Source organism: Harpegnathos saltator, unplaced genomic scaffold (assembly GCF_003227715.2).
Source record: "Harpegnathos saltator strain DR-91 unplaced genomic scaffold, Hsal_v8.6 scaffold384, whole genome shotgun sequence".
Lineage (NCBI taxonomy): Eukaryota > Metazoa > Arthropoda > Insecta > Hymenoptera > Formicidae > Harpegnathos > Harpegnathos saltator.
Window position 1 is genome coordinate 1,398,903 of NW_020230188.1, and position 135,730 is coordinate 1,534,632.

The window sequence follows — 135,730 nt, forward strand, 5'->3', positions numbered from 1 at the left end:
AGCGACCTCGCCGCGTCGCGACCCTCAGCACGCGCAGCAGCTCGGGACTCCGCGATCCATCGGAGTGCGCGACTTCGGAGACACTGCCGCCGCCGCCGTGCGCGCGCTGGCAGGTAACGCCGAGTGTGCAGGTCGAGACCCTCCTGCCAGAAGGCAGACCTGCCTCCATGATAGTCGCCGGCGCGCACTCGCGCGCGCGCTGTCTCTCGGCCTGCTGCGCGCCTTCGGCCTCTCTCCGTCGCTCCACGGCGCGCGGCCGCGCGTCCCTGTTTCGTCGCACTCGCATGATAACCCACAGTGCACAGGGACGGCGCTCGTACGCCGTTTGCGAAGAGTTCCCGAATCTTGCCGAATCTCCCATCTGTCACCCAACGCCTCCGATATTCAGCCGTGAGCGTCGCGTCGCGTCGCGACCCCTCGCCGGTCGCTGTTTGCTGATCGTCGCGATCCTTTTTCTCATTTCTGTCGTCGATTTTGCGATAGATTTCGAGACTGAGACTGAGAGGAGGATACAAACGAAGGATTTGCAGAACGTCTCCGCGTTCTTCTCGCGTTTTTAAATTTTCGGAGCACCTGCTCCGCGCGCGCGCGCGCGCGCGCGCACGCGCGTTCGGACGCTCGCCGCTCGTCGTCGTCGTCGTCGTCGTCGTCGTCGTTTCGGTCGATCGACGAAAATGACGGTTGCTGATCGACAATCTCCAGGCCAGATTCCTGTTCTGTTACAAGACGCTCGTTTCTTTTTTTTTTTCTTTTCTTTAGTCAAGCTTCATATTTTTGATCTCCGTATAATATACTTGATTTTTGACGCGTGGGGGACGTCATCCTACTTTCTTCTTCTTCTTCTCCTCCTCCTAGACTCCTCGCGATAGCGTAGAAAACAAGTGGAAACTGTCGGGTTCATTTGTGGACCACGCGGAGATTGGAATTAATTGATCAGCTAGATCAATTAACGCGTTCTGCCGATCAATTCATTGTCTCCTCTCCACGGCGAAACGGCACTGCGATTTCTCGACGTGTCTCCTCTCTCTGTCTAACTTTCATTCACGCGTCCTCCTCTTTCTTTTCTCTCTTTCTCTCTCTCTCTCTCTCTCTCTCTCTCTTTCTCTTCTTCTCTCTCGCGCGCGCTCTCTCCCTCGTACGACTTGGCTCCGGAGCAGCTGCCTCCGGGTCCCTCTCCACGCAGACTTCCTTTCCAGACGTCGTGCCACCGCTTCCTCGCCGCAGTCTCATTGTCGTCGCGACGCTCCACGACCGCGACGTTCGCGAAACGTCCGGCGAGACGTGCACAAGCGTCGCGATCCTCGTCCGCAGCAACGGGTCCTCGTAATTGACCGATGAACCCGTTCGCGACTCGTATTCTCTCCTCTCATCCAAACGAGAAACACTTCTCTCGAATAATTTCGCGCGAGATGAAAAAATAGCTCTATTAATTTCCAGCTGCGTTTCTTCCACACTTCGCCTCTCTTCGCCCGCCCCCCTCCCGCCGCCCCTCCCCATCTTTCCTGCCTTCTGGAGCACATCTCGCTTTAATCGCAGGCAACGGGAAGAAGTACGCCTGAGAGGAACAAGCTGAGGCCACTTCTTTTTTTCGAGCGCTTTCTTCGGATATCGTTATATTGCCTGAGTCTTTTCTTCTTCTCCTTTAACGACAGCGCGATCATGAGAGAAACTCACTGAAATTCGCATCTTGCTCGCTCGGACGCTCCCGTCATCGCAGATTCGACATTGTTCGACGGCGTTAAAATAACGTTGTTGATGCCGGTGCATAATTTTGCACCGCAAATCGCACCGGAGCGTTGTTATCGCTCGACGGAAACCTCGGCGTCTCCGTAGCTATATCGTAGCTCTTCTCACCTTCCGGCGCGGCATCGATAGCGCCGCGTATTTACGCTCCGGGTCGCGCACGTCCCGTGTTATGTAAATGGCCGGAGATATGCAGATCGACGCGAACATTATCAATGCTACGAGCGGCGTAATGAACGTTAATTGCCAGAAAGCGTTGCGCTTGGTCCGCGTCGCTTGGCGTCGCTTAACGCACGCCGGCGAATTCGAGCTTGCACCTGTTGGGAAGGTGTCGTCGTCGCAAGAGCCTCGAAGAGCCTCGTCGCGAGAGAGCGCGTCGTTACGGGAAGCATTCCAGTCGATTTATTTGAATGGCCAAAGGAACAGATGCATCAAAAATTACAATGTAGTGCATTATGTAACATTATATCGTTGCACAGTTATAACATACAGTATAAAAGGTAACAGGTATGCGTGTGTGTGTGTGTGTGTGTGTGTGTGTTGTGAACATGTAACACGTATGTCGCGAAGAACAATGTGTATTAAAAGATATTGTAAATATATTCGGTGTGACGCGCGCGGTGAATGTACGTAATGAGTTTATTTTAATATCGGCGCGGCTCCTCTTTTCTACCTTCCTGCCACGAGAAACGAGCGTGCGGCCATGGCGGCGCTACAAAGTGGTTCGCGCGTTCTGGTCGAAGGCAGAAGCACGGACGAACAGCTGCTATTTCACCTGTTCGATACATTATTTAAATGCCTCATCTGCCCCGATCTCGAGATACCGCGAGATAAGCGGCCGACGTTTCCTGCTTTCTTATGGCTATCACGCAAGACCCCGAGAGAAGTTCTTTGTCGACGTTTCTTTCCCGTAGGTGCCCGTCTGGCTCTTTATTTGCCGAGTCTCTTGACAATTCTTTGGGAGATGGCCAAGGACGTCGGAGAAAATTGCGCGACGAGAGAAAGTTTTATTCGACCATACAGAAATTAAGTACTTCGTTTGCGTTTGGAGGTAAGTATAGATTTCTTATTAGAAATCGCTATACGGAACGTCAGTCGACCGATGCAGATGCAACCTCGCGTCTGTTGTGCGTCTCGTGCGGTAAATTTGGACAGCAAAACTGCGTGAGAAATCAAATCAAGCGACGACTCTGAATTACGAGGTTGCATAATACACGTAAATGCTCTCGCAAAACATATCTCGCAAAACACGTTTGATACTCTTGAAACACGCAAACGCGTGTTATCAAATATGTTTATATCAAATATATTATTCAAATATATTTTATATTTTATATCTTTTTTATATTTTTTATCTTATGCTCGTACTTATAAATATATTCGTAAACATGCTTGTACATAAATATATATATATATATATATATGCAAATATATATATATATATATTTATCTAAGATATAATTAATATATATTTTTAAGTCAGAGAGAGAGAGCGGATATATAATGCGATGGTGTCTTCTAAATTCTGAGTTAAATAGACCGTGTTTTCCTCTCTCTCTCTCTCTCTTTTTCTCTCTCTTCCTCTCTCTCTCTCTCTCTCTCTCTCTCTCTCTCTCTCTCTCTCTCCTTCTAAATGCAGTTTTACCAGTACACGAAAATTAATCCAAAAATTCAAAGACAATTTTTAGGATTTGGACTCCACGAAGGTCAGTCGTCGGTCGATTCCTGCGATTATGGGACTCATCTTCGTCACGTATTTTATTAGCAGCTCTATATCGAGCGATCCGACTTGATGATTGCGACTGCTATTTTTGAAAAGGATATATTTATCTCCGCCATTGGCCAAATAAGACGGCACTACCAGTCGGTACCACACATTGTCCACCACATCCCCGAATACCGGGTATTCGCAAGCCTGGCACCTGTCGATACATTCGAGAGAATTAAAGTAGTCAGTAACTCTCGACAAAGTTGCCGTTTCCAACTTGAAGCGGATACAATTTGCGCTCCAGTTTTATCGCGTAACGAATCAAGTGGAGCGGCAGGAGCTGGATGAGAGAAGAAATTCCAAAGTTCAAAAGCTCTCACCTGATTTTCACGTCTTCCACGCTTCGCCCTTCACCGTCCATCTTGTAAGTGATTTTCAAGCCGGACCAGATTAGACCATTTCCTCCCGCTGCCAGGATCTGCAGGGCGATGTAAAATTGAATTCGCCGCTCGATTCTCTTCAGCTTCAATCTCCGTCGCGACCCCGAACGGCGGCCACCGTTAATGCACGTTTACGTTCACGCGTCGTTCTACAAGGCGCCGCTGCTTTGGCGCTCACGCTCTTTTCACGACGTTGCGTTACCCCGCAGCTCGCCGCGAGTGGGAACGAGAAAATCCGGTTCGTGTCACGTCGAAATTAATTACAGCCGAATCTATCGGTCTCGTCGCGGAAAGAGAGAAAAGGAGGAAGGGAGCATCACGCAGGAGATCACGATACGACGAGGCATCCAAACTCACCTTCTTGATAGTTTCTCCGGTCAACTCGAGAGTATCCCACGTGTTCTCGAAAGGATAGACCGTCATCAGATCACCGAAGGTGATATCAGACGGCTCGATACCGCTGCGAATTCCACCTGCATTCGAGCAGGACACCGCTGCGTACGTCCAATATCTTTCGTCGTCGATAGCTTCCACGTACTGAAATCAACGTCGCCCTTGAGTCGAGTCTCTCCATTTCGAAGAAGAGCATCGCCAAGGTATCGCGAGGCGATCCGTCGTACGTACCGCATCGACCATCGCGTCCGCTATGAAATTCCCCAGGTTGCATTCCTCGCGGTAACACTGATTATTCAGCTCAACCCTCGTGCTGCCGACTTTCCTCGAAGCCTCCGCGTCCACCACCTCCTTCCACGGCTGCAGCGCTTCCAAAATGTCCGGATCTGGGTGCAATTATTTCGAGTGTCGCGTCAGGTGTGTCACGTGTTACACGATAATTGCCTCGGTAACGGCGATACAAGTCGGGCTTCTCGGCATACCGAAAGCTCTCACCTTGCTCGACGGAATAGTCCAAGAGGATCGGGTTGCCCTCCCAGTCGGCGACCTCACCTAGCTCATCGAACCACACCGTTAGATTGCCCAAGTACCTTCAGTCGGAAGCGGATCAGACAGAAACGCATGAATCATCAATGCTCGCTCAATCGCATTTGTATCGAATAAGTCCGCAACGGACGGACCGGGCGCGGGCGGCTCGAAATAAAATTGCCCGACATTGCTGAGCGGTCGTATATCAAGAACTAATCACTCGAAAGCCGACCTCGTGACTCCAGATAGCGGAATTGACCTTCGCGAGCGATGAAAGATACTCTTGACATGATTTTCGTATCTCTGAATAGAGCGTACTTTGTATAAGCAGCTGCTTGAACAATGAGGACCGTTCTCTCCGTCTCTTTCTGCGTCACGACCACGGGGTACTCGTCCGCCGGTCTGTCAATAAAAGGCGGTGTACCTGCGACACAACAGTCAGAGACGCTGAAAATTATCGCGTCAACGAAGACGCCGCGCTCGGCAACAAATAACGTTACGACGGCGGTATTGTATATGTATTCGCAGATGCGCGACACGGTTCGCACGAAATGACGAATACGTCGTCGCGTCGTCGGTACGTATTTGCGCGCGAGCGTGATTTGCTAAGTACGATCGACTTGAAAGAACGCCTCTTCTCGAAACCTGTGTAGAGAAACGTGTGCGAATGACCACCGACGATCACGTCGATCAGAGGACACCTCGCGGCCATGACTCTGTCCACGTCCAGTCCGCAGTGGCTCAAAACTATGATAATGTCTATGCCTTTCTCTTTCAGCCGCTGCGCTTCGGCGTTCACCGTCTCCACCTCGTCCAGGAACTTGAGTTTCTCCGTGCTGGCGATCATCTGGGCGAGCAGAATGCACATCGATAAGATTGCCGCCCCCTCGATCGTGTCTCGCGAGAGAGAGAGAGAGAGAGAGAGAGAGGGAGAGAGAGAGAGAGAGAGAGAGAGAGAGACAGAAACCGGATGGTTTATAAATCGGCGAGATACGATCGGATAAATTAAATCTGGCAGAACGCGCCGCTCGCTACGTTGTCAGGGAATACGATCGATCGCGGTTACACTCACGTTCGTAGTCGACAGGATGACGCCGATGATGCCGATCTTCTTGCCGTTACGTACGATGATTGTGCTATTCTCGAACAAATTCTAAAGAAAGAGAAATCCATTTTTATCCCGGCATAAATGCTTACAGACGGAAATTACGGACCTGCATGCTCGGCTCCTCGCTCGCGTCAATGTTCGTTACTACAATCGGCGCTTTGACATGCTGAAGGAAAGGAACGACACCTTTGATCTTATGATCGAACTCGTGATTCCCGAGAGTCTGAGAAAGAAAACGTCCTACATTTGTCACACGCAACATCGATACCTAAAGCTATTAGCGTTCAGTCGTATCTTTATTATACTACAATTGTCGTATCTTGATAATCAGCATTCTGCTCAACGTACGGAAAAGTGACGAGTGTTATTGAATTGAAATAAACGCCACAAAATGACGTGCACGACATTATTATATATTGAGAGCGTTAAGTAATTAGAGGAATAAATCGCTCGATCCGCTTCTATCAAGCATAACGCTCGTCGACAGGTCTCACGCGACCTTCAGAATAACAATACACATAAATATATATACAACGGACTATTTTAAGTCTCAAATACGCGGGATATCGCGCGAACGTTCTTTCTTGTTCCCCAAGTCGACTAGAGCGAGCGAATGATTCTTTACTTGTTGAGTATCGCCCACGTGCTTACGTGAATTTTATTTACTTTTGTTTTAACTTTGTGTACTTGATTGTGTGTGATACTTTGCGCTTGTGGTCATCGCGCTGTGTTTACGGCTACATCGGACAGCGTTTCTTCTCTATTTCTTATTACGAAGACGAATCCGACGAAACTACATCTACTATATGAATAGTTGGCTAGTTGAAATTCCGGGAGATGCAGATAAGAGGATCCGATGTGGGCTAAATAAGACTGGGTCAAAGGTAAATTCACGACCTCCTCTATCTAATATTGGTCCGTCGAAAAGCTCGACTTGGTTTTTCTTCTTTAACCAAGAAATTGAACTTGTTACGCAATCGTTTAGCAGTCGATCAATTTGTTGTCATTTTGGCAGCATTGATACTTCTCTATTATACCAGGTATGTAAATATGAAACCGGAATTTTTCTATAAAAAATACACGTTTATTGTACGAAAATGATAAAAAATATTTTATTCGAAGTATCGCCCGTATCGCTAGCTATACATTTTTCCCACCTGTCTGACAATTTGTGGGTGCCACGGCAAAAAAACTGTTGCTCTTTTGAGGCAAACCAGTCATCGAGCCATTTTCGTACATTTTCGTAAGAAGTGAAGCGCTGCTCAGCAAGTGCGTGTCCGATCGATGCAAATAAGTAGTAGTAGTCGGACGGAGCAAAGTCTGGTGAGTAAGCCGCATGCGAAAGTATTTCCCAACTAAACGCCTCAATCGTTTCCTTCACCAGTTTTGCTGTGTGTGATGGTGCATTATCATGAAGCAAAATCATCTTATGTTGCCCTTTTTGATATTCTGGTCGTTTTTCACGCAAAGCTTGATTCAAATCGATCGTTTGTTGTCGGTAGCGTTCAGTATTAACGGTTTCGCCAAGTTTTAGCAGCTCATAATAGCAACACACCCTTCTGATCCCACCAAACACAAAGCATTGTCTTCCGTCCATAGCGATTTGGCCTTGCAATCGATGTCGATGGTTCGCCTGGAGTCACCCATGATCTTTTACGCTTAGGATTCTCAAAATACATCCACTTTTCATCGCCAGTCACAATTCGATCGAAGAAATGACTTTGTACCTGGCGAGCAGCATTTCGCAAGTGGTTTTTCGGTTTTCCTGCTGTCTTTCATTCAGTTCATGATGTGGAACCCATTTTCCCATCTTCTGGATCTTTCCCATGGCTCTCAAACGTATGGAGACGGCTTCTCGTTTCTCACATTTAATTGATCCGCGAGTTGTTGTTGCGTTTGAGCGTCATCCTCATCCAACAATGCTTGCAATTCGCTGTCTTCAAACTTTTTCGGTGGTCTTCCACGTTGTTCGTTTCTCACGTCAAAATCGCCACGTTTGAATTTTTTAAACCACTCAAAGCTCAAAGCTCACCGTGAGCTTCGACAAGCATTCGATGCGACTCTGCAGCAGAAGTTTTCTTCAAATGGTAACAGAAAATCAATGCTGTCCGCGAATCGTAGCTTCCAGGCACAAAATTCGACATGTTCAACGCTATTACAAACTGTGCTGTTGTATGAAACTTGTATTGTTGTGAGTTGAAAATCTTTGTCAGATGTCAACAAATGGAAATGGCGCCAATGACATGGTTTGACGGTAACTACATTGACAACTAGGGCCATCTATGGGCAAATTCCGGCTTCATATTTACAGACCTGGTAAGAGGCAGCCGGTAAAAAAAAGAATACAAAAAATCGAAACGAACTTTTCGGCAGTCCCGATACTTTGTGTATCTCGAAAGGACCCGCGATGGGCTGACTCTTCCACTCGGGAAGAACGAGCGAGTCAAACCACGTCCGTCCGCTCGCGAGAATTAAAGCTCGCCCGTCTCGCTTCGTCTCGATCGTGGCGGCATTTATATTCAATTACCATGGCGTCGTGCGGCAGCTTGTTCATGAACAAAGCAGTGACGTTCCAACGGTGAATATTGTACCAGAGGGTGCCCTGAAAGTTATCGCCGGCGTTGAGGAAAATCGGGTTCGGCCGTTCGTTCATGAGCCGATTGACCGCCGTGTAGATCCTCGCGATTCCTCCCACGCAGTCCTGCTGCCTCTCCTCCTTGCAGGTTCCAGAGGTCGGACCTGTCTGCTCGAACCTTCGACAGTTTTTCTCCCCTCAAGAGTCACGCTTCGACGCTCTAACGAGCAGCGCGATCGCAAAAGTCAAACAAAGGGCGAAGGAAAGGAGGCCAAGGCCGCGATTATTGCGTAATCCCGCCTCCATCCTTGACTTCGCGAGTTTCACGAGACAGCGGCAACGATCAAGTCGCGGCCGCTTATCACGGACGAATCGGTTCGCTCACCTCGCGTGAAAATCATTCCAGTGGATCACGGATAGCTCGAACAGGTCGGTCCTGTCGGAATGAAAGACACCACGCCCGGTGAATCCCCAGCAGGCCTGGCACAGCAACAGCAACAACGGCAGCAGCGACATGTTGCACCTGTCGGGAAAGATACTATTATGTTTTGCGCGGTCTCGGCTCGCCGCCAGCTCCAGGCTGCCGCGTGTACGCGCGATAAGAAACAACGAGATAAAATATCGAGATAAGCAAGAGACGTATCGGGATAAATAAAGGGAAGTATCGAGCAGCGCGCGAAGGTATTCCTCGCATCCCTCCGCTGAGTAATTAAGAGCTCGGCGACGAGACCGCTCGCGCCGCGCGCGTCTCGAAGAGCGAGACGCGGCTGAGAAACACCAGCTTCACCTGCGCGACGTTACGTTACACGAGCGCGTACAATTCTTCGTCGATGCGGAAAGCACTAATTGCGGCCACGCGCTGTCGCATTTCTCGAGCGTCCATTAGTTAGACGACTAAGGTAGATGTTGCCGGCGATTGCGCAACGCGAAAATAAGATAGCAAATCAGCACTCGGCGACGCCGAGATCAAGCGATCTCGGTCGTTGTCGATGCGCACGAATTTGGCTCGCGATAAGCTCATCCAGAGATGCGCATCAATCACGATTCTTGTTCGACGGCGCCGCTAATTATCGAGCGGCCCGCTCGATTCCGCGCGCTGACCAGCGATCGCCACATCGATAACCCAATTAATCAAAGCCCGGTTAATCAACCGGTGTTCGCAGTGGAAGATAATTTATTGCGAACTTATATACCGTATTATTAGTCGCATCGTGCGACATGTTTTCGAGCACGTAGGTATTCGCAGCTCGCACGAAGGAGAACTTCCGTTCCGCAACGGAGGATGACTCGACTTTGATCCTCACCTCTAACGAGACGATGCATATCGATCGTCGCTCTCTTTATTACAATCCTACATTATCTCGCGATCTCGATATTATTTATTTCAGTGTGCTGTCGCAAGAAAGAAACTCTTTGCAAGCTTCTCGCGCCGATGATTCAGCCGAGCGACAAAGACAAGCTCGCTCGGTGACCGATCGCTGCGCGACGAGCATAAAGGAAAAGAAGAAAAACAGGACGCAGGCGTAAATCCTGCGACTGCGACGATCGGTCCTTCTTGCACCTTTACTCCCACTAATTATAACGCCCGCGGATACGCGTGACGCGCGAGCGAGGCAGGTGTCACAGGTGCGCCGGATGGTCGCCAGACCAGACAATTCGAGCGAAAAATCCGCGGAGTCGACGCGAAGGAGACCGGCTCGCACGGTTAATTAACTCCGTGTTTCACGAGACGCGCGTGGCGTGTAACGCGTGGCGGGAGAGCGGGTGCAAATGATCCTCCGATAGTCGCGTCATCGCCGCGGCCTCGGCGCTGATTCTCGCCGAAGCAAGAGACGAAGTCCACGGCGGCGAAGTTACCGGAAGTAATATCACGCGAGGACCCGCGACGAAATGTAAATCCGAGCGATTTGCGATAAGCCTCGCAGAAGCCCGTTTCTCCGTCTTCAGCGTCGCCGTCGACTTAGCTCGGAGACGAGCTAAGTGAGCACTCGGTCGAATATTCGCGCGAAACTGTGCTCTAGGTAGTGAACACGGTGGTTCTCCTCCCGTGAGAGAATTAGCCTCTGCCTCGTCACGGGAGATTTCGGAGTCTCGCATTTTTGCGTCTAGGCGAACGGAACGGCGCGGCGCTTCTCTCGGTTGTATCTCTGCCTGTCGCTCGAAATCGGCGACGTAGTGCGTATTACCTGCGGAGGTCTCAGATGCGAGGCGAACTATTGCGAACGATGAAGTCGACGAAGTCAAGATCCGTCTTCGATTCGAGTACGCGAAACACGGCTCTGGAAAAAAACTAACTAATCGCACAGCAGTTAACGCATAGATAACGTAACGATACTGTCGAGGACAGAACGTTTTAGTAAATGGACTATGCTGTTATTTGCATGCTACGTCAAAACGTACAGTTAGTCGCGCCGTGTCAACGGTGGCTCATTGCTTCTCAATAATGCACGACGTCTGTCGTCGAAACGCACTGTCGATTTTTGGATTTTCCGAAAGCGCGGTCGTTTGCGTTGCAACTGCGCCGACTCCGCAATGCATCCTGCGATTCTTGTATACACGCTTGTCGATTAGAATCCGGATTGAAAATGGAAATTTAATGGCTGGAATTCTCGGTATCTCTGACACACGCCTGTCTTCTCTCGTCGTCTGGGCGTCTCGATTTGAATAACTTTGTTACGAAGCGACTCCGCGCCTCGCAAAAGGCAAATCGAAACACGATTCGCAATTTCGCACGGGGAAACCAGTTCCCTCGCCTTGCACCGCGATACCGGTCGTAATCCATAAGAGACAACATGTAAATCGGTAGAATTAGCAACGGAGGAGAAAAAAGATCTTATCACGCGTCGACGCGTGAAACACGCAACTGACGACGAACGATGCCAATAACGGCCAAGCGTTCCGACAAATCCACATGTCTCCATATTTCTGTGATTAATCGTCGGTGCTTCGTCTCTTATAATTATCCATACAGATGTATTCATAGTCCAAGGCGAAAAAATACTCGTTCACAGCGGCGGCGCCCGAGGAGTCGCGATTTTCCTCGTGGAGGAAAAATCCCGACGAGGATAAATCCTTAATAACGTGGGAGCGATTAACACGTGATTGCGCTGTCTCACTTCGCCGATCGCGACGGTTTAATTCCCGACGACGCGTCGAAAGTTAAACCGTCACACAAGTCGCGGGACAAGAATAAACAAGAATAAAGAAGCTACCGAATGGCCGGCACTTTCCGGCACGTTTATGACAAAATCATAATTTCGCCGGCGAAGGTGAAAGGCGATCGAGATACTTCGGTGTGAGATCTTCATTTGGTAGGAAGGGCGGACGACAGCGCCGGGACACACAGATGTTTGAGCAGCCGAGCGACTGTCTAGCTAAAAATGTCAAAACTGACACGACCGAGTGGTCGGACTCGAACCCTCAGTCGCTCAGGACGACCCGAAATCTGCCGGTCTTTTGGCTTCGGACAGTTGTCGGGGTGTGCCTTTTCACACCTACGTGCGCCTTTAGGCGCCGCGATCGGGTCTTCTCTTCTGAAAACGCCGTCGAAGATACAATACCGACTCTCATCCGGGCCAGCGGGTGGCCCGTCGGGCCCAAAGCCCATTACTCATTGTCGGTGCGGTGATATTGCTGAACACGCGACGAGCCGGAAATAATGCATTGAATCTAAACAGTGTCGGGCCTGATGGGAATCGTCAAACAAACACGGCGCTTATTGAACATTTCCCCAACAATTCGAGTGTTATCTAATCTCAGATAGCCGCAGGTTTCGATCAACATCGCGTGTGACTATACGTGTCAGAAAATAGATTTCACCGGATAAGAGTGGATGAGAAATGCTTAACAATAGCCACTACTCTAATACCAACTAATCGCTATCTGCCGCTTGAGAAATTCGAGACACGCAATTAAGCGAAAACAAAAATAAGAAAACAGACGTCGGTGTAATTAACCTGAGATTTAAGATCGACGCAACGCACGTAGGCAGAAATGATAACGATATTATTTCGAGTCAACGCCCGTGACGATTAGATTCGAGAAGCGTCTCAGTGACGTCTGTTAGCGTTTCTCAAAGACCTCTTTAAGACATCCAAGAATCCTTAGTATACTCTTTAGAATAATAAAACTCGCTAATGCATATCGCTCGCGTGCAAGGCTTGTTTACTCCGTTCCGAAGCGAGTCGAGCGAGCAGCCTATCGAAAGTGGCTACTTGATATGAATAAACTACTTGGTATCAATAAGCAACCGCTTACATTATCCAGCGACGATCGATCAGATTGCCGAGTTAACGATTCGCATGTGCGTTATGAGAGATATAATCAGTGGAGATAGAAATGATAATTCTCAGCAATTAGCATCGCTGTATCTGAAGAACAAATCTTACTTGGTTGCTTTTCAGACGATGTTTAATTAAAAACTGCCTTCACGAACGAATGATAGTGTATCGCCGCGCTCGAGAAATAATAATCCCAAGGCGACTCGTCATTCCGCTTACGCCATCGTCCGTTTTGACAATAGAAGTTACCCGAGCAACGGAACGGCCGCGCGAATATCGTCGCTTGACGAGCGAGCCTCTGCCATGAAAAGAGAGGCAGCAGTCTGTTCCTCCTGAGCGCCTCCGCCGAGGACTTTCGATTGCTTCATCAGGCGCGTTATCATCGCGGGCCAGAACGTAGCGATGAGCGCGTGATGGATATTTACGATAAGCAATTCCAAATAAGCCGCAGCATCTAATGCTGCATTAATTAAATTCGGCTCCCCCATTACACTCGGATTCTCTCTCCGCTCTTCCCCTCGCTCCTCCTCGCCGCGCTCTCGCCCGACCAGTCTCGCTCAGAAAATGCTCAAATCGCGCGGATGAGGCTCGACAACTTAAGCATTCCCGGCGAGGCGTGCTGCTCCAGAGCTGCGGAAATCCCAACAGAGAGGAAAAAGGAATCCGGTGGGGTCTGCTCGTCGGCACCCGTCGACGTCTATCATATTCAGTCGACGCCGGTCGCTCGACAAAATCGGCTCGCGCCTGTTGCTCGCAGATAAATTGCAACTCGCTCCAAAGCATTGCCATTGCCAGCTTCGCCTCCGACCGTTGTCATTGCTGCCGCCGCCGCCGCCGCCGCCGCTGTCACGATAACACGGAAGAGCAATTAGTACGCGTGTGTTCCGTAATTATGCCAGTAGTTATCAGCACCCTTCGCAGTCGAGTGATGATAGTCGAGTTGACTCGGTGCGTCGCTTCTTTCTCTTCCTTCGTTTCGCGCCGCTCCGAGAGAGAGAGAGAGAGAGAGAGAGAGGATTAGGACAAATTTCCGCCGGGCGTCAGTCGAACGAAGCTTCTTCTTCCGTAGGGACAAGAAGAAACGCTTCCGAGCATCCGCGACGTTCCATAACGCGGTATCAAACGGAAATTAGGGGGAGACAGAAAAGAATGAAGAGGAAGATAGCGAGGTATTCGCGTGGTGAACGCGAACACGAGAAATCACCGGAATTCGACGACGGCCGGAAACGAAATTTATCGTTATCGACGGCGGAGCGTGTAAAGCGGGGAAACGCAATATTTCAAGTTTCGTGAAACCCACGCGTGAAAGTCACAAACCTCACGTTGTAACGCTCCACACGTGCACGGAATGTCACTCGCGGGTGCGGAGCAGTTTGCATATTTGCTTTACGCAAATCGCTGTACGAGGTGTGCGTGTGTGTGTGTGTGTGCGTGCGTGCGTGCGTGCGTGCGTGCGTGCGTGCGTGCGTGCGTGCGTGCGTGCGTGCGTGTTACTCAATCTTTGGCACCGAGTCGCCGGCATTTATAGCGCATATCGTGGGTATCGAAGGAGGTGTTGCATCTGCCGTGTAATGAGAAAGCTATCTCGCGACGCTTCTTGCGAAATCTAGGAACCCGGAAGTCCCCGCCGACGGCGACTCGTCCGGGCGGTCGGAAGGGCGCGGAAGGACGCCTCAATGCCGAAGCAGCGTCGCCGTTCCGTTCCGCCCGCGAATTAGTCGGGCACGCAGCCAAGCATCTGGTCGGATTGATAAGTTGCTCAAAGCGCGATCTTGGAGCGCGATTTTACGAGCGTATCTTGGCGAGCCCGCGCGCGCGTTTCGCAACGAGGCGTAGTAGCCGCAGTGGATTTAGATCCTCGTGCTTTATGAATGTTACGCGTCGAATAGGCACGCGCAAGCAGAAATGTATTCTTGATAACGCGCTCCGATCCGCGCTCAAACAACGCGCAGAAACGGCAAAGCTCACGACTGTGGACGCCGCATGCGAGTATCACGCACACACGTATACCACGCGATAAGTGAAGGCATATCAGGTGAAACGTATCCTTACGTGTCCTTGCAGACGTCGAATCATCCAGTGCAACAAGTAGCTCGTTAATCTTGGAGAAAATGAGATAGTTTGAGTCGCCGCGTGTAGACAAAACGGTGTCTTATCAGCGCGACAAACAGAGATAAGAAATAAGGGGTGCTCATAAGAAGAAAATACACCTGCGTTGTAACGTGAGTAACGGACAAACATGTCGATGGGATACAAGTGCCACGTTGTCGCGCTACTGCTCTTCGTCAGCGGGATCCTCGCGAGTCCCCTTCTGAAGAAGGACGATGACTTCACCATTAGGATCGTTCACACGAACGACATGCACGCGAGGTAAATTTGCTCTCTCTCTCTCTCTCTCTCTCTCTCTCTCTCTCTCTCTCTCTCTCTCTCTCTCTCTCTCTCTCTCTCTCTCTCTCTCTCACCGCAAGAAGAACACGATGAGGATGGCCGAGATGTATCTTTCGTCAGATCGTGCAGATTATCCCGGGGAACATTCCCCGCTTCTTTTCGACGTCGTAAATTATACATTTTCAGATTCGAGGAAACGTCGAAACTGTCGACCGCGTGTACGCCGGAGAACTCCAAAGCGGGAAAGTGTTACGGGGGTTTCGCCAGGATCGCGACTTTGGTCCGTCAAGCGAGGGCGCAAGGGCCGACGCTCTTCTTGAATGCCGGCGACACTTATCAAGGGACCGTTTGGTATAACGTGTACAAATGGGTGGCACCGGCGGTGTTTCTGAATCTCCTGAAGCCGGACGCCATCGTAAGTATCGATTAGAATCAGTTTACACGAAAAACATTCGCAAGACAGACGAAGAGGGAAAGATTTGCCAGACTCTGCGAGTCACCGACGATTTTAGATTTAATTCGATGAAACGTTCAAGCGGGAGAGTCTAGAAGGCTGGCGCTTGAATCGATGAATTGAGAAAGTGAAGTGAATACAAATAACTCGAGTAAAATAAATAAAATTTAATAAAAATTTAATATTATAATAAAAAATTTAATAAATAAAGGTCTGTCAAAGCGTGCGGCAACTTTGATGCAAAGTCCGCGTGTCGTCTCCGTCTCACCCAATTAAATTTCGATTTAACAAATCCAGAGTTTGGGTAACCACGAGTTCGATGACGGTGTCGAGGGGCTGATACCGTTCCTAAATAACGTGACGTTTCCCGTCGTGACGTCGAATCTCAACCTCACCCTGCAGCCGAATCTGCGTAATACGAAACTTGAAAACAGCACGGTCCTCGTGGTGGGCGACCGAAAGATCGGTGTCATCGGTTACCTGACGCCCGAGACGAAGATCCTGTCGACCACCGAGCAGGTGATCTTCAAGGACGAGGTTGAATCCATCCGGGAGGAGGCTGAAAAGCTCAAGGGTCAGGGTGTCGACATTCTTATCGCTCTGGGTCACTCCGGCTACGAGACCGATAAGAAGATCGCCAAGGAGGTCGAAGACATCGACCTGGTAATCGGCGGTCATACAAACACCTTCTTGTACAAGGGTACGCCGCCGGACTCGGAAGTACCGGAGGGTTACTACCCTACGGCGATAATACAGAAGAGCGGCAGGAAAGTCTACGTCGTTCAGGCGTACGCCTACACCAAATACCTGGGTAACTTCTCCGTGAGCTTCAACGCCAGCGGAGAGGTGACTAACATCGAGGGTAACCCGATCCTGGTGGACTCCAGTGTGGAACAGGTAGGTTTTGGAAGCCGTGTGAAAAAATTGGTTGAGTGCAAAATTACCCGTTGATAGAATAGTGTATATAAAAAAATATATAGATAATTAAAATTTAGAGATAGTAATTACGAGTAAAAGTACCAAATTGTTGATACATTTGCATGTTCAAAAAGCGTATTGTGCAACATATATTCTCTGTGATTCTTATCGCAGGCAGAAGACGTCCAGGCGAAGATAAAAGAGATGAGGAAGCCCATCGACGATTTGACGACCAAGGAAGTCGGAAAAACGCGAGTGCTCCTCGACGGAGACAGTAAGAATTGCAGACGAAAGGAATGCAATTTGGGAAATCTGATCTGCGACGCTTTAATTGACTATGTAAGATCTCCAATCAATTCGAATTGATCGAATCTTATCGTTAATATTCGCGGAATATTCTCAATTCAAGGCTGACTGCTCATTTTTGTTTCGTCTTCTCCGTTCACAGTACGCCAGCCTGTACTTGGCCAAGGATGGATGGACGGATGCTGCCATCGCGGTCCAGAACAGCGGCAGCATCAGAACGTCCATCACCAGAGCGAGAGAAAATACGGTAATTAAAATGCATGTTTCTTGCCTTTTCTTCGACACGTTGATTCCCGCGAATTGTCCCAAAAATTAATGAAAGTTCGAGCAACCGAAGTAGACATATACTTTCCCTGATGCGTATATTTGCCGGAGCCAGCTTTCTTGACTTTCTATCGACTACGATATTTTATCTTACACGCAGTTATTCACACTTTATGCATACATTAATGAGATGCAGTGAAATCAATGACCCCAATGGCAATCAGCGTGCTAAGAATAGTCTCTCCAAACACATCAAGCATGGGCTGTCACGTCACGTTACAGGTCACTCGAGGTGACATCATAGGTGTTTTGCCCTTCGGCAATGTGATTCAGCTGATTTCCATGACAGGAGAACAGATACTTTCGATGCTCGAATGGAGTGTCTATAATTTGAATAATCGGACGTCCACCGGCAACTTATTTGGCGCTTTTCTGCAATACGGAGGACTGCAGGTAATCTATATAATTATCTTCGACTACAAGATTAATCTCCGTTATCATGCGTGAATTTTAATCTATTGACAAACAATAGCTACTGTACCCGAAGCTGTACAGTATGTCTGCTGAAGCTGTACGAGCTGTATGTCTCATCGAAGATGCGCTTGCGTTTTCTGCAGGTGGAGTATGACGAAACTCGACCGCAGAACTCTAGAGTGGTTTCCGTTCAAGTTCAATGCGCCAATTGCTCAATACCGAGGTACAGCGAGCTCCAGAGAAATGCTACCTACAAGGTCCTCGTGAATGACTTCATAGCGAAGGGCGGGGATGGCTTCCATATGCTCGAGGGCCTCAAGGCAACCTCCCTCGGTACGTTCATGTATTCTAATGCGCGTCGCCTGACATTTGCCTTGCAAGTGCACTTAGCTTCGCGACAATCTACCAGATGATGAAAACAATGTTTATCATGACACTGCCGAATTTTCACAGGCGTCACTACGGCGGACGTATTGGAATGGTACTTCAAGAAACACAGCCCGGTTCACACAGGCGTGGAGTGGCGAATTTCATATACATGTGATAAGACGGATAAGTGTCTTAAAGAGATGACAGTTGAAACTCAAGAAAATCAAGAGATTGAAGAAAATCACGAAAATCACAGAAATCACGGAACGGCTTATCAAGTGACTGATATGATGGTTCTTTTGCCAATTCTTTTACAGTTGTTGATAATATAACAGAGATAAAACGTTATCAACTGCAACTCGAAGAGGGCACATAATTGAGTGCATTATACAGTTAAAGATTATCTATAAACAATAATATTTCCTATATTAACGATTCGACTACCTCAATTTTATCTGCGAATTAACATAGTTCTATATACTTTCTTGCGCATCGTGTATACGACGACGCATGAAAGGGTGGATACGCGCAGTGGATTATACAGGATACAGGAAAAGCAGGACGTGTAAATTTAACACACAATATTGCCCAAGACAACCTTATAATCTGTCAAATAATATATTATATATCTATATCAACATAATAATGTCATAATATAATGTTATCTCTAAATATTTTTAATATATTTCGTAAAAATATTTTATCAAACTCTCTTTCTCTATTTTGTGTATTTAAGGTTCCTGTTTTCTCATCGTGGTCATCTTGAATAATACAATATTACGAAAAACAAGAAAATAATAGTAAAATTTTTAAAAGGTGAAAAGATTCAAGACGTTCATAAAGTTACACTTGCGATCAATTAATAAGCAGCTTACATAAAATATCCCTGATAAATTTTATTTATTGCAATATAACAAATTAGTAAAAAGGCGGGCTACGCCTCACATTAGTTTTACTGTAACATCAATTATTAGAGTAAAAGATAAAGTTCGAGTTATAAATTTATTCAATCGATCGTAAGTGTCACCCAATTAAAATGACCACGGTAAGAAACCAGGACTTCGGAGCTTCTTGTTAAAAATAACAAATAAATAAATAAAACATTAATTTCAAACTCGAATTCACTGACACTCTTTATAGATATCGGTGCGTTAATAAACTTAAATTCTTTACGTATCGATATGCTAATTAATTAAAACTCTTTACAAATATCAATACGCTTATCATTAGCAAGACGATAACAAAACAACAAATTTTACCGATCAAAGAATATTATTGTAAAGGAACATGCGTTTACTTGTCCTAATTCTGTGGTAAGATGAATGTATTACCGTGTAAGGCGAACACTCGTTTTAAAGTTTCCACTACATTACCCATCTCCTGGCAAGCAATCGGCACACGATCATACATCACTCGTATCATCGTTAACAAATCTTCAATGATATAAGGCTTACCCAGGACATCGGCCTTCCTTGCCATATCAATATACGTGTCCAGTTTTTTTAATGCGTTTCGTATCACATTCTTGTCGCTCGCTGGTATAGCTAAAGTCTGTAAAACAAAATATTTATTTATCATCGAAATACGGCTGTTTGATTGTATCAATCACTCGTAGCAACTTACTTCAAATGATTTGAAGTCAGAAAGCACGGGCCAATTTTCTTGGCAAGGTATACATTTACAGGTAAAGTGATAATGTTTAAGTAGCATATTTTGTCTTACAATTTTTGATTCCATAGCAAAGTGAGATCCATAATTATCTAGAAGCTGTAATAAAATAATTAGATGTTAATCATCATAAAAAAGTAAGTTTTACTGTAATAAGTGATCTCGACAATTTAGTACCTGCTCGCCCTTTCGAATCGGATACAAAGTATACAAAACAGTATGCTGAGATCTTGAAACCCTGAAGACATTTGGATTGCAACTGTGATTAAATAGACTACAAAAAGGCAAAATAGCATTACCACGTTCTTCAGCGCATAAATATTGCTCTTCATAGATCTGAAAATAATTATGAATAATTGTAAAAAAACATCAAATTAACACGGTTAATAAATCTATAAAAACATGAAAATAAATAAACTATATACAATAAAATAGTACATATCAAAATATTTAGCAGATGACATACCGTATGAGCATTAGTCGAGATTATTAGTTGATGTCTCAGAATGAGACCACCTAGGAAAGTAGCATTGTCATTGTTTGCCAAAGTTTTGAAATTGCCTGGTAATTTAGTACCAAAAATTTTCGTATACTGTGCTAAAAGATATAAAACAAAACAAGTATCTACAAATCTCCCAAAAAGATCAAAAAATGATCTTTCCTCACTATTCGTCATCAAACCATACAAACTGATATATTTTTCACTATGAAACTTTCCATCCGGTGAAAAACCCATAGTTCTTGGATCTGAAACAGTACTATCATATATATTCTGCTATTATACAATGATGAAAGGGATGGATCTTAAATACCATCAGATCCATCAGCTCTTTCCAACATAGTTCTTAACCCTTGTATATCGCCAGCTTCTTTTATAGCACACATAAGAATTCTCAAACTAAAAAGGTCAAGAGAGAGAAATTTTTCAGCAACCATAACAGAAAAGATAGCACATTCCACATCATGATATTTCTCCCATTCAATATCCCTGCACTGTTCTGAGCAATACATGGCATAAGTGCAGTATTTGCAGGGTATAGTAGCCAAACATACTCTTAAGCAATTTGAACAGTGTGACATTAGGTTATTCCGTAACAACGTAGAGTAAGGTTTTTCTATAACGATTATTTCACCTGCATCAATATTACGAGTAGCAACAACATGTCTGCCATTGTGTTCATCATATTTTAAAGTTATAGCATCTGATGCACAAAGAATTTCATTACTATAGGACTTGATAACAGGAAGAGGAAGTTCTTTTCCTATTTTCCTTTCTGATTTTGTAGAATTATACTGATCATTTTTCTGCTCAATTTTCTGGCATAATCCATTTAGCTTAGTTTGTAATTTTAACTTGTTGGCATTTGATGTAATTTTATTTATCCAATACTCTGTTTCTTTGATTATATTTTTCACATTTGAATTACCCAACGCGACTGAACATTGCATTTTACGTATATACAGTTTTGCCCTCTGATCATCAGGATAATCTAAGGCCAATGCTCTATCAATATCCTTAACACATTCAGAATAGAAACCTAATTCAAATAAAACAGCAGATCTATTGGCATAAGCAAGAGTAAGCTGCTTGGAGGGATAAGGTGCTAGGGATATACTTTCTGTATATAACTGCTGTGCTTTATAACATAATGAGCTCTTAGAAGTACAAGCAACAAAAATAGCATTTCCTTGTTCTCGCAGTTTTTCAGATTTTTCTGCATTTTTTAGATTATTATCTGGAATAGGAATCAAATTGTACTCCCCCAATATGTTGAGAACAAACATTACACGGTCTTGATCAGTTTTAAGTTTCTGAAAGTTATTCATAACATCAAACCATTTTTCTGACTCTGTAAGTGTATCTCCTACTTTCTTTATAAAGTCCATTTTTCCCTTTTAAAATATATTGCCAATACTCATAAGTAGATCTAGAAATTGAAAAAGAAACGTTTTTTGGTAGGAATAAATGTAAATTATACAGCGTAACACACTGTAGAATGTTAGAATTTATAAATTTATATCGTTCAACATATCCTAAATAGATAGATTAAAATTTAATATTTAATGAAATATCTACATACACAACACAAGTATCTTATCTTATCTATCTATTTCTAAGGAATCCCTACTACATTGTAAACATAAAATATATAACTTACAAATTACAAATTTCCACACTGATGTCAATACTCGTAAACGTATCTGGACAAACGCGTGATACACGATGTTTAATTATTCTAGACTGATCACATCGTTAAAATCAAACAAATACGCATCTCCATTCAAATGCGTTATAATTGTTGCAATATTTTCTTTTTCACTTAATTAGATTTCTATTTTCCAGAATGGAAAACTCACCATGTTGAATCATTAATAAGACATTTGATTATTTCATTTGCTTCACTAATTTTTAAATATTTATAAAAGATTTGTTCGGGATATTCTTAGACGGTTTAGCAGAAAGAAGTCTGAAGCCGCTATTCATAGTCGGATCATATACTTAAGATCGTCTTAAATTTATCTTTAGATGCTGTACAAATTATTTCATTGGCTACGGGGTATCTGAAGGTGAACTTAAGACGGTCTTAAATATAAAACCTGACTATGAATACCGACTTGAGAGCGATCATTGAACCGAATATCCCGGGACGCTTTTTCTGACGCGCCTGCTGAGAAAATATGTGCTAACTATGTCCGTCCTGATGGTAACAGCAAAACGTGCACGGTTCTTTCTTGTTCACTCTACTTCTTTACAAAGATAATATTAAATGTTAAATAATAGTACAAATGTTTGAATAAGTTTCCGCCGTTTTCCAAGAAATGTAACGAATACTACATGCATAGTATTCCCAGTAGCAACTCATGTGTACGAAAGTACTATAAGCAAGCTTTCGTATTTAGCATATGACATTTGGCGGCAGTGATGCGATATTAGTGAGGTATTCGAAGTGTTTGGAGGACGTGTAAAGACCATTTTTGTCATTGCATTGAAAATGTCGACTTTTGTGCCAACAAACGAACATTTGCGGTAAGTTTTATTACTGCATTATTTTATTTGTTTTTAAGAAAAGTGCAGTTGAAAGTTATCGTTTGTGGCATGTATGTGTGGAAGCATATAGGGAGCATGCTCCATCCGAAAGAAGTTGTAGAGTGATTTCAACGCTTTAGAAATATTGATTTCGATGAAAATGATAAAGAACACGAAGGTGCACCGAAAAAATTTGAGGATGAACAACTGGAAGCATCACTTGATGAAGATCCATGTCAAACGCTGAATTGCCAAAGGCATTAAATGTTGAACCATGGATTGTTAGCAAACGTTTAAAAACAATGGGAGAAGCAATGATTCAAGAATTCGGAAACTGGTTACCACGTGAATTGAAAGAAAGAGACCTTGAAAGGCGTTTAATCATATACGAATGTTGCGAATCATGTTGCTTCAAGGACAGAACAGGAGGTTATTTTCCCATTGAATCGTTACTGGGGATGAAAAATAGATTCACTATGACAATCCGAAACGATTAAAAGCATGTAACAAGCCCGGCCAGTCATCATCAACACTAAAATGTAATATTCATGAACGGAAGGTTACGTTGTGTATTTAGTGGGATCGACAAGGCGTGGTGCATCATGAGCTGCTGCAACCGTGTAAGACTATTAATAGTGAACGTTACCGAGAATAATTAATGAATGTGAACCGAACATTGAAAGACAAATGTCCAGAATATGCCAAAAGACAAGACAAGGTGATTTTCCTACACGATAATGCTTGACCATGTGTTGCGAAACCAGTCAAGGATACGTTGGAAGCACTCGACTGGGATGTGTTACCTTACACTGCATTCCCCAGACCTGGCTCCTTCTGATTATTACTTGTTTCGGTACATGCAGCATGGTCTTGCTAAGCTGCGCTTCACTTTGTATAAAGATATAAAAAATGGCTTAGGTATTGGATCGCTTCAAAAAAGTCGAAATTTTATCGCGGAATCTACTTATTACGCGAAAAATGGGAAAAGGTTCTAGCTAACGATGGGCACTTTGAATAAACTATCCTTCCTGTTTCTCATGAAACACAGGGCTTTTATTTCACAAAACAATGACAAAAACTTATTCAAGCACCCAATAACCAAGATTAGAAAACACAGATGATCTTTATATGAGATTTTTACGAGCATGCAAAATTATATGATAGATTGTTGAGTGTTTGCAGGAGAAAAGTGAACAAAGTTTAGTACATAGATATATTACAGTCGAATACAGATACTGAAACTTCTTCCATCAAAAGCCACAAAGGCTAAGCAATTAATCTGTTATACCGCAGAATAAAGAACCAGGACTTTGGAGCTTCTTCCGAATTAATTAAAAGTTTTTAAACATGCGTTAATAAACTCAAACTCTTTACACATCGATTTGCTGATTAACCGAAATTCTTTACAAATATCAATTAACAAGCTTATCATTAAAAAAGATAAAATAAAAAATTTTACAATCAAAGAATATCACTGTAAAAGAATATGCGTTTACTTGTCTTGACTCTGTGTTGGCAAGATGAATGTATTGCCATGTAAGGCGTACACTTGTTTCAAAATTTCCACTACATTAATCATCTCGTAACAAGCAATCGGCATACGGTCATACATTATCCGTATCATTGTTATCAGATCTTTAATGATATAAGGGTTATTCAGGACATCACCTTTCTTTATCATAGCACGGTACATGTTAACTTTCATTAATACGCTTCGTATCATATTTTTGTCATTCATTGGTATGGCCAGAGTCTGTAAAATAAAATGTTTATTATTGAAATGCGGCTGTTTGATTGTATTAATAACTTGTAGTAACTTACTTCGAACGATTTTAAATTAGAATATATGGGCCAATCCTCTTGGCAAGGTATGCATTTGCAGATAAAGTGGTAACCCTTTAGTAGCATATCTTGCCTTACAATTTTCGGTTCCATAGCAAAGTAAGATCCATAATTATCTAGAATCTGTAATAAAATAATTTTATGTTAATCGTGATAAAAAAGTAAATTTTACTGTAATAAATGATTTTGACAATTTAGTACCTGTTTGCCCTTTTGAATGGGATACAAAGTATACAAAACAATATCGTGAGATTTTGAAACCCTGATGATATTTGGACTGCAACTGTGATTAAATAGACTACAAAAAGACAAAATAGCATTACCAAGTTCTTCGGAAGATGAGTTTCGCTCTTCATAGAACTGAAAATAATTATGAATAATTATAAAGAAACATTAAACAAACTGACAATGTAGAATTATAAGTAAATAACAAAACAAAAAGAAACGATTAATAGATCTATAAGAAATATGGAAATAAATAAATTGTATATAATGAAATAATATACATATTTTAAAATATGCAGTTGATGACATACCGTATGAGCATTAGTCGAGATTATTTGTTGATGTCTCAGAATGAGACTACCTAGGAAGGTAACATTGTCATTTTCTGCCAAAACTTTGAAATTGCCTAGTAATTTACTACCAAAAATTTTAGTATGCTGTGCTAAAAGATATAAAGTAAAACAAACATGTACAGATGCTGTAAAAAGATCAGCAAATGATCTTTTCTTAGTATTCCTCATCAAACTGTACAGACTGATATATTTTCCACTGTGAAATTTCCCATCCGGTGAAAAACCCATAGTTCTTGGAACTGAAACAGTATTATATATACTCAGCTATTATATAACGATGAAAGGAATGAATCTTAAATACCATTAGATTTATTAGCTTCCTCCAACATGGTCCTCAATTCTTGTATATTACCAGCTTCTTTTATAGCACACACAAGAATCCTCAAGCTAAGAAAATCATTAGGGAAAAATTGTTCAGTAACCATAATAGAAAAAATAGCACATTCCACATCATGACATTTCTTCCATTCGATATCCCTGCACTGTTCTGAACAATACATGGCATAAGTGCAATATTTGCAAGGTATAGTAGCCAAATATACTTTTAAGCAATTTGAACAGTGTGACATTAGGTTACTCTGTAACAACATCGACGAGTAACATTTTTCTGTGACAATTATTTCACCTGCGTCAATATTACGAGTGGCAACAATATGTCTGCCATTGTGTTCATCATATTTTAAAGATATAGCATCGGATGCACAAGGAATTTCGTTACTATAGGACTTGATAACAGGAAGAGGTTCATTTCCTACTTCGTTTGGTTTTATAGGATTATACTGATCATTTTTCTGCTCAACCTTCTGGCGTAATTCATCTAGCTTAGTTTGTAATTTTAACTTGTTGACACTTGATGTCATTTTACTTATCCAATACTCTGTTTCTTTGATCATATTTTTCGCAATCGAATTTCCCAGCACAATTGAACATTGCATTTTACGTATATACAGTTTTGCCTTCTGATCATCAGGATAATTTAAGGCCAATGCTCTATCAATATCCTCAACACATTCAGAATGGTAATCTAAATTAAGTAAAACAGCCGATCTATTGGCATAAGCAAGAGCAAGCTGCTTGGAGGGATAAGGTGCTAAAGATATACTTTCTGTATATAACTTTCGTGCTTTATAATACAATGAGATTTTAGAACCACAAGTAACAAAAATAGCATTTCCTTGTTCTCGCAGTTCTTCAGATTTTTTTGCATTTTTTAGATTATTAGTTTGATTAAGAATCAAATTATGTTCCCATAATATGTTAAGAGCAAATATTATACGGTCTTGATCAGTTTTAAGTTTCTGAAAGTTATTCACAATATCAAAGTTTTTTCCTAACTCTGTAAGTGTACTTGTTACTTTGTCCATAAAGTATGCCATTTTTCCCTTTTAAAATATATTGCCAATACTCATAAGTAGATCTAGAAATGAAAAGAGAAATTTTTTTTTAGTAGGAATAAATGTAAATTATAAAGCGTAACACATTGTTATGAATATTAGAATTTTAGAATTTATAAATTCGTATCGTTAAATGATACTAAACGATTCTAAATAGATTAGAATTTAATATTTAATAAAATACCTTTATATATAGATAATATAAGTATCCTTATACATACAAGTATCTATTTCTAAGGATTCCTTACTACATTGTAAACAAACATTCAATATTAAATATATATATTAAATATATAACTTACAAATTACATATTTCCACACTGATGTCAATATCAGTAAAGATATTTTAACAAACGCGTGATTCATAATATTCAATTACGTCCCGTCTACACACGTCACAACACGCAAAACAGATCGGACGCAGAAATTGACCGATTGTCAATTGATAGTTTAATGTAGAGAAAATGATCGATTATCCTGTGACTGCATTTTGCGTATTGCAACCTATGAAAATGGACTGTTGCATTAGTCACAAACAAATTGACCAATCACAGTCGATTATTCGATCACAAGAACACTCGAACGTGATTGGTCAATTTGCTTGCAACCATTTGACTTGCGACTCGGAGTGCAGTCCGGGAACCGCTACAAATGCTTTGAAGCATTTCTCTTTCTCGTTCTATTTCTCGGATGCAAACGAAGAAAGAGAGAGAAGTAAAAACGCTTCGAAGCATTTGTAGGATGGATGGACCGGATGGTGATTGATGGACCGCACCCTAAAGCTGTCTCGCTTAGAAACAAAACTGGAGTTCTATCGCGGAATCCACTTATTACGTAAAAAGTGGGAAAAAGTTATAGCTAACAGATGAGATAACTAGATGTAGATAACTAGATGAGCACTACTTTGATTATTCTTTCTTAAATTATTCTTTCTGCTTCTCATGAAATACAGCTTTTTTATTTCACAAAAAAACGACGGAAACTTATTCAAGCACCCAACAACCAAGAAAACACAATTTTCGTCTTTGTCTTACCATCGATGAGTGGACCGTGCGGCAGGAATCAGGAATAGGCATGAGACGAGTCAGTGGCGATCTTATCGCTAAGCAAGAATCCCCCGTCTTGCCTCTTCTTTATCTCATCTTTCACGCAACGCGCTATTCGTAATTCGGGAAGGAATATTTCGAGACAACTTCTAGTAATAACACAATTCGCGCGGACAACTTCTAGCAATGACACAATGGCGCTAATGAGCGGTCATTTTTATAATTTTTATATCCAATTTTATAATTTTCATACTCAATTATGAACATACATATGCATACGCGTTGTAAATGTTAATATATAATTATATTTTAATTATTATTAAATAATTTTATTAATGTTAATAATTTAAAAGATATCAGTAACTTGAGATATTCATCTTCTGCAAGGAATAAATTTGATTTCGAAAAAATTTATTTATATGTGATGAGATTTTTACGAGTCAGCATGCAAAATTATAGGATGGATTGTTGAGTGTTTGCAGGAGAAAAGTGAACAAAGTTTAGTAAATATTTATTATATTATAGTCAAGTACAAATATTGAAACCTCTACTATCAAAAGCCGCTAAGATAAGCAGTTATTTTGTTAACACTGCAGAATAAGAAACAAAGACTTCGGAGCTTTTTGTTAAAGTAACAAATAAACATTAATTTCAAACTTTCGAATTAACTAAAACTTTCTACACATAGTGCGTTAATAAATCTTTACACATAGATGTGCTAATTAATTGAAACTCTTTACAAAAACCAATTAGCAAGCTTATCATTAACAAGACTATAACAAAACAAAAAAATTTTATCATTCAAGGAATATTACTGTAAAGGAATATACATTTACTTGTTCTGATTCTGTGTTGGCAAGATGAATGAATTACCATACAGTAAGGCATACACTTGTTTCAAAGTTTTCACCACATTACTCATCTCCTGGCAAGCAATCGGTACCCGATCATACATCACTCGTATCATCGTTAACAAATCTTCAATGATATAAGGCTTATCCAGGACATCACCTTCCTCTACCATATTAAGATACGTGTAAAATTTCTTTAATACACTTCGTATCATTTTCTTGTCATTTGCTGATATAGCTAGAGTCTGTAAAACAAAATGTTTGTTCATCATTGAAATGCGACTGTTTTACTTAATCACTTGACTGTTTGTATTAATAACTTGTAGTAACTTACTTCGAAAGATTTTAAATCAGGAAGGAGGGGCCAATTTTCTTGGCAAGGTACACATTTACAGGTAAAGTAGTACTGTTGAAGTAGCATATTTTGTCTGTCAAGTTTCGGTTGCATGGTAAAGTGACATCCATAATTATCTAGAAGCTGTAATAAAATAATTAGATGTTAATCATCATAAAAAAGTAAGTTTTACTGTAATAAGTGATCTCGACAATTTAGTACCTGCTCGCCCTTTCGAATCGGATACAAAGTATACAAAACAGTATGCTGAGATCTTGAAACCCTGAAGACATTTGGATTGCAACTGTGATTAAATAGACTACAAAAAGGCAAAATAGCATTACCACATACTTCTTCACTTAAATATTGCTCTTCATAGGTCTGAAAGTTATGAATAATTATAAAGAAATATTAAACAAACTGACAATATAGGATCATAAGATATAAGTAAATAACGAAACAAAAAAACACGATTAATAAATCTATAAAAAACATGAAAATAAATAAACTATATACAATGAAATAGTACATATTAAAATATTTAGCCTATGACATACCAAATGATTATTAATTGAGATTATTTGATGATGTCTCAGCATGAGACCACCTAAAAAGATAGCATTGTCATTTTTTGCCAAAGCTTTGAAATTGCCTGGTAACTTAGTACCAAAAATATTAGTATGCTGTGCTAAAAGATACAAAATAAAACAAGCATCTACAGATCCCATAAAAAGATTAATAAATGATCTTTCCTCAGTTTTCCTCATCAAACTATATAGACTGATATATTTTTCACTATGAAATTTCCCATCCGGTGAAAAACCCATTGTTCTTGGATCTGAAATAGTACTACTATATATATTCTGCTATCATACAATGATGAAAGGAATGGATCTTAAATACCATCAGATCTATCAGCGTCCTTCAACATAGTTCTCAATTCTTGTATATTACCAGCTTCTTTTATAGCACACACAAGAATCCTCAAGCTAAGAAAATCATTAGGGAAAAATTGTTCAGTAACCATAATAGAAAAAATAGCACATTCCACATCATGACATTTCTTCCATTCAATATTCCTGCACTGTTCTGAGCAATACATGGCATAAGTGCAGTATTTGCAGGGTATAGTAGCCAAACATTCTCTCAAGCAATTTGAACAGTGCGACATTAGTTTCCTTTGTGTTAATATCGGGTAAGATTTTTCTATGGCAATTATTTCACCTGCATTAATGTTACGAGTGGCAACAACATGTCTGCCATTGTGTTCATCATATTTTAAAGCTATAGCATCTGATGCACAAGGAATTTCATTACTATAGGACTTGATAACAGGAAGAAGTTCATTTTCTACTTTGTTTGGTTTTATGGGATTATACTGATCATTTTTCTGCTCAATCTTCTGGCGTAATCCATCTAGCTTAGTTTGTAATTTTAACTTGTTGACATTTGATGTCATTTTATTTATCCAATATTCTGTTTTTTTGATCATATTTTTCACGGTCGAATCTTCTAACGCAATTAGACATTGTATTTTACGTATATATAGTTTTGCCCTCTTATCATCAGGATAATTTAAGGCCAATGCTCTACCAATATCCTTAACACAATCAGAATAGAAGTCTAATTCAAATAAAACAGCCGATCTATTGGCATAAGCCAGAGCAAGCTGCCTGGAAGGATAAGGTGCTAAGGATATACTTTCTGTATATAACTCTTGTACTGTAAAATACAAGAGCTTAGAATTGGAAGCAACAAAAATAGCATTTCCTTGTTTTCGCAGTTTCTCGGATTTTTCTGCATTTTTTAGCTTATTAATTTCATTAGGAATTAAATTATGCTCCCACAATATATTAAGAACAAATGTTATACGGTCTTGATCAGTTTTAAGTTCCTGAAAATTATTCATAACATCAAACCATTTTTCTGCCTTTGTAAGTGTAATTGTTAATTTGTCCATAAGGTATGCCATTTTTCACTTTTAAAATATATTGCCAATACTCATAAGTAGATCTAGAAATTGAAAAAGAAACATTTTTTTGGTAGGAATAAATGTAAATTATACAGCGTAACACACTGTAGAATGTTAGAATTTATAAATTCATATCGTTCAACATATCCTAAATAGATAGATTAGAATTTAATATTTAATGAAATATCTGTATACATACACAAGTATCTTTTCTATCTATTTCTAAGGATTTCCTCTACTACATTGTAAATAATAATACATAAATAAACATACATACGACATAATACACAATACATAATAATAAATAAACATATAATATTAAATATGTAACTTACAAATTATATATCTCCACACTGATGTCAGTATTTGTAAACGTATTTTGATAAGTGGGTGATACACGATATTCAATTACATCCGTCTATATACGTCGCAACACGCAAAATCGCAGATCACAGAACGCAGAAATTGACAGTTGAATGTGAAAAAATTGACTATGATTGGTCAGTTTCTGTGCTTGCGACTGCGGCTGCGTTCCGAAATTCACTGTCAGTACTGAAAATATATAGTTTGTGTCACGTATACTATAGATTTTCAGTGCTGCTAATGAATATCGGAACGTAGCCTTTGTTATAAACTGCGTTTGTTATGACCTGTATAGATGGGCCGGTATATTAATCGCAAACAAATTGACCGATCACAGTCGATTATTCTCTCTCTCGCAAATTTCATGCTTCACTGGTAATTTGGTAGAACTTGAATGCTCTAATCAGGCGGCAAGATTAATTTAATAAATTGTAACGAATTAAATTCAAATATACAATACATAAATTTAACACATATTATACTTTCGCTAAAATAATCCAACATTTGATACGAGGCGAATCAAGAAGTTTAAAATTTAGAATAAGATTCCGAAAGATTCAAAATAAATTTAAAATAAAAAAATTTTCTTATCCGAAAATATTATTTTTTAAGTGTAAGACAAGAAGCAACATATAGTATTACATATACACGAAAATTTAGAAATCCGTGCGTATAAAAATTTGTTACATTAATTACACTCTCTCCAATATCTTTCGAAGAGAAATCAATTCCCCAATGAATCTGTATCAAGTTATACAATTTCCATAACAATAACGGTATTTTTATAAGTATCACAGTGGTATTTCAGAACGAGACGGGCGTATATCCACGGGCTTGCATGCAAATTTCCTCGCGCAAACTCAGTACTGATCGCGGCAACTAGAAATATGTACACTTACGTCGTCAAGGTGACGCACATCGACTTCCTCGCTCAGTGCGACATACGTGTACCTATCTGATGTACCTATTACTGACAATTGTCGAGTGATCACTCCGACGAAAATGTCCTTGCACTCGACACCTATCCTGTACCTGAACATGGGCGGCGAGATGTTGTACGTCTTGCGACAAAGGCTGAAGGCGCAGCGGGTCGACGTCGATAAAACGATACAGGGTGAGACCTCATGTCGCGCTCGAGTAGTCTTCGCAGGCGTCCTCCTCACCAATGTTTCTCTAAAACTCTTGTTGATGTTTCTTACAAACATCTTATAAAAATAATCTTTATAACGTCGACATTTGTCTACACTAGAATGATAAGACTCAATTACAGTGCTGGACGACGTAACCGCCGCTCTGCTCAACCCCAAGATTCTAACGTCGATATTCGAGGAGTCGCCGATGGTCGGAATACCGCAATTACGCTCCACCTTGGAGTGCGTCGCTCTCTCGTCCATCATGAAGCTTGACAAAAGCAGCATGAACAAGCTCTTCGACCTGATGATCATGATGGTGAAGTATCAATTGACGGCAGCGACTGGACCCAGGGAAGTCATTCTCATCACGTTAAATCACATAGATGCGATGCGCGACATGGTGAGCGACGTGAACGCGCAAAAATGTGTTACCCTGGTGCATCAGATGATCGTTGATGTGAGTACAGTGCACGCAGTGGTCGGTTTGACAGTGTCGTAGTCAGCATGTCAAGCAAAATAGTGGTTGGATGCAATTCTGATGTGCAGTTTTACGGCTGCCTGACCTTCGATGATGTTTGGAGCGCACGACAGAGTTGCTTGAAGGAGCTGGAGCCGTACAACATACGAGTGTCGATCCTTCTGCGTCGTGGGCTGCAGAACGAAGACGCCAGTTTCAATATGACACCGCACAAATACAACGAGAAGTACACGGAACACGGGAACAGCCTGGCCATCATGAAGCTGAGGGACGTGAGCCCGGAAACGTGCTGCGGCGGGTCCTTTGGCACCTTCGGTGACAGAAAGACATTGTTGGGCAAGAACATGTAAGACACGTTTGATTGTACCAGGTCCAAACCGATTGCCTACCTCGTTATTTGCAGATACTTACCGACATATGGTATGACGGACAACACGAATCCACAGCGAGACAGTCAACAGTTCCTGAAAGACTGCGGCGCGAAAGCGGAATTGAGTATGTTAGCCGTTCAGTTAGGCACTGAAGAAACCAGCTACGAGAGACCGTTCACCCTCAATTTATTGTCGAACGAGGACGAGGAGAATGCTAACAACGTAGACAACGATGTCGATGCTCAAGGGAATAGAGTGAAGCGAAGTGACTCAAAGCCGAAGGTAAACGACGATTACAAAGCTAAATTGGATGTGTACGCGAACTTATTTGAGGACGAACATGAGGGATTGAAGCGCAGCATGGATCTCCTCGACCTTCTCGACGAGGTCGAGTAATGAAGGACTTGAAGGACCTGACATCGAGACGCAACGAATCGCAATTATTTTTCCTGTATTTTTCCTGCATATTTGTACACCGATATCGTGATATCCCTATAAATAAATATTACATTTCCATTACAAAGTTTTATCTTACAAGGCGTGCTTCATTTCAGTATCATATAAAACAGCAGGCATATCTTATAGATCACTGGAGATAACTATTAAATGCAGATATACCTCTAAACCCAACTAATCTATAAAAATAAAGTAATATTCAGAGAATGGATAAGAAAGTTAACACGCAACTTTGTGCACAGGGAGACTATGTTAAGATTTTGTCATGTCCAAAATGTACTTTACACCCGTGCGGCCATCGAATTTGGTCGCGCTAGCGATAGCTTCTTGGTACTCGTTGAAAGGTACTAATTTATGAAGTGGCGTTTGCAATTTCTTCTCCTTATAGTAAAGTGCCAAATCATTAAACATATTAACCCTCTCTTTGGATTCCGTATTTTCTTTTGTCCAGGCTGTCATCCAAAATCCTTTGAAAGAGTGATTCTATAAGTATGAAATGCTAATTAGTGACTTTTGTTAATGTATAGTTTTCTAAATTTACAATCAGCTACTTTGACCACCTTAAAGATAAGAGAAGCCACAGGGATTGTCAGTGGTTCTCTGGACATGCCACCATAAGTCACCATGACACCACTGTGAGCGAGATGACGCGAGACCTCAAGCGCATTTTGCCCGGAAATACAATTGAGAGCCAACTTTGGTGCTGGTAACTTTCCACTTTTGAACAACTGGGTTGTTCGAAGTTCTTCTTCAGTCAGCACTTCGTCTGCACCTAAGGCTGCCAATTGATCCTATATAATTGATATTAAACATACATATATTAAATCAATATATCATATGTATCACATCATGATAACATATTAAAATCAATACTGTACTTTCAATTCTTTTATCTCTGGCCTGTTTCGAATAATATTGACAGACTTATAATTCCACAATTTGCACAATTGGATAACCAGTTGACCAACTGCAGAATTACCACCATTTTGTATCACAGAGTCTCCAGGCTTTAGAGGAACAAAATCTTTCAACATTCTATAAGCTGTACATGGATTTACGTTCAACATACTTGCTTCAACCAAGCTCAGATAGCTTGGAATCTACAAAAATCAGAGATAACATGTAACAACTATAATATATTGAAAGATAACTTAGACATAATAAATGTACTTTTGAAACATCTTTGAAATTATAGTTAGCTTGTGTTCTCCATGTTCCAAAATTAGGGCCATTTGGCACCACCTTATCTCCAACACACAAATTCTGCACATTGGAGCCTACTGCTACTATTTCCCCAACCCCTTCATTTCCCGGTACAGCTGGTAATGCTGGTCTACTAGGATATTTTCCCTGTATCGTGTTTATGTCAGCCGGATTTACTGGCGATAGTAACCATTTTACAGATACCTTCATGTAAGAAACAAAGAGTTTAGTTATGTAACATATAATTGACATAAGTCAGAGGACAGATAATGGTTTGCTACAATTTACAGAGTCATAGTAGTAAGTTATTATGGATCAATATAAATTAATAATATTTACTTCATCGCTCGCCAGTTGATCGATGGTTTGCGTTGTCACTTGGAGTACGGCAATGGGATCACCGTATTCCTTGTATAGCAAAGATTTCGCGCAGTCAGTGGCCATCGTTGCATTTAATCGTCGAATAGTCATCAAACTGGTTCTGGCTGACCATGAAAGCGGCACAATTAATTGCCTCGCGAACGTGACCATACCGATGACACACACGTTGATGTCTGTGATGTTTTTCCAGGAACATATAGTACTATATGATATAGAGATGGGTGATCACCTAGATCATTTTGACACCGATTATTTTCATCGTACAAAAGTATTGGCAAAGGGGCCTTGAGGGGCTCAGAGGGAATTCAAAAACGACGACAATACCGACTGTTAATACCACCAAAGATAACAAAAATATTTGTATTCTTGCTTTATTTCTAAGCTTTTAGAATTTATTTTTCAACTTTATGGCAAAGAGAGAGAGAGAGAGAGAAGGAGAGAGAGAGAGAGAGAGAGAGAGGGAGAGAGAGAGAGAAAGAGGAAGAAGTAGTTTCTTGCAGTTTATAGTTAACAAAGATTTTATATTATTCAAGTAACTCGAAAAAACAACAGGTTAGACAGCGTTTTATATTTTTGTTGTTTTTGTTTTGTCTCTACCATAATATTAAAATCGTCACGGTCAAAAAACCATTTTATCTCCAAATAATACAATTTCAAATAATTTCAACTAATACTCAATATAATAAGCCAAGTAATTTCGATAAATCTTTGTTTAATCGATTCTTAATTGATGTATTACTAAATAATGTTAATGACATGAAATGCAGTATAAAAGAGCGATACAGAAATAGTGTATTTTATATGAAGTGTATAATAAGCATTTAATTTTATGACTTAAATGTTTCAAACAAGGCTTATAGCTTGGTGAATCTCTTATTTCTAGCCTGAAACTACAAGACTTTTGTCCAAAGTACTTTACGGTACTCGCACGTACAAAAAACAGTTTAGGTCATAAAATTAAATGCCTTATCTTGTATATATTAGTTACAATATCCTTATATGATGTTAGAACCGTCTAGTCGTCACTTTAAAAAATATTCATTTTTGGAGAATCTCTTATATGATACGTTTGTTATCACAGTATTATAAACTTTAACATTTATACATACTAAATATTTTCTTCCCGTTGGACGTGATAAGAGTTTCCTACCGATCTAAAACAATACTTATTGCTTGGTTACATGTTATACATAGTACCATGCAAAATGATTAATCGAATTACTAATGAGAAATTAATCGAATTACTAATGAGTAATTAATCGAATCACTAATAATAAATTACATTTATCCTCAGACTTTGTGCATTTAGTACAATAATTCTGCTTATAATTAGTATCATATGTCCGAGGAACTATAATATAATTATCTTTATCAGCTTTTCGATTGATATCTTCTCTTTTTACAGATTCAGAATATATTAAACATTTTCGTTTCTATCCGTACACTTTGTTATAAAGTGGTCGACGTAACGGCGCTAACACCGTGCACGAGAACTATCGGCGGTAGATCTGCGGTTAGTTCAGTCAACGACTGCAAATACTGTCGATACATATCGTCCTGGTCCCAAGTGGTCGAGATTGGTGGTGCAGGCAAATAAATAAATGTCGTCGCAGTCTGAGAGGAATGTTGCCTTATTAGTTGATTAACACTGGAATATAAAATATAAATTAGAAATTTTATGAAGAACTATATATGGATATTTTTTTCTTAATTATTAAAATAAGTATCGATAACATAATACAGAGAATGTCGCTTCAGAGCAGATACTCACCCTAATATGTAAGCCCGTGACATGTTGCTCAAAGCGTTGTCATTAGACTCGGTACTTCCGTCAAAGTGATTCTCCGTTTTCGGCTCGAGTAATGACCTGCCCTTCAGCCCTCGAATCTGCTCTCCCCATTCCGGGATCTTCTTGATCGACGCAGAGATTCGCAGCAAGTTCAGCGACTTTCGTATTCTGTGCTCGTTTGAGACTCTCGGGAATTCGTTTACCGAGCTTTGCGTGTCCGAGATGCCCAAGCTGCCGTTCGAGGTCTCGCAGTGAAACACTCTGAGATGAAGGTTCTTCCAGCTGGGTACCATGTTGATGATGCAGGCGAGTTGGAGCATGAACAACGACGTCGTGTCGAATGGATCCTGATCAGTCGGTTGGAAGAAATTCACCGGCCACACGTCGATGTACTTCAAGTTCGAGTTCCTAGAAGCGGAGGTGTGTCGTTGCACAATATTAGTCCTATACCGTAAACATATCATCAGATGATAAACCCTATACTTACTTTGTCAATTGCGCTTTATTCAACAGATGAAAGTTTCTACATAGACACAGATTCTTCTTCATCCTCAGAACGTCCGAGCACATACCGACGTATTGTACAGGATCCAGGTATTTCTCGTCCGTCGTTTGCCTCAGCGGGAACATAGCGCTGTTTGGAAGCGTCGAGCTATTCTCGAATATCGTCGTCGCGTACTGAGAGTCTGCGAAAAAATCTCGCGGCGACTCCTCGTCGTAGAAACCGAGGACGATCGTGTTCGGTTTCATCGCGCCCATCCCAGACAGTCTTATCAGATGCTGCAAACCTTCGCGCACCGTTCTTGTCACAGTTAGCTCGACAAAGGCTTTGACCTTCATGTGATCGACCAAACTCAGCCAATGCGGATACTCCTCCATCGTAGGATCGTTATTCTGTCCTGTGAATTCGCCGACCTTGACGTGTCCGATAACGTAGAGTCCTCCTTTTTTCAGGTCATTCACAAAATCGATAAGAGGGCAAGCGGAGCGCGGTGACGCGACCATCAGCAGCATTTGCGGGCGCCAGAATTTGACGTGGTCCTTGCGCGAATCCAACATCAGCAGGTACTTTCTGACTTGGTGAAATATCAACGCTTGGGATATACTGCCCCACGGCGCGTTCTTACTTGGGGAAAACAGATGCAGCACGATGATCAGGATCAAGCACAATATTATGCTGCTGGAAGCGTAAATACTGTTGATTATGAACATCATTATCAGCGTCCCGAGGAGGCCTATGGTCGCCGTATGCCATGTGAAGTAATTGAACGTAGGCCTAGAAGAGAAAAGAATGAGATTCGTCGACATATTTAAGCTATAATCGTTGATTAATCGATGGAAGTAATTTTGACGGAATACCTGAAGTTCGGCGCACTAGCGAGTTCCAGTCCGAGACATGCGAGATTGGTCGCGAGATAGCTCAACAAAAATAGTACAGAATTGATCTGAGCGATAGTGTTCAACGACCCGATGAGTAAGATCGTCTGAACCAGAGCCCACGAAGTCAACACCGCTGCTATTGGATTCCCGCGCCACGTACCTTGTATTATAAAATTCAATCCCGAACCTGAGAAATTGAGGAACAGGAGTAAAAAAAAATTTAATGGACATCGGGAAAGAAATAAAACTGTACACTAAACAATTAAAAAACGATATAACGATATAAACTGATCGAATAACTTCAGCTGAGTAACAAGTTAGAATCAACAATCACAAGTTAGAATTCTATCGTCATGGGATACTCACCGAATACGTTGTCCTTGGCCAATGCTTCCAACACTCTGCTGGAACCTATCAGATTGCTCAAACCGGCGCTGAACGTCGCCGTGAGGATACCGACAGCGACGAACGGTGGCCAGATATTAATTGGCATCATATACATGAAGTTATTTTGCAATAAAAACCGACTGGTGGTAGCGGCTGTCAACACCGACAGCAGAATGTAGCATATGAATGTAAATAATACAGCCGATAACGTCCCACGTGGAATATTGCGGCCAGGATTCTTCAGTTCACCTGTTAATTATTGTACAGTGAGTATACGATACACGACATAAGGAAGCAATTTCGTGTACGCACCATTTCATTCAAATACAAAAAATCGCTTTACTTACCGCTCATATTCGCTCCCGCCATTATTCCGGTTACACCGCTGAAGAGCACACCGAAAACGCTCGCAAAATCCGTCAAAGTCCCGCCACTCGAATAATCGGCGCTGTAATTCGCATAGAGATTGTTGTAAAGAGTAGCGGACAAAAGGCCCGTGTAACTTCCGTTCACGTGATCCGTTGCGTTTTGCACCAACGTGTTTGCGTCCGGTATTGGTATCTGATTATAAAAGAGTATAATTAGTTATCAATTAATTACAGTTCTATCGAGCCAACAAAAAACATATTTTAGATTATATGTGTTATAACATTTTATTTACCTCCATAGCGCCTTGCGCCAGAAAACTGATAAAAACGCTAATTAAACAGATACAGACAACCGCCAAGATCGCGACGCTGGTTTTCGCGAACATTGCGGCTCCGATCAGGCAAACCAGGAGATTGGCGGTATTCAGTACGGAACAATATAAAAATCTCCACCATCGGCCATCTGGTATCAGTCCGCTCGGGCCGCTCAGGTAACCAGATGGTCCGAAGTTCTCGACCAAACCCTCGGCGCAGCCGGAGATACAAAGCGCGCTGGAGACTATATTGGCCATAAAAAAGAGAGTGCCGATAGAGCCGCCAAATTCGGGCCCTAACGTGCGACTGATCATAACTACATATTGGTGAATCGGAAAGTATTTCTCTCAAGATGTCTGAGCTTCAATTCAGAGCATGAGATGATAAATCTCACGTTCTGAGTTGTCAGTGTGAAAGGTTTACACTCCCGTGAATTTTTGCAGAGTTGTCTGATTATCACACCAACATAACACAGTATCAAGTCTAGGCAGAATATGAGAAAGAAATCAATCTGCTGATAAGCTATCTGGAAATGGCAAGCTGGTATAGCTTGTTAATGAATGGTGTTCATTTGATGGAAGTAATATACAGCTGTTGCTGTTTGTGATAAAGAAAGGATACAATAAGCACCACCGCCTTCCACTGCACCGTTGGTCGATATAGCGCAGACAGACGCGACAGTGAATAATAAAATACCATATGCGATTATAAATTGTATCAAGGTGACGAGTAATCCTGCATTGCCCACGATATATCCTGCGAGGAATTAACGATTAGTGTTTCTGGTAAAGATCCCGGAATGCGAACTTTACACGTGAGAATCGTCGCTCACCCATTCGTATAAAAACTAAGGCACTGAACATAGACAATGTGACGGGGCTGAATACACCAGCAAAGGTTCCCAATGTACGAGTGCTGTCGATACCCAAATTGCCAAATTCGACATAGCCGTCTCCTTCCGGGTGTTGCATCCTCCCAACCTTGAAGATACTGCTTAATCGTTGAAACATGCTTCTACCATGAATCAACGGAGCTTTCTCATTTGTGATCCTGACGTGCACAGGCTCCGTGTTGGTGGAGCCAACTTCTGATGCTATCATTTCGAAGCTGCTAAAAAATAATTTCAACACGCTTTAGGTTCGTCACTTCAGCGAATCGAGTCATTATCGTTTGTTTGCATTCTACGTCGAATTGACAGGTTCCAACTAGTATCCATGACGCAACGTCTAAATTTACGCGCAAGTAGGTGTTAAACGTTCGTATATGGAGCAAATGGGAGTAAATCGACGCAATCGTTGCGAGGCAGACTTGCACGAATGAAATCTCCGTAATGATGTTGCAGACACTCACCTAGGTCTTCCTCGAGCGCATAAGAAAATACAAAACGGTATACAATCGAGTTGCAGTCGCGCGAGATGATGTCACGCGTCGGACGTCAACACTCTAATGTCAAAGTTTAGTTCTCATTGCCCGCGTCGAGATGCGTCATAACGCGCGTTCGGCCAATCAAACGCACGCTTCTCTTGAAACGCTCGCCGGTGCAGTCAACTGCTCCGTCAGCTACAGCGCGTTGAGATTTGGAGCACCGATATTAAACACACACTCGCACGAACAATGACACATACCTCGGTTTGAGGTTAACAAACTCGCGAACCAGGAGAGAGAGAAACGTTCTCTCTCTCTCTCTCATTGCCGATAAACTACTTTTTTTCAAGATTGCAACCTACGTCAAACAAGATGGAGAATGCAAGCAACGAATTCCCTATAACGCCATGTTCAGCTAGCTAGTCCCAATTTAAGTTAAAAGTTTCCCGATAGATAACGCTTCATGAACTTTGCAACATGGCGGTTTCTCTGATTAACCGAATGTTGAAACGGTAAGATAAAAATTACGATTGCTTTATGTTTATATGCTGTATGTCCGATCGCTTGTTGCAATTAATAAACTTTATGCGCATATGTTTATTACTGAATTCAAACTGATCTGCATCGCAACTTTCGTTGCAGATTCGTTAAGGGTTGCTGCGAAACTTTGTAACGAAAAATGATCATAACCAACCAACTCGGAATATCTACTTGTTATATTTCGTGGCACACCGACGTTCAAATTTGGTTTGTATTGGCATTATCTTATTATTAATTTTAGTTTGAGGTAACTTTATCAAACTGTCATATGAGAAAATCCTAATTTCAAGTTTGTTTGTTTTATTCAGTCTCCACTCTTGTTCCAATCTATTATATTCTATAAATTGGATACATTATCAATTTGTGATTCTCCATAGTGGAGATGGTTCCAGTCCTCATCAGGTTCCTCTTTTTCCTTTTGTTCTATAGGAACTCTGAGCTCTTTATCTTCATCTTTCTGTTATGCAGGAAAGGAAATATTCTTAAGAAATTAAAAGTCGCGTATGATACAACGTACATGACAATAAGAGCAAATGAAACATAATTTGCTCATACCTTCATTCTCAGTTTTTCTCTATTGATCAACAGTTCCAATTCTTCCTCTTTTTTACGCATACTTCGTTCTTCACAAACCTAAGATTTATATTTCCCATATATAAAAAAGAGAATATTTCGTATAAATTAAAATATACGCGTCTGATTTCATGAAAATTTTATGTAATCTTTTCCTGTTTTGCACATTCTCTATTTGACGTTATAATGAAAGATTTTTGTTTTCCAGAATTAACTGACTCTGAAGTGGAGTAACCAGTGGCCCAGATACTCCACAGGATCGGCCGGCTTCGTCGCTATGATTTCGCGAAGAGCTTCGATCAGAGGTTTGCTGAGGACATTTTTTAAATAGAGACTGCTCTGCGATAAGTACACATCCAGTAATGAGTCATCGAATGTACTAGAGCTGTTGCTTTTGCTGATTTGATTCTTCGCTTGCCATAAGTTTCGTAAGTTTCCGATGTCATCGTCATTGAAATCCAAAGCTCTCAAAAGTCTGAGCAAGCGGAAAAAATTAAGTGAACACACGGGAAAGAATGGCAATGTGAACCCGAGTGTTTATTTTGTTTATTGTAGCATTTATTCCCATTTATTTCCAAGCATTTATTTCCAAGAGATCAGATATTGGTAGTTTACAATATTTTTATCAGATTGCAATTTTCACTTATATGAAAGATATAAAAGATTTATTTCACCGTACGCGAAGCTAACCTGACGTACTCATCCGTGAGATCGGCATTAATCAACGTTTTCACGAGATCTTCACTCAGACTCTTCATACGCAAGAATGCCGCGATATTTTTATCCGCTTCCTCATATCCCCCACTCCCATCGGGTTTTTTTACTTCCTTAATCGCTTGTATCTCCTCTACCGACTCATCTGTCCGCTGTCCTTCGTCATAAAAATTTACATTTTCGCGTTGTTCCTCCAAAAAAGTCGCTTCGTCACGAACCTCCTGCATATTTAACCTTTTCGCAACGGGCTTTTCAACGTTCTGAATTATAAAGCTTCTGTTTTATCGCCAACTTCTCGCATTATTTTACAGCAATCGATTGAAGCGACTATGACAAAATTACAGCGAGGATTCACGAGGATTCCTGAGCGCAATTTTACGAGTTGAGTGTCGAGGAACGAACGAGTAGAAAAGAGAAGAGGAAGAAGAAAAAGAAATTGACCGACAACTTCCACCTCCGAAACAACAAAGTTCTCCAGAGTGCAGCTCTGTTTACGCTCTCTCTCTCTCTCTCTCTCTCTCTCTCTCTCGTGCAATGCGATGCTCCAAAAATTCGCGTGGGTTAACACGGTGAGGCCTTCGCGGCGTTTAACGAACGGATGGATCTTCCTGCACTTAAATTTGCATATAGAGCCATTTGCCTCCGTGCGCGTCGACGGAGAGTCACGGCTCCCCGGTGCGCTCTCGATGTTACGGGTAGATTTCTGCCCGCGCGATTACATAAGAATTAGCGCAACATACGCGCGCGGCTCGGCGACGCGATATGGAGCGGAGCGGTGCCTGCTGTTCGCGCCGGGTCTTCGCAATTTATTATACACGCGCCCGCGCGTTTATGTATTTTAATGCAACGACCTCCTGCCATTTCGCGCGCGCTCACATGATGCCCGCGTTCGTTCAGACCGCGTATCGTGTCGCTAATCGAATCACTCTCGAGACCGACGCGGCCGCGTTGTTGTTGCTTTTTAGGACACTCTCTCAGCTTTTTAGCAGGCGTGATACACTTCTCGCGAGGAAAACAAACGAGTCGCGGAGAAGCGTTGAACACACGAGGTTCTCTCAAAACGTCGTTCAAACGAACGAGCTTCGCATTGACATTTCACATTCGTTGAATTTTTTGTTTCTTATATTTTTTTCTCAAATTATACGTAATTGGACGTTTCCTCGCCTGATCGATTAGTTTCCCAAATTAATGAAGAGGATTGACCGAATTCTAGTACAAACGAGAACAGAGGCCGCGCTTTCTAACGAAGTCTAACTGTTGTTGATCTATCGAGCACTTGAGCCAAGCCGATGAAAATGGGTCATCTCATAAAGCTGCTCCCATTAAAGTATCTCGCGGCGCTTCATAATTCGATTGAGAAAAGTGCGCGCGTACGACGAGGAAATCTCATTTCCAGCAATTTGTACCGTGCGAGCAAGAAGGAAACGGCTAATCATGGACTTACTCCGACGGAGGGATGATCGCGCGTAAATTCGAAGGGAATTCTTAACACCGGGAGTTATTAGCTCTCCCCCCTCCTCTCTCTTTCTTTCTTTAATTAACGTTATTACGCCACAGACACCGACGCGGAGGCACGTTTAACCCGGAGACGTGATGTTCGCGCCGGAAGTGTGAATTCTTCCGGCGTCTTGGCGGCAAGGTCACACTTCTAGGTCAGCTGACGATAGGGACAAAGGGATTCCGTGCGACGAACTTTCCGTATCAATCGCGCATCGTAATTATTTTCAATAGGCCGGCTCATTGCGCCAGTGCTCTTGAAAGCCGGCTCCATTATGCTCGCGTACAATGCTCGAATTATGGCGTAATAAAGTCTAATGATATCAAAAGATTCACGGATCCTCGCTGTCTCAGACGCGACGCAGGCGCTGATACTCGCGGGACTCGCTTCGCGCGCATCGCTGCGCCTTTTTTTCTTTCTTTTTACTCTCGCGAATTTTATTTCGAAGATCACTTGGGAGCCGCGTGAACATAGCCTGTCCTTCGCGCCTTTCCAAGTCGTCGCGGTTTTATTTGCTCCGCCAGCTTCGCTCGTCCAGCGGCAAGTATCGCAAACAAACTTAATATGAGGTTGCGCGATACGGGGCTATCTAATCAGTTCCGCGATGCGATCGGTATACAATCCAGCCGAGATATGCACGGGGCGCAGAGTAAGTCGCGATAATTTCGCGCACTTTGTCGAATTAAGCCGTCAGATCGAGCGCACGAGACGAGCTCCTTCGATCTCGGTACAGCCGCGATTAATTAATTGTAAATTCGCGAGTCGCGATGCGACGACGCGTTTCTCTGTCGGCATGCAAATCATCATCGCCGCGTATTTGTAGCGCGTCACCCGGCGATGTCACGTCGTCGTCGTCGTCATCGATCGAAATACTTTACGGCGCATATCGCGTTTATTGAGACGGCGGAGTTTTTATTTTATTAAAACTGCGCGCGATAACCGCGCCACACAAGACGCGGTTTCTGCCGTTCCGCATTTCTGCGTTATCGATTCGACCAATGCTCGCGTTGCATCACGCGAGCGAAACAACGCTGCGTCGATGTTCGCGTTATCGCCGAATTTTATTCTTAAGTATAATGTCGTGACCGTTGACACTTCCCGGCTAAGCACTTCCCGGCGAAGTCCGCGGACTCTGCGCTTTGCCGCTTCGACGTGCAACGCACAGCTCCGCGGGTGCGCACTTCTGCGTCCTTTCTTGTGCAACTTTCCAAGCCGGTTCCTCCGCTGACGCCTACCCGAACGCGACAAACATGCATCCTGCGTCTAGAAATGCGCGGGCTTGCATTCAGCCGGCATTAGTCATTGCGTCGGTAGCATTGCGATGTACAAAGCGAGAACGTTCGGCATCGACGAGGCTCGATATCTCCGCAGACTTTCATCAGGCGTGCCGCTCACTAAGAGTCTCGGCCGAAACTCGTTCGACAGATCCGTCTGGCGTCCCACAATTCCGCCCGGCGGAAGAATCCCGCTCGTATCGCGCTCCGCCGGTCGATTTTCACCGATTAACGACGCCCCGCGAAAGTCAGAAATCTCTCTCGCGAGAGTACGAACGCCGTCGGTCGGCAATTCAAACGCCCCGCGCGCGCGGTCGAGCTCCCGACCAATCGCATTCGCCGTGGGACGCGGCGCGAAACTCACACGAGGCGCGGAGACGGCCGAGCGGCAGCGGTCGCGGCCGAACTTGAGCGCGACGGGCCGCAGTCGGCCGGCGTGGCTCGCGGTGATAGGGTGGTGTTTTTGCGTCGTTCGCTCGCACGCATCGCAAGTCGAATTTTCATTCGCGCTTGTGCTTCCGTGCGGCCACGATCAATTCCGTGAAAGTGCATCGTGCCGAGCATCGCGTCGTGCGATGTTCTCCGGCGGAGCGCGCGTCTGACACGCAACGGCCACGCACACAAACGCACACTTACGTAAGTCAGTGTAGCGCGAGAGACGCACTATTCGCCGGTGCCGTACGTCCAAATGCAAATTTCCGCCGTCTCTGCTACGACACACGTCGCTTTTCTACTCGGCAAGCCATTATACCACCGTCTTGCAGACGCTCGCTGCGCGAAGCGTCACGAGCGAGCGTCCGCTTACGTAAGCGCGGTGATGCTCTTTCGAGACGCAGCGAACCTTTCGCCATGGGGCTTCTTTTTTTCCTTTCCTTTCTCTTCCGGTGCCGGGCAGACACGGACAAACGAGAGTACCGGATGTAGCCGCGAGGCGTTTTCATTGGATACACTTGGCGCGGTCGCGATCCGCGAGTCTTCGCGATAACGCGCGACGTCGCGCTCGTGCACTCGCTGACACCGGCGCGACGTGTAATCGCCCGCGGCTCGCCATTATCGTCATACCTAAAAATTGCCGCTGAGATAATGCGGCATGAACGCGAATCCCTTCGTTCCTTTTTCTATTTCTTCCATATCGACGAGACGCTGAATTGCCGCGCGGTGTCTCGGCCGTGCGATTCCTCGTGCTTTCGCGGCGGCGGTGGCGGCGAGCTTGAGCAGATCCTTGGCCCGTTTCGTCCGACAATAAAGTTATTAATGATCCATACCGCGAGGCATAGGCCGTGGCGCACGCGATGGAATCCGTTCGCCGGCGAAATGATCCTCTCGAATCCACTTTCCCGATCGCAACGATCGCCGCCTCCTCCCGCGCCCTGCGAGAAGCGAGGAGATTCTATTTTTGGACGGACGCTTCCTCGCGCGCGAGGCGATCGAAGAGGCCCGCGAATTTGACAGCTGCGATTTTTAGAAATGCGCCAAGCCGTGCCAATCGATAGTCGGTTCTAATGACCGCCAGGCACGAAACGCTCGTCAATGTCGCGGTGCCGCGAATTCGCGGAGGGAGGGAGGGAGGGAGGAGTCGCGGTGTTATCGCGTCAAGCGAATTCCCACTCACGTGAGACACGGAGGGTTAAAAATCAGGTTCTTATTGAAACTCGTCCATAAGATTACGTTATCTGTACGTTACACGTCGAAGAATCCAACGCGCCTCGAGCAGGCCGATACCGATTCTGCGTATCCGCGATCCGTGGAAGAAGAAAAACACGAGGGACACCTCAGTAGTCGCGACCGCGTTGTCTGTTTCTCTCCTTCCTTCGATGGAATTTATATTCCGGATTTTCCCCGCCGAGAAAGCACTGTCGTCCGATCCGAACATCGCTGCCGCTTTATTATCTGAAAAGCTCGGGAATCCGCTGGATAGACTCGTTTCTCCAGTCGTTTACTCGCCGAGATGTTCAGGACGGAGAGGCGTTCTTAACGCGTCGCTTTTCCGCCGCCCAAGACAAAAGGGGAAGAGGAGGATCGTCGAGACCTCCTCTGGAGAAAAATCATCGCGACGTCTTCGGGTGATACAATTTCGTTAAATCTCCCGGGGTCCAAAAATATCACCGGTGAAGTGGAGCGGCCGCGAGAGTCTGGGTGGGAGCCAGAAAATCGCGCCGCGTTTACGCACGCGACGCGATAATCAGCTTGCTTGCTTTTATTAACAAAGCCTTTTCCCCCTTCACACCCCGCGCTTCGAGTCGACTTTCGACTTTGTCTCTATACATGACGATGTTTCCCGCTTACGCTGCAAAAAAAGAGAGAGAGAAAGAGAGGAGGGGATGGAGAAAGAGAAATGAGTCATCTTCAAAGTGGGTGCAATGTTCGAAAGCATCGCAGCGCGAACACAAGTCGGGAACGTCACTTCAAGACGCAAACGCAATTTCCGATCGCGCGAATCGGCAATCGAGTCGCGAATCTTCCCGAGCGAAGTGCTCTCCGACTGAACTTTCGGGTCCCGGTAAAGGTTGAGGAAGACTCTCGCGCGAGCGACATCCGCTCGTCCGTCGTGTCGCCGACTCCTGCATCCCGGCGCGTCGATGACGTCTCCGGTGGCCGATGAAAATAAGACAAGCTGCATTGTCGCGCGCGACTTGTGCCGTGAATCACCCGGCCAGACTTAGACTCCGCGTGTCGATTGTACCAGCTGGCGATTAAACGATCGTTAATTAGGGAGTCCGCGATCGCGCGAGCTTCGAACCGGCGCGGCGAGGGTCGCCGACGCGGAAAATTATCCTACACCCGCCGTGATACGGAGCATCGCCATTTGCTTATCTATTTGCTTAGCTGTCGGACGAGCGCAACTTCGAGGTTCGCCGTTCGCGCAAAAATGCCGCAGCGGCTTTATCGAGAGATCGGCGATCGATCGCGCGTCATCGCGCGGCAGACCTGATTAAACGAGGTGCTGCCGGGCGCTCGCGCTTGTGCCGCGGCGAAATCGTCGTCAGCGGTGAGATTAGATTAAATTCCCTTTGCGTAATCGCTCCCCGGATCCGCGTACGCGACTTTGCTTCGCGCGCCGCTCCGGAGAAATTACGAGCCGAGACGATCGGATTTCGCACGCTCGCGTTGATGAATCGCGCATCTTTCCCCGCGGCGGGCAAGCCCGCCGCGCAAGTCGTTTCCCAGTCACGTCCGAGTGACTGGTAACTCTCGTTAGTATCTTCCTATTATGTTCCTTGCGCTCGCGATATGCTCCGGCCGCTTCTCCCAGGTGATATGTGTCAGTGTTCGTTGTGAAACCGCGAGCACATATGTACGTGAGAGCCCGGCGAAAACGATGAGCGTTAACTCGACACACACACACACACACACACACGTTACACACAAAGAGATCTTTTTGCTCGCGACAGCGCTGAGTTGCGAAACTTGTGCGTCACAATCGTCGCGATCGATCGATCGATTGTCGCGTTTCGCCCGTCCCGGGCGACCGCTAATCTCCGCGCGAGGAAATATACGGAGCGTCCCAGACCTATCGCCTTTCGTCCCCACGTGTGTCCTTTAGCCAGGTCGACGCTTATGCAAGCTTCTCGAGCGTATACAGTGCTTTTACGAGCGACGGAGGCGAGCGGAGGAGTCGCGTGTTCCCAGTCCCGTTGCTCGACACCTGTCTCAGACAAGCCAGCCGGATTTGCAATTTGGATTCGTATTAACATTGTCGTTACTCGAAGCTTTCTTCAGGTGAGACACTCAAGGCTAAGTTTGGAGTCAGAGGTTTCTTTTCTTTTCTTTTCAGTAGAATCGCGACCGCAAGTGGGATGTCGTGTATCGCGTGATTCAAGCGCAAGACGCGAAGTTTAACTTCAGCAAGTTCAGCTCTGAGTTTCTTGAGCGAGGCGAGCAAAGTGCCTGTTAATGTGGACCTCGGAGCCGGACATGCGAGTTTTCCAGTCGAATTACAGTCGCAAAAATATCACGTCACGCATCATCAAGTGCAACTTCAATCGAGTCGGCGAGCAAGTTTCGAGTAACGACTATTAACTTGAATCTAAGCCTCTCTCTCTCTCTCTCTCTTTCTCTCTCTCTCTCTCTCTCTCTCAGAGACCTTCCCTTTCTTTCATCGCTGCCACGTCGCAGACAATACTCCCCTTTCTCCCCAGTGCGCATTCATTATTACGGTTTTTGCGCGTCACCACTTCCGCGGCGCCGGCGGTGATTTGCATTCGCGGGCGATTTGCGCGCGTGTCGCACGTTCGATAGCCATTAGCATAAAACCTTCAAGCGCGCATTTCGCGCAATACGTCGCCCGATCGCCGTGTATGCGTCGTTCGTCCGCGAAACTGAATACACGAGAGCCGCATGCGTGGCCTCTTGCGATACCACGCGCGATTTTCGAGCCACGCGCTGACGAAACACGGGGCGCGGGCACGCTCAGTTAATTGAGCTAATTGCGTTTGTTAGGCATTATTTGCACAACGCGATGCGCTTTAGTAGCGAGCGAACGCCTCGCTCGTTCTTCTTATCGAGCAGCGGCGCTGCGGAACGCGCGTGAAAGAAGAAATCCTCTTTTTCGGACTGTACGACCGCATTTTATCTCGTTGGAGAGTAAAACAACTTACATCACGATCGCACGACACTTCCACGAAGCGGGATAACGATTGCTGTGACGACGTGAGTGACGTCGCGTCGCGCGCGTCTCGACGACAACGACGACGACGAAAACGACAAGTATTAGAGACTCGTGCGGAAGCTCGTCGGCTTGTCAGCCGCGCCTCTCTCGTCGATAATAACGAAACGGTGCGTGTCGTCGTGTCTTCAGTCCAAGCAAGTCTGCTCTCATTGTCCGCCGCTTCCTGCCACCTTCGGGTGCCACTGTCTGACCCGGAGTCCGTAAAAGGACTCTCGAGGCCCACGCGCGACCCCACGACCCGACGAGCTTCTGCTAGCCCCTGATACGTGCGGCCGGCGATCGGCAAGCGGACGGTTAATCGATCGAGCTCCGCGAAAGCAACCGAAGAAAGAAAGAACGAGAGATGCGCTTACGCACGAACGCGCATTATGAAAACGTCGGCACAGTGGGAACAAATAGAAATTTACTGTTGAAAAATCGCTAGAGACCACAATTTTATATCGGGATACGTTTTTTTTTTAAATTAAACGTTAATCAATGTGGAGAAAACTGTTGAGACCGATTTTTGGAAACATTCTTTTAAATTTTGCAGCATTAACAAGAATTTGTAAGAAATTATCAAGTTTTGCGAGCCTCTGTTACAAATGGAAAAACTTTCCGTCTTCTCGCTGCGAAGTGTAGTGTAAGGTTTTCTAAGGTTTTCAGCATCTCTGATTACGAATGTGACATAAAAATCAGAATTTGGCAGTTAACCATTGCTAATCTCCTGTCAACATAAACGAAATCATTGTTTTAACACAGCATATACGTTGCAATAGAGTATACAAAACCGTTCAACATAAATGTGAAGTCTGATATGAAGTATGATAAAAATAACAAATTTAGCGGAAAAAAGTTGCAAAATAATTTGTTCATAACAAAACTTTAAACAATGTAATGTATATGTATGTTTAAACAATGTATTTAGAAAATGATTGTTTTGAAAACCTGTTGCTTGATAATTTGAAAACATCAGATCAAAGCTACATATTTGGTTTTCGTGAGAGAACAATTCTGTTACAAACAGATTATTTTGCAACTCTTTTCCGCTGAATTTGTTATTTTTATCATATCAGACTTCACATTTATATAATATGTTAAAACAATGATTTCATTTATATTGACAGGAGATTAACAATTGTTAACTGCCAAATTCTGATTTTTATATCACATTCGTAATCAGCGATGCTGAAAACCTTAGAAAACCTTACACCGTACCGCGCAGCGAAAAGATGGAAAGTTTTTCCATTTGTAACGGAGGCTCGCAAAACTTGATGATTTCTTACAAATTCTTGTTAATACTGCAAAATTTTAAAGAATGTTTTCAAAAATCGGGCCCGACAGTTTTTTTTCTACATTGATTAACGTTCAATTAAAAAAAAGAAACGCATCCCGATTGCTACAAAATTGTGGTCTCTAGCGATTTTTCAACAGTAAATTTCTATTTGTTCCCACTGTGCGTCGGCACAGCTGTGCCTCGTAATCCCGCTGGCGATCAGACGTCGTCCTGTTAACCGGGTTAATTGCAACGCGCCGGCCGCCACGCGCGAGATATGCATGCCTATGGGGCTTTCCACCCGAGGCAGGTTGACAGATTAACGCGGAGGTCACCACGTGCGCTGGCGGGATCGAAGTGCACGGCCGGAGCGATCGCTCTCTGCGTCGCGACGCGACTCGAGCTCAGCTCGGAGCGGACGTCGTTCTTTCGTCCTCGCCTTTCGATCGCGCCTGATGGCCGTGCTGGGATTCAGCTTGCAGATCGCAGGCGGCGTGTGCAGGCAAGCTGAGTTATGACGAGAGCGAGGTGAGCGAGGCGTCCCCCGCAATATTTCGTCATTCCGCCGGTGGCAAGGATCGAAGCACGCGCGGCGAATCATGTCGACGAGGAGCAGACGGCCCAGCATCTCGATCTACGATTACCCGGAACACCTGAATCCCTTCAACGACGACATCGCGAGCTCGCAGCCGCCGGTGTACCGCGAGGGGGGTAAGACGCCCAAGGAGTCCAAGCACAAATTCTGGACGTTCGGCAGAAGCCGCAAGAAGCGCTCCCACAGCTTCTCCATCAAGTCTACTTGGTGAGTTCTTGCTGGCCTCCCGGCGAACGACTGTATCATCGTGAGATCGTGATTACAAAAGTCAGGTATCAGGTCGTAAATATTGTACACTGAAGAGTCCAGATTGAAGATCAGGCCTCGACCATTCGGATTCGTCGAGTCTTAATCTCTTCCATAAGATCCATAATCTTCAATCGACGACACACGCTATCTCCGCCGAGCTGCGGTCACTTTTGTCCCCCGAGTCTCTCCGGAATTAATTCCGCGATTCGTTGAGCACCAGATGACGCAATGTCTAAAATTCCCGTACATCTTGAAGCCCCAAAGAGAAAAGGAACTTAAACTTAAGAGAAATAAAAACTTTAACTTACGAGAAAAGGAACTTAAACTGAGAAAAAGAACTTGGCTTTCCGCCCGCGCGCGCGAAGTCGTCGTCATCGCTCCGAAATTGATACGTCGATCGTTATCAAGTTAAACGAGCGGGCAGATATATAAACAAACGACACGTGGCAAGTCGCGAGGGAGCTTCACGCGGTACATGCATGACATGGTGTGCAGACACACGCGAAAATACTCGATTGAGAGCCGGCTGATGATCCGACCTTCTCAGCGGGGGGTTCATTGAACTTGAACCTTCGTGCTCGGGATTTAGATTATCAGTTAGCAGCGGCATTTGGCTAAAGTCCAAGTGTCGTACGTACGCGACGTGCATGTCCAGATAACAATAACACTCGGCGTTTGTTAAGTTTAACAAGTTCCATGCAGGAATCAGCCACGTCTCGGTATCAGCAGGACGCGAGTCCTCGAGGATGCTCCCTCGCTCACCACTTGTTCCCTTCCCGCTCGGGACACATCCTGAGAACACATCCTTCACCTAGGGCCGGTTGTTCCGACTCCTTGGTAAGTCAGCTGATGGTTAAATCATATGTCTGTCTTTGTCTAAACTGAAGGAAAAACAAAGATAAACGCATGATTTAACTATCAGTTAACTTAATCGGAAGAACCGGCCCCTGAGGGGAAAAAGAATCCGGCTGAGAAGCAAGCTCGACTGCTCGAGTAGCTTCGCGGAGGAGTTAAACGCGAGGAGAAGACGCGATTAGCTGCGCAAGATAGCCGTGCTACATTTTTGCGAGGAGCCGCGCACTTTTCGTGCGGACTCGGCTCGCGGGGCGTTCACGTGACTAAAAATACTTTCATTAGAAACAACAACGAATGTTCTGGTCTGATTGGCAATCGGAATATCCGAGAGGCTCCGCGGCAGGATCCGCGCTGCGTGCGCGATCGTCGAATCGAAAGTCCGAATTAACCGCGAGCCTCGCACGTGTAACGACGCGAATGAAGCGCTTCGAATTATCGGCCGCGCTCGCCGCGGCGAGGTGGAAGTGATATTAAGTGGAATGAGGATGACTATAATCGACGCTTTTAACAATCGTCAATGCAGAGGACGGCTTTGCGCCGTTTCCGCGCGCGCGAGCGCGCACGGTGGCGTTTCAGAATTCGCCTTCTCTCTCTCGTCGCTTCTGTTTCTTTTTTTTCTCATTTCCTGTCGCTCTATCATCACCACGCTCTCGTGTGTGATCTACACTCGATCTTGCCACGCGCGCGCGCCTACAGCGACGGATAAAATAAGAATTCGTTCGTGACGTCGCAGTGTGCACCGCGCGCGACACGTCTCTCGCGATGACTTTCGCGATTATTTTTAAACCCGCGAATAAACAAGCCGTTTGCTTTCATTCCCCTCGGCCTGAATCCTCTCTCTTTCTCTCGCTCTCGAGCGACCTGATCATCGTGCTGAGGCGTTTCGGACGTAAATAGCAATACGACGTAAGCACGGGAACGATCACGCGTTATGACCTCCCCGGCGTGTCCCAAGTGTGTCAAACGCCGCGAACTCGCAATCTCGTCATCCTCGCGTGCGCGTAAGTGCCGCGTGGATCCGTTAAGAAGCCGACGCGAAACTCGCGACACGATTATTGTCACTTGTCGCTCAACGATGGAATCAGAGTGTTCCTGGACGAACGAAATAATAACGGTCGCGCATTAATGTCGAATTCAGAGCGTGCGTTGTTCCCTCGGCGCTCCGTTGCGCTCCCAGCTGATAATATCGAACTGATAATTCCACGATTCGACTGAATATATCGATATTTGTGCTTAGGAATGGACTGTTCGGAAAACGCAAGGAAGCTGTGGAACCGGCCGAAAAGAGGTCGACGATCACAACAGGTATTTATTAATTATATTCGGTCAGTCGGGTTCAACTCGATCAATGCGAAGCTGTCTGGTACATTTAATTAAATTGCATCATGTTTGACGATGCGATTTCGTTCCTCGTGTTCCTTCAGCGAGCAGCGGTCAGGTGATTTCTCCGGTAAATCGGTATTCATGAGAGACGGTGATCGCGCGTTGCGAAAGAGCGTGATTTGGATTTCTTGAAAAGGCAGATTTAAGAGGTGTCGGCAATAAACACTTCTCGGCTTTATACGCGCATCGTGAATACAAAGAATGTCGTATCAGCGTTTACGTAATCGACGTCGCACTTCAGCGCGTAAAATAAAATCGCCACTTATCGCGTGCCGCAGTCTCGACGACGTACAAGAGAGAGCCTTGTGACAGACCGATAGCACCTGCACGCCTGTCCAAGGACCAACAAGAGTTCGACGAGGCGCTGGGCACCTTGGCGAGGAGGAGGAAATACACGCTGGACAACAATGCCTCGAGATACAACTCGAGTCTGACTGTGAACGGCGATCCCGCTAGGATCTACGATGGAAGTCCTCAGGACACCACGACGTCCATCATGGGTGATCTCACCCCGAAGCCACCGGCCAGAAAGTGAGAATCACCAAGACTAGAGCCGAGACTTGCTGAAGTTTCCTCGTCATTACGCACAAATATTTGGCGCTATTCAAGGACTTACGCCGTAATTTAATTAGCACCTTGCCTGCACCTGGAATTTGATCTAGAGACCAAGACTGACAGTTTTAGAATTAGAGAATTGATATTCAGAGGGAAGCGAGAATTGACAAAGTGCTTTATGGAGACGACAATGCTTTGCGAATTAAATCGAAGAAGTTTCTTCGACGATTAGACATGCCACGATTGTTTTCCAGGTTCGGACAGGTGAGCCCGAGACCGACGGACAAGATACCACCGTTGAATTTCGAGAACAAAGAGCTCAAAGAGAACGGAAACGTCTCAAGCCCTAGCGACAAGGCGGAAGGAACGCCAATACCACCCTTGTAAGTTCTCACGCTGCTTGTCTTGTCTGCAAGACGATAGTAACACTGTGTAATCAGCGACGAAGTATTTTGTAGAACCACGCTGGAGTCATCTTCCTCGAGACTTATTGATCTTTTTTGCTTTTAGGCGAAGGTTCGGCAATCGATCGTCGCAAAGGCTGAACGGAGGTACGTCGGACTTGGACGAGGAGGCTAGTCGATCAGGCGACGTGACTCTCAGGGACGAAAATGAGAACGTTCCCGAGGATTACGTCTTCAAGAGATTCAGCCAAGACGCCGTGAGAAGATCCAATCTGTCCATCAATAGTTGCGTATCCGTTACCAGTACGGCGAGCACGTACGGACGCAAGAAACGAAGAGCGCCACAACCGCCGCAACGGAGGGAGCAGTTGGAAACTCCTCAGGTATGTATAGATCGATCGGCCAGTGATTATGATATATGAAGAATGTTTTTTATGTCATTGTAACACTTTTACAGGAGAACGATGTACGAGCCGTAGCCGAGGCCACCAATGTCCAACTGCAAATAGTCGAGCCTATCGATATCGCTAGAGTGACTGAAAATCTTGACGAGTTGACGAAGAAGAACTGCGAACCGCAGGAAGATAAACCAGCGCGAGAAAACGCATTGCGAGAAGAAGAGGAGCAGACGGAGTTATGCCCAAAGATTACCGTGAGCACATCGCCCGACGGCATCGCGGACAGCGACGACGTCGCTGACGACGTGAAAGAAAAAGACGATTCCTCGGGAAAGAAAATTGTACAGAGTGCCGCCGATAAAGCGCCCGAGGAAGTAGAACCCGAGACGAAAGCGGAGGAGAAAACGAACGAGCCGGCGGCCGAAGAAGATCTCGCCGAGCAGAGAGACGATTCTGTCGACGTGGAGTATCAAAGAACGTCGCAGGAGAAGATCGAGATCATCAAAGATACAAGTGAAGAGGAGGTCTGCCTCAGGAGGGGAGGTTCGTCCGGTACGCTGTCCCGCAGCGACAGCTTCTCTGTGAAAGAGGAGATCGAGAAGATCGAGAAGCAGATCAAGGCTCTGGAGAGCAAGAACGCGTGGAAGGAACAGGAGCAAGCGGAGGATGAGGCGCTTACGAGTCCTAGACTGTCTATCCAGGCGAATCGACGGCACTTCTTCGAGAACATGGTATCGAACGGGCAACAATCCGGCGTCAAAATAGAGTTTAAGGAGCTACCTCGCGAGCAGAAGGACATTCACGTGGTCAGATTGACGGACGCGCCGCAGCCGGTTGCGGCACCCCGGGAGCCGGTCAAGGTGATCGAGCTGCACATCTCTGAGCCGATCAGGCAAAAGCCCGAGCTGCTGAACGAGGTGAACCCAATCCCGAAGCCCAGGCGGCACAGCGCGCTCAGTCTGAACGACGTGTCAGAGTCCAGACGCTCGAACGAAAACAACGGAAGCCCGCAGGAGGACAAGAGAGGGAAATCTTTTTGAGAAGAGAAACAAACATTGTACAAGATCTGTCCACGACGGAACTCCTGGTGCAGTCTCGACTTCTACGCATGCATCGAAGGCATAATATCCGCGTTTATTAGCTGAACCCGGATGCGACTCAGAGAATTCGACGGTGTCGCATAGACGAATTACCTATATGATGTATAATACACGCTGTACTCTGTATTACCTTCTCTCGACGCGTGACGTTTGCTCGCTAAATCGCAACAGTTTCGCACTAATGACGCCTCGTATGTCACTCCGACGATGGAATTCGCGACGGAATTCTAGCATTTTCTTCTTGACGCGCCGCACGATCGCACATGGTGACTTTTGTTCCTAACATCGTGGACCTTTCACCGCAATGCTTAGATGTAATTTTCGTTATTATTTATTGATACAAGAAATAAAGTCGAAGCTATCGTAGAGATGTCCTGTGATATATGAGGAAAAGTGATCCTGCTACACGAGTTCTATTAAAAAAAATACGATGGTTAAACAGCTTGAGAAATAAATTTATTTTTTAGACTCGAATCTATAGAAATACGAAAGTTCATAATGGAATCGAGCGTTATTGCATCTTCCATCCTTGAAAAATTTCATACGTTATTTGCTATACAATGTCTCGATTCGTGATTTCCTCGAAAATTCGAAACGTGAGCCTCGATGACGCGATTCAAGTATGCCTAATAGTATTTCTTTTTTTAAGTAAAAGAAGATTTTTCACTTGTTTCTCCTTATATTTTATAAATCTCTGTATATTTGCTTTTACGGTCGACACCACGGCCATCCTATCCCGCAACTTGTTCTTCTGCTGCTGCACCTGCGAGGTGATGATAAAATGAAAATCAATCAAATTGACGACCAAGTTTGTCGAGTATAGTTTTACCGAATAAGAGATAATCCCTATTTACCTTATTCCTGAAGATCGGGAATAAAATTTTTAACTTTTGTATCAAATTAACATCAACTGCTAATTGATCGGTGTCATCCTCTGCGAATATGTCCATTAACGCGTCTATGGATTCCGCCATTACCCAAGCTTTCGGTTCTGTCATGCAAGTGTTCAGTATAACCTCGGAACAATTCTACAAACGAACAATGATTAGGAAAGCAAATCGAGAAGAAAGTCGACAATACACGTAAACACTCACCTTTGCTATTGTATAGTTTTGTGCATTCATATGCCTTGTCATGTTCAACGTCAAAAGGCCGAAAATCCTCATCATATTGACGCGGGTATTTGGATTGATACATTGCAACTGAATTTCATCGCCAATTATTTTCGGAAAATCGGTTTCGTTTAGCCGTGTAAAAACATCGGTCTGTACACAGTTTAATCGCTCGGTAATAGTCCTCAAAGCACAAGCAGCTGCATCAAGGAGCTCTGTATACCCTGTATACAGATTGATATTTTCGACCACGATCTTCAATACTTCTAACCATTTGCTGCGAAAATGTTCAAGAGGATCAAGTGAAAACCATGTATAAAGCAGTTTATACAAGTGTGTACTAAACAACAACATTACATTTAATCATGTCAATCTTTACCTGTAAAATTTATCTACGCCTCCTAAAGCATCGATATCAAAATTAGGTAGCAAATTATTCAAGCACATGTACGCTCTGCATCGAAGAATGTAAAACTGTTTCAGCACATCCTTCCCTTCCTCGTTTTGGTTCAGTATATCCTTGCTGTCTGCCTCCACCGCGACGGTTTTCTCCCAAACTTTATCGAGCAAGTTGCAATGGTTCACGGCTTCCACAAACTGTATGGGTAATGAACTTTTTAGATGCTCATCGTCGATATCCATTGCCTCAGAATCCATGTCCATTATTTTGGAATCATCACTATTTGTGCTTCCATTATCCTCGTCGTTATCGGAGCAAAAGTTCGCCAAAGTCTCTAAGGCCAAGTTCTGCGTATTCACCAACATTTTATTTTCTGCTATCTTTTTCCTTTTTTCGTTCGAAGTGGTTTTTTCGTGCGGTACAATTGATACTAAACTAGACAGCAGTTGTTTACTATCAATGCTAAGTACTTCATCGAGTGTTTTGATAAAAATATTAAAATATGTCGGCTTGCATAAGTCATCCCAGCTACATATACTGCTTAATAATGTAATTGAAGAGGTTCTTAGAAACCATACTTCAGGGTTAGATTTGGCATCCTCTGTACTCATTTTAATCGCTATATCGTATAAAACATCTTCACTTGCTCTAACCACTGTAACAGCATCAGCATTATCTTCTACCACAGTTATCAGACATTGCATGGTAATCACAATAATCTGTATATCATAGATATTCATATTTAAATATCTTGTTAAAAGTGGCACCAGATTCTGATCATTGACATATTTAATTGCATTATCATTACTCTCGCATAATGTCCATAATAAGGCAACACTCTGAATATAAATCTCCTTCTCATTTAATGCATATTTATAATCACTTTTAAATGACCAATTTGAATAGTGCTGTAAGCAAAAAATTTGAGTGCATTGTTATTACATATTATCGTGACGATTCATTTCAATTAATCTTAAATACTAAGATACATTGAAATCTGAACAATTATTATATAGAAATCGGAACCATTATTAAAGTTTCTTACTTGTTTTAACAATGCAATCACTGGAGTCATAATATCATCGTTCATTAAACTAGCATGTGCTTTTGCTCCACCTTTATCAGCAATTTGCCTTAAAGTACTTATAGCAGCTGCTTGTATCATAATATTATGATCAAGCAGTAATGGTCCAACCATCTTCGCTATTCCATCCTTAGCAATATTCTCCGCCATAGAGACATCCCAGGCCATTGTCTCCAATATTTGCAAAGCTAACAATTTTATTTCAGAATCGTGCGATTGTACCTAGAAAAAAAACAGTTGAGATATTAGCTTTGTCCTGTGTGCTCTGTGATCTTTAACACAACAGTTTGTATCTTCTATTATTTAACATCCTCTGTCTTCTGTCTTCTTCAACAATACTGTTATCATTAAGAGGTTAAAACATAGACACAGATTATAGAATATAAAAAATTGAAATGCTTACATCTTCATAAGCATTCTGCAAAGCTCTTATTCTATCTATGCTTGTACTATCCTCAATTTTATCGAAATCCTTAACAGACATTAATCCACTGGGACCTTGCTTGTGAGGCCTTTTCCGCTGTCGTTTCTGCTTGCCCATCTTGTGATATTAATTCAATAATTATTAAGGCAACTAGATCAAATGGATCAATTCACTTGAGTTAATGTAACAAATGAGAAGTATGCGCTAAACTACAAGAGGTTAAATGAATCTACACGTCCACGTGCGATAATCACGAATTTGCTATAACCTCCTAGAATTTTCGTATTGTTTTACACATGCGCTAAAAACCAGCCTGCTAACAATAAAACTACTATTTTTAGATGCACATTGTGCACTATTATTATACATTGGAACGTTGTTTCTTTTCCTTTCAAATGGCTTGAATTTTACCTACAAATTTCACTCCGAGGAATAGAATGAGACTGAAATTACATTCCGATATTCACTGCCAGCACTGAAAATCTATAGTATATGTGACACAACTATGTATTTTCAGCATTGGTAGTGAAACGCAGCCAAGGGAAGATTCACGCTTAGGGTAAAGCCAGCGGCACACGGTCTTGTTTTCGTACTGGATTGCTTGCTGGATGAAAATACTATGCTCTGATTGGTGCATTTCCATCCATCTTCGGAAATGCACCAATCAGAACGCAGTATTTTCATCCAACAAGCAATCCAGCACGAAAACAAGCACCGTGTGCCGCTGGCTTAAGAGCACAAGGGCTCTATCAGTGATGTCAGATACAATATATTGCGATGCTACAGCGCATGCGTGAGATGACGTACTCACTGCTTGAGTAAAAAACCCCAGTATCGTATCTTTTTTAAGGTATTATAGCGCTCGTATTATACTATGTATTGAGAATTGCAATCGAGTAAATTAGATAATCTAAATCGTAGTTATTTTATTTGGTCCGATAGTAATTCTCAATCTATAGTCTAATATGAGTCTAATACAAATATTATGTAACAGTTACATAGTTTAGTGAAAAATTATAATATTAATGTAACGTAATTGTTACTTAGTATTCACTGGAATTATAATGTTAATGTAACTGATATTTAGTATCCACTGAACAATATAATCTAAGATAAGGCACTCGCGCAAGAAACATGGGAAAACTATACTGGAGTCTAGAAGACAGCTGATCGGATAGCGCGGGCCCCTTCATGGACTCTGCGATGCGCTTTATTGCCATCATTGGCATAGAGCTACGTCATCTCACGCATGCGTTGTAGCGTTGTAGCAATATATTGCATCTGACATCACTGCTTGAATCTATACGCAACTTTACATATACGCACATTGCGAATAGTAAAAATGCGCATACGTTTCTGACACGATATTCTTGAACTTAATTGTGTAGTATTCGCAACTAGAAACATATACGCTTTCCGTTGCGTTTAATTACGTTTGACAATATTGGAAAACATATGTACTTTCTGTAAATCTCGACCAAAAATACGATACGACGAACTTTAATTGGCTGCGTTCAGCAGAACAAAGTGGAAAATATGGAACTAATATGGAAAAATCTTCTTGGTTCTTCCATTATTTCAGTATGTTCTAACGCATTTATGACTTGTATGTTTACTATTATATCATCTAAATCCATTATTGTCACACAGTTTTACTCTATAATTAAAATGCAATGAAATTTATATGCTATTTTCTCTTAAATTTCATATTTATTATTTCCCTTACAGATATGTAAAGTCAGCTATTATTTTCCACTCTTTTAGCCGTCTTGGCGTCGAATTATTCTTCTTCTTAATAAGAATATGTTTCTATGTGTGCTCTTATATTCCACTTTCTATACTTTGTATAACGTATCACATACGTTTCGAGAGAAACGGATGGTATTACCCATTCGTTGCATTGCGAATGATAATTTGCGTATACGTTTCACTTGCGACTGTCAAGAATACGGTTCTAGGGATTTTCCATTGCGATTAGTCGAAACTTGCTACTTACGTATACGCAAGTAGTTTAAGAATAGGGCCCCAGGCTTTTGCATAACACATAATACATAACGCATAAGAGAATAAACCAATTAGTTTTCTTCATTTCCCTCCTCAAGATAGAAATGAAGAACTTTGATTAAATAAAAATAATACTAAATAGCATACTTTGAAATAAAATTAACATTAACATAGGACTGAAGCAGACATCGACATAGTAAATATATAAAATAGGAAAGGAGAGAATAAGAAAATTCAAGGAAATAAATTTAGAGCTAGCTTATAGATTCATTTGTCTCGGAGACTAAGAACGATTTCGTTCGGGCACAGCCGCGCACATATTGGAATGTGTTTATGTTATAGATATCATCTAGCGATAGCTGTCCCACGTATTGCGAACCAAACAAAGACCCGAAACAAAGACCCAAAGAGGAAAATAATTTCCTCTCTTTCTTTTATTTTTCTTTTTAAATAATATTAAATAATTGCCATCATATTTCGCAAATAATTCTTCAAATATTATTGTCAAACCGTCTATCTTAATATATATGCGCTTTAGAATCGTAAGAGGATCTATTCGTATTATTTAACTTTAACAATTACTACGCCCGAATGAAATAGTTTTTTTAATATTCAAAATTTCCAAATTCTTATATTATACCAAAGGAAATCAATAACAACATTTCCATTTCTTAGTAAAACATAATTTTATTAATAAATCAGCCAACAACGAGACAACTGAATTACCAAACGCTACATATTAGGTATAGTTTTAATTACTAGATAATAACATTTTTATATTTTTTAACCCATAAATAATGAACAGTGAATTAGGAAAAACGCTCAATTGACACCCATAGTGTTGAGCTTGGGTATAAAAAGGACTCTTCGCTGCTTCGCGCGCAGTCAATCTCTCGTCAGTCTCTTGTTAGCCTCCAATCAGCCATCAGACAGTCTTTCGCTGATCCTCTTGTTAGCTGATTGCCAAAGGGTCTTGAGCCTGGAATCAGAAAGGTCAGTATTAAAGATTATTGTTCTTGGGATTCCGTCTGCAAATGCTAAGACATTTGTTAAGACGTAAAATCCAAATCATTAAAGGTCGAACGAGCCTCTTTTCCTCATAATGATACTATAAAAAAATTATTTCTATTACTTGAATAAGTAAGCCAGCTATTAACTATATTAAATTTAGTGTATGAATTTTAAAACTTAACAATATAGAGTCATTTTATAATATATATATGTGTGTGTGTACAGATTTCTTTACCTCTCTTCCTTCACTGATTATCATCTTCATTCTTTTTCCAGAACGCAGTGCTTGAACTACGAGCACCGTTCTTCATTTCTTTACCTTAAGAGTATTGTGCTTGAACCACAAGCACCATTCTTCCTTTTTTCCAGAACACAGTGCTTGAACCATGAGCACCGTTCTTCTCTTCCTTACTTTAAGAATGTTAATTGTGCTTGAACCACGAGCACCGTTCGCCTTTTTATTCTTTAAACTTAATCACGTCCCTTCCACCTACCCTATAATAGATATTATTAAAATAAGTATTACCAAAAAACCTCTTATGTCGAGAACAAGGAGAGCTGAACGGCGGATTCAATTTAGACGTCTGTTAAAAGGTTATTATAATCCAGTCACGCTCGACCTGGCTGTTTTCCAAACAGATCCATCAAAATCTTCGGTTCCGAGAATAAAATCTGAAATAAAGGGGAATATATTTGAAGTTAAATTCAACACTAGCGAGAATATTATTATTTTTAAACCTAACAGTAACCCACTTCCAAAGGCAACAGATTCAAATAATAAAGATTTGGACAAGAATGGCGTTGATCCGAAGAAACCAAACAAATCTAGACATTGCATGTTCTATGCTTGTCCAGGACGTAACAGAAAGAAGGCCTGTTCGTTTTGTCTACACTGCTGAACTGGTGCATTAAGTTAAAATGAGACAAACGTAGGTTTTCTCACTTCAACTTGTTGCACCAGTTCAGCAGTACAGACAAAACGAACAGGCCTAATAACAGACTAAGCGCTCACTGATCATTCTGTTCTACTGAACGCAGCCATTGGCATTTGTTTTTGTTCATTTCTTTTTTAGATTTTGTGAGTTGAAAAGAAAACAACTGCGAGTACGAACATTTGATCGAAACATCGTTCGTTACATTTATCAACTGTCTTCACTCGTTCATGTATCATTATTTCAGTGATCATGGAAGATTGGATTAATCAGAAATTGTCCGAGCTTTTGGATTTTCCTATCCCGGATGATATGATTACGTGAGTATAAAAAATGATAAAAATTTCTATTTTGATTTAACATATTGCTGTCATTATTTTGTTTTTCTAGGTTTATTATGCAGATAGAAAATGATAGAGATTTGGAGGACTATTTCTCAACTCTCCTGAATAATAAAAATCAAAAGCACAGGCAATTTGTAACAGAACTAAAAAAGCAACGTGGTGTGTAGATAAATAAATCTCAAAGAACTTTTTTACATAGCTTTTTGGTTACACAATTATGAAATCACTATTATTTGTTTCAGCATCTTACAATAACCAAGCTGGATATAAGAAAGTAAATGATAATAATACAATACCAAACAGACAAAATGAAAAGAAAAAAGGCAAAGGTAAGGGGAAAGAAAATGTACAGGCTCCGTCGCAGACCCAGGTGCAGGTATATTGCATATTATTTCAGTACTATTAAACAAGTCAATTATATAGTAACTGTCAGAAGATTCTGAAAATTAAACATTATTTTTTATCAGACACAGGAGAAACCAGATAAGATAGAAAAAAAGAAGACTAAATTTGTTAATTTATATTCTCAAGGAGATATACTTTTGAAAGGTATTTATATGATGAATCTGTATGTAAACAAGTATATATATATAATTACATAAGTGATTTATTTTTATTTTTCAGGAAGACATAGATGTAACTGTGAGGCAAGGAGACATTCTTTGGTTAACAACTGTCTCGGTTGTGGTAAGATAGTTTGTGCACAAGAAGGTTCAGGGCCCTGTTTCTTTTGCAATGAACTTGTATGCTCTCCTGAGCAACAAACCATTCTACAGAGTAAATCAAAGCAGGCTGATGCTTTGTACAACAAATTGATGGATCAGAAAATGAACAAAGGTCTGGAAGATTCTCTGAAACAGAGGGACAAGCTTCTTGAGTATGACCGAAATAGGTATGTACTTGACACATATTTATCAAGATTATTTATATATGTCAATTATTATTATATGATCATATGTTATTTTTAGATGTCAATTAGTAATTGTAAATCTACTTGATCTATTTTTGCAGTGCTCGTCGCACCAAAGTTATCGACGACCAATCGGATTATTATCAGTCACACAGTACTTGGCTTTCTGCTTCGGAACGCGAGAAATTACAGAAACAGGAGACAGAAGCACTTGCTCGTAAACACATGTCACGTTTGGACAGGAGGATTGCTATAAATCTTATGGGAAGAGAGGTGACTGATGAAGATGAAATTGCCAGTCAATCTTTGGCTGATGATGAAACTGCTGCAGCAATGTTTGTGGATGATGGAATTTCAGATTTCTTAAAAAATATAAACATCTGCCCAACCATTGAATATGAACGTCCAACGGTTCGATCGAAAGTCTCTTAAAATATTTCCTAATGTTCTCTTATCTTATTTTTCATTATTCATTTTTCATTATGTACTATGTATCGTTGTGTTTAAGTTTATCGAGAGAGGAACATTCGGAACAAGCCGAAGACGTGAGGAGCAGACAACAAATTTAGTAAGTAGGATTCAAGATAAGGAATATTTGGAAATATTCGACCAGGGTTTGTGCTTAAGTTTACATCAGCCCTATGCATCGTTGCTAGTGGCTGGAATAAAAGTGTGAGTTTAACATATGCTAAGAGATAATTTGATACAAGGCAAGAGAATAACTGATACAATATTTTTATATCATCAGTCATGAAGGTAGAACATGGTACTCTTCACATAGAGGAAGATTATGGATAGCATCGACCGTTAAAATACCGATTGCTGAAGAAATAACCAGTATAGAGTGTAGCTACCGTATATTGAAAGATGGTTCGTACACATACACGAAAGATTGTCTTTAATATCATAATATTGTGTATTATATATTTATTACAAATTATAGAACATATTAAGTTTCCCGAGAGTTATCCAAGTGGCTTTTTGTTGGGCTGCGTAACGGTAACAAATGTTCTCCCGCAAGAAGAGTATAGGAAATTGTATCCGGAAGGCGAAAACGACAGTCCATATGTCTTTATATGTGAGAATAGTTGCATGTTGCCGGTACCGTTTCCCATAAAAGGAAAACACAAGATTTGTAAGTATAATCATGAATATTAGCAAGTTCGAATAACTTACGAGATTAATATACAATATAATATTACATTACATGTATAATTTGATACATACAAGAGTAATGTATCGATATTGATTACGTCACGAAATGATTTTTTATGTTACAGACAAGTTGGACAGAAAACTTCATCAAACCGCTTCTAAATATATTGAAAAAGCTATGAAAATAAGTTCCTAGTAATTGCTACCAACCTTACGTAGATTTCATTTTGATAAAAGATAAACTCGCCAAAGGTGTGTTATTTTATTAATGCGATTTTATTATTCCTTTCTTTTTGCGTATTCGTTTATTTATAGTAATATATAATCTAAATTTTTAAAAATAATATATCTTTGCGTTTGGTATAAATGTGATTTCTATATGACAACACGTCTAATAAAAGTTTTACATGAATACAATATATATGTATTATATTAAATTTTATTATACAACAGATTATTATACAATTTACATAAACTCCGCAAGATGTTACAATATAACCATTTATGCATGCTTTTACATTGTCTACCTTGTTTTTACCGTACTCTTATACTTTATCGATGAAAAAATATTGATTCTACTACGTTTGTAATATCAGACTTTTATAAACGGTATTAAAAATTAGTTGTATTGCGATAGAGTATATACCTGAAATACAAACGGATATCCTTATTTAGAAAAAAAAAATATATATATATATATAGTTGTATTAAATTTTCTTCTTTAAAATGCCAATTGTTCTATTAATACCTCTTGTTATCTCTTATCAGTGCATCGCCTATGTAATAAGCGATATGGCCATGAGTCATCTTCTCTCTATTAATCTTGGCGCGTTAAATTATGTAAATTAGGCTAATACGGTACGGTAAAGAAAAAACATTTCCCTTTACAGACTATGCGGTTAATAAGAATGCTTGGGGATTGAACATAAGTTGAAGTACATTAGCTCAAGCATTCGTTACAGATTTTCTTCTATTGAGCAAAAGTCCAATGTCTCCGGACAGAGAAGCACTTTCGACTAAGCTTACTTAGCTGCATATACATTTTGTGCAACTTCGACAAACTTGCGGAAATTCAAGCATCCTGCGCATATCTTACATACGTATAAAGTTAAGACACTGCAAGTTACATACATTCAATGATCCAAACCAAACTTAAATGTAACAAATGAAATATAGAGATGTTGCTGATACGTAGGAGATGGAAGATATTCGGTGAACAGAATAGATTTAACGCTTCAACGAATCGATGTGAATAAGGAATGTATGAATAAATAACAATGGGGTATATACTCAATAACTGCTCTTAAATAAATAAGAAAGTTATTTCTAAACAATTGCAGAATGCATGATTTCATGTGGATGCCGTATCGTCAGTAAATTTTGGTCAATTGCCATAGAAACTATGCCGCCAATCATATCAAAATTTTTATTATCATTCCCTACATGTGCGTGGCACAATATGCAAATATTATTACGACAATTCTAACAATCCGCAACCGAATGCACGATAGTTTTATAATCTGCTAAAGTTGAGTTTAACGTTCTCTTTATATTTCACAATAAACGCCTAAATTTATACTTTCGGGGGAACGCAAAACACTCCTTCAAGTTACTAACATAGCGTAGACTATTATACGCAAACCGAGAAGCGGCTGCCGATCCAAATTTTTGGGACAATTCCATGAAACATTACGTAGTGGTGTGCTTACACATTACAAAATCTATTAATCACATTAACAATACTTTATATTCGCTGTGATTCTTTCTTACAATAGCGGCAATTTATTGTACCGTCTCACTTTCTATTATGATGTCCTAATTTGGAAAACAAATGCGACGTTTTTTTATACGACAGAACGTATAATTAAAACAGCCGTTCGTATAATTAAAACAGATGACACATGAACTAATTCTCGTTATTTCTCCACCAGTCTTCGTGAATCAGTTCCGCGATTTTCGATCAGCCGACAGGAAGTCTTGCATGGGATTAGCAACGTTTGATTAAATTTCCCTAATAGCAAGTTGTCAAGAGCTACAAAAGCGTCAATAATGATGCGTATGTTCCTGATGCCTACTCGATGCTCATCCGATAGGCCCCGATATCATAATAATACTAAAATGATACTAAAGAGGAATTGTTATACATTACGTACACTGCGCAAGATAAATTTTAAATAAATAACTTTGTACCCTCTCTTCTCTATATAATCAAGATTCGTATGCTATCAATATATTATACTTCTAAGTTCTCTTTTCCTTTTCCCTGTATTTGCCTTCCCGTGTACATGTTAGGTCGTTGAAAACAAGACTCGTGTTGTACGTATCTCCATGTATCCGCACAACGTATCTTGCACGCTATACTGGATCATAGCGCAACATCCTGGCTAAAGCGACGAGCTGATCGTCCTCTGCCGAGGTCGAAAGGAAGAAGGGAAGCTTGCAATCGATGAGACTCCGCCCGTGTTTCGTCATCAGGCGGCAATTATCACACTACACGATCGCACGACCGCCCGCCTTCGCTTCCACCGATTGTGGAACTCTTCAAGATTCGAGTAATCTCTTCTTCTTCTTTCTCTTTTCTCGGCGATAGGCCCCGAGGAACTCGATTCGTCTATATGTAGGTCGGAGAATCCTTCAGGCTGGTATGGCAGGCATCACAGATAGAAACGTCCTTCTCGTTCACCAGCGTGCACTTGGGGCACTCCTTGCCGCCACTGGCGAGCGGCTTGTCCTCGTTGCCCTTGTATCTCGACTTGCCGCACATCTCGCAGATGTCCCTGCCGGGTGTGTTGAGATATGTGCACGTGCCGCAGTTCCACCTGTTCCCGCCCTCGCCCTCGTCCACATGCTGCTCCTCTTCTTTGCCGACCTCGTCCTTGCTGAGCCGTGCGATGTCGATGTTCCTCATCGAGTCCTCGATCTTCGCTATCTGATCAGAGGATTTGTGCATACGCGGCATCGGCAAGGTCTGACTATTGTGCCTCTTGTCCCGGTTAAACGCATCTATCGTAATAGCGGCGCCGCTGTTGTTGTACCGGCTCGAGTCCGACAGGTCGAAGGACGAGGACTTCTTCTTGAACGGCATGATATCCTGGTGATTCCTACCGTTCGTCTCGCTGGAGTCGACGTCGTTCGGCTCGCTCTTGCCGCTCCTTCTCTTCTCGAACCTGTAAGCGCTGTACTTGCTCTCGTTCTCCGTCTGCGTCCTGAGCGCTCTGTGCTTGGACTGTGCGCGCGGATCCAACTCCTTCCTGTGCTGCAACACGTCCTCCCGCTCGCCAATATCCTTCGAGTAACCTTGGCTCTCGAGATTCTTGTACACGAAGTCCCACGTGTCGTAGCCGTCGCTACGCGTTCTGCTGACGTTGGAGTTGGATCTGCTGGCGGCCTTCCTGTCGGCCGCCGTCTTGCCGCCGTACTCGCTGTAATGATCAACGTCGCTCAAAGGTTGCGGCCGCTTGTAGAAGTCCACCTCGTCCAGATCCGATATCCTGTGTGACTTGCGAGGAGCTTTGTCGCTGTAGTGGCTCATCGTGGACGTCGGCACAGCGTCGAGCTCTATCAATCTGCCGGTCGGTACTCGAATCTGTGGGTAAGCCGGCAACGTGGCGCAATAAGGATCTGTTGGCACGCCGCCGCTGCTGTAGAACTTGTTCCCATGCGGCAGGCAGCCGTAAGTGTTGCAGCAGTTGACGAAGGTGCGGTCGAACGGCTGATAGTAGCGGTAGTTGACCGGCACTATGTTACTCACGTCCTCGATACGTCGGAAGTCCGTCTGGCAAGCAGGTGGCATCGTCATCGCGTTGTAACTTGGCGGCATGATCTGGTACGGTACAGTGAGCGGCACGGCGTCCACACTGGTCTGCTGCTGTTGCTGTTGTTGAGCGTAGTAATCCTTGTAACTGTTGCCCTTAGCCGCGCGGTTCTGGTGCAGCTTCTCGAGGAAACGGTAGTTGAGCGCGCGGATTGCCTGTTCCGGTGTGCCGACGTTGCTCTCGCGGAACTCCAACACCTCCAGCCAGGAGATGGTGTAGTTCTGCGACACGCTCTCCCAGATCTGCTTTAGGATCTGGAAGTTGTGTTGCAATTCTTCACGTTGGTGAGATATAACTTAGCGCGCGTATAAAGTAGAATCTATTCCTTTGGTTTGTTTCATATTGTACTCGCGTTACCTGACACTCTACGAAAGCCACGATAGCGTCCCTGCTGACGTTGGAGACTTTATCCGGATCGATCGGTCCCTCCAGAGTCAGCACACCCAGGCCGGTATGTTTATAGCCCATCTGCTCGAACATTAACTCTGCACCTATTAAATTCGCCTCTACTTCATGCTTGTAATAGCCACTGTATGTCTGAAATAGAAGAAATAAGTTGAAGAAAGCTTGAATCTGCTAAATGTGTGATTCATGATATAAAAATAATGATGGAATATTTTTCAACTAATTACCCTCACTATCCTGTATTCTTTTCGCCAAGGTTGAGCCAAGAGATTAGCTGCATACAATGAAATTGCACTCCAGGCAGTTGCTGCTCTATACCCACTGAAATCTGTTACTGTAGCTGCTGATCTATGTAAAATATCTGCTGTTTCTTGAAACACATATTTGTTCTCGTTGGGTACCAGACAGAGATACTCTTTTATGAAGCCTGAAATCCCACTTGTATCAGTTATATCACGACATTCCAAGTATATAAAGCTCAATATAATATTCAATGATAAGTCATGTTAACATAGTACCTTCTAATTTGTGACGTTGCTGTAATTTCAAAGGACTGTCATCTGTTTGCAGATATGCCAAGTGACTATGCTCCAGTTTCATACTGATCTCTTGCAGCCTGTCCTTGCCCCTGATTATTACATCAGTCGCCATTTTTATCCCTGTAATTAAAAGAAAGCAACAGGTAAGATATATCACACAATCACTTATGGATGTTTGAGTTGTTATCTTAGCTTCTACATATGAATATAACAAGCAGAAAAACAAAAAAGAAAATCGCTCAAAATCCTGATACATCAGAAAATTGACGACTGTCGTAGACTACGAAAATTATCTATCAACAAATGTAGATTTATTATGTCTGTGCTATTTGTACGATCGAATATAGCAGTCAAACCATGCGTAATAATTGCGGAATAGTGTGTCATCTAGAAATAACCGGTACTTTATCCCTATTACGAACCTCCTAGAAATCTAGTTTTGGAACAGATTCCCGATTCGAAGTGCGGCTAGCTCCAACCTAAAAATAAATCCTATATTTAGTAACGGAATCACGGGCTTCTGTAAACGCGCCGGTGTACGCGAATTACCTGCGACACGGCGTGATTTTCCATTTCAGTTGTTCACGATCCGCCAAATCATCGGATGCACTTAAACGGCGTGTCGTTACATCGCGCTCCGTATAAACAGTAAATATTTTTCGCAAAACTTTTTTTTGGTTATGTTCGCATTACATCATGCATCGAAAATGCAGTGACCGAAGGTGCAACTGCATTATTCAAATACGTCCGCATATGTGGCTCCGTCGAAAGGCGGTTTCATAAAGCTTTGAATTTTGAAAGGGTAACAGTGCCATCTATGAGCAGTTCTTTTGAAAAAAAAAAGCAAAATTGATTGGATACATCGCTTCTTGCGTTTTTCTTGCTTCATGCCTATAGTATAGGCTGCGTTCCGAAATTCACTACCAGCACTGAAAATCTATAATATATGTGACATAAACTATGTATTTTCAGTACTGGCAGTGAATATCGGAACGCAGCCCAAACATAAAGCCAGCGGCACACGGTGCTTGTTTTCGTGCTGGATTGCTTGCTGGATGAAAATACTGCGTTCTGATTGGTGCATTTCCATCCATCTTCGGAAATGTACCAATCACAACGCAATATTTTCATCCAGCAAGCAATCCAGCACGAAAACAAGCACCGTGTGCCGCTGGCTTAAGGTTTGTTTTCTATTGCTAAACTAGCTGCACTAACTTGCACTTATTCTCTTCTCTCCCTTTCACTAGCTCCTAGATGTATATCTCATGTAAATCTCATGTATATCTTATGTATATCTCATGTAAATCTCATGTAAATATTTCTTTTTATGTTCCTTGAATGTACACATACACTGGTTCAGTGATAAAAAACAGACCTATACCAGAGAGAAGAATGAGAGCGGCCACCGGCCGTATTTCGGGGATACGGCTAGGCACATTTTAAATACGCCATCTGACCAAAATGCGCATAAACTATGTCCGCTAGGTGCACTTTCGCGGTGATAAAAGTAAAATGCGCCTAGGTTCGTGTCCGTACTACTTCCATGCAATGGATAGTAGGTTAGAAAAAGACAGACGACAGACAATCGTTCTGTCTTTGTCTCACTACTGAGCGGCGCGCGGCAGTAAGCACGAGACGAGGTAGCAGCTATCTTATCGCTAAGCGAACATCTCTCCGCTTTTCTTTCATCTTTCACGCTCCAGAGACATCAAAAGACGCGGTCTCGTGTCAAGGGAACGTGCGAAGCGAGGAATTATTTTTCACGCACGCGAGGTAGCACATGGGAGACTAGACGAGCGTCGACATATTATCTGTTTCTTTCCCGCTCGTCTAGCTTATTGACTGCGTGAGCCGCGAGATTTTTCTCGCTACTCCTATTCCTCGCTCTTTCTCTCTCTCGCTCGTTCTTTCTCTCTCTCGCGCACTTGCTCGCTCTTCCTCTCTTCTCGTGTTCTTACGGCTTGATTAAATATATTAATTACATGACAATATATATATAAATAAATGACACATATATAGTGTATATGTATATAAAGAATATTTAGTATTAATGCACAAATAAAGAAGAGAGAATTATAATGAGAGACGACAAGTTAATAGAAATCCACTCTTAGCCAATATATACATCTTTTAAAAATGATTTATTATTAAAGTATATGACAGAATAATTTATTTATGCTAATAAATTTAAATTAAAAATTAAATGAAATGTTATTTGTTTTGTAAAAGATATTCCATTGTTACATTTTACATCTATCTATCTATCTATTTATCCATCTATCTTTTTCTTCCTATGTATCATTGCAACCTATCCTGTTCTATCCATATTTCTTGCAAATGCAAACAATTAATATTACATTAATTTTTATATTAAAATATATTTTTTATACTATAACATGCTGAATTAATAATTAATAAAATTCAACAGGTTATACTATAAAAACAAACACTTACGTAAAAAAATTATTATATTATTAAAAAGTTTGCATTTATTTTTTGACGGAGATCACCATTTTCTCGCGGTTTCCGTTGAGCAACAATATGCACGTTATCTATTCTTATCTATTATCTATTCGTAAAATTAAATAATAAAGTCGTAATTGAAATATGATAATAAAACTAATTTCTTTTTTTACTAGACTAAATTTATTTTTGCTACGAAAAGAAAAATGTAACAATGGAATATCTTTTACAAAACAAATAACATTTCATTTAATTTTTAATTTAAATTTATTAGCATAAATAAATTATTTTGTCATATACTTTAATAACAAATCATTTTTAAAAGATGTATATATTGGCTAAGAGTGGATTTCTATTAACTTTTCGTCTCTCATTATAATTCTCTCTTCTTTATTTGGGCATTAATACTAAATATTCTTTATATACATATACACTATATATGTGTCATTTATTTATATATATATTGTCATGTAATTAATATATTTAATCAAGCCGTAAGAACACGAGAAGAGAGGAAGAGCGAGCAAGTGCGCGAGAGAGAGAAAGAACGAGCGAGAGAGAAAAAGAGCGAGGTATAGGAATAGCGAGAAAAATCTCGCGGCTCACGCAGTCAATAAGCTAGACGAGCGGGAAAGAAACAGATAATATGTCGACGTTCGTCTAGTCTCCCATGTGCTACCTCGCGTGCGTGAAAAATAATTCCTCGCTTCGCACGTTCCCTTGACACGAGACCGCGTCTTTTGATATCTCTGGAGCGTGAAAGATGAAAGAAAAGCGGAGAGATGTTCGCTTAGCGATAAGATAGCTGCTACCTCGCCTCGTGCTTACTGCCGCGCGCCGCTCAGTAGTGAGACAAAGACAGAACGATTGTCTGTCGTCTGTCTTTTTCTAACCTACTATCCATTGCATGGAAGTAGTACGGACACGAACCTAGGCGCATTTTACTTTTATCACCGCGAAAGTGCGCCTAGCGGACGTAGTTTAGGCGCATTTTGGTCAGATGGCGTATTTAAAATGCGCCTAGCCGTACCCCCGAAATACGGCCGGTGGCCGCTCTCATTCTTCTCTCTGCTTATACTATGTTCATTCTAACACATTCTCGCTGTGGGCCAAGCTGAGTTGGTGAGGGCTACAATGTATATATATACACGTATAGCATTTTACTCGTGTTTACTTGACAATGTATCTTCTTCAATACTGCAATTTTTAATAAGATTGTGCGATTATTAATTACATAAGTGTTCAGAGTGTTTATATTTGAGACATTTTTAATCTAACACGCAAGTTAAACATGGCTCTTTATCCATCGTTTAATTTAGTCGAATCGATCGTGGACGAGGTTGCTTTAGAAGGACTAGACGGTATTACTTTACAAGGTAAAATAATTATTTTAATTATTATTCAATTACTTTTTATCATAAAAGTTAATAGTCTTAATACGAGGCATTTTATATGAGAGGGGCAAAGTTGTCATTTCTTATAAAAAAGATATTAAAGAATGTTTGAAGAAGAATAATCTGAGAGATATATATAAATATTGAAATATATAAATACATGAAATGAAGCTTTACTATATTTTAAGTTGTTTCAATGAATGAATTTTTTTTTCATGTATTGTTTCTTTTTTAGCATTATGGATACGACTAGCAAACAGATTTCATGATCCATTGCCACTTCCTAAGCCTTTTATGAATCAAGTATGGACAATATGTAAAAGATTGAAAGAGTTTTCATTTTATGAATTAAATACTCCAAGAGAACCACTTGTTATATTTGACCGTTATGAGTATGTGCATCCTGATCTTGGCATTATACTTGAGCCAGTAAGTATATTATCTATATTGGTATATAGAGATTTATCTATATATTATCCATATATTAATTATTTTAAAATTATATTTATACATTATACATAGTATAGCTTAAACTATAAAATAATTATCACTATGAGATAATATACACAGCATTTGTTATTCTTTATATGTATATTAATATTATTCTTTAGGAAATAAGTTATATCTTGTTTTTTGCATACCTAAATTATATTTATGAGTTACTCAATACTTTTAATTGCCTGGAAAAATAAATATGCTTGTCGTATTTATATAAAAGTTTAAATTTGGTTGAATCAATTTTTATCAAGCTTTTTAAAGGATTTCTTCTTACATTTATGCTTTCAATTTCAGCCAAATGTCCCATCAGATATTTATCCTCACTACCCAATTAAAGATTCTAAAACAGGTGTGAGAGGTTCTTGTTCCACATATCATTCTAGAAAAAACATCAGCGACAGTGTAAAGAAAGCAAGTTTGGATGAAGTAACAGAAAAATATGGGTTAAGTCTTGTAATTGTAGCATCTCAGTCAGTCAGAACACGAGCTTTAATGGATTCCAATGTAAGCCCAACATTGGAGCTGACGATCATGCACTATTGCTTTCTGGAGAGAGTAGGCAGATCTCGTTATCATGGCGAGGTTACTCAAGGAAAGCTTAGTTTGTCTGCACTCAATGAGGATCCAAAGAGCTTGTTCTACCACCGAAAATTCTTACTTCAGCATAAGCTGATTACAAAGCAAGTTCATCATCAGAAAAGCTCCGGCCACTACGGCAACGGTAGTCTATTACATCTGCCGCGTTTTTATGTAGAACGAAAACCAAAGGTAACTTACTTGGCAGAACAAGTGCTGGAAATCCTGCGATCCAAGAAGAATGGCGTGGCCGAGTACGATGAGATTAAAAAGAAGCTTGGGATCGAGAATTCGATCAAGAAACTGTTTAAGACTTCCTTCTTTCAAAAGATCGTAAAGACAGATATCTGTGTACCATATAGAACTTTATATCCCAACGCAGAGCCCAGTGAGTGGCGGCAGAAGCAGGATCCTACAAAGGAGAAGAAGATCAGAGTAGTGCAAGTACTTTACCCTGATGTGGACATTGCTGACTTGTGGAATAAGGAGGAGAAGGATGATGATGAGGATGCTATCGAGCTGGATGTTTCAAATCATAAATATAAAGTTCCCTATCTGAAACAAGCAAACGCTATCGTCGAGGCGAGCAAATTAGAAGGGATATCTCAAGGTTTGTAAGCTATATCTACGATTTTTATAATACAGCTAAATTGTTTTACAACTTTTTATCGTCAGAAATTTATCTTGTGATACAAGATATTTTGGAATATGCGTTTTTTAACAGTTATAAATACTAAATAATAAGCAGTAACTTGATTTTTATGATTTATCTAGTTCAACTGGGAAGGCAGATGGGCCTCACTAAGTTGCAGTCTAGGGCATTTCTGAGGAACTTGGTAAAGATAGGCATTATCGCGACATATATGAACGACATGGGCCGGCAAAGAATTACGAAGTATGTGTCGAAAAAATACGAGAAGAGGAGTACGATGAGTAAGCAGTTTAATAAAGAGATGTACAAAATCAAGGAGCTTACCAAGAGGATAACCAGCGAGACCGAAGTGAACCAGAAGGTCAAAGTGAATGTTCATCAAGAGAGCGAGAAAATTCAAGTGAAGCAGGAGAACAATCAAAATATTCATTCTGATAATCGGGACAATTCGAGTAACGTTGATGCATCGGTTGACGATACAGACACACATGAAAATTGTGTCGAAGACAGTGCAGGTTTGAGAAATAAGTTTCACGTCGCCAACAGTATCCTTCGTAGGTATCGATTGCTGAAATCCCGATCGAGATACAAATGTACGTCGTCGAAGTCCTTCATATTAAAAGTAACTTCCAAGGCTGCCACAAAGGAGGAGAAGTCCAGTCCACCTATATCCATGCAACAAATCGCGAACAACGCTAAAGTCACGTCATTGTACAATAACATCAAAACGAATCTGATAATGCAAAGACCTGTTCGCAGTGGAAATGGAGTCAACGAAGTCTTCGGCTTTATGGAAGCCGTGCAGAATAGCAACAGGAAAAATACGTCCAATATTACATATAGGTTTGTATGAGCATGTCATGCGGATTTTACACAGTTAATCGATCACCGATCAAATTGAGAACATTGATTTGTTATTATTGTTAGAGAGAAATAAACAACCACTTCTGAATCTATAAATATCAATTGGAATTGTAATGTTATATAGTATATATAGTAGACTCTTTATTTTCCTTTCTCGGGTTTATATTTATTTTGATTTTATGTAAAATATTTGAATATTTAGCAGTTTTACTACATAATTTGAAAATATAGGTCTCTTAGATTTTTTCATCGTATTCATCATCACAAACATTTATTATTATTATTATGTTCAGATTACTACGTCGAGCCAACATGATTATCGAAGCGGTAAAGGAGCATCAAGTGATCGACGATATGACGAAACTCATGAAGATGATCTACGAGGAGGAAGACAAGGAAGGTTACGATGTGAAGATCGATAAGAAGTCTCTCATTAGATTGCTGCAGAAGCTCGCCAAGGACAACCTGGTGAAGAACATCAAGCTGACTCTGAGTGCGAACAATCGTGAGAAGAATCTGACCTTCATCTGCGACCCGAACATCGACACCGATCACACCGTGATCAAATCGGCCGTCGAACAAGCAAAGCTGAAATTTTGCTTGATGGGATCCCAGAAGCCGAAAGTGTCGGCGAAGAAAGCGGGATCCTCGGATAAGCAGGACAAGACAGACAAGTCGGACTCTAAGGACCGATCGCAGGAGCTCGGCAAGACGACTGTGAACTACGAATACGATCCCACAGCCGGCAAACGCTACGGTCTCAGCCCCAAGTTTATCAAGATGCAGACGATACACGTTTTGCTTTTCTACTTAGTCTACGCTTACAACGACGTGCCGAAAGTGTCTCAGGAGAAGCAAATAGAGATTCTGCGAACGAACGGTTACGAAATCGATGACAATCTTGCCAAGGAGTTCAGCACCATTTACAACACTAAAGTGAGTTGGGAGATGTTTATCCCACCTTTGCCCAAGCATGGTGGTTGGCCCGAAGGTTGGGCGCTCATGTGTGATGTTCTTATGGGCCTGCCACTGTCGATCTTTGTCAAGGTATTTAACATCAAGTATGTGATACCAGAATTGGAGCGTTACTTGAGTCATCCGATCAGGAAGCATTACCTCGTGAAGAATCTCCCGGTGAGTTTGAGATGATTTCATTTTTTTAATAAAAATCAAATAAAATTTCAAGAGAAGCATCCGATCGTAGTTTCAAGTCTTCGATTTCAACTGAAAGTGTTAATTCCGAACTTCTTTTAGGCTGACATTCGAGACGCTCTCCTATACGCGCGGAAATACATATACAACATCCACAGTATCGTGTCCAAGTTGGGCTACATCGGTCTGGTGCAATTTGGCCCACAACGGCTGAAGGACAAAGATCAGGTATTCATCTACGTGAACCGACGCACGGAACTCATGGACACAATGTCCTCGGCGCCAAGCTATCACAACATCGAGGATAAGAAGTACCCGGTGACCAAGTACTTCTTCGACAGCATGAAATCTGTAGAGAAATACTGGTACGACATGTGGAATATCTGTATCAACACTCCACTAGGAGGTAGGCTAGTTGTGCACGGTAAGGATATCCTAGTCGAGGACCTGGATAAGAAGAGCATCCTGGTAGAAGCGATTGTAGCGCGCAATCCAAAGAAAGCTGCGAGCATGGACACCGGTGTTGTCCCCGGAGATCGTAAAGGAGCAGCTGGTATCGACTCTGCTTTCTTCGCGCACCTGAAACGCAACTGGAATTGGGCGACTAACTATTCTATGAACCAGACGAAGACCTCCAGAGACTTCGAAGCCTCCAGGAAATATGGGAAATCTGGTACGGGTCAGCGAGATCTGCATCTGTCGAAAATTCAAATGAAACCAGTTAAGTATACGGAGTACGTCGGCCTAAAAAAGGTCTCCGGACCGCCAGCACCGGAGATCAACGGCGTCGAGTTGCAGAAGCAGAAATTCGATCAGGCTGCCAAGCTGACCGATACCAGTCGCAAGAACGAGGCCTTGCCGTCGCACCAGACCAGCAAACAGAAGTCGTTCGTGCGGCGGGTGATGCCGCGCAAGAAGAGCAGTCGGCCACGTCTGAAGTACGATGAGGATGATTATCGGGCGATGCAAAAGATGCACAAGCTGCGGGCGGACTGGGCGCCGTATGAGGTGAATATTTTGCTGGTGTGCAAGGTTGCGATGACGTATCTCTCGCCCAATCCGCGCAAGCAGGTGGTTAACTTCATAGCGGTGAGGGACGTGTTACGCACATACTCCTACACGTCGAACAATAAAACCTCGCGTGCTTGTCAACGTCGGCTGATGTATATGCTGCGACAGAAATGCACGATAAACAGTATCGCATTGGGCGTTGAGGAGATCAAGCAGGATCCGGTTATCGACCAACGTTACAATGGCATCATGGACAGATTGAAGAAAGAATACAAGAACTCGGGCGAGTACGAGAAGCGAGTGACAGAGGTGTTTAAAGAACTCGTCGCCCTCATCATGAAGAAGTTCTACATCATTGCAGACATGAAGCCTAATAAGCATACGGCGATGCCGAAGACCGTGCAGGAGTTTAATTTCTTGTTCAAGACGATCTATCCGGCGAAGCCGTATCAAAATCAAGGCTTCAGGAAAGACGTGCGCAACGCGAACGATATCAATTCGGCGACTATCAATTCCCTTATACACAGTTCCATATACTGCGCGAGGAGCAAACGTTCCTGGGCCTATGAGCTCTATAAGGTACGTACATGCGTGTGTTTTAGGAATATCTCACTTGTGAAGCAGATACTCTAGAATTCGTTTATCTAGTTAGTGTGTGTAGATTTTTTGATGAAATGTCCGTTTTTAAAAAGAAACTTGCGACGCAAGCTAATCTCTCTGTCAATTGTACTTTGAATTCTATCTTCTTTTATCTTTGAATTATATTTGCAATATGTATGTCTAATCAACAAACGGTGTCTTCATTAAAGGTGTACCAGTATTATTCGGAGCCAGTTTTGCGGCAAGCGATGGTCAAGATCAGATCAGATCAGATGGTGACCATGAAGAAAAATCATCTGTCCGCCATGAAGAAGGGTGGCAACTACTTGCCGATGTGCAGCTCGCTATACAAGCTGAGCGCCAATTACGAATACAAGTTCCAGACCAAGTGGCCTCAGGATGTATTCAAGGGAGCCTTCGATACTTTTACGAAGTTGCTGCAATATTATTCAGAGCAGAGAAACGTCGCTCTTGCGCAGCAGGAAAATATATTCAACGGCATTGAAATTCAGCCAGTGTCCAGCGGCATAGTCATGGCTATACATGACCTTTTAGTGCGCAATCAGATTGACTTTGATATCGAGATGCCGGAGCAAGTAATAATGTTGGACTCCCGATATCAGGATAAGAATGAGACTTATTTCAGGGTTGCACAAAGATACCAAGACATCATGACAAGACTTTATCGTTTCAAGTTTGAGAATGTCGACGCACAAAATGCCAGATCTCTCGAACTCGATGAAATAGAAATGAATGAAAACGTGGAAAACCCCGCAACGAGGAAGAGGCCTGTCGATAAGAGCGACAATTTCGGGGAACCGGCTGCGAAGATTAGTCGTACAAACGAAGAAGGCGATAAAAGCAAACGGATTAACAAATCTTCGAAGAATCAGCCAAATGAAGTTATAACGGAGAAGAAATCGAGTGTTACAACGAACAGGAGTGTTAAACTTCAAGAGACCACTTCGAAAGATCATTCCAGTGTTCAGGTGTCTACAGAAAAGAATCGAGTCGAGTGTACATCAAAAAAGAGACCTATTGATGCAGAAGAGGACTCTGTCGACTGCGAGAAACCGTTAAAGAGACTACGGTTAAATTCCGACGATTCGATGGATTTGCCGGATGTAGAAGAACTCGAAGAGTCAAATTTATATGAGGATCTTAAAAACATTGAGAAGATGAAAATCATTAGCAAATCTTCGCAGGTGAAAGAATTGCCAGAGAAACAAACGAAGAGTGGTATGTTTTTACGTGTATGTTCTTAAATGTATTGAAGACATTTCTTTTATAAATTTCGGACGTTTCTTGGTTTGACACTTATTTGCTTTTATAAACGAGCTCTGATTAATCGATGTCTCTTGTGACATTATTACTTTTCCTTACTGAAAAGAAGTGCTTATTTCTGTAAAATCTTATACTTAATTTCGTTTGTATTATTTTAATTTTCAGCTTCTTCGAGCCAACCGAGTAGTTCAACGGACCTGACTGCGATTCCCCGACGCGTCAGTGAGATCATCAAAAACATGCCGTTGGAAATAAATTATTTGAGATCTTACTGGAAAATCGAGGAGACCAACGACATTCAGAAGAAGTACACTAGATTAACCATTCTGGGAATGAAAGAGGAGTTGGATGATCTCTCAGTAGCCGACAGCCATCACGCTCATGAATACTTTGTAGTCAACGCCTTCAAAATGTTCTACAGTTTGGAGTTGCCATCATCAGTAGCAACGTCAGTGCCGAATGACCAAGAGACTTGCAAAAGTCAGTTGGCTAGTGAGCTGGTGTCATTGAAGATCGAGAAGATAAACAAAGTGCTCGATGAGATAAGCCATTTCGCAATTTTCCCAGGGACTATCAATGACAGACTATTCCTTGTACGATCCTTACATGAAACGTCATATAAAGATCACAAGGATTATATGATAACGAAGAAGGGAACAACGATAAATTGGAGACACGTCGATGCAATATGCAATTTTGTCCGGGAGAAGAAAGAACTCGGCGTGTGTCCGCAGGATCTAATAGTAATTTATTTTCTTTTGATCGATTATTTCTTTCTCTCTTATCATCTCTCTCTAATAGAAATATTTGTAAAAATTGCATTATGTCATTTATAACGCGCAATCTTCTTCTGAAAGATGTTTCACTCACCTAATTACTTGTTATAAATTCATGTATTTTAGGACAAGTTTTTTAGCGATCAAGGCACAGACTTGTACACCATTGTCTCACATTTGGTAGAAAATCGTATATTTTTACGCTCTGGTGTAACTTGTCCGCGCTATATTCATCACCATTACGTGGACTCGTGGCTGATCCACTCGTGCAAGATATACCGGCTGGAACAAGAAGCTATGGGGCCTTTTAAGGACAGCGTATACGCTACGATGCCGCTGGGGAAGACAGCCATTACAAATGTTGAGACTGATGCAAAACATGAGAACACAAATAAGAAACGTAATATAACCACTTTGAATTTATTAAATTATAAATCAAGTCGCATCTAACTGTAGTATGTTGTTTTATATGTATTTTTTTGAAATTGTTATTTATTTGGGTAAATATTGCAGTTAAAATGGCTAGTGCGACACCATCAACGTCATCAATGGACTATCAATCAAACGGTCAAGAAGTTGGTGAAAAAGTCAAGGAAGATGAAAAGAAAGCCGATGATGATTTAAATGACCAGAAAAATTTGGAGACTGAAGATAATGAAACTAATAAGGAATGTGATACATCCGCAAGAAAAAGACCGCAAAGACAAAGAACATGTTCATCTTCACAAAAGGACAAACCCGTGCAGCAGCCAGACTTGTATGTATCTGAAAAAGTGTTGAAGAAATCTTATGATGTTGCAAAATACAATAATGATAAACTTGTCTTTAAGGACGACCGAGGAGATTAAAGTTGTGATAAGACCATGGATTCGCATTGACGGCGTTTTGAATCGCAAAGTACTGGATCAAATGCTGGGGTCGGTTCTTGGTTATTCTTTGCTTCATCCCGGACTCACCTTGACGAAGATTCAAAATCGATTTATACCTGCTCTACAGCCTTTTCATACGCGCGAATTAGTCGAGGTTCGTTATCCTACATACAGTTAAAATATGTATAATTTTTCAAATTTGTATTATATTACTTATATTTGTATTCTTATATTACTTATGGTATTGTCATGAGAAGAGAGTAGTGCATAACCTGTTTTACGCTTTTTCTAACATTATTGTATGACATCAGATATTTGTTTTAAGGAAAAAGAAATGATATCTTTTTTGCAGATACTAATCAAGTTGGGCTGTTTAGAGAGCAAACTCTTGAAAAAACCTCGTGTTACCTTATTCTCCCAGCCATCAACGCTTAAAATTAGTAATTTAAGTACGTAACTATCATTACTATTATTAATTTTTGACTTCTTGTTTTTTGATAATCAATATTCAATATTGATTGTTCTCTATATTATATGAATAATCTGCTTTCTTCTTTGTTTTTAAGTTAAGGGAATTTGTGTAATTTTAATTTATTTTATTGATATCCCAAATTTATCATGTTTTGAAAGAACATAAGTGTATTTCTTATGCTATAATATAGTTTTCTTCTTTTTAGCCGCGGATGCTTCTTGTTGGGCCGCTGACGATGAAATAGTACTTGAGCCTGCTGTTGATTCAGTATTGAAGTTTGGCATATTTTTGAATAGAACTATATCCAACACAGATTTCATGTAAATAATTATTTTATATTGTTATTGATAATTGTGAAAAAACGTACATATATATATATATATATTGTATATGTGTGTATATATATATATATATATACATATTAAATTTAATATTTATTTGCGTAAATTATGTATATACGTATGTACAATCGTATTTATAAGTTTTCGTAAAAAATTGTATTTAATTTAAATAACACAAAAATGTACAACTAAAATATTTCTTTTTTATATACATTGAAAAAAAATTAAATTATTAGGTATGATCAAATTATTTATATAAATGTAAATTTATATAAATAGTATTTCCCACAATGTTGCGTTCTTAATTCTAATAACATATTATTTGTAACAGACTTAGAATTTTTCATGATATATATTTTTTCTTCTCGAAGTCTGAAAATTTAGAAACTTTTCGTTGCAATACTCGGTTTGACTTGGTTTGACCAATTTAAAAATTACCGCGTATTTGACGTAGAAAGTAATTAGTCACATGTTTTTCCCATTATTGGCCAATCTGATATTGGACATGCGTAGTAGATCACGGTTCTGTTTGCTCTTATGGTGGTTCAAATTGGCATATTGTTTTACCGTTTTTCGTTTATCTTAGAAAAGTCGCATGCAGAAAAAAATATATGCGAATATAAAGTGTACCCACGTATTAAAGGAAGTGTGTGTGCTCTTTAAAAGATTTAAAGAGTGACATATTAAACATTTTGTATGAACTTATATGTTCTGCACAGATATAAATTTACAAAAAGACTCATACATTAAGAATTGTAATTCAATTTAGGATATAATTTAATAGTAAGTATTATGTAATATTCTAAACGATTTGTTGCATGTTATATGTTACATTATTGTTCAGGTTGTTAGCAAAATAAAATATTGTAAATCTTTATGCTTTAATTGGATATTTACTTGCTGTAAGAAACTTCATATTTTAAAGTTTTGCTATATCTATATATTTCAATAGTAATATCAGTTGTTATGTGTATAATATTAAATCTTTAAAACAATATACTATTTTATTATAGCTGGTAAAATTTTTCGCAAAATGAATGAGAGTTTTGTTAATGAAACTACTCGATGGTGTTGTGCACCAGGTTGTATGATGAATATAAAAATAACAAAACGACATTACTTTAGATTTCCTAAAGAAAGGAGAAGGTATGCATATTACCTTTTCATTTAAAATTGATACGTTGATAAGTAATTAACAAATTTTTTATTTACAAAATCAATTTTGTGCTTGTATTTATATTACTTATATTTATCTTTGACACTTTATACAATTTTAATTCAATTTGTATTTTATAATATTTAGGTGGATGGAATGGATTAAAGCTTGCAACAGAATGGATTTGGTTATGATGGGTCCAGAGTGTGCTAATCGTTATTATAGACTATGTCATTTACATTTCCGGGTAGAAATGTTTAGAAACATAGAAGGCAAAATTTATTTAAATAAAGAAGCTGTTCCATCAATATTTTTGAAACCAATACCAGCAGGGAAGTAAGTAAATGTTTTCAAATTTATTCAATTGCTATATAATTGAGTAATGTCCAAACAAAACTTTATTAGAATTAAACGTTAATAAACTTATAAAGATAAACATTTTTTGACAGTAGTACATCTACAAATTTGGTACAACCAATTTCATTTGTAACTATATTTTTAAAACCAGAGAGCAGGAACAGGTGAGTTTGCAAGATTTTCATTTGACACTTTTTGCCTTCCTGTTTTGTTTCTATTTTTGAACAGTAACAGTTACTAAATAATATGATTTTTCCAAAAGCTTGTCCAAAGATGTATCAGCAGTGGAAATTTCTGATGAAAAAACATCTGATGAAAAGTGAGCTTTTGCACATATTATTTTATTGCTTGTTTGGGCATTAACTAAATAACCTTAATTTCTTAATAGAGATACACCTATAATTTCGTCACTACAAGCACTTTTCCCAAAAGCATCTATTAAACATGTTTATGAGAAAAGGTAATTTTTAATATTTAGCTTATATTGATTTCTATACTTTTCCTATCAATTATAATTATTAAATAACTAAATTTTGTCAGAGATATGTCAACTGCCCAGACCACATTGATAGGAATAAAATCAGAAAACAATAATGAGTGAGTTAAAATCATGATAGTATTTTTAATTAATATACACTTATTATTAAAGGACATCAATTTATTTCACATAATTTTTATCTGTTGAGATTTATATGTTTCTATTGTTTATAAATTGTATCTATTTTAACAGTGAAATTAATATAAACAATATTACTCGAAATATTTATTTACAAGAAATTTATATGAAATATTGAGAATGCGTATTTTCTTGTTGGCAGAAATATCTCTAGCAACTCCACAGCAGAAGAGCATACTATCATAGACATGTGTTCAGATTCAGCAGTATCAACATCATTTCTGACAACTTTAAAGGAAGAAAGCATCAATGGGTGAGTCTCTATTCGAAAGAATCAACTCTTATAGTCTGCGATTGTCAAAAAGTATAACCATTCTTTAAGATCTACGATTACGGAGCCTTCGTCGTCAACGACATTGCTGGGAGCAACATCGGTTCTGGCGACGACAGGAAATAACATTAGGTAAGAGAAATCATTGCAGTAGATGATTTGAAGCAAATAGATAAATAAACTTCGTCAGTCCAATCACTCAGCATCATACGTTGCAGAGCAACAACGAGAACACAAGGGCAAATTTCGACCCAGACGTCGTCGACTGATTTTTTAACGAGCAAGAGACGAATAGAGGAACCTGAAATTTATATTGACACCCCAATCACGAAGCGAAAGAAAGAAGAATATCACACAGAGAACGAAGAGTATCATGTGAACGCGAGTAAATTTAAAGCAATATGCATGGATTTATTGCCGCGTACTTCCGCTCTATTGGTCTCCGCGTGCGTGAACGCTCGAGAGAGAGACAAGGCTATGCGGCATAGCTTCGAGGGTAAGAAATTCGCACTCGAGTTGTTCCTCATGGCACCGGAAGCGTATCGCTTCTATCGACCTTTGTGTCTGCTACCCACTGTGCGCCAGTTGTGGCGTTACGTCCGAAATTGGGACGTGCCAGGTGGTATGAACGATAACGTGTTGAATGCACTACATCTGAAGATGAAGTCGTTGCCGGCAGTAGAAAGACGCTGCTGCTTGTGTGTGGACGAAATACGGTTGCGGCCGCATCTCTTCTACAATCTGTCACGCGACAGGATCATTGGCTTCGACGACATCGGCAAGAGGGAAAGACACACACTCGCGAAGAAGGCTCTAGTAATGATAGCGCGTAGCCTGGCTGGCGATTGGGAGCAACCGATCGCTTACTATTTCCACGATGGCGCCTGCACTATCAGTGCCATAAAGAACCTGATATTCCTCGCGATAACAAAATTGAGGTCTATCGGTGTGACAGTACATGCCCTGGTCACCGATACCGCGCCGATTTTCCTGCGTCTCTCGCGGCAACTGGGAATCTTCGCGGAGCATCCGTCCTTCCTGGTAGACAGCGAGAGGGTATTCTACGTATTCGACGTCGGTCGTTTGATGAGAACAACGAGGAACATTCTTATGAAGTATGAACTTCACTTTCGGGAGAAGAGAGCGTCGTGGGAGGACATCGAGTTGTTCTTCAGAAGCGATAGCCAGATGCAGCTACCACTGGTGTCTAAACTATCCGTGGCTCACCTCGAGCCCAACAAGCACCAAAAGATTGAGACCAAATACGCTGCTCAAGTGTTCAGCAGCACATTAGCTGCAGGATTAAGTACATACATCGCTTCCGGCGGCTTCCCGCTGAAAGGAGTCGGCACGGTGGAATTTATGCGCAATTTCGATCAGGTGTTCGACATTCTCAACTCCTCCGCACCTACCAAGTCCAACGGCAAGGATTTCAGTCAGGCATTCACGGGCAGCTCGCACGAAATGGGCTTCCTGCAACGAATGCTCGATTTCCTCAAGTCGATTCGGGTAACAGACGAGAATGGCTGCGCGTGTGTGAAGTCGATCGGTTGCTTCGACCGTTGGCAAATCACGATTAACGCCGTTGTGCAACTGTGGAGCGTTCTGCGGGAGCAGCAGCTTCCCTTTCTCCGCACGAGACGGCTGAATCAGGACTGCGTGGAACGTATTTTCCGTTCCATTAGACGACAAAGTGGAAATCGTGCCTTGCCCACGCCCATTCTGTTTACTCGCGCGTTCAAGAACCTCGTCAGCAAACACCTGCTCGAGCATTCGTGCAACGAGGATTCCGCCGGTAAAGCGCGCAGGATGCTCAAGCGGATAGCGGCTTCGTCGGCATCCACGTTGTCGTCGTTTTCATCCAGCCAACAACAGGCCGGCCCAGCGCCTGCCGTGCAGATAACTTTGCACGTCGCCACGACCAATTATCGCGACATCGATCCGCAATCGCCTGAGAAAGTCGTGTTTAAGCGCGTGTGCGAGTACCTGCTCGACGAGTGCTCGCGCGCGCACAATTGCGACGTGTGCGTTGCCTACGTTAGGGAGGCGAGAGATTCGCCTAGGGACACAACCAACTCCTTCAGCGCTTATATTTCCGGTCTCGAGGACGTGTTCCTGAAGAACTTCGAGAACCTCGCCGTCGAGGAGAAGTTCGGCGCACGTATACTGCAACTCGCGCAGCAAGTCAAGTATAAGCCACCCTGTCCGGAATTCCCGGTCGGCCTTCTGCTTAAATTGTACCTGCGCATAAGAATATACATCACGCTGTCGTGGCATAACAAGATCTGCAAGGAAGCCACGGAATCGTGCAAGACGTTGAACGTACCGCAGTTATAGATGCATTGATCTTATCAGAATGTTGATCGGCTTCGTTTCTTAATGCGTTTATTATACGCACGGACACATCTACGGTATTATTGCGATATATGTTTTAATTTGTTTTTATCGCATTGTTTCCTTCCAGTTTTATCTATCAGTGACAAGTGTTTTATTTCACGGTGTATGTTGGTTTTTTATGCGCGACGCACGTTTCAATGTTTGTCGTAGCGCGAGATTAAGAGTTTACATCAGGTAATCGGGCGAATTTCTTGGATCCGGTTGATGCGCTCGAAAGAGAGTTCTTTTTTTTTTCTTTGTTTCCTTAAGAGAGTTTAATGCATGGAGATTTTCATGTGCATATAAATCTTTTTTATAAGTAGGCCGTCGAATACGATCTAGATATTCTTAATTGCGTTTTCTTTGATGTTTTTGCGTATTGTTGGTTAATTTTATTAGATTTACCGATGTATTTGATGTTACTTTAAGCATGTTTTGTTTATGCGCCATTAACCGAAAGCTGTTAAAAGACAAATATTTCTATTGGACATTAGCTTCCAAAACCATTCGAACCTTTTTTTTTTTAATGCTCTTCAAATGATTTTGAAATTCAGCGGACCCAGGCGCATTGTGGAAATTCATTAAAAAACAGCGCTACGATCTTCCCGCCAGCGGTTTGTGTCGCCCGCTGTTACATTTTTTGAGTACACCGTTGTTTTATATCCTTCATGTTTCAGTTCGCACGCGAGATAATTGCGAAAACGGTATCTTTCATTACGGTGTTTAATCGATCGTTCAGCAGACGAGACGCAGTTCATGCGAAATCACACGTGGAATGCGTGGCGTCATCTTTATCTCGGATTTTGCCGAAATCATCGTGACGTAAGAATAGCGCGGAAGAAACGCGAATAACGAGAGCACGAGCACGAGCGCGCGCGCGCGCACCTCCTTTCGTCACAGCGTGGCGAACGCGAGGGGGTAAGTGCCTCCCTCCTCCCTCGGCGCATATAAGAAAACATTCGACGTTGCAAAAGTGGGTCAAGCTGTGACGCGCGACCGCCGAATCGATACAATCTAAATACGATGTACTCGCGAGGGGGTGAAGTAATGCCGTGGAATAAACGCGCTTCGCTAAACACGGAAGCAGATTGGAACGTCATACTTGATCAGTGATACTCACGTCGGGCTTGAATCACGGCCAGGCATACCGCGACGCAACCCCTCGCGCGAACAACCCTTCCCCATCCCTCCCTCCGCCCCGGGAACGGTACCGCGTCTTCGGTGCAGAGTGCGTTTCGAGCGAGGTGCGTTACGCACGCAACGCTCTCTCGGCTCCGAGCTTCGTGCGCGATTGAGATCTGTGCGGCTATTGAGAAATGTGCGGGATATTGAGAAACTCTGCTGCGAGGCAGGTGAAGAAATCGATTCGATACTCGCGCTTATACACGTGATCGGCGCGCGCCCGTGCGCGCATGTTCCTCGAACCTGCGGCTGCACAACCGACGGTGACGACGACGACGACTACGACGGTTTGTTACCTAGGACACCGTATGCACGCGAGGAGTGCCGCGTTGCGGGCAACACTTTCGGCACAGTCGTGTCCTCGGTGACAGCGTTGACGGGGTCATGCACGTAGACGTACGCGTCGCGACGTCACTAGTTCGAGTGCTGAGGAAGCACGTCGGTGCGAGATCTTTGTGTACGAGCGCAGATACACAGGGAGACAGGACGAAGATGTAGACTTCGACAGGAGGAGAAGGAAAAGGAGGATTCCACGAGGAATGCGAGATATCGTAAAAATGTACGCCATTTTTATCTCATAATGTGCATTGTTTTGTTTCGTCGCGCACGCTCAACTAGCTGCACTCTCGATCTTCAGGAATTTCAAGTGTCGTGCGAGAGTACTGATTGAACGTAATTATCTTGCGTTCGTCGAGTCGATTTACGGCGAGAAACGAGAGGAGGATTGGCATTTGATATAAAACGGAGCTTGCGCAAGCGAAAAGAATTGAACGCTGAAGTTAGGCGAGAATACGATCGGCCAATCGTGATATCGAGAATTATCGGTTAGCAGCTATCGGTTTGAAATTCTCGACTGTGATTGGCCGATTGAGTTGCTGCTTTCGCTTTGCCGTTCGCGCTTTTCTGCCATGTCGGTCTTGTCGCTCGGTCCGCGAGATGAAGTCGGTCTTTCTTTCGGTCGTCTGCGGTTGTGCAGCGATAATGGCGCAAGTCCTTGCCGCAGCCTTGCATTTTTACCTCGGGGCGCAACGCTATGTAAATACACGCATGCGGTACGTGGGGAATGCTCGCAACTCCTTCGCAGCATGCGCTCACTGATAACCCCTTCCCGCCGAATATCGAGCGTCAGCTATTATCGGAACGTCGCATTCAAGGTGCGTGTTTTCAGCAGTTGAAATGACGCACGATACTTTCTTGTTGGTTCTCGACAAAGTACGAGACAATTAAATATGCATGTAGTCTTCTTCGAAGAATCTCCTGAATAAGTTAGAGTGAGACAAGTATATCATGTTTCCTCGAATTTACTGCACCAGAGTACACTAGTTCGAATTCTTCGCAAAAGGACAACCTGTCGTCATCTTCGTGTACGAAGCAATCGCTTTCGTAAGATAACCTTATGTGTTATAGAACGGTTGGGAAAAATGAAAAGTTAGAATAGCCATAACGAAGCCGACAGCTATAGCTTAATAATAATTGTCAAGTAAATTTTTATTTATTTATGAATTTTATCATCAAGACACTCTACATGTAATAATATAAATGTAAACTTGGTAGGAAACCGACAGACACTTTCTGCTGACATTCTATCGAGAGGGAGTGCTGCAAACTGATAGGATCGATTTCGTTCCCTTTCTCCCTGTCCCAGCTTTAAATCGGACCGAATTGTCAAGACGAACAAGCGAGAAATTGTGGATCGCCTTGGCTCCCCAGGTTCCTGTTCCTTCTTCAAGGCTCCTCTTCGAAGTCAACGCTCTTCATCTGTCTCCTTTATTCTCTTTCCTTTCTTTCGGCAGTTGTTCACAATTGATAAAGTGTGAACGTCTGGAAGAAAGGAAAGTTCCTAAAGTAAGAATTCTTTTTTTATTAGTTGCGAGATGGAGATAGAAGCGAGTAAATCTTATATTCATAAGATAAAAACGTGTGAGTTGCTGATTTTGAGACAAAAGTCGACCTTTAACGAGTCTTATTTTTCATTCCTCATTTCTTTTTGATGTGCGAAAGATCCTCGAGGACAATGATTCTTTTCCCTTCTCGGCTGTGCTTCTTTACCTGTCACGTGTCGTTAACAAATCACATGTCTGTGTCACGCTTCTCTAACGGGTATTGGACGTGCTTTCAGGTCAGCGTGAGCAATCGCGGTCGTCACCTGGAAGCATAGAGGGTCACCTCGTGACTGCGTGCGTCAGTATGCTCCTACGTCCTCCGGATTGAGCTTCCTGGTACGTGAGTCAAGATCGCCGGAACGAACTGGCTGGCCTCGTGGCGAGGATGAGCGCCAAGATATCGGCGGCTGGCCACGATGCCGCGACACAGTCAACAGTGAGCCATCGTGCCGCGAGAGCGTCGCCCGTCAAGAGACCGCTGTCACCGGGTAAGTGACATTTTGATACCTATCGAACGTCAAATTCCCCTGATCTGTTTGAAACTAGGTTAGGAGTATATTGTAATCAAAAGTATATGATACGCGACCTCTATTATTAGTGACATCAGGAAAAACAGTAATATCAGAAAAAGAATATTTCGATTGGATAAAAACTATAGAATAATTTTTTACAAACAAGGCTTAAATTTAAAGAAAATGCATTAAAATCATAAAGTTAATATTTGAAGATTTTAATTGTAAAATTAAAGTTTATTTCGGACAAGTTGTTTCATCTCTCTCATGTTTGCAAAGGAAAGTTTATCTTTATCACTATTTATCATTAATATTTGAATACTTTTCTATGAAAATGGTTGTTTCAAATATTTTTCACAGTTGAATATAAAAATAAGAGATAGCGCTTGAAAAGATGAAGTTATAGTATTTCGAAAATATATATTTACATCCTGTTCCGCGATTGATTGCGAATTATATGACTCAGAGTCGCAATCGGGTCTGTGACAACAGCTTTTATATCGACAGCTTGACATTTAGCGGTTAAATATATATGAAGAAAAATAGGTGATTCACAACATATAAAAATAAAAAAATCAACAGAGGATAAAATCACATGGTATGTTGTGCATCTAAAATGACAAAGTATCAAATGAAATATTTATATTTTCTATGAATTAACAAGTATCTTGCAAATTTGCGTGTTTCATGGTATCACATGCGAATTGTTTTTCCCTTAAGATATTAATAATACATTAAAACATAGAAAAAATTTTCGTTGCAATGTTGCAATATTTAACAATATTCTCTTCGCTAAACTTAGTCAAGGTAATGTTCTTTCTTTGCCTGTTAAAATATCAATAATGCCAAGGTAATGTTTTTATTTTCTTTACGTTGAGATATAACGCATTCGACGGTTAGAAAGTATTTAATATCGTAACTTGATGTGGAGAAAATGTGCGAATCCAGCACATTTGTCGGGTCGAAGTAAATGTATGTGTCGCTGTGCAATGACATCGGCAGCTATTTAAAAAATGCTGCTGTGGCGTGATTTTGTGCAAAGTTTTGCAATCCGCATACTGGAGCAATGATACACACACACATACATACGCACACTCACACAATGACACCCAAGGATGACGCATCATGTTCGTCCACATCAGGTGATTGCACGCAGTCAACTTAAACAAAGGATATTTCACCTTCGTTTTCCGCAGAGGCCACTGGCATCACCGAGAGATCACCGAAACGCGCGGCCGTTCCGGAGCTGAAATCGTCCTCGAACGGAATTTCCGGCCGACTGTCGAGCAGTGAACGTACCAGCGAGATGCCAGCCCTGACGAGAGTTTGTTCCCCTGCGACATTGCCGAGGCTCAAGAGATTCCGTTTCCGACCGATCGATGGTGAGTCAATCTTTTAAATTAAATTTATCGCGCACACACTCACATGCATGACACAAAAGTATTGATAAGTTATTAATTTATAATTATCAATCTCCGGATCCCTTCGATCTTTCAAGGCGCTGGTATTTTTGGACTTTCTGCTTTTTACTTTACTGGTGTTAGTTAATTTTTGTTATCGATTTTTGATACTTCGAAATATCAGCAATCGTAGATTCTTTCCGGAATATAAGATATTATATTATAATATCTTGAAGTATCTGTACCTCTTTTTTATGACGTTCTATTTTTGAATTTCACGAACCAGAGAGATGATATTTAATTAACTTGAAATAGTTGCAGCAAAAATTTTATCGAAGATTTAGGAGAGCATATTCTTGCGCGCGCAAGCGAACATCATTTCGAAGCTATCATCTTATCGCTAATTGCGAGTCATTCTATATAGCACGTATATCTTATACATCGTACTTGAACGGAGCATATTTTATCAGGTTTTGTGACGTCTACCGATAGTATGTACAAAGACATGTTATCAATAGCAGCAGCGAGTGTTACGTGTTACTATAAGCTGCCATGTCCGGGCTCGTGTAAATCGCCGTTATTCTGAGCAAACAGCAAATCCTCGCCGAAACTCAGCGTCTCAGAAAAGTCGAGAGAAATCGATGTGGCTTACTTTTTCCTTGTCGTTGCATTGTTTAAACGAACCGCACTTCTGAACGAAGAAATTTTTTGGCCAAAAGTCGCACGTTTATAAAATACCTATGCCAAAAAATCGAACGGTCTAAGAGAAATGTGTAAAATTGAAAGAAGCATCGAGAGGAATTACCCACACAATTTGTCGAGGAATTCAATCAGAATTATCATGTATTCTTATGTATGTATATACTTCATGTATTATCATGAAGTTCGCAATATGGCTCGAAGGAAAGCCGACTGAACGACGACAGCAATGAGATATTGTCTGATTAGCTTCCTCGCTACTGACGTCGCAATTTGAGACAGCTGATATAATTATCGGTGATTCTTAATCGTCGTCACACATCGTCGCACACGCGTCTCGGATAGCGACATTAATTAACATTCATTTCGCGCTTTCTGCTCTTGGATTTCGTATTCTCAGTCCTTGAAACTAATGGTCGGAGGCCTTGAGCATAATTTTCATATCGGTGTTTTTGTATCTTTGAGTTTTTCTTGTCTGTAGATCTTTGGATCGCCTTGAGTGCATTATCTACAAGATGCACGATCGTGCGAATGTGCGTAATCGCCCAGTCGCTCACGCACGTACGCACGACGACACGACGTTTAAAAAAAGATACATGAATGTATACGTATGTAAACAAACAGGAAAATATCGCAAGCCGTTGATGTTACCTCCGCACAGGCAGCTCGCGACCGAGAAAACCTTCGCATCACCGTGTGAGCGAGCGAAGGCACGGCGAATTATGAAGGATACCGTTCGCGCGCGTATACACAAGAGAAATAGGAGAAAGTAGACGAAGAATTCGCACGCCTGCGGCATCGGTGGGTGCATCGATCGATCGGGACAGTTGTGAGCGGTAAACTGGAACCTTCCGCGTACGAGGACACCGTGCGCGCGAATATGTTTATCGCTCGTTCGACCCGACTGATGCCCGTGTGTATGATGTCAGACTCTATCTTTGGTACACGGAGTAGATGACCACGCGTGAACACACGCGAACGGTGCCGTGGTGCTCGCACACTTGCACGAGGCTTTCCCGAGGTTGCCGATACGGACTGTCATTTTTGGTTCTTCTTTGGTCCTTTTCATTGTTCTCGGACCTACGAATTTTCCGCCGTCTCCTGATCTTCTTGGCTTGTTGAGCCTCCACATTTGAGATTGTCGAGTGTCTCAGATCGTTGGCAATTGGACATTTTTAATAATCAATCTGGCTTTGTGAAGTCTCGGGAATGTCATGACTTGCAGTTTGGAATTATTGAATTTGCGAAATTTGAATTCGAAACGACGCTTGCTACCCCTGTATCCTCAGAAATTCGCGTCTCTCGGAGCTTTGCAATTATCCAATGATGACTGTTCTAATAATTGAACTAATGATGTTTTCCTATCTAACTCACTCCACGAATCATTGCGTTTGCGAGATATTGAATTTTTTAGAGTTACCCCGTTCATTCTAGAGAATACGTAAATAACGAGATTGCGAAGGTTGCGACACGAGCTAATAAAGGCTTTTTCATCTTGTTTATTTGGTTATTAAGCTTTTTGCTGGCGAATATCGCGTAAATGTCGAAGAATAGACGACTAAATTTTCAAAAACATCGATCGTACACGAGCGTGCTCGTCACTGCCATCATAACGCGGACAATCTTATCTCCCCTTCCGAGATTAATAGAAGAATTTAAAAGTGCATCGATTATAATTTGCTATAAAAAGAGAGCTCGAATCCATCTTCTCCGTGGATTGATGCCTTTACCTCTGTAGAGGTAAAGGCATCGTCTCGAGTTTTGCATTCTGTCGCGCTCACGCGACTCGTCATCGAAGCAAAAATAATCGAAATGACTGTTAGAAAAAAATAAAATTCACCACGCGCGCTCACCTGAGGAAACAACACGCATGTGTTAATCGTGCTCCCGAGTTCTTTTATCAGCTTGAGCACACAACATGTGAAAAACGTTGTCTCGTGTGACGAAATTATCGCACGTACCGAAATAAAGCGGTTGATTAACGTCATAGGTGCTACGCGCGGTTGATTATCCGAAATAATTGACAGATAATTAATCCGCCCTTTCCTTAGCACTGCCGACGCGACGGACGATCGCATGAAATCGCGATAAAAGGGAGACAGTGCTTTTCTAAAGGCGCTTCTTCAGAGAACCGAGAGAAAAGGGAAGAATCAAACGGGAGGAAGGAGGGAGAGAGAGAGAGAGAGGGAGAGGGAGAGAGAGAGAGAGAGAGAGAGAGAGAGAGAGAGAGAGAGAGAGAGAGAGAGAGAGAGAGAGAGAAAGCCGACAAAGGTCGACGGAACACCGTGCGTGATAAAGAACAGCCGGCGATATCGATATTAATATGTCGAGAGATATACCGATGATATTATCGATCATACGGAAGTCCCTTTACGTCTCATTGCTATAGTTCTCACGCGATCTCGGCGGTGCTATTAATATTCAAAGTACCGAGACCGCGAGACATCGATCGCGGCGAGGAACTCTCTTCGCGGTACGGCAGTGTCGCGGCGCAATGTGTATCTCGAGACACCGGGTACGAATGTACAAGTGTACACAATACAAGCGCGCGCGGGCACATAGAGCGCAAAAGTGTGCTCGCGGCCGTCGCGATGAGTCATCACGCGCGCGTTGCACGCACGATGGCGCAGAACTTCTTCTTTTTCCTCTCTATTTCTTTTTTTCGTCTCGGGATCACCGACAGATAGTCGATGTTGCGTGCGGCGTGAGGGGATGTAGGCGCCGAGGGAAAATCCGATAAATCGAGAATCTCAATCCGTCGAACGCGCTACGTTCGAAAAGTGCACTCGACGAGTGTTCCGAATGTTCGAATGTTTCGAAACGTCAGCCAGGTCTGCTCGTGCGCGCGCGATTTATTTGTACAAATTATTTGCGAGTTTATTAAGGATATCGGAACGTTAAATTTGTAAGATGACAAATGTTGAGAATCGATTACGCAGCGTACATAATTTCCTTTCTCCATGAAGACGGGAACTGAAGTAAGAAATGTCGTTGAAAGTTATAGGGACTCTTGAGGAAGAAATGAGGAAGCGTCGTCGCTCAAGGATTTATTTAAAAAGCGAGTGGAAGCAACAACGTGCATTCCAGCGTGCGCTAAGCTTTGGTATGAGGGGTTAAATTACGCTCCTGCGCGACCCCCTTCACCCCCGCGGCGGACGTCCTCCGCCGCGCCAGCAGCAGCAGCAGCGGCGGCGGTCGCGGCAGCGTTCTCCACTCTCCACTCTCCTCGTCGCCGGCGAATTCGTCGTCATCATCGTCGTCGTCGCCGCGCCGCTCAGCAGTGGGTTCCCTCAGTCTTCGCTCGCCGGCCGTTGGCAGTGGATCCGTCGATCGCGCTCGATTCGCTGATCGTGCCGCCTGTGTTCGTACACCTCGCGCACTCCGTCGCCGTTCCCGTGGGCAGCATGTTGGCCCAACGCGAGCATCGCGGGGTCCCCAGGACTCGCGCGACCCCGCTCTCCTGAGACCCGTGACGTCATCTCAGCGGCCTGACCCGCTCTTTCCTCTTCTTCTTGTTGTTCTTCCTCCTCGTCCCTCGGTGCGTCGATCTCCCAGCGGAGATCGGATCCCGTCAGGTCGATTTTGTGTCTCGATACAACGAAAGTGTGTGTACGCACAGTTTGGATACCTCGGATCCTGTCTGCTCTCTCGCGCGGATGTGCAAGCCGAGAACTGGGACGCTCGGATTGTCGTTGGATTTCCAAACACCCCGAGCTTCTCGCCTCCCGGACATGTAGATGCAAGGTGTGTAATCGGGACCTCTCGACTCCTCGAGTTTCCACAGTCTCCCCTCTCCCTCGACGGATGAACGTATGGGTGCCAGGTGTCCTAGTGGGACATCGCGTGTACCCTCGAATGTCCGGTTTCCTGGACTCGTGATGCCGGGATTTCGTAATTCGACACGCGAGATCCCGTTTGTGCCTTCGAATCTTTCGGGCTTCGAACGCGTAAGTCAAAAATGGTGTTGTGTGATATCTGGATCGCACACGGTTTCGTGCAAGGTCCTCGTGCTTTCGTACTTCAAATGAAGCGTACGTATCCTCGGACTTCCACAGATCTCACGGATCGGTCGCTCGGAATCAGGGCACAGATACTTGTATCCTCCAATTTTAGATCCTTGGGCACGCACAAGTGGAAAATTATGACTGAACTTACATTGGCTTCTCACTATGTTTTTATACATCTGGATCTTGAGCTTCATGAACACGTCAATAAAGGGAATAAACGAATCTTTTCATCAAATTGAAACTTCTTCCTTTATTATTAGGAATTAAGTAGTATGACCGTAGTCTATTACATGATCCGTATTCCTCGCACATCGTAGGTAGAAATATATAAATAAAAAAAAAATTTGTAACCCTTTGCGTTGGCTCTCTCTGTGTGGGGATTTTTATTTTTAATAAATTTCGTCAACGCATATTTTGGGATATCATAAAAAAAGACGAGATTATAAGTATTAAACTCTCAAGGGTCTGTGATTGTTTACGCGACAAGACAAGATCATTTTTCTTGTACTGCACAAAGCCGAAGACTCCGAAATATCTATATAGGTCTCTTCGTATTGTTGCACCTCCTTAAATTCGTGCGTTTCGCGATAGTCCATCACATTATGTAATTTACCGTCGTTGCTACATCATGAAGAATAATCGGAGTCATAAAATTACGTTTGAAGATTAAGAGGCGAGATGAGTGCGTGAAAGACCTCGACAGATTAATTCGGAGAAATTATCGTTCTTTTCGAGTGAATGGGAGAACGCAGGGCGACGTATCCCGTACACGATGGCAGGTGTACATGGCATGGCAGGCGCTACACCTGTCCGCAGGCTGCCCCGGTCAGGTTGCGAGTAGCGATAGTCCCAAACAAATATCTTTATCGATATTTTAGTCAGTGCGACGATGAATTACTTCATTTACGCTGCGGTACGGATTATCACCCGGCTAACTGGCGATGATAAATTCTTCGACAAACGTCGACAACGGAGCTGACTCTTCCGCGTCGAAAGCGTGCCGTTATTCTTCGTGATTTGTCAATCACTGCTGCCACTTAACGCCGCGAAAGCGAAGGTTTCGAATAAACATCCTCCGCACGAAGCACATTCTCAGCTTGGACTGTAAAACAAAATATCAATACTGAAAGCGCTCGCACTTTTACAGCTTGATGTAATATTAGCACAGCTAATGGAGAGCTTAATACGAAACATAAAACCCGTTGCTACTCCGGCCGAGCGAATATCAACGATGAAACATTTCAAACAGAAAGCAGTGCTTTTCTACTGCTTTCTACCATTATCGAATAATCACGTATACACGGTGTGCCTAAAAATAAATGTCGTGATATTTAGAATCTTTGAGCGATCTCCACACTTGTTGCTCTCGTTGAAATTAATATTTCCGCCGTTCAATGTTCACGAAATGCACTTCTCGACAACTTTCTCGCGCTCTTTGATAACGGCCGAGTAAGCGTATTTACGAGAAATATCGATAGGTGTTGCGAGGGTATCGGGCCCATCGCTAGTCGCGGGGTCCCACTTGCCGCTCGAAGCGTCGAATTCCACAGCGTTTACTCATTCGAAAGAACGAACTCGAAGACTTCTCGGGGCCGGAGAGAAACTTCGATGGCGGAAGAGAAGTGGGAGAGCGGTCGGGCAAGAGAGAGAGAGAGAGAGAGAGAGAGAGAGAAAGAAAGAGAGAGGGAAAGAGTAACCGATGGTTTCCCGTTTAATCGGCCGTCGATTCCAACCGAGAGAGTATCACTCAGTTCGATCCGATTCAAACAGCTTTCCAAGATCGAGTCGGTTCTCCCAAAATGGTGGAATACAAAAAGCATCGAGTCGCACATCACTTATCTAGCGTCAAACACGCTTGTTGAATTCTCGGTTTGATTTGCCTAACGTGAAAATTACATACATGATGATGAACGTGAAGACGAGAGTTAAATATTTGCATTTAACGCTTGCAAACATGTCGTGCGAGGCTCTTCAAATCGCTCCGAGAGTATCGAAGCTATATGCTTCGAGAAGTCTGGATTCTAGGAATTCGCAGATATAATGTTGTCCGTCGAGTTGATGGTTCAAAGGACTAAACTTTTTTAAATTTCAATATGCGACGCAGCAACTCCTATATATCTCAAGTTCAAAAAGTTTATGTGTTCAAGGTATTTTCGGTATTTTAAGAAGAGCCGTCTGAGTGTAGAGAAACACAGGAAGGCAGAGGTCTGAAAATCACAGACTCCAAGGATCCGAGGATAGATGGACTGACACGGACAGAGTACGCTGTGTTATTTATAAAAACAAATGAACCGCGCACGGGTAGCGAATCCCGGGTATATCACGTAATTTCTAAGTTAGTACATCGTCGCTTACAACAGATCTTTCGTAACGCGCAAGACATTGGTCGTCGTCCAACTGCCAAATTAGAATTGTAATCGGCTAAGAGAGCAGAATAATGCATAAGAATATCTGACAGCGCTGAAAGAACACGCTGCAAAAAAGACGTCATTATTATCAAATTATAAATTGGCTCGAAAGAGAGAAAAAGGGAGGAGAGAGATCTCTCAAGATCGCTAATGTGTCCAATCGTTATGATTTCAGCACCGAGCCCAGGACCGTGCCACGACGTGAGCATCACCGACGTAAATTCCAATCATCACCATCCACCGCACAACCAGAACGAACATCGGCCTCAGGATTCCCGAAATTCGCCGTCCTCCTCGATGTCTACTTTACTATGCTGCGAGCCAGTGTCAGCTGGCCGGCCACGGGCCAATCTCAAGCTCGTGCTGAATCGCAGCTTAAGCGAGCCAGGACCGAATCCCTGCAGCTTCCCTGCTTCGCCCACTGTCTCGCCGCTCGCGTCTATCGTTAGCAACGGTAACCCTGCCGATACGCCGGACGTTATCGACGAGGAGACGAACGGGGACGGTGTAGGGAACGAAGACGACGAGGCTCATCGTCGTTATCACCACCTTCACTATCACCATCATCATCATCATCATCATCATCATCATCACCATCAGCATCATCACCATCTCCTCTCGGCCACTACGAAGCGCTGCAAACTGGAGACCGTCAGTTTGCCCAACAGTCCGTGCGGGGAGAACGGTACCCTCCATCGTCAGCTGGTGCTAAGCAAGACACGTGTTATCACTTCCGGTGATTTGGCCCAGCGTCTCGCGGTCGAGCGGCCCACCACCGCCGCTCCGGTGATCCTCGACTGCCGACCGTTTATACTATACAACGTCAATCACGTGCGCGGCGCCATCAATGTCAACTGCTCGGATCGCTTCAACCGGCGCAGGCTGCAGCTGGGTAAAGCCACGCTGGCCGATCTCGCGACCGCCCGCGAGGGCAAGGAGCTGCTCAGGAAGAGGCAATTCAGGGAGGTTGTGGTGTACGACGATTGCACCGACGACCTGGATCATCTGCCCGCCCAGCACCCGTTGTTCCTAGTGTTGGCCGCGCTTGTGGACGACGATCAAGAACCAGCCCTGTTGATCGGTGAGTGCTATTTGATTTCTCTTCATTTTAAAGTCTGGTTAGTGTATTCTATTTAGCGCTCGCATGCGCGCGCACGCGAGTTGTATATATACATATATTTTTTTTGTCACGAGTGAGTGAATTTTGAAGTGCCACATTATTGCCGATACAATTTCCGTAAAATTTTGATAGCGTAAAAATTTTTACAAAATACGTTGAGTTCTATTGTAGAAGGATTAAAGCAAACTACGCTACTACTTCTCGCGGGTACTTTACAAATTCTTTACACATGCGTGGTCTTCAATGTGTTTGATGTAGCACGATATCATAACACAAAAGTTCCGAATTGAATATAATGTTGACGCTGGGATTAATGTAATGACGGTACTCACCAGTGCTTGAGTATATTACTGCACACACTCGCTATAATTTAATTATAGCTCTTCTCTTCTACTCGAGCTCCGTAGACTCCGGCGTTTGAGTCACCAGGTGCCTTCTTGTGTTATCGAATATGGTAACACACGATAGTGGCAACAACTGATAGTGGCAAGATAGCGGTATCCGAAGATACAGGATTGCCCACATAAGCAGTATCTTAGATAAATTTTTTGTTCGAAAGATAGTGCGACTGCGAATTGTGTTTTATTTGGAAATACAGATAAAACATGTGCTGACTTTCTGAAGGAGCTGTTTCTTCGAGGCTCGTTGGATCTTATTCTCTCTCTCTCTCTCTCTCTCCTGCTCTCTTTGAATCTCTGAGAGCCCTGGCGTTCCTAATTCCTCGCATTCGCCGGCCTCGAAGCTCGTTTTCTCAGGTCATTAGATTCCTCGACTCTCTCGTGTTTGTATTCTCCGAGCCCCGAATATATATCGTCGTATTTGTGAAATTTATAAGTATAACAACGTAGTTTCGGTCGGACCAAATTGAAAATAAATCGTCGCTACGGGTCTCGTGTACAAACTAGCGGTGATTAATCTTCCCCGGTTTGTCCCCTGCGATTTCTTTTCTTTTTTTTTTGCAGCCCGGAATTTGTTTACAAAAGCGAAAAGGCCGCGAAACGTGACGTGCTGTTTGTCGTCGCCGTCTATCCGGTCCTCTACGTGGGAGTGAGACTCTGGTTTTCGGAAATAACGATGATGCGAGCGCGATATTTCTGCCGGCCGCCAATCGCGCGTCGAAACTTTTACGCCGATCATTTTCTGCCTCTATTTTTACCGTTCATCATACATTATTAATCCACGCGCACTTCTCACCCATTTCTCTCCTTTACGGTGCGCTATTTTCAAATTTCGCTTGTTTATTGTTTCGAAGGCACGATTGCCAATAACAGTTCTCGGGAAGATTGTTTTTCGATCTCCATTTATTTTGCCCCGTCGACGAACCGCTACGGTCTCCAGTTGACACAAAAGAAAATTAATAGCGAGAAATCCTCTAGTCAAAAGGGAGTGAGGGAGTTTAAGAAATAATGATTAGAAGGTGAGAGGCAAGGAGGAGGGATGGATCGAGATGAAAAGAAACCGAGTTCGTATAAGAAGGTTCGTTCGAGCAGATTGCGCGGCGGCGACGACGACGACGGCGACGGCGACGACGACGACGACGACGACGACGACGACGACGACGACGACGACGACGACGACGACGACGACGACGACGACGGCGACGACGACGACGACGACGACGACGACGTCGTACTCGTGTCGTCGGCGTGTACGAGGCGAAAGGTGGGGATCTATTCATAGGAGTGACTCACGTCGGAGATGACGCCGCGAATAGTCGGACAGATTTTGCGCGCTGCGATCTGCGCTTTCGCCGTGTTTTCGCGACGCTACTGCAGAGCGGATGAATTAGCGGGGACATTACGGCGGATTTGTGAATTTGCGCGTTGATCGACGCACAGGCCGAAGGAAACGATGCCGGCCGATATTTGCGTGTTCGACGATTCGCTAAATGCGGTTATTACATGATTACGGACGGACTCTGACGTAACAACCGATTGCGATAGCGATATCGCAGTGCTGTACGGCGACGAAACTCTTGAGATCGACCTGAAAAAAAGAGAGGTAAAGAAATCGCAGTACGCGGGCTTCAAAAGCGCGAGCGGCTGGGGCGGAGGGGGGATCTTTTGACTCGATCTGCGGACAAGTTTGGGTTGTTGAGTGTCTCTCGATCCCGGTATCCTCAGATCTTCTACCTGACGATTTTCACTTCCGAATCCTCGAATCCTGGAATTTGCAAATTTACGTTTATCTGTATGATGACCATTAATTTCGATGCAAATCAAATTACGAGTGCAATGTGTACTTAATCCGTGTTTCTAGAGAGGTGGGAAATCAGTTGCGAATTATCGAGCCGTCCAATTTAAAAATACGCGATAAATTTTGGTAAGCAGCAGGAGAGCAACAGCGACAATATTATTGTGACATCATCATTCTTTTCTTTTCTTTTCTTCAGTATTTAGCAACTTCGGCGTCACTCTTGACGTCGGTGGTCTCCGCTGGTTATTATATAATTAGTAACGATTCGCGGCCGCCTATAAACAACGAGACGGATCGCGTGGCTCGTTTTGGCGAGGCTAACGCGCGTCTGCTCCCTGTCGGTCTGATCGCATTTTTCTCGGACGACGACGACAACGACGACGACGACGACGACGACGACGACGACAATGACAACTACGACGTTGTTGAAAGCATGAGTCACCGTGTATATCGACCCTACGGCATGTTTACGCTGGCTAAGCGCACGAACAGCCATATGTCAAAATCACGATTGCATAACGTATCCCCTGCGTCGTCGCCGCCGCCGCCGCCGCTGCCTTCGTCACGTCTCTCTCTTTCTCTTTCTATCTCTCTTTCGGATATTTAGACGTGAGTCAGGCGGGTGGATTACAAGATTTTGCTATTACTTCGGCCTTAACCCTTCGAAGTGTGCGTCGGCTTTTCCACGGTAATCAGCTTCGGAAAAGTCTATAAAGATCAGAGAGATAATCGTCGGCGGCGAGGGAACAACGTTCTCTTCAAAGTTTGCCTTAGGGATTATACGTGAAAACGCTCAACTTTGTACTTCGAATGAGTTATTTTCGTTAATCGATCTTAAAAATTTAGTATGGCTGCTAACTCGATCTGAATTTTATTTTATCAATTTCTAAAAATGCTCGACTCAATACAAGGTGACATTTATTATAGTATCTGTCTAGTTGATGCCTCGGCAATTTCGCGCCTGTCTTTCTAGTCGTACACTCACAAAGGTACAACTTTGTAAGCTATATTGTCGACTTAGAACTTATATATTTTAAGAGCAAAACTTTTGTTGGACGCGCGCGTAACTTGGGTCTGCTTCTGACGAGTTTCAGAACTTCCAAGTCTGTTGGTCTTTTTAAAATGAAGAGGAAGAAATTTATTAGACAAATGCTTTTTTATATAGTAACGATACTTTATATAAATTCAATTTTATGTAATTATATACGTACATATATATATATATATATATATAGTAAGTGATCATTTGAACATTCAGAGTCAATAAATGAAGCCGTGGCCGAGGCTTAATGAATTAGTCATCGCTTTCAGTAGCCGGGAGGGTTGCTGTATTTTTTCCATTGTGCGCTTTTTCATCCCCTGTGCCGTTTAAGGGTGCGACGAGGAGGAGGAGGTCTAATCGAGGGGGAGCACGCTTCAGAACGTACGACGCATCTGGATCAGCTGTCGATGACGATTATTACGTATGAGTCATCCGATACAGGCTCGCTTTAAAATGTATCAATGACTAACGCGCGTCCAGCTCACAATCGGTCCGTTTCCTCTCACCCCCTCGCCCTTCGGCTCCCTTTGTGCGATACCGGCGTGATTCAAGTATGCACCAGATCACGATGAGAGATCTAAAAGTGCGGGGTGTCCGGTGACCTCATGCGTCACATTGTAAAGCTCTCAAGACACACGAAAAAATAACAATAAGTAAAAAAATTAAATTCTTTATCTACCGATCGCCAGCCGAGGATAATCGAGAACGCAGGACTGCCATTCGATATCAGATGCCCGACTGCAATCGGATTAATTCGCTTATTCCCGCTCAAATTTCACCGTTTACGTTTTTCGTACGTGCCATCCGGCCCGATCGCTCGCGATTTTGTCGCCGACTTGTCGATTTCGACTTGAAAATGTCGCTGTGAGCACGCTCGTATGCGCGATTTCGATTCCTGTTTACACGGTGCCGCGTACATTTGTATAAGCGAACGACGGCGCCGCCGGAGTCTGATTGTTACAAAGCCTGTGCGTTTCCGCGTATTCTTCGCCGAAGAGCGCGTATAAACGGCGTGTATTGAACGGCATTAATCATACGACACGTGTCACAGCAGAGAATACTGTTTGCAGGTTTACGTCCCACTGACGCGCTACCTGCTAACTCTCGTACCGTGCGAGCGAAATCCGCACTTGTGTGACATTTTCGAGTTAAGAGGAAGATCCTCAAATGACGGCGATGCATTACAGAGCTATAATAAGAGGAGACGCACGTAGAGCCCGATGCACGTTTGGATATTCCAAATTAAAAATTGAAATGTCTGCGGACATCTCATTATTAAAATGCGATGGCAAGGTATAAAAGTCTGGATTTATGCGATTGTACGTCTGAGAACTTCTGCCATCCCATTTCCTGACAAAAATTTTCAAATTCAAGGTACGGTGTTGTCGGTAAAGAGAAGAGCGTTCATTTGAATAATAATAGGCTAGAAGACGCAACGTGAGACGCAAGACTCGCGTCAGTTTCTCGAGCACAGCGTTATCCTTCGTTGAATCTCTCGACGAAAGCGACGGAGCGGCTCGACGTCGCAGCATCTCGCAGACGTTTCTATATCACGACATTGTGATACGGTACCAGGTTGGAAGCGTTAATCGGCCATCACGGGCAGCACATTGAGACGGTCGTTGACTTGAATTCCCTCTGAAAATATCGGATGCGAGAGAGGGCGAAGAAGACCGATGTGGAGTCACGAGAAGAGAGAGAGAGAGAGAGAGAGAGAGAGAGAGAGAGAGAGGAGGGGAGAGAGAAGAAAGAAATGAGGGTCGCGCGGGGTTATTAGCGCGAGATGAATCAGCACGGGCACGCGGACAAGACAAAACGAGCGACCGTACGTCCTTCGAACTCGTCGGAATTTCCTTGAGACTGGACGAGAGTGAACGAGCGAGTGAGCAAGCGAGCAAGTAAGCGAGCAAGCAAGCAAGCAAGCGAGCAAGCGAGCGAGCGAGCCAGCAGCCAGCCAGCCAGCCAGCCAGCCAGCCAGCTAGCCAGCCAGCCAGCCAGCCATGGTTTCCTACTACGCTTCACGATGAGTCAGTCGGTCGGCATGATTCCGCTGGTTATTCGTGGCGGGAGCGGAGACAGCGTGTACGCTCTCAGCCTAAAATAAGGCCCGGCCAAGTCCTCACAATCGGACATCATCTCCGCACCGGATCAACCCTTAGAACCCCCGCCCTTCCCGGAACTATCGACGATTTAGCGTCCACACGTGGTGCACTGACATCGATCTCGTCGTCGCAGCACGCGTGTTAAATTGCGATTAACTCTCGTGCTATCATCGGGGCTGTAGATGAGGGTTCGTTTTACGCACGAAATGCGTAAACGATTCCTCGGAAGTGTGACGCCGGCATTGTTGTCCGCGATATTGCACAATGATCGCACGGTCTTACTTTCATCTACGGTTGGCATGACGACACCAGACCAACGGCGAGGTTACTGATAATAGAGTACTTCCCGAATTCAGACGACTAATTGCAAACACGTCTATGCACTCATACTTACTTGTTAGTCATAGTCGAGCGTCAACAGTTCTTCAGTGACGTCATATCTATTGGTCTGATGTCACTGTGAAGATTCACGGAAAACTGTATCGCGCACTGATTCGGAGATTGCCAGCAATTAACGGAAAGAAAACAAATAGCGCGCCACTTGAAAGAAACCACCGATGAGACAAGGAATGTTCGAAGTTCCAGCGATTCTGGAGAAACATAGAAGTATGTAAGAGTCATTTACGACTCGAATGACGAAGCGACCTAGAATTCTCAGAGTTTGAGATACAGCGGAGGTATCGAATTATCAGCAACCTTTGTATCTAAAGGATCTACAAGAAAACAGAAGCAGAACATTTCATGTCAAAGGATTAAGAGAGCTCTGACGTCGAGGAAAACGTTCAGAGACGCTCGTAAAGTGTATCAGAAGGACTTTGGTATTCAATGATCTCAGAAGGAATTTAAACATCGCAACGCAAACATTGCGTAACGCAAAGAATTGCAGAATACTTCGCGTGTGATTCTAACGCACTGTGTAAGTTTTTCAACGAATGTACATTCTACTTCTATACATCCATACACCTCTTGAGAATGTAGATTTTTGTTCAACAGGAATGTACAGGATGTTTTAGGTTACCCGCATTTCCTTTTATCTACACGCTCTCTGAACATCCTGGTATTGATTTAAGAGTGATCTAAGAGTAGGAAAACCCCGGAACGGATTCCCTCGCGTTGACGAAAGAAAAAGCTCACGAAGAAATTTGCGAAAGTGCAGCGACGAGAAAGCCCACGATTGAGAGTCGCGCGAATCGAAGATTAAAATTCGAGCAAACAGGTAATCCAAAGACGTTAATCTCGCGTTTGACCAGATTTTAATCTATCAAATTTTGCGGTCCTCACAGTCTTCGCTCAGTATGCGCATGACAGCGCGTTGACAAACAACCGCGCGCCTTGTTCAAGATGCGCGATCGCCAGAAGAAGGTCGGGAAAGGGCGAGGATCGATTTCGTTCGACAGACAGTTAGCGACTCTTGATTGAACGCAGACGATACGGCGATCAGCACCTCAGGGTCGTGCGTACTGCTCCGCCAGTGAGTCATACTTAACCACATCGGGCGCCGATATCAACGACATTTACGAGCGTATGTTCCACACGCGTCCTTCCATTGGTCATCGAATGACGCGCGATTGAAAACGGCCGGAGCGCGCGGAAGGGAAAATACAGGCTCGAAATCGCTCCTGCCGATTCCCTGCCGCCCTTTCTGCGTCCCGCAATTTGTGAGCCACGTGCCTCTCACCTCCCCCCCGCGCGCGCGCGCACGTGGAAAAGACAGCTCGCTCGTTATCGTATTAGCATATGCGCGTCTTTCTGTATCCTTGCCCGCGTGACGTGTCGCATTTAATAATTATTACTGCAGTGTCGTGCATGCGCGTGACGTACGCGATTCTTACGTTGTTTTCCGCGAGTGGTTCTCACACGCACTTGGGACTGTCGTCACTTGTCGATTGTTGCCGATGCACATCATGTCTGATATACTTTCCTGCGCTGATACAGCTACGTCGTTAGCTGCGAAGCGAAGAGAATAGAATGTAAATCATTATGGATATAAATTCAGCTGGTAATGAAGAGCGAGGAGAATTCCGCTTTTCTTAGTCATTTGTCGGCCTGTGGTGTGGAAATACGCGACCTTCTCGGCCGCGAGAGTCAGTTAATTAAACTTTCGAGCGACATGATGTTGCATCATAATTTGCAAGTGAAAAATGTGTCGCATGATAAAATAGTAGCTAGACGATTGACGAACTCGGCAATTCCGCGGTCTAATACGTCCGGCGTGTCTATTGAAAATATTGTGAATAAGATTTGTATAAGTTAAAATAGCGATCCCAGTATTATATTGTGCCCTACTTTTGTATCTGCGTAGATACTACGCAGATCTTATCTTTGTAGAACGATATGTAATTCCTGTAAAGTATGCAGCGTAACGATTGTTGCTGGTCGTGGTTCGTGTTTCGTTATATTTCAGCACGTTGAGACTGCCTCGGATCTATAATTCGCGACAGAATTCTATTTGCAAGAGGACTCTTGAAGAATCAGAATAACGCTTATAGACGCGTGTATGTACGCGTATATTCAATTCTGTCGCAAATTATAGACCGTCTAGAGCGGGCCTTGCTCGCTCGTGAGAACAAACGCGCAAGTTGGCTAGTACTGAGTCTGTTAATTTTGTCGCTACAATTTATTCTTACACTTCGGCCGACGATGATTCACGAGATGCACGATTGGCGACTCGCGACGGGGCATCGCCTAAACATTTATGACTCTTATTGCGTATTTCTTGAATGGCTCGAGGGAATAAATTAGAAATTTAAAACTGTTGGGTCATTCCAGGATTGACAGACGGATTGATGAGTGTAGAAATCGATACGTGTCTACAGATGTGAGAATGTGAAGATATAAGGATTTAAATAGATCCTAGTAAGTTGAAGAGCGAGTTTTATCTTTGATACTTCTCTTCATTGAAGAAACTAACGGTGGCAACGCCGCTGAAATCAGCCAGAAGGAGCTGGGGGTTATTACTTCGCTATATCCCAAATTGTGATCTTCATACAGCGACAGTTTATTGATAATTTCGCATTCTTTTCAGTTTCTCTCGAGTCGTTTGAGACATTCAGTTGTAGAAGTATCCGAAGAATCTTGAAGCGAGGAAATGCTCGCAGCGAGAGAAAGTGTCCCAAAGGTTTATGGAAAATGCAACAACCTGAAGGCCCAAGACTGCAAACATGAGAGAGACAAAGAGAGAAAGCTTAGGAAATCCTAACGTGACGAATGTCGAGAAGCTCAACGTGACTGATTAAAAGTGCATTACCTCCTCGACATAGGAAAGGATCGTCGATCGAGTGTGTAACTGGGAAAGAATGTCAGGAGATACGTAAACTTCGAGATCCAAGAGAATCTAAATATACACCGTGTGTCATTTGTTCGAAATGTGCATGCGGAACAGTTTACGAATTCCGCGCTGGAGCCGCCGCGCGACGTTGTTCGCGTACGCAATGACGCGATCCTAAGGATCCTTGATCGCGGTGATCGCGATCTAGCGCCGCGAAAGACCTTGAAATTGAAGAGAGAAAAAAGAGGAACAGAGCTTACGACGTTCCGTCGTAGGCATAATAAACGTTTCGCTCTAACTGATTAGTCATTGGCATCGAAGGAATTTCCATGCGTAGATCCTTCGATATTTAGAAGTCTTTAGATCATTCATTCCTGGAGTCTGAATCCGCTGGAGCTTAATTCGATCTGATTCAATCGGGAAGGTGATTCCATTACTTGAGTATGGAAATCCGGTAGTGAGAATAAGTCAAAAGTTTATTATTTGGCTAATTTGCAGCAGTAGTTGTTTATAACAAATCCAAAAGCTGGTCGATAAAAGTCTCTCATGGTGAATGGTAATGCTTCATGGTGATAATTGAATTGCTATATTTGAAGTAATTTTATTTTCCTCTCTCGCGGCAAGATCTTATGTCATCTCTCCCCTGTATGAAATTGTCTCGATAATAATGCTAATAATTTTCAGCGATAGAAGAGAGACTATATAACTCTGACAAAGTTCGACCAAACGTTTAGATAAGCTCTCATTGGACCTCTGAGCGAACGACCTCGGTGTGTATACCCTTTGACAGGGCACCCGGTATATCCATATATGAAAGAACTAACTAGCTGCATCGCCGGCCGTGGCCCGCGCAAAGAATTGTACGCGCTCGCGTCTTGTCGAGTACGCTCGGAAACGGTCGGCCAACGATTCACGAACGTCACGACGGCGACGGCGGCAGCCGGCCAATCAGCGCACCATGCGATGACTCATCCCGGCCAGGCCTCATGTAAACTCTCTCGTGCCGTTCAGCCCGCAGTATCCCGCCAATCGTTGCAGGATTATGATCTTGTAGCGGGTACAGGACAAGTGAAAACCGACCAAGCATTGAACTATATTCGCGCGTGCTCCTGGCGCAAGGACAATTTGTTTTGAATTTTGTGTCAAATGGTGAGGTGAGACACGCTGACACAGTGTTGATTAGCAATGAGGATCAGAAAGGACGCGCCTTGCCTTGTATTGCGGCTGGTACCGTTTGAGAATCTCGATTCCTGGGGTAAGATCGATTGGTCCCTTTTGTTTCGACAGCATTTTCGCTGTTTTTCGATCATTTCTTTTGATGCTATTTCAGCTTTTATGATACTCGGGCGCGCGTATAGTCTGCGCGATAGTGTCTCTCGCAACGGGGAAGTTTTTCACTGAAGTTGGTGTATATGAAAATAAGGAGACAAAATGAGTCACTGGCGAATGGATTTGTGGGATTGACTCATCGTTATTGATTTATCAACATTTCGATAACTCATTATTTTCCTCCTATCCAATTTGTTTTGTCCACTTGTTGCTCCGAATGTCGTTAACTATTTTGGCATCATATTCCTGATTCATCGCTGACGTTCGATGACGTCAGGTCTGACCTCTGGAAGAATGTGGGTGGTATTTTGTATTTGAGATGAAAGATTCGGTGAAGCTTGTAGGGACAGGATGTGTAGGACGTCATGATCTATGGTGTATCTCTGAAACTATTCCATCACTTGCGTAACGTTTATCTAACTATTCCTCGGCGAAATTTGCATCCCGAATTTCGTCGAGTGTTTACATATTTCTCTTGTTTGAAAATTATAGATTACATCTGAATTGTACGTCCGAGTAACTTGAATTCACGTAAGAAATAGGCTCTATGATCCTTCCGAATTTCGGTTTTTCGGGACGTTTTAAAAAATATAGGTCGGCACCTTCAAAAATCTGCACGAAGGACTCGATACTTTTATACCTGTCTGCTGTAATCCTCCGTACTTTCGACAAAATCCTTACACACCATGCGGAACTATCGCATTTCCTTTCGACGACTCGTTATCTCCGACAAATTGCAGGTCGGTTTTCCTCAAGGGAAGTTGCATGACAAATCGCACAGTATCCGACGTCAAAAATTGTCCTTGCAAAAATCCTTTTCGTTTTCGTGAGAATCCTCTGTGCCACAGGTGTGTCCCATGTCCTCTTCCTCGATAGGATTCTAAATATAAGGGTCCTTGCGTACGTACCAGCGCAAGAACTTGCACTCCACGATAGCTGAAATAGGCTGAATTCGCGTATTTTTTTATTTTACTCGGAATTCTCACTTAGGGATGTGGTGCTTGAGTAACAGGATTTTCATCGGGTACGACGACCTTTACGCGATCGCCACGTACATCGTCTCGATCGCTACACCGACCTAAATAGTGTGACCCACATCTAGACTTTTCCGTAACGAACATGCGACTCTCGCAACGTCCGTTCTTGCGAGTGTTGATCCTTGTTTCTAGAGCGAGTTCCATTTTACCCGCAAGTTTCTCACTTCAATAGCCGCGTATCTGCTGAGGAAATTCAAGGATTTTATTTTTGTTATATCCGTATGACAACAATTTTGAATCTTACTTGTCCCGTCGAATGCAGTTATTTGATAAATTAGACTCACGTTGTCGGGGATCGATAAATCACCAAATTCATACTTGAGAAAAGCAGAATGCATGAACTCGCACAAGATGCTTTCACGTCTAGGTGTTTGTCGCGAGTTTCTAATTCCCACACTTGCGCGCGGAGCAATTGTTTAGGATAGAGACTACGATCTGGTCTAGAGTATAATACACGTGGAACGAAAACAATGGTCCACCTTGTGACACCAAAGTGCCCCCGGATCGGAGTTCAGAATCGAAACAGATGAGAATTAGCAACACACCGCTCCTACAAGGGACGGAAGTTGTGAAATACCAAGAATACTGTAAATACCAAGAATACACGACGTTAATGATGCATAGCGCCGGGGCGGTCTAAAGTCCTAGAGCATGTGGAAACTATATCTGAGCGTGCTTTTTCAGATGATTATTTCACAACACGCGCAAAGCGCAATAGCCTCGCTATCAATATTGCACGTACGCCATCGCGATCTCGATTCCAAGTCTCACGGGACCGCGAAGGAATGTTCGCCGACGTTTCTCGCGGATGCGACGCGAGCTTTGCTGCCACTTGGAGGGGGGAAAAAGGAACAAAACCCGCGGAAGAGGGTTTTATTTGACTGGGTATTGTTCACGACGCGTCACCGTCGCCGACGTCGTCATCTCGGTCTAAAGTCGTGAAATCGGAAAAGGAGCCTCGCCAGCGTTGGAATAATGATTGGCGACGACAGTTTGGGGTTGGTGGCCGCACCGCGATAGCCAACCGTTGGGGAGAGCGGGTGGGTGAGGGGGGATAACGAGTGAGTCATCGTTCAGCCAGGCCAGGCCTTAGCAGCCGCAGGTCAGGAGAGGAAGACAATTTTAGCCCACATTTCTTCCTTGCCTTCTCTCTTCTTCTCGCTTGGCGTTTCTTTATTTTTATCGCCCGCCGTTTATTCTCGTCTCGTTTCTTCCTTTCCACCCGTTTTTCGCGCTTACCACTGCGTTACCCCGTCCTCGTCCGCATCCGCGTCCGCTCCAGACGATGACGGCATCAACCCTCTCCTTCATCCTCGTCGAGTCCTTCACACCTGCGACACTGTACGTCCCAAGTCCTTCGAGGTCACGAGAGTTTGGCAGTTTCGCAAATCCCTGTACTGAAGTCTTCTTGTTTCTTGCACTCGTGGAATTTGCCCGGAGGGCAAATCCCAGCTTTTGAATCCTCGGAGGCTCTTCTACCTAGCTCCACGTTGTATTTTTGAGGTTTCATGTATCTGGATCTGTGAATGATAACATCTTCGGATTGTCGGACAGCCGCCTCATTTTTCAGCTGTTCGTGGCTTCTTGCAATTTTAGAATCTTACGTATGCTCGTGCGGAAGTTATATATGAATGATGATGTGCAACTCTAATTTACTATCCACGAAGGGTCCGCAAATACAGAACGAGGTTGTCGTGTCAGTTGTAATTATTTTGAAATATACGGGACGTATATACACCTGTGTCAATCAATAAGTTGTCTCAACGGGAGAAAAGTACCATCGAGTACGACTCTAGCGGATATAAAAGGCGATCATTGTTCAGCAATACGTTGTGCTTATGCCGTATGTTGGAAAAAAGTGCATGTGGCTTCATTCACATTAATTTTCGCACGTGAGTGACCTACGAATGAGGAAAAACTTCTCGGTGAGAAGCAATTCTCACGAATTTTCCAACTTCGTGACGATAGTTTGATATTTTTCCCATGTATACGCCGTCTATTTATCGTCACTTAGAGCGAAACAATTAGATGGCTTACCATTGTCGATCTTCTTTTATAATCATTTCCTCGATTTCATCTCGACACGTTGGTTATAGAAAAAATGACCGATTATCGTTTCCGGGAAATATTAAGTGAAATTAAGACCAGAATTACACGAACTTCTATTAATATCAGTAGTTATTAATTAATAATTGAAATTGGGCTTAAATTATATTAATTGCTGTCGCGACGTGAGAGTTATTACTATTAATTCAATGACATTGATCGCTAGATAATTAATTAATAAGCAGCCGCTGATTTTGTAAGAAAAAAAGATTATAGTCTTTTTTACAAATCACTAATGATTCGCTCGTTTCAGGTGGACACCGCGAGTTCCACAGGCGACACCGGGAACTATGCGAGGACACGCTCTTACCGAGCGGCGGTAGCAACGGTGTCGGAGGTGGCGGCGGCGGCGGCGGTGGCGGCGATCCTTCGGCGACGACGGTGAGCGGCTGCACGAGTCCCGGGCTTGGTTGTCCCGTGCTAAGCGTCTCCGTCTTACCCACACCGCAGCCCGCCGACATCGACAGTCATCCGGCGTCCCGTGTGCTGCCTTTCCTCTACCTCGGCAACGGCAGGGATGCCGCCGACCTGCAGCTACTGCGCGCGCTCGGCGCCACCCGGGTGCTGAACGTCACCTCGCAGCTGCCCGGCTACCACGAGGAACGGGGTATCACGTACAGGCAGATACCGGCCTCAGACTCCAGCCACCAGAACTTGAAGCAGTACTTCGAGGAAGCGTTCGATTTCATCGGTGAGTGGCGACTTTTGGCGGAAAGAAAGAGGACCAGTTAACACGGTCGATGAGAGCTTGTAAATATCCTGTAACAACCCTGAGCCTCACGAATAAGCAACCTTCGCAATATTCTCGACCTGTCTTGGATCCTATTTGACAACGAGAGGACCTTCAACTGGCGTTTCTCTTTTTCAAAGTCGATGCAGAACCTCCACGAGGATCTCTCGATCTTCTTGATCTCTCGGTGTCTCTGGGAAGCGCACGACGCGCTTCCGACGCGCACCGTCGCGCTGATTGCCTGTCTGGCTGATCCTTCACACATCCGGTAATATCCTCCTCGATGTCGCAGATTGCCGATGCACGCGCGAGTTCATCAGTTAAGCGGCGGTGATTTCCGCGATTGCCCGCACCGCCGCGGCAGCAGATTTCCTGCTGGCTCGTTCTTCTTCTCTGCTTCTTCTTCCGGTCGTCCCGTTTGTTCCGTTACGCGGCAAATTCGGTTGAAACGGAAACAGGGTGTAACCAGGCGTTTCCGGTGGACCATTGAACCAGAGCACGGCTGCTCTCGCTACTGGCGCGCACGCTTGCTCGCTCGCTCGCACGGGAGCCAGAAGACCAGAAGAGAGAACCTTCCATTCATGAAAGCATGAGTCATGCGCGCGCGCGTGCATCCGTGAAACGTAAGAGGCCTCCCCCTTCACCCCTGTGTCTGTGCTCTACTCTCTGGCCCCCTCCCCCTCCCCTTGCCGTCCTCTTCTTTTGCGTCGTTTCTCCTCTCACGTTTACACGCTGTTTATGCGTGCGCGCATCTGCACGGAGGGGGGTTATTGTGCGTGGAGGGAAAGCACACAGGGGGGCACAGAAGCGCAGGAGGGGGGAGGGGCAGTCATGCGTGGCGAATGTAAGGGCTGGAAAAGGGACGACAAGAACGAGAGGGAAGAAAGGGAGAGGTATGCCTGCTGCTGCTGCTGCTGCTGCTGCTGCTGCTGCTGCTACCGCCGTTGCCCCCCCCCGTGCTACGTGCAACTGGTGGAATGCCGTTGAACAAACCGACCAGCGGCACCCTCGTTCCCGCGGCCGATTTTAGCCCGGGGCTGATTTTTGACAAATTAATTCTCGCTCGCTCGTAACTCGTCCGACCTCTGATGGTCGACGAGGTGTGCGTTTTTGTTATCGGACGTAATTGTTGTCCGGCCGCTCGGGCTTGTGTAGACGCTTGTTCTTTTGTTCGTTTCCCTCTTGTAGTTGAATTACAATTCCTAAAGTACAATTCTTTGATCGCAATACACTTTGTCTTGCAAATGACGTGCTCGAGGAGAATTTCGTGAAGGAATCACCGGAGTCTCAGTTTCTCCTCATATTCACGACGAGCTTAACGTTTATTATGCATTTTTCACATTTTTCATTGCGATAATCGTCAATGAGTCACAAATATCGCACAGTCAAGCGTTAACTTTTTTCTCTTTTCTTTTAAGGATTAAATTTTTCGAATACGCGATTGCGCGATGCTGAGGAAAAATTTCCAGCCACTTGTCGAGCGTAGTCGAGCTCGCGCAGTGCGACAGAACGTCTGCAAAGTCTGCATAAGATCCGGGCGATGCAGTGACTCATTGGCGATACGATAGCGTCCCCCATGCGTTGCATAACCAAGTCGACTGTTCGGGTTTCACGGCTACTTGAGCGTTTCAGCGTTTACGAGTTCAGCTCGCCTATATTTTTCATAGTCATGCGACGCACAGCCGCCTCCGCGACTCTTGGATAATTTTCCAGTCATTCGGGCAGGCAAAAATCTCCGAGTACTCTCGAATATCCGTTCAACGTGAAATAATATTTCCATAATACTCTCCAGTGTTTGTTCCATCTTGTTGCGTTCTCAATTGTCTTCAACGTATTCGACGAGTTTTTTGCACAACGAAAAGCCTTGAGGGAACTTAAATATTTATCATTGAAATATTTATCTTGACTCTTAAATATTTACCGCATGAACTGGAATAAATACCCCGATTTCACCTTCCTGTTTCAACACTCGACACACCCGGCAACCTGGTAACTCATTTTGGTGCTTCAGAGGAAGCGCGGAAAGCCGGTAGCAGCGTTCTGGTGCACTGTCAAGCCGGCGTGTCGCGCAGCGCAACGATCGCCATCGCCTACATAATGCGGCACAAGGGCCTGTCGATGGTGGAAGCGTACAAACTGGTGAAGAACGCGCGCCCGATCATCAGCCCGAACCTCAATTTCATGGGTCAGCTGCTGGAGCTGGAGCAAGGTTTGAGGGCGTCTGGCGGCGTCGGCAGCTCCGGAGCGTCGGAGGAACCCACGACGGGTTGCCACCAGTGCAGGTGGAGTCACCAACCCAACAGCGAAGAGGTCACCTCCGGCTGCAGCGTCTGAGACCAGATCCTCCTCGTATCTCCTTTCTCTCGATGCCTCTTGAGAAAGAGGGAGTTATCAATGAGATCAGCGCCAGCGTCAATGCGCGTTCCGCAAACATATCTCGAGGCTGAGCGCGAGTATCGACGAACGATCTTCCTGCGCCTCTTCGCGATGACGACAACAACGACGACGACGGAGTCGGTAGATCGCGGCATTGGATGGTCCGCTGTCTTCGTGAAAGTTCAGTAAAGTCAGTCCGCGGGAAAAATTCCGCGAACCGCAGTGGAAGCGAGAAGAGTCCCTCTCTCGGCATCGCCCGCCGCGCGAAATCCCGGAAAGCTTCGTATTTTTCGACATTTTAATCAGCGCGTTGCCGAGGGCTCGCTCGTCCGCGCATTGTTGGTTCGTGGAGTCGGCCTCTTGACGTCTTGGCGGAGTCAGTATAAATCTTGAGATTTCCCGCGCCACGATGCGACCGTTCAATCGAGAATCAGATGAAACTGCCGTTCCGACAAAGCGACTTATCAGTCAGATCGAAGGGATGGACGTACGAGAGAAGTACACACACAGACACACATGTCCATATTCTTACGAGACGAGGATTTATTGACGAGAGAGCTGCTTGTCACGTGCCGACTTACGGACAGAGCTTTTCTATCGCGAAGAGGCGCGAGTAAAGCGGTAGAGGAGTCTATCTCACGGGAGAGTAACTTTAAGCGCGCGCTCTCTCTTTCAACTCTTCGATAATGAACAGCAGCGTGTCGGAGGACGTTCGCGCAAACACGCCACACACATACACACATACACACATATGATGAACATACTTGTACTTACGACACAGTGTTCCCTAAAATATGTCTGGTCGAGTCAGTCGGGGAAGCAAGTCTGCGTTGTCGCGAGCTTCTCGTTTGTTCAAGCAAAAGCGGTAGAGTGCTGTTTACGTAAGAGGAAGGAAAAGGAAGACGCGCGACGTCGGCGAGAATGCTCGCTTGAATGATCGATTATAGGCAGCTCTTATAATCTGGAGAGAAACTCGAAGGGAAGAATTGTTACCGAGGGGTGGAAATTTGTTCTCTGTTTAGCCGAGCGATATATTGTTAAGCCCGTTGTCATACTGATCACGTTGAAACATCGTTCCGGACGATAACTCGCGATTGCACTAACGATAACGAATGCGACAGTCGGAGACAATGTATAGCTACCCAGCGGAAGTAAACTAAAAATCAAATTTATGCGCGTGCGTGTGTGTGAAACTTGTGTTCTTCCTACCTTCCTGCCGCATAAGATAATGTGAACTCTGGCTTGCCTCTCGATTGACTTCTCCTATGAACCAGGCACGAAGTTTTGCTAGAAGAATAATCGTCCGCACGAGAAAGATAGCCGTCAAATAAATAAATGTGCACGGGGTGTCTCGGGGAAGAAACGCAATGGGATTCTCCAATCTGTAGACTAACGAAGTGATTAATTTTTTTTTCTTTTTTTTTTTTTTTTAATGGGTGGAATTTCGCAGCTGAAAAACTGCACTTTCGCAGAGGATCTTTTTCAAAGAATTTTTAATGGGAATTTTATTTTTGCGGACGGATGAAGGATCATCCCTTGTTGATCTCACGCGAGCTTTATTTTATTCGAAATTTATTATTTGATCAGAGGCGATTCTAAAAAAGAAAAAAATTGGGAGAATCCTCTTTCGAGTTTCTCGGAGAACGTATCTGCACTGCTAATGTATTTCCTTTCTCGGGACACCCTGCGCATCAGGATCACGTAAACCGGAATGTTATTTTAATGGTGATTCTCTGGATGAGGAAGAAACTGTTCATTAAATAAGATAGAAACGACCGTTAATTAGTGGCATTCGGGTAAATTAAAGAGTGAGAGGTAATGAGAGCGAATAAAGGAGGGAAAAAGATGAAAGAAATAAGGAGACACACAGGGCTGAGGGGAGAGAAAATTGATACATTGGAGACGAATCGATCGACAGCGTCAATACGAACAGGAGTTCGCTCGTTTACGCCTAATATTTCGATTGCAAAGCGGTTGATATTCGATTAAAGAAAGAAAAAAAACTAATATATCGTTCACTGGAGACATAGTTTAGTTCGTTAAGCTCCCTAGCATTTAAGGATCTGGTTGAGGTCCAACCATCGTGATCTAGTCGTTTGTTGGGATGATGATACGTACGATGCGAATACGAGACGAGAAAGCCGCGAAGCCGCTCTGTAACTTACACGGAACCCGAAGAAGAAGAGAAGTAACTGTAAGATCGTAATTATTAGACGATAAGATAAGCGTGTGATAGACATCGATCGACGCGCCTGGGGCGCTGGGATTTCTCGCTTTTGTCCCTCGTATGGGAAAGTACAAATTCACGTTCGAAAGTTCGCGTGTCCGGTAAAGTCTGATCGGCCGAATCCCTCGAAAACTTAATTTACGCCTTCCCAGTCAAACTCCAATTTCCCGCATCAAGTTCCAAGTTTAATCGTGATTCGTCACTCGCGATCTGAAAGATCGCCGTGACGCGACAAAAACTTTTTCTCTCGCGCTCTTCGTCAGCTCGACTTTTGCTTCCTCCACGAGATTAAGAAACGGTACGCGGTGCTGTGCCCCATGCGCGTCCGTCCAAACGAATCGCCCCTAGACGATATATACACGACCAAGCACGCAAGAGGAGTGCTCGAAAGTGAGCGAGAGCGAGTGAGGCTTTCGCGTGAGTGTCGCGACGCCGTTTGCAGCGTGTGTGAAAGATGTGTGAGATGAATGCCGGCGTATATATGACTGCGATCTCGCTTGCGTTCAAACGACCAACGAAAGATCATACACACACGCGGACGCCTTCGTTAACGACTTACTAATCACCGACAGACAATAACTTCGCGGCGGGTTAGCCGCGGATCGTTGAGAGAAGTCGCGACGCGCGACATGGAGTAAAGAGAGGGGAGGGGAAGGGAGGGTGAGCGAGTTCCTCGGGGATCGCGTTTGCGACGAGTTCGGTTAATTATCGATCAATTTCAAAGAACGGTACATATCAGAGCGAAAGCGTTGCCTTGCGATAAAACGACGGAGTACTGAAAATAAAAGATAAACAGAGGTAAATCGTAGTAAGGCGCACATGTTATATAATAGACAATTAAAACGACTTAAACCGATATTAGTTACCTTGCCGACGATCGAGAAGGAGTGGAGGAGCGCGAGAGTAAAGGAGGAGGAGGGGGGCAGGAGGGACGAGATAGAGGTAAAGAAGCGTGGTGTGCGTAGTACCTGTTGCATCGTAAAATATGTGTACGTATCTTGCAGTGAGAGAGACAGTGGCAAGATAGTCACTGGGCGGGATATACGACGGCTCGCGATAAACTATTGCGCCGATTCCGTTAATCAAAAGTCGATAACAACGTGCGCGCGTAATCGCGTGAGAGGCGGTTAATTAAGATTTATTCTTGTCTTCAACGACTTGTCATACCGTCATTTCCTCTCTTATCGGTCCGTTCTTGAGGGGACTGAAAAAGATTTTCTTTTATAATATATATATATATATATTATATATATATTATATATATATATTATATATATATATTATATATATATATTTTATATATATATATATATATATACATATATACATACATACTCTCTTGGTGTCAGAAGCCCGAAAATAGGATTGTATGATTAGATAACGCGAGCTTGCACTCGCTCGAGAGCGGTAATCAAAGCGATCTAGCAAACGGTGATTTATCGCGCGTCGTCGTATGTCGTTTGATTGTTAAACAATGTGCGTGCGTATGCGCGTACGCACGCACGCATGCGAAGGGTCGCTTGCCTTTTCGAGATGTGCCGAAGGAGAAGCGCTTTTTAGATTAGCATCTCTCTCTCTCTCTCTCTCTCTCTCTCTCGCAAGCCAGTCGAAGAAGCGGGTTTCACTTGAGGCGCGACGTCGATTCTATATATTTTAACGAAGTTTTATACAACGTTTTGAGAAGAGATTACACGTCTCGTGACTTTACGAAAGGCGCTCGAAAGTGAAGCCCAGGTGTGTATCGCCGTGGTTTTCTTTCTCTCTTATTTTAACGAAACGAGAGTCGCGATGATTTCGCGTTCGAAACACATACGAAACAATCCGGAGAGGATTCACAGAAATCGTGTAGTACATTTCGAAAGGATGAAAGGCGCAATGAGAGGGCAGACGTTTGAGCGAAAGAAAGAGAAAAGGGGAGTGGATTTTCGGAGTGCAAACAGAGACCCCTGTATGATCGGATCCCAACGATTTGTAATGTACAGCTACGTAGCGATTAGGAGATATTAGCGTAAAGATGTAACTATATTGCGTATGTGCGTGCAAGTATTGTATTATATCAAAAATTTATTTAGTTATTTTATGAATAAAAATGCAAACTTTGCCGGTTCACACTGGAACACAACTGCCTGCCTCTGCGTGTCATCGACCGACCGCTTCGTCCTTTTCTCTCTCTCTCTCTCTCTTTCTCTCTCTATTTTATAAATATATACGCTCGCAGGTGCGCGGAAAGTATATAGCTAGACCGTTGAAAAGTCACGCGTAGTAGACCAGATCGGAGGACTAAGAAGCAATCTCGTTATTACGGTTTCTATTTTGATGCTGTGCGAGCGGCCGGGAATTTTATCACTCCAAGTTGGAGTAAACGACGAGCGAAGATGACTAAGGCACCGATGATAAGTTCGCGCAGGAAAAAAAGCCGCACGAGAAGCGCGCCTGGTTTATCGCACTCGGGCGGTCCCACGCCCGCGAGTGAGAGGACGTGCGAGGGGTATCGAGGACAATAAATAAATACACTCACCGGGTAGCTGGCGAGATAAAAGTTCTTTCTTTAAACAATTTTACATTCTTTCGTTACATCGTTCCGCGCGTTACGTAAGTTGCCGCGGAGGTCTCCTAATGAAATGCATTGAATTAATTATTACAGAATCATCTGCGTGTCTATATGTACATAGAGTTTTGTACGACTCGCGTATAATAATAATAATAATAATAATAATCATCATCATCATCATAATATTAATAATTAGTAAGTAATATAATAATAATAAAATAATTCACATAATCTTACATCACCGTGTGTTGCAAGTATAAAACTTACGTAGAGAACATCGATTCTTACAATTATTACAATAGAAAAGGGATTAAGTCGTTTTTTCGAGTCGTCATCGGCACTTTTTTTTCTTTTCTGCAGGCTTTCAATATATACATACATATATATCTCTGCGTTGCGTTTGTTGCCCATCTGTGCATGTCTGCTGTGTTACCGCACCGAGAGAAGGTGTTGTTGCCGAATGAGGAACGAAAGAATAGCGAGATTAATCAGCGAGTAGAGACAAAGCGCAAATATATCGATATAGCAACGTGCGCGCCTGTGCCTGCGACCGAAGTTCAGCGAGTGCGAGAGATCGAACGGAAATCGAGTGAACGATGTTTTTCTTTACAAGATGGTCTCTATTGCTTTTTATAAAATATAACTTCGCATCTCGCGGCGTTACGCAGTTTTGCAGCCTTGCGAAAATACGCTCGCGTACGTCACTTTCCCTGTAAGCCGGCGCTGTGGCTGTGATTGGTTTCCGAGAGAATCGTCCGTTTCACACTCTTAATGACACTCAATCTGCGAGTTACGTGCTAAAGAGTTAGCTTTACTCTACTTAGGTATGTCTCTCTTATTGCCTAGGATGATCCACAAATCATGCATCTCGGGGAGAAGCGATACGAGAAACTCGACATCACCGCGATGCGATTAGGTGTCCTCTTGGTTTACTCAAGTAGATATCTAAGACTCTTAGCGCTATTTTTAACTTAAATTTTATTTAAGTTAAGTCTCATCGACTCCCGCGCGCGAATTACAAACTAATTCGTCTGTATCCTATTAAGTCTTCAGCCGTTCGTTATCGTTAGAAGAGAAAGGAGACGGAGAGGGGTTTATCTTGCAACGTATTTGCCGAAAATGACGAGATGCGACGTGCGAAAGGAGAATCTCGGTACTATTATACCGAATTTATACTTTGTCAAGCAAAATCGGGAGAAGTGTTGCGAAGGAAACTACGCGGTTAATATTATAGAAACAATTTCCTAAGAAGTACAAGGTCGACACTCGTCGACTCGGAGAGAAAACGAAGGGCAATGCTCGAATTACGATTTTCGCCTCGCGCAAGGAAAGAATCCCGTTAGGGAAGAAAGCGCAAGAAACAGAGATCACGACGGGAGAGACGTCGGGACGTTCAATAATGTTAAGCCGACATTTTGCGCTCGCAACCTCGCAACTTTGCGAGCTCTCGAACGAAGAATCAAGCATCGAACGTAAAGCTCAAGAAATACACGCGTCGTATCGCATGACGAGTATCAACAACAATTAAAGATAATTAACATACAATTCAGTCGTTCGCTTCGAACGAAGCTGCGCGAATTGACTCGAGCGAGAGAAACGATATCGAGATACAACGCAGGAAAAGAAAAAGAAAGGAAAGAGAAGAGAATCGCGAGGAGAGGAGAGAAAAGAACGCGCGCGCGCGCGCGCGACGCGGGCGCGTCGCAGCGATGCGCGACTTATGGCTCATCCTGTTAGCTGCTCGATGATTATCGTAAGGAGCGCAGAATCAATAGGGCGTGTGTGATTCTTGCGACGGGAGAGGGAATTCAATTGCTGGCTAATGCGGCCATTGCGCGGATCAGCGTGGCGTTCTCCTCGCGAAGCCGCTCGCGCTCCACGGCCATCTCGTGCTGCTGCTTCAGCAGACGCGCCTCGAGCGCCATGATTTTGTGGTCCCGATCCTCCAGAAGGGACAGCAGCCTCCTGTTCTCCTCCTGCGCCCGCTCGATCAGCTGGAAGTCGCGGAGTTAATTAATCGCGTTTCATCGACGCAACCGGCACCGCCGACCGCGCTCGCATCTTCGTTCATTCAAGAAGTGATTAGTGATGAATTAAGGACTGTCGGCAATTAAAAGGACTCGTTGAACGAATTGAAATCACCGGTGACTAAACAAATGTATCAATTTGTTCAGTGACAAAAGCTTGTCATCAGCCGATGAATCTGTTTGAATAAATTTGCTGATAAAACCTCACGCACGCATTACTGGGATTCATTGATGACTCGATTTGTCAATTGAAGCAATTACCTCGTGCGGATTGTCGCCCGTCGGTGTCGGCAATCTCGGCCTGCCGGTCGCGTTGACGGATGCCTGCGGCGGCGGCGGCGGCTCGTGATTACCGTGGTCCGACTGGTTGATGCTGTCGGACTGATTGAGAGAATCGAACTCCTCGTCGTCGGCCTCGAGATCCGAGTGACTAAAACGCACAGGTCGACGATCGCGTGTAATTACGTGTCGCTCTCAACGCGCATACTGCTCCGTAGTCTCCTACGTTCAGTATCTCGGTATTTCCGCCGTCTACAGATTGCGCATTAGGCACGACCGTCGATGCGGATACAAAGGATATACCGTGCGCTTTGATTCCAGCGCGGATACGCGTCGTATCGCCGCGCTGTAATTAAAGGACGCTTCTGCTCTCCACGTCGGGAGACGTGGTCGATTGAAGGTACTCCAGAGCGGAAGAGAGAAAGAGAGAGAGAGAGAGAGAGAGAGAGAGAAAGAGAGAGAGAGAGAAAGAGTCAATGATATATTCAATTGGAAAGTCTGGACGATTGTTGCCAATTGAATTCCACTAGATTGGACTCGATTGTCTCCCGCATATTTATATCCTTTGTATCGCAACAAGTCCTTCGTGTGTTCGGATTTCTTCCGTTTTCACGGGTGAATTTCTTTCTTCGCTATCTCACCGTTGTGCTCTCCGCGTTAACGCTCAACAATTGTAACAGTATTATCGGTTACACGGGAATGTACGTACGCTGGATTTCAGATAAGGCAACGGATCCGGTGATCCGTTAATCGAGATCCTACTAGCTCTATCGTACTTCGTACAGGTCGTGCCTAATCGTAGTTCACCTGTTTACGATAATGACGCACTTACCAACTGTGCCTAACTATACATGACCTGTATGAAGTACGGTAGTGCCTAGAAAGCAGTCGTGGTTCATTAAAAAAGACAATCAAAGACAGCTACTGCGCTAATTAACACAGACACGCTTTCGCAATTATCGTTAATTGACGTGCGAAGTGTGTGCAAGATACCTTTTGTTTCGCCTCTGCGTGTACATTCGAGCGGTCCGTTCCTGAAACATGCGCGTTCTTTGAGTATCTGGCCGGAGGAGCAGAGAAAGTGAAGAATAGAAAAGAGGAGAGAGAGAGAGAGAGAGAGAGAGAGAGAGGGAGAGAGAGAAAAAAAGAGAGAGAGAGAGAGAAAGAGAGAGAGAGACGCTCGAAATTTGTCGATCCGTGCAAGACTGAAACGCGCTCAGCCGCTAGGCTGGGTGGTGTCGTTTCTCTTTCGTCGCGAGGACTATCGTTCGCGCGACAGCCTTGCCTAGTCGATCATGCTGTTCCGTTGCGGTAATAATGAGCAAACATTTGTCGCAAATCGTACGAGTTGATCTCAGACCATCTCCGCGAATTTCTCTCGCGACACGGACAAGCGTCCGCGCTTGTCAGGACATCCGGCGCGGCGCATGTAAGAAGATAAGGAGTTGGCATTGGCCGCACTTACTTCGATCAATTCGTGATCAAGAAATTCATTGTGATGCGTGTTGTGCTTAGTTTCGAGGCAAGTGCCGCTAAGTTCCTCCTCGTCCTCGCCCGTACTACCACCAGTGCTCTGAGGAATTATGCGTTTTACCAAATGTCGGAGACACTTGTACAACATTTACACATGAAAGAACAGGGTGAGATATATCCCATAAGTAATGGCGGCATATATCGCCCGTCTTAGCGTTATAATTCAAGAGAATCACTTGTACTATCTTAATCTCGATCGGAGTATCCCGTCAATCTCGTCGATACCGATAGAGGACGAATAATGACGACGACGACAGACAAACCGGCGAATCGGAAAGCCGACTAGGAAGATTCTCCTTTGAGGTCTAAGAACTGAGTAATCACTTGTCGTCGCTCTTCTCACGTCTAACGGATCGCTCGTCACCGCGAGAGGAGTCTCTTTCCTTACGAAATTTCGATCGAAGGGCGAGCCGCCCTTTTTCGCAATTCTTCGACTGAAGAGAAAGAGGGTGAGAGATATCGGTTATCTCTTCGTAATTAAGAGTCACGCGAAGCGCATTTCTAGGGGCCTAAAATTCCGTGAGTTCCGGGATCTTAAGAGCCGCGGTCGTTACGCGCTACGCAATCCTACGCAATCTAACGTCGCGCGGTTACTTATGAAAGGGGATGACTGACGGTAACAATGGCGAACCTCTGTCGACGGTAAATGCACGACCCCTGTGCTACGCCGTTTTTCTCGTAGTTTCCGTCGGTCGCGTTGCTGCTTCCCCTTGTTTATGTGCGTTGGCCTGTGCAAACAGGATACGACACTAAAGACACTAGAACGAGATCCAGAGAAAGTATTAGGCAATTACGTAAAGTTCCGTGTATCAAATATGTGGGCTAATGGACACTCCAAGCACGATAAATAATGAAGATCTCTTATGGTCTCTTATCGGTTCCACAAGCGCATGCGATCGCGACCTACGTACCGGCCGGTCACGCGTTTATCCTGCTTCCTGATGATCGGCTTGCTCTGCGGATTTTCGTGATCAGGTGGAAGCACAGGATTCGAGCTCGCGTCGTAAGCGCCCTGCGACTCCTCCACATCCGGTGTACTCTCTGAAAGACAAAGCGTTAGGAGCGATTAGCGATAAGGACGCGACAAGGTCGGTAATGCCTCGAATGCTTGCATCACTGAACTGGATCTGAACATTATCAGTATATTACAGCTTAGCTCTCTATGTCATCAACGCACACATACAGAAATCATTGGTGTTAATTACTACTGCAATTTAGCTATCATGTCATTGTCATTTGTCTTTTCGAGTTCTTGAGGAATTATGATTGGCAGTTTCTGCTTCTGGACAAAGATCTTTGGTTGCAAATATTTTTAGCGAAAAGCTTCCAGTTGCCAAAAGGATGTCAGTCAGTCACTTTAGTTGGAACAAAGTTCTATGATTTCACTAAATCCAAACTAAATTATTTATTTATCTGAGACGGATAAGCTATCGTATTTACACTTCAAATTTTGCGCATAAAACCCTGAAAATCTATAGATCCGACAATTTAGAGGTCCAAAGTTACAAACTTGTAGGTTTCTACAACAATTCATAGTATCGAAATTTCAGACTTGCACAAACTAGGATTAAAACTTCCTAAACTTCAAGTTTCTAAACTGTAATTGTAAATACTCCTATACACACGTACTTTGAAAGCTTATGGAAGACGCATCTCCTGTCCTCGGTGGACCTACTCTGGCCCTCGCGGTCCTGATCCTCGATCTCCTGGACGTCAACTCGAAGTCATTCTCAAAGTCCTCCTGGCTGACGGAGCTGGACGCCATGCCGGTGACGTCGCTGCAACACGAAAATCTTGCTCGTGAGTCCGCACTCGCGGTACGTACAGCACTGTCAAGAGTGTGCCGAGTGTGTGCAAAGAGAAAAAAATGGGTCCTTACAAAAAATACCTGGACATCTGAACAAAGGGGTAGGTTGTGTGACGTGCGATACCTGTGGAGATGATCGTCCGGCAGTCCTGTTTTAGTGGAGCCTAGCGCTCAGATTTTAGGCTACCGTTCAGGACTCGTCTGAGAAAAAGGGAGAAGGAAGAAAAGTCGAGAAGAGAGCATGAAGAAGAGACACAAGAGCTCGCGTGCGGAAGAGCAAAAAAGACTACACACGCGCGCGCGCGCGCGTATACACACACACACACACACACACACACACACACACACAACTCGCACCAAAAGAAACGAAAACGAGAAATGTGCGCAGGTAAGAAAGCGAACGCAAAATCCAGAGCGAATTTGATGGAGGAATCACCTGAAGAGGAGGCCCTCGGCTGCCGATCCGGTGACTCACTGCGGTGACCCGAATCAGGAATTGACAGCTGTCAGCCGACGTGAACGACAACCATAAACATCGGCCGGAATGAGCCGAGCATAGTTAGAGCGTAGCCGCTAGTTAGATCGGCGTATCGATCGTCGGTGCTGGAAGGCAGGCAGGTCGAGGGAATCGAGGAAGGCGCTTTTCGTCGACAGTAGACTATACACACTACTATAGAACCTGCTAGTAACTGCCAGTAACTGCTGGTGACTAGTTCTCCCTCTTTCTCTCCTTCTGTTGATGGCTGCTCCACCAGCAGACACGTAACGGAGAGGTATGGTGTTGGACCCCTCGTGAGAAAAATAACGGGTAGTGTTTAGGAAACGAGGCAAAGGTCGAATGAGCGTTGCGATTCATTGCCAACGTGCTTTGTGACTCAATGAATGACGAGTGACGTGAGAGAGACTCAAAAGTGTAAAATAGAAAATCTGTAAAATACGAGAAATGTATCTTAGCACGAGCCTGTTTAACCAATCACGTGGGAGATGACGATATGCAAACATGCGCACAAAGTCTCTCGGAGGAATTTAACACACTACCGCCATCCAGTTCTCTGTCGTTTATAGGTCGGTGAGGGTCCGCTTTTCTGATGCAATCCGTTTCGGTCTGTGTACATCGTGGAAAATTTTGAGAATTGTTGGATCCCCGTCGTGCATTTCCCGTCTCAATCGCCCAAATCGCTGCGATAAAGTGACATTTTTTCTCCTAAGGAAAGAGAATATACAAAAAGCAACAACATGACAGAGGAAGATTCAGTAAAGTATCTCCAATACGGATATTTGGAAACACGTGTGCACAATCGGATTGAAATACCTTATCATTTCTTCAGAATTGTTCCCTAAAGAATTTCTTCTCGTAATCTTAATTTTTCTCCGTTATTTTCCCATACCATGTTTTTCCATGAAAGATTTACTATGTACCATAGTTTGCTTATTTCTATTTATGATAAATTTTTAGGTATTTGATCACAACATGAAAAAAAAGAAGAAGAAAAAGAAGATCACCTTTGATCTGGATGCAGACTTCAATGAAGGAGGCAGTAATGATGATGCAACGGAGGATACTATAGTGGAAGATATTGTGACAGAAGATAAAGAGAATCAAGAACCAGAGCCAACTACTATCGAGGATGATGGAGCAATGGATTTGGAAAACTTTGGTAAAAAGAAAAAGAAGAAGAAGAAAGTGTTTAATTTCGATGAATTGGAAACAACTTTGCCTGACACAAAAAAGGAGGTGAGGAACAATTCTGGAAAGTATGTATTCTCATAAATGGTATTTGTACTTGCTATATTTTTTATTGTTCTTATCCTGCTTATATCTATTTCACATATATTCTATTGATTATCAAACAGGAACCTGTAGAGCAACAGACAGAGGAAATTACGATGGATGATGATTTAGATTTAGACATGGACTTCTCCAAGACTAAGAAAAAGAAAAAAAAGAAAAAGGATCTTGATGAGTTAGTGGCAGAAGAAGAGCGTAAAGAGACTGAAGAGAAAGATAATTGTATGTACCATAAATATATAGTTACTTTGACACTTTTTGTATCTGGTTGTTTATATTATTCAATCTTTGTTAACATGCTGCACTGAATCTGAGCGAAGTGCAGAGTATGGTAAGGTATTTGCTCAATGTTTTCATATTATATCAAGAATATGATTATATGATAATCATATAACAAACATATCATGGACTATGATTATTCTTCAATTATTTTAGCATTCACATATTTAATAATAGTATCAAACTCTCAAAATTCCAAAGTTTGTTTTTCTATATCTTTTATAAATTTTTTTCTATTTTTCAATTTAAATAAAAGTAAACATTTATTTAATATTTATTCTTCCCTTAGTGGAGGAGGCAAGTTCGTGGGCAGCCTCAGACAGGGACTATACATACGAGGAATTGCTGATTAGAGTGTTCACTATTTTACGAGAAAAAAACCCTGACATGGTAGCTGGTAAGAAACAAAAATTTGTCATGCGTCCACCACAGGTAGTGCGCATTGGAACGAAGAAAACTTCCTTTGCCAATTTTACTGAGGTATGTGTCACGATATGAATTGAAACGAGACTAATGGCATTGAATTAGTAAATACAAAATTATAAAATACATGAAAGACCAACTCGAGACCAGCAGCCGAAAGGCAAGTGCCAATCTATACAAGTTTCTTTATTTTGTAGATTTGTAAAACGTTGCACAGACAACCAAAACATCTATTAGACTTTTTGCTCGCCGAATTGGGAACGAGTGGTTCGGTAGATGGAAACAATCAGTTGATCATCAAGGGTCGTTTTCAACAGAAACAAATAGAAAATGTCCTTAGGCGATATATCAAGGAATACGTCACGTGTCATACGTGTCGCTCGCCGGATACCATCCTTCAAAAAGATACTCGGCTTTTCTTTTTACAGTGCGAAACCTGCGGGTCGAGATGCTCGGTCACCAGTATAAAATCTGGCTTCCAGGCAAGTTATTCTCTTATTCAAACGCGAAATAGCGCATTAAAGATGATCGTATTTGTTATTGATTGATCAATAATTAATAACACTCGATGTATGATGACAAACGAAATGATTATTTACGTCGAAGCGCGGCAATATCCTAAACGCGAATTTCTTGTGTTTTTTCAGGCTGTCACAGGAAAACGTGCTGCTATGCGTGCGAAAACTGCCTAAACGATCTTCCGCAAGTCTTCTCATTGATTTTCGCAAGACGCCTGTTGTGCTTTATTTAAAGTTGCTCCGAGTGCAGTCCTATAGAAAAAGAGAAAGCTTGAATCCTCACCAAACGAGAATATTCTCTGAATTATCTAAAAGTGCAAGAAGTTGCTGAGATACGAGTTAAACGCTATGAGACGTAAATCAAGTATTTAAGCGACTACATCTCGAATCGGTTGAAGCATAGGAATTTAGGTGGTATTAGAAAGTATTAGATAGTATTAAATTAACAAATTTATAAATTTTATTACAAAACATAGTATGAAAGTGGATTTTTTAACGATTTGATTTTCGACTTATTAACGATCTTTAAACACCGATATCTTCACATTGCTTCTAATCAATTGAATGAATTTTAAAGAAAATTTGTCGTTTGATGCCTTAATTTATAGAGTGTCTTTAAATTTATAATAATTTGAATCTTAACGTCCCGAAGAGAAACATAAGATTTATTCGGTCTCAAGTAATCTCCCAATGAAATGAAGAACGATAAAGATTTACTCAAAACATACAATCTCTCCGCATCAAGCTCGTCTGCTAATAAACAACGGTTTAGATATAAAGTGTTGAAGAGTACCTGATCGTTATTATCAATAGGGCTAAGCAGTGATTTGTTATACTTTTTTGCGTATACAGTAACTTCAAGTCAGACCACCATGCGTATGCGAGATGAATAGCAAGTCGGCAAAATTCTTCAAAATGAGCGCGGAACGTCCCCTTTTACAATCCGTTCGACTACTCCGCGATCGATTCTGTAAGTTATGTGCATCCTCGTGTTCTTTCGGAATCGGAAGATTCGGTTGAACGGTCGAACGAGTTTCGCTTTGATACGAGTAACATTTTTGCAGTGCAATATTGACATATTTTACTATCTCATAATATAACTGATATTGTATAACATAACGTAGCGACGTGTACATATATCTGAACAAAATAACACTGCTAGAGCATTTGCAACATTTTTGTAACATCGTAATCGACTAGTCGTAAAAGATTTTAATAAGCACGAAAAAGTCGCCGTAGAAAGTTGTGTAATCTGAAGAAAGGAAGAAAGAGAAACGAAAGGTTCGGAAGCGCAGGTGCAATCTCGAAATTTATAGATAGTCACTCTCTCTCTCTCTCTCTCTCTCCACTTGTTCATAAGGTCATCGTTTAACCAATTGATTTACCAAGTCGGGACTCGAGTTTCACGACGCTGCAAATGCTCACGCCGCTCTTGTAAACGGACTGTTTTGTATAACGTGATACTTGCGATCCTCGTCATTATTCTGTAGCGATTAACGTCTCTGTGGTCTCCGATAGAATCTCCTGATAGAGTGTACCGCGTTCAAGTTCCTAAGAGGAGAGCGACTGGTGCGAACATGTTCGAAGTCGAGGTCGTCTTCATCGCGATGTGTCGCGACATGTCAACTCGTACCTCATCACAAGCACCACTGCTCTTAGGCATTGACCCTGACGCGATTGTTATTTCGTCGAATCGCTCCTGCGCTTGTCTTTGCATATACTCGTCCATAATCATGTTATCCAGGCGCGACATGAACGAAATTTTGTACGATGCCTGCGTCATTTCTGCCAACACGTAATCTGAAAATAGCGAGGGAGTGGCCCTAGCTAAGAACGTTAGGACGTAAATCGAAGAATCTGCGAGCGCGTGAAGATGCGAGGTTTTCACGCGATGTGGAAGTGTGTGTGTGTGCGTGTGAAAATGTATGTGAGTAGGGTGAGAGAAGATTTTAGAGAATTTAATGGTTGAATGTATCAGACGTAATTGTTGTTGCACACTGTAAAAGCCATGCGCTCACGTTCAGGTTGCGTGCGTCTTCAACGAGCAGTCGTTTTTTTTTTTAGAGCCAATGGGTGCGTTCAGCGGAGAAAACCGCTCACTGAGCGATTAGTGACTATTATTTTCCTTATTGTTATCCTTACATTCAGAGCTACTGAGCGATGCGCTCACTCGCAACATATTGAGTGAGCGGTCGCCATTTTTCTCATCATAAATATTTGTCGTTACCTTTACTGATCAGTCTCCGATCCAACATGACGTAGCCCATGAAGAAAATAACAAAGAAAATAATCATATAAATCCAAATATATATAGCGGAGAATGTCAAAGATGGTGTAGAATACATTGTAACTGACACGTATGAATTATATTTATAAAAATATTTAATAATTACAAAACACATAAGCGTGTAGACGGGCGTAATATTTAGTACGTTTATCTGACATTTTTTCCGCCCAACAAAATCGAACAGAACTCTGATCAGTTGCGCTCAGATTTCTACTGCTCACTCATCGGGTGCTCAACTGTTGTGCAACTGTTGAGCTTCGTGAACGCACCCATTGATTCCAAAAAGTTGCATCGTACGTACGCATCTTGTTTCGACTGACAGACGCTCGTACAAGCCGTGATCCAATTAGCACTACCTGCGCGTTATCATCTCTCCCCTTCTTGATGAGAATTGCGACAGACTTGAGATCGTCGGGGTGTCGCCTCTCCATTGTTGACTTAGGACGTTAACGAATGCGAACTGATGTTGTTTCGTGAAACATTATTCAGTGGAAAAACGGTACCGTTCCCTGTGTCAAGTATTCTGTTCTCCCACATTAAAGTAATCAGTTGCTGGTCGACGTTAACAAGGTCTAATCCTTTGATACCTTTGATACCACTCTTTGATATCTTCCACCGTCCGCCACCTTCACACCTTGTCGATTCACTCCGTCGCGAGAATTTCCCGAAACGAGGATGCAAGTCGTGGTAGAAAAACGAGAAACGAGAGAGGATCGTGTCTGATTCAAGAGAGATTCCTGTTCAAGAGGGTATAGTTAATTTATATAATCTGGGACGACGGAATCGATATGTGCGGAGAGGATAATGCATTACTTGGACACTGTAATCGGAATAATTATTACGCGAATCGTTTCGAGCTCAGTAAACACTAATTAACAGTAACAATGCATCAATGTTATAGTTTTGTACTCAACAATGTAATGATTATATACAAACATGTGTTGTATTACACTTACATTGCTCTCTCTCTCTCTCTCTCTCTCTATGTTTCTTTCTCTCTCTATGTAGAAAATTATAATATTAATGTATTGTTACTCTGTAAATTAGTGTTTACTAATTAACAAGTTGCTCGATATTAGTTAGCCAACTTTATCGAATAATAAATCAGCCATGAACACACACTTATTTATTGGGCTTTGAGTAAACAACCTGACCATTAAGATTTCAGTGAACATACTATCAATGTATTAGTAATACTTCGAAGTTCTCGATTAACTATAAAGTTTCAAGCTACATGTTTATTATGACTATTGATTAATTCAGAAAACTGGAATGTTTTTCTTTTTCTTCCAAAAACGAATAATCGGCCTATCGATAGTGAGCAAGGAGAGCTGTCTAATTTCATGGACTTCCATAAAAGTGAAATTTATGTATTACCACGTTAAGTATCTAAATCTTTTTGACTGGGACGCGTTGTAACCCGAGAGGCTGCGACGCTTCTGCGATCATCCATCTCAGCGCGCGCTCATTCGTCATATTTCTGTAATTAATAACTCGATAATTATTGCGAATTTTGGAAAATGGTACGAGACTTTTGTGTTTGTTTTAATCCAATTTACCTTCACACTTCGGCTTGGCAGCTAATTACCGGACACCCTGTATATTTAATTTAAACATAATATTATGTTAATATATTAAAATATTTTATTGGGTAATGCGTATTTTTTCATAACATTTTTTATAACATTTTTTATATAATATTTTTGTGTGCGTATGTTCATTAAAATATAAATAATATTTAATTTCATAATGATTATTAGTATCGCACGATGTTTAATTTGAACTTATATGTTAATGTATTCGAAAATTTGATATTTAATACATACTTTTATTTTTCTGCTCCCGTCCTCCCGCCATTTTTTCAGATCATCGAGCAAAGTCTGGCATAGAGATTGCTGTGTGAACTGTGATTGTAACACGGACATAAACCGCCAGAAAGTGGATGTAGCACGGATTTCCACCACATGCAGATTTTACC

General features: G+C 43.0%; 17 protein-coding genes and 2 long non-coding RNA genes across 46 annotated transcripts in view; 7 read left to right on the forward strand and 12 right to left on the reverse strand.

Moving 5' to 3' along the window:
- Positions 1 to 3,217: 3,217 nt before the first annotated feature.
- Positions 3,218 to 10,792, reverse strand: LOC105185745 (apyrase). Of its 3 annotated transcripts, none has more exons than XM_025300851.1 (12): positions 10,682 to 10,792; positions 8,881 to 9,018; positions 8,448 to 8,673; positions 6,027 to 6,143; positions 5,885 to 5,965; positions 5,458 to 5,659; positions 5,131 to 5,236; positions 4,780 to 4,874; positions 4,516 to 4,670; positions 4,249 to 4,428; positions 3,832 to 3,929; positions 3,218 to 3,665 (listed from the first exon to the last, which is right to left on the reverse strand). In XM_025300851.1, exons 2-12 carry the CDS (start codon positions 9,009 to 9,011, stop codon positions 3,428 to 3,430), a joined length of 1,629 nt encoding a protein of 542 aa, XP_025156636.1. In that variant the 5' UTR covers positions 9,012 to 9,018; positions 10,682 to 10,792; the 3' UTR covers positions 3,218 to 3,427. The 3 variants fall into 3 exon arrangements, with proteins under 3 accessions (XP_025156636.1, XP_025156635.1, XP_025156637.1); XM_025300850.1 differs by lacking the exon at positions 10,682 to 10,792 and adding an exon at positions 9,314 to 9,373; XM_025300852.1 differs by lacking the exon at positions 10,682 to 10,792 and having other exon boundaries at positions 8,448 to 8,663; positions 8,881 to 8,946.
- Positions 6,568 to 19,124, forward strand: LOC105185743 (protein 5NUC). Of its 5 annotated transcripts, none has more exons than XM_011145463.3 (9): positions 6,568 to 6,804; positions 14,840 to 15,145; positions 15,350 to 15,578; positions 15,915 to 16,514; positions 16,710 to 16,874; positions 16,984 to 17,088; positions 17,388 to 17,558; positions 17,723 to 17,912; positions 18,033 to 19,124. In XM_011145463.3, exons 2-9 carry the CDS (start codon positions 15,015 to 15,017, stop codon positions 18,278 to 18,280), a joined length of 1,839 nt encoding a protein of 612 aa, XP_011143765.1. In that variant the 5' UTR covers positions 6,568 to 6,804; positions 14,840 to 15,014; the 3' UTR covers positions 18,281 to 19,124. The 5 variants fall into 5 exon arrangements, with proteins under 5 accessions (XP_011143765.1, XP_011143768.1, XP_011143767.1 ...); XM_011145466.3 differs by lacking the exon at positions 6,568 to 6,804 and adding an exon at positions 13,473 to 13,673; XM_011145465.3 differs by lacking the exon at positions 6,568 to 6,804 and adding an exon at positions 13,473 to 13,646.
- LOC109503577 (SET and MYND domain-containing protein 4) lies at positions 18,533 to 22,159 on the reverse strand. The gene is made up of 6 exons (XM_011145487.3): positions 21,776 to 22,159; positions 20,429 to 21,544; positions 20,083 to 20,363; positions 19,794 to 19,952; positions 19,572 to 19,715; positions 18,533 to 19,499 (listed from the first exon to the last, which is right to left on the reverse strand). Exons 2-6 carry the CDS (start codon positions 21,501 to 21,503, stop codon positions 19,251 to 19,253), a joined length of 1,908 nt encoding a protein of 635 aa, XP_011143789.1. The 5' UTR covers positions 21,504 to 21,544; positions 21,776 to 22,159; the 3' UTR covers positions 18,533 to 19,250.
- Positions 22,160 to 22,512: 353 nt separating this feature from the next.
- OSCP1 (Organic solute carrier partner 1) lies at positions 22,513 to 33,522 on the forward strand. Its single transcript, XM_011145478.3, is given in 6 exon segments — positions 22,513 to 22,644; positions 31,833 to 31,941; positions 31,943 to 32,138; positions 32,295 to 32,614; positions 32,704 to 32,981; positions 33,039 to 33,522. Coding segments are annotated over 6 exon segments (1,302 nt in total). The 5' UTR covers positions 22,513 to 22,609; the 3' UTR covers positions 33,403 to 33,522.
- LOC105185750 (SET and MYND domain-containing protein 4) lies at positions 23,676 to 27,719 on the reverse strand. 2 transcript variants are annotated; one of them, XM_019842621.2, is made up of 6 exons: positions 27,493 to 27,719; positions 25,366 to 26,481; positions 25,023 to 25,303; positions 24,688 to 24,846; positions 24,466 to 24,609; positions 23,676 to 24,397 (listed from the first exon to the last, which is right to left on the reverse strand). In XM_019842621.2, exons 2-6 carry the CDS (start codon positions 26,438 to 26,440, stop codon positions 24,137 to 24,139), a joined length of 1,920 nt encoding a protein of 639 aa, XP_019698180.2. In that variant the 5' UTR covers positions 26,441 to 26,481; positions 27,493 to 27,719; the 3' UTR covers positions 23,676 to 24,136. The 2 variants fall into 2 exon arrangements, with proteins under 2 accessions (XP_019698180.2, XP_019698178.2); XM_019842619.2 differs by lacking the exon at positions 27,493 to 27,719 and adding an exon at positions 26,761 to 27,467.
- Positions 27,869 to 30,731, reverse strand: LOC105185777 (SET and MYND domain-containing protein 4). The gene is made up of 5 exons (XM_019842623.2): positions 29,593 to 30,731; positions 29,247 to 29,527; positions 28,912 to 29,070; positions 28,690 to 28,833; positions 27,869 to 28,600 (listed from the first exon to the last, which is right to left on the reverse strand). Exons 1-5 carry the CDS (start codon positions 30,659 to 30,661, stop codon positions 28,337 to 28,339), a joined length of 1,917 nt encoding a protein of 638 aa, XP_019698182.2. The 5' UTR covers positions 30,662 to 30,731; the 3' UTR covers positions 27,869 to 28,336.
- LOC105185746 (enoyl-[acyl-carrier-protein] reductase, mitochondrial) lies at positions 33,441 to 35,196 on the reverse strand. The gene is made up of 5 exons (XM_011145476.3): positions 35,005 to 35,196; positions 34,633 to 34,869; positions 34,341 to 34,562; positions 34,023 to 34,253; positions 33,441 to 33,945 (listed from the first exon to the last, which is right to left on the reverse strand). The coding sequence occupies exons 1-5, from the start codon at positions 35,194 to 35,196 to the stop codon at positions 33,715 to 33,717; spliced, it is 1,113 nt and encodes a 370-aa protein (XP_011143778.1). The 3' UTR covers positions 33,441 to 33,714.
- A 414-nt stretch (positions 35,197 to 35,610) lies between these two features.
- LOC105185751 (solute carrier family 12 member 9) lies at positions 35,611 to 40,944 on the reverse strand. Of its 3 annotated transcripts, none has more exons than XM_011145489.3 (10): positions 40,636 to 40,944; positions 40,118 to 40,392; positions 39,907 to 40,041; positions 39,264 to 39,601; positions 38,950 to 39,163; positions 38,582 to 38,851; positions 38,195 to 38,402; positions 37,323 to 38,111; positions 36,818 to 37,243; positions 36,496 to 36,694 (listed from the first exon to the last, which is right to left on the reverse strand). In XM_011145489.3, the coding sequence occupies exons 2-10, from the start codon at positions 40,383 to 40,385 to the stop codon at positions 36,496 to 36,498; spliced, it is 2,847 nt and encodes a 948-aa protein (XP_011143791.2). In that variant the 5' UTR covers positions 40,386 to 40,392; positions 40,636 to 40,944. The 3 variants fall into 3 exon arrangements, with proteins under 3 accessions (XP_025156586.1, XP_011143791.2, XP_011143790.2); XM_011145488.3 differs by having other exon boundaries at positions 40,118 to 40,395; XM_025300801.1 differs by lacking the exon at positions 40,636 to 40,944 and having other exon boundaries at positions 35,611 to 36,694; positions 40,118 to 40,385.
- A 583-nt stretch (positions 40,945 to 41,527) lies between these two features.
- Positions 41,528 to 43,113, reverse strand: LOC105185778 (uncharacterized). The gene is made up of 4 exons (XM_011145534.3): positions 42,454 to 43,113; positions 41,983 to 42,238; positions 41,746 to 41,823; positions 41,528 to 41,647 (listed from the first exon to the last, which is right to left on the reverse strand). Exons 1-4 carry the CDS (start codon positions 42,702 to 42,704, stop codon positions 41,528 to 41,530), a joined length of 705 nt encoding a protein of 234 aa, XP_011143836.2. The 5' UTR covers positions 42,705 to 43,113.
- Positions 43,114 to 45,661: 2,548 nt separating this feature from the next.
- LOC105185752 (protein bangles and beads) lies at positions 45,662 to 57,078 on the forward strand. Of its 4 annotated transcripts, none has more exons than XM_011145490.3 (7): positions 45,662 to 45,885; positions 51,649 to 51,975; positions 54,110 to 54,177; positions 54,534 to 54,786; positions 55,065 to 55,193; positions 55,321 to 55,597; positions 55,672 to 57,078. In XM_011145490.3, exons 2-7 carry the CDS (start codon positions 51,773 to 51,775, stop codon positions 56,650 to 56,652), a joined length of 1,911 nt encoding a protein of 636 aa, XP_011143792.1. In that variant the 5' UTR covers positions 45,662 to 45,885; positions 51,649 to 51,772; the 3' UTR covers positions 56,653 to 57,078. The 4 variants fall into 4 exon arrangements, with proteins under 4 accessions (XP_011143792.1, XP_011143796.1, XP_011143794.1 ...); XM_011145494.3 differs by having other exon boundaries at positions 51,656 to 51,975; XM_011145492.3 differs by lacking the exon at positions 45,662 to 45,885 and adding an exon at positions 48,826 to 48,969.
- Positions 57,079 to 57,146: 68 nt separating this feature from the next.
- On the reverse strand, positions 57,147 to 60,310 carry LOC105185754 (HEAT repeat-containing protein 3). Of its 3 annotated transcripts, none has more exons than XM_011145496.3 (7): positions 60,144 to 60,310; positions 59,712 to 59,849; positions 59,270 to 59,530; positions 58,204 to 59,132; positions 57,807 to 58,101; positions 57,567 to 57,740; positions 57,293 to 57,475 (listed from the first exon to the last, which is right to left on the reverse strand). In XM_011145496.3, the coding sequence occupies exons 2-7, from the start codon at positions 59,847 to 59,849 to the stop codon at positions 57,329 to 57,331; spliced, it is 1,944 nt and encodes a 647-aa protein (XP_011143798.1). In that variant the 5' UTR covers positions 60,144 to 60,310; the 3' UTR covers positions 57,293 to 57,328. The 3 variants fall into 3 exon arrangements, with proteins under 3 accessions (XP_011143797.1, XP_011143798.1, XP_011143799.1); XM_011145497.3 differs by having other exon boundaries at positions 60,148 to 60,278; XM_011145495.3 differs by lacking the exon at positions 60,144 to 60,310 and having other exon boundaries at positions 57,147 to 57,475; positions 59,712 to 60,137.
- Positions 60,311 to 62,672: 2,362 nt separating this feature from the next.
- On the forward strand, positions 62,673 to 66,507 carry LOC105185755 (activating signal cointegrator 1). 5 transcript variants are annotated; one of them, XM_011145500.3, is made up of 11 exons: positions 62,673 to 62,729; positions 63,927 to 63,999; positions 64,070 to 64,182; positions 64,266 to 64,399; positions 64,491 to 64,572; positions 64,648 to 64,915; positions 65,035 to 65,356; positions 65,442 to 65,605; positions 65,682 to 65,803; positions 65,877 to 66,068; positions 66,214 to 66,507. In XM_011145500.3, exons 2-11 carry the CDS (start codon positions 63,932 to 63,934, stop codon positions 66,282 to 66,284), a joined length of 1,536 nt encoding a protein of 511 aa, XP_011143802.1. In that variant the 5' UTR covers positions 62,673 to 62,729; positions 63,927 to 63,931; the 3' UTR covers positions 66,285 to 66,507. The 5 variants fall into 5 exon arrangements, with proteins under 5 accessions (XP_011143802.1, XP_025156580.1, XP_019698187.1 ...); XM_025300795.1 differs by lacking the exon at positions 62,673 to 62,729 and adding an exon at positions 63,654 to 63,676; XM_019842628.2 differs by lacking the exon at positions 62,673 to 62,729 and adding an exon at positions 63,774 to 63,851.
- Positions 66,508 to 66,995: 488 nt separating this feature from the next.
- tamo (PUB and ZnF_RBZ domain-containing protein tamozhennic) lies at positions 66,996 to 71,563 on the reverse strand. The gene is made up of 6 exons (XM_011145503.3): positions 71,397 to 71,563; positions 71,270 to 71,326; positions 70,827 to 70,967; positions 70,536 to 70,735; positions 70,261 to 70,440; positions 66,996 to 70,157 (listed from the first exon to the last, which is right to left on the reverse strand). The coding sequence occupies exons 3-6, from the start codon at positions 70,957 to 70,959 to the stop codon at positions 68,700 to 68,702; spliced, it is 1,971 nt and encodes a 656-aa protein (XP_011143805.1). The 5' UTR covers positions 70,960 to 70,967; positions 71,270 to 71,326; positions 71,397 to 71,563; the 3' UTR covers positions 66,996 to 68,699.
- Positions 71,564 to 74,424: 2,861 nt separating this feature from the next.
- Positions 74,425 to 83,820, forward strand: LOC105185757 (general transcription factor 3C polypeptide 1). Its single transcript, XM_011145505.3, has 13 exons — positions 74,425 to 74,686; positions 74,940 to 75,133; positions 75,497 to 76,388; positions 76,553 to 77,273; positions 77,588 to 78,428; positions 78,549 to 80,036; positions 80,267 to 81,296; positions 81,507 to 82,084; positions 82,244 to 82,517; positions 82,631 to 82,874; positions 82,948 to 83,140; positions 83,339 to 83,435; positions 83,664 to 83,820. The coding sequence occupies exons 1-13, from the start codon at positions 74,602 to 74,604 to the stop codon at positions 83,780 to 83,782; spliced, it is 6,756 nt and encodes a 2,251-aa protein (XP_011143807.1). The 5' UTR covers positions 74,425 to 74,601; the 3' UTR covers positions 83,783 to 83,820.
- A 7,478-nt stretch (positions 83,821 to 91,298) lies between these two features.
- LOC112589035 (uncharacterized) lies at positions 91,299 to 93,479 on the reverse strand. Its single transcript, XR_003113208.1, has 3 exons — positions 93,394 to 93,479; positions 91,867 to 92,207; positions 91,299 to 91,638 (listed from the first exon to the last, which is right to left on the reverse strand). It is a non-coding gene; the product is annotated as an uncharacterized LOC112589035 (long non-coding RNA).
- LOC105185759 (dual specificity protein phosphatase 10) lies at positions 92,018 to 121,084 on the forward strand. Of its 2 annotated transcripts, XM_025300779.1 has the most exons (5): positions 92,018 to 92,188; positions 93,409 to 93,594; positions 100,902 to 101,807; positions 115,180 to 115,617; positions 117,668 to 121,084. In XM_025300779.1, the coding sequence occupies exons 1-5, from the start codon at positions 92,086 to 92,088 to the stop codon at positions 117,988 to 117,990; spliced, it is 1,956 nt and encodes a 651-aa protein (XP_025156564.1). In that variant the 5' UTR covers positions 92,018 to 92,085; the 3' UTR covers positions 117,991 to 121,084. The 2 variants fall into 2 exon arrangements, with proteins under 2 accessions (XP_025156564.1, XP_025156565.1); XM_025300780.1 differs by lacking the exons at positions 92,018 to 92,188; positions 93,409 to 93,594 and adding an exon at positions 97,298 to 98,055.
- A 1,697-nt stretch (positions 121,085 to 122,781) lies between these two features.
- LOC105185761 (PRKC apoptosis WT1 regulator protein) lies at positions 122,782 to 129,121 on the reverse strand. Of its 7 annotated transcripts, none has more exons than XM_025300783.1 (10): positions 128,893 to 129,121; positions 128,581 to 128,657; positions 128,279 to 128,427; positions 127,561 to 127,690; positions 127,281 to 127,407; positions 126,582 to 126,689; positions 126,110 to 126,150; positions 125,949 to 125,993; positions 125,099 to 125,267; positions 122,782 to 124,804 (listed from the first exon to the last, which is right to left on the reverse strand). In XM_025300783.1, exons 3-10 carry the CDS (start codon positions 128,412 to 128,414, stop codon positions 124,619 to 124,621), a joined length of 942 nt encoding a protein of 313 aa, XP_025156568.1. In that variant the 5' UTR covers positions 128,415 to 128,427; positions 128,581 to 128,657; positions 128,893 to 129,121; the 3' UTR covers positions 122,782 to 124,618. The 7 variants fall into 7 exon arrangements, with proteins under 7 accessions (XP_025156568.1, XP_011143814.1, XP_011143811.1 ...); XM_011145512.2 differs by having other exon boundaries at positions 127,281 to 127,377; positions 128,529 to 128,657; XM_011145509.2 differs by having other exon boundaries at positions 128,529 to 128,657; positions 128,893 to 129,120.
- A 22-nt stretch (positions 129,122 to 129,143) lies between these two features.
- LOC105185760 (eukaryotic translation initiation factor 2 subunit 2) lies at positions 129,144 to 134,318 on the forward strand. Of its 3 annotated transcripts, XM_025300782.1 has the most exons (8): positions 129,144 to 129,229; positions 129,522 to 129,710; positions 129,913 to 130,191; positions 130,311 to 130,467; positions 130,544 to 130,576; positions 130,814 to 131,004; positions 131,145 to 131,429; positions 131,595 to 134,318. In XM_025300782.1, the coding sequence occupies exons 2-8, from the start codon at positions 129,693 to 129,695 to the stop codon at positions 131,637 to 131,639; spliced, it is 1,008 nt and encodes a 335-aa protein (XP_025156567.1). In that variant the 5' UTR covers positions 129,144 to 129,229; positions 129,522 to 129,692; the 3' UTR covers positions 131,640 to 134,318. The 3 variants fall into 3 exon arrangements, with proteins under 3 accessions (XP_025156567.1, XP_025156566.1, XP_011143810.1); XM_025300781.1 differs by lacking the exon at positions 129,144 to 129,229 and having other exon boundaries at positions 129,242 to 129,710; XM_011145508.3 differs by lacking the exons at positions 129,144 to 129,229; positions 130,544 to 130,576 and having other exon boundaries at positions 129,246 to 129,710.
- A 548-nt stretch (positions 134,319 to 134,866) lies between these two features.
- Positions 134,867 to 135,730, reverse strand: part of LOC112589034 (uncharacterized) — a 904-nt gene continuing 40 nt past the window's right edge. Inside the window, exons 1-3 of the long non-coding RNA XR_003113207.1 lie at positions 135,579 to 135,730; positions 135,312 to 135,348; positions 134,867 to 135,232 (exon numbers count right to left, since the gene is read on the reverse strand). The exon at positions 135,579 to 135,730 is cut by the window's right edge and continues 40 nt beyond it. This is a non-coding gene — a long non-coding RNA (uncharacterized LOC112589034). The remainder of the gene's footprint in view (positions 135,233 to 135,311; positions 135,349 to 135,578) is intronic.

Bases quoted from the DNA above. Each gene is read 5' to 3' on its own strand.
- LOC105185745 (XM_025300850.1), bottom strand. From the start codon at position 9,363: ATGCGACAGCGCGTGGCCGCAATTAGTGCTTTCCGCATCGACGAAGAA. The intron at 9,019-9,313 runs GTACGCGCTCGT...CTTTCCCGACAG, and splicing joins TTCCGCATCGACGAAGAATT to GTGCAACATGTCGCTGCTGC. The intron at 5,237-5,457 runs GTTTCGAGAAGA...GTTGTGTCGCAG, and splicing joins GCACACGTTTCTCTACACAG to GTACACCGCCTTTTATTGAC.
- LOC105185743 (XM_011145463.3), top strand. From the start codon at position 15,015: ATGTCGATGGGATACAAGTGCCACGTTGTCGCGCTACTGCTCTTCGTC. The intron at 15,579-15,914 runs GTAAGTATCGAT...TAACAAATCCAG, and splicing joins TCCTGAAGCCGGACGCCATC to AGTTTGGGTAACCACGAGTT. The intron at 17,559-17,722 runs GTAATCTATATA...CGTTTTCTGCAG, and splicing joins TGCAATACGGAGGACTGCAG to GTGGAGTATGACGAAACTCG.
- LOC109503577 (XM_011145487.3), bottom strand. From the start codon at position 21,503: ATGGACTTTATAAAGAAAGTAGGAGATACACTTACAGAGTCAGAAAAA. The intron at 20,364-20,428 runs GTATTTAAGATC...GTACTGTTTCAG, and splicing joins AAGAGCTGATGGATCTGATG to ATCCAAGAACTATGGGTTTT. The intron at 19,500-19,571 runs GTAAGTTGCTAC...TTTGTTTTACAG, and splicing joins CTGACTTCAAATCATTTGAA to ACTTTAGCTATACCAGCGAG.
- LOC105185750 (XM_019842621.2), bottom strand. From the start codon at position 26,440: ATGGCATACTTTATGGACAAAGTAACAAGTACACTTACAGAGTTAGGA. The intron at 25,304-25,365 runs GTATTTAAGATT...ATACTGTTTCAG, and splicing joins GGAAGCTAATAAATCTAATG to TTCCAAGAACTATGGGTTTT. The intron at 24,610-24,687 runs GTACTAAATTGT...ATTTTATTACAG, and splicing joins CCATTCAAAAGGGCAAACAG to ATTCTAGATAATTATGGATC.
- LOC105185777 (XM_019842623.2), bottom strand. From the start codon at position 30,661: ATGGCATACCTTATGGACAAATTAACAATTACACTTACAAAGGCAGAA. The intron at 28,834-28,911 runs GTACTAAATTGT...ATTTTATTACAG, and splicing joins CGATTCGAAAGGGCGAGCAG to CTTCTAGATAATTATGGATG. The intron at 28,601-28,689 runs GTAAGTTACTAC...TTTGTTTTACAG, and splicing joins CTGATTTAAAATCTTTCGAA to ACTCTAGCTATATCAGCAAA.
- LOC105185746 (XM_011145476.3), bottom strand. From the start codon at position 35,196: ATGGTCACGTTCGCGAGGCAATTAATTGTGCCGCTTTCATGGTCAGCC. The intron at 34,563-34,632 runs GTACATTTATTA...TGATTTTTGTAG, and splicing joins ATTTCAAAGATGTTTCAAAA to ATTCCAAGCTATCTGAGCTT. The intron at 34,254-34,340 runs GTACAGTATTGA...TCAATTATATAG, and splicing joins CAGAGATAAAAGAATTGAAA to GATCAATTGGCAGCCTTAGG.
- LOC105185751 (XM_025300801.1), bottom strand. From the start codon at position 40,385: ATGATAGCATCAGAAGTTGGCTCCACCAACACGGAGCCTGTGCACGTC. The intron at 39,164-39,263 runs GTAAATAAAATG...TTTTATAATCAG, and splicing joins TGGCGCAAGGCGCTATGGAG to ATACCAATACCGGACGCAAA. The intron at 38,852-38,949 runs GTAAGTAAAGCG...AATAATTAACAG, and splicing joins GGCGGGAGCGAATATGAGCG to GTGAACTGAAGAATCCTGGC.
- LOC105185778 (XM_011145534.3), bottom strand. From the start codon at position 42,704: ATGCAGGAGGTTCGTGACGAAGCGACTTTTTTGGAGGAACAACGCGAA. The intron at 41,824-41,982 runs GTCAGTTAATTC...TATAAATCTTAG, and splicing joins ACTGGTTACTCCACTTCAGA to GTTTGTGAAGAACGAAGTAT. The intron at 41,648-41,745 runs GTATGAGCAAAT...CCTGCATAACAG, and splicing joins GAGAAAAACTGAGAATGAAG to AAAGATGAAGATAAAGAGCT.
- LOC105185752 (XM_011145490.3), top strand. From the start codon at position 51,773: ATGTCGACGAGGAGCAGACGGCCCAGCATCTCGATCTACGATTACCCG. The intron at 54,787-55,064 runs GTGAGAATCACC...ATTGTTTTCCAG, and splicing joins CCGAAGCCACCGGCCAGAAA to GTTCGGACAGGTGAGCCCGA. The intron at 55,194-55,320 runs GTAAGTTCTCAC...TTTTGCTTTTAG, and splicing joins GGAACGCCAATACCACCCTT to GCGAAGGTTCGGCAATCGAT.
- LOC105185754 (XM_011145495.3), bottom strand. From the start codon at position 59,849: ATGGGCAAGCAGAAACGACAGCGGAAAAGGCCTCACAAGCAAGGTCCC. The intron at 57,741-57,806 runs GTGAGTGTTTAC...GTTCGTTTGTAG, and splicing joins AAAACTATACAATAGCAAAG to AATTGTTCCGAGGTTATACT. The intron at 57,476-57,566 runs GTAAATAGGGAT...ATCACCTCGCAG, and splicing joins TCCCGATCTTCAGGAATAAG to GTGCAGCAGCAGAAGAACAA.
- LOC105185755 (XM_019842628.2), top strand. The intron at 64,000-64,069 runs GTGAGTATAAAA...TTGTTTTTCTAG, and splicing joins ATCCCGGATGATATGATTAC to GTTTATTATGCAGATAGAAA. The intron at 64,916-65,034 runs GTATGTACTTGA...CTATTTTTGCAG, and splicing joins CTTGAGTATGACCGAAATAG to TGCTCGTCGCACCAAAGTTA.
- tamo (XM_011145503.3), bottom strand. From the start codon at position 70,959: ATGGCGACTGATGTAATAATCAGGGGCAAGGACAGGCTGCAAGAGATC. The intron at 70,736-70,826 runs GTACTATGTTAA...GTGGGATTTCAG, and splicing joins GCAACGTCACAAATTAGAAG to GCTTCATAAAAGAGTATCTC. The intron at 70,158-70,260 runs GTAACGCGAGTA...CACAACTTCCAG, and splicing joins TGGCTTTCGTAGAGTGTCAG to ATCCTAAAGCAGATCTGGGA.
- LOC105185757 (XM_011145505.3), top strand. From the start codon at position 74,602: ATGGCTCTTTATCCATCGTTTAATTTAGTCGAATCGATCGTGGACGAG. The intron at 80,037-80,266 runs GTACGTACATGC...TCTTCATTAAAG, and splicing joins GGGCCTATGAGCTCTATAAG to GTGTACCAGTATTATTCGGA. The intron at 81,297-81,506 runs GTATGTTTTTAC...TTTAATTTTCAG, and splicing joins AGAGAAACAAACGAAGAGTG to CTTCTTCGAGCCAACCGAGT.
- LOC105185759 (XM_025300779.1), top strand. From the start codon at position 92,086: ATGAGCGCCAAGATATCGGCGGCTGGCCACGATGCCGCGACACAGTCA. The intron at 101,808-115,179 runs GTGAGTGCTATT...CGCTCGTTTCAG, and splicing joins AGAACCAGCCCTGTTGATCG to GTGGACACCGCGAGTTCCAC. The intron at 115,618-117,667 runs GTGAGTGGCGAC...TTGGTGCTTCAG, and splicing joins GGAAGCGTTCGATTTCATCG to AGGAAGCGCGGAAAGCCGGT.
- LOC105185761 (XM_011145509.2), bottom strand. The intron at 126,151-126,581 runs GTAAGTGCGGCC...CGCATGTTTCAG, and splicing joins TTGATCACGAATTGATCGAA to GAACGGACCGCTCGAATGTA. The intron at 125,268-125,948 runs GTAAGTGCGTCA...TGTGCGTTTTAG, and splicing joins TGTATAGTTAGGCACAGTTG to TCACTCGGATCTCGAGGCCG.
- LOC105185760 (XM_025300782.1), top strand. The intron at 130,192-130,310 runs GTGAGGAACAAT...ATTATCAAACAG, and splicing joins TGCCTGACACAAAAAAGGAG to GAACCTGTAGAGCAACAGAC. The intron at 130,577-130,813 runs GTAAGGTATTTG...TTCTTCCCTTAG, and splicing joins TGAGCGAAGTGCAGAGTATG to TGGAGGAGGCAAGTTCGTGG.